This window comes from Lathyrus oleraceus, chromosome 7 (assembly GCF_024323335.1).
Source record: "Lathyrus oleraceus cultivar Zhongwan6 chromosome 7, CAAS_Psat_ZW6_1.0, whole genome shotgun sequence".
Taxonomy (NCBI): Eukaryota; Viridiplantae; Streptophyta; class Magnoliopsida; order Fabales; family Fabaceae; genus Lathyrus; species Lathyrus oleraceus.
The window spans coordinates 373,543,563-373,687,741 of NC_066585.1; the positions used below are offsets into that span (position 1 = coordinate 373,543,563).

At 37.9% G+C, this 144,179-nt stretch overlaps 1 protein-coding gene across 1 annotated transcript; it reads right to left on the reverse strand.

The window, feature by feature from the left end:
* Positions 1 to 13,125: 13,125 nt before the first annotated feature.
* Positions 13,126 to 14,031, reverse strand: LOC127103892 (uncharacterized). Its single transcript, XM_051041131.1, has one exon. The coding sequence runs from the start codon at positions 14,029 to 14,031 to the stop codon at positions 13,126 to 13,128; it is 906 nt and encodes a 301-aa protein (XP_050897088.1).
* Positions 14,032 to 144,179: the final 130,148 nt, after the last annotated feature.

Consider the following 144,179-nt stretch of genomic DNA (forward strand, 5'->3'; position numbering starts at 1 on the left):
CATTGAAAACATGGCAGCTCAAAATAGGCAATTTGAAGAAGAGACTAGAAACAATCAGAAAAACACCACCGCCTCCCTAAAGAATCTTGAAGTTCAGCTGGGGCAAATAGCACAACAACTAGTGAGTTCTCGAACACCAGGTTCCTTACCAAGTGAAACAGTTCAAAATCTGAGAGGTCAAGAGAATGTTAATACTGTCATGACAAAAGAGAAAAAGGTTGCTAAAAATAAAAAAATTATATCACCGAGCGAGCCGACTGAAGAGGAAATTACACAAGAGACTAAACCGGTGATTAAGTTTCCCTACCCTCAGAGAGTGACAAAGAAGGAACCTAGCGAGTCAGACTTGGAGAAATTCATGACAATGTTTAAAAGGGTTGAGAGTCGTATGTGTTTGTTCGAAGCACTCGAAACAATGCTCATGTACAAGAAATTCATGGAAGAGGTACTGGCCGAAAAGAAACCAACAACCGAAGAACAGGTATCCTGGAAGGAATAATATAATGCAAACTCACTGGGGCAGAAAATTCCTAACAAACAAAAGGATCCGGGAACGGTAACAGTTACATGCACAATTAAAGAAAGAACCTTAAAAAAGGTACTAATATATTCTGGAGCTAGTGTGAATCTGATTCCATTATCAATCTATCACCGGCTGGGTATTAAAAATATCAGTGATATAAAGACCAATATGAAGTTTGTGGATCACTCAAGAAAAGATGCATATGGTATAGCTGAAGACGTGCTGGTAACAATAGAGGACTTGATTTTTCCTGTTGATTTTGTAATCCTAGACATACCTGAAGATGATGAGGCACCCATCATTCTGGGTCGACCTTTCATGCAGACAAGTTGATGCAATCTCGAGATGGATCAGTGAATGTTAACCTTAAAGTTCACAAGTAAATAACATTGAATGCTATTGAAGACTAAGAGCTAGAGGAAGATACAAAATCTCACTATCATGTAGGCTTAATCAGGACATTGAATGCTAATAGAATCTCACCACTGCCATTAGCCACCCTGAATGGGAAGACTCCGATCTCTATTCCAAAAACCAAGAGAAATAAAAGAAAACAAAAACAAGGTAAGAAGATGAGGGTTAAAAAGGATTCGTGGCACGAAGGAATCTAGATAGAGAAAAAAGACTACGTCCTAGTTTTGGACAAGAGGTGCAACAAGGTTTGGAGCCTGAAATACCCCCCATAACAAGGGGAATGAACCGTCGAGCCATGCGACGTTAAACGAAGCGCTTCGTGGGAGGCAACCCACACTTTTTTTATATTTAATCAGTTATGTGTGTTTGTAGGTTTACACAGGAGCTCTACAAGGAGGAAACATCACGTCAACAAATGTTTAAGTCATGCAAAAGACCGATCAACATGGCCAGCAATACCAGCATGTTAAACCGGAGAGAAAGCCAAAAACGGAAAAAAAGGGCAGCCTGACACGGCCACCTGTGTCAGCTGACATGGGCCGTGTCAGTAAGTGGCAAAAATCAGACAAAAAGGAGGATAAACAGTGGCCTGACACGGCCACCCGTGTCAACTGACACGGGCCATGTCAACTGACACGGGCCGTGTCAGGATCACTGAAGGTTATCCCCAACCGTGTTTAAATACAGTAGCCTGACACAGCCGTGTCAGGCAGGCGGAAATTTTGATTTTTTTTTGGATTTTTCGAATTTTTGTGGGACCCACACACTTAATCCACCATTAACGAAGATTTTCCCCACTCACCCTATCATTATCAGATTTTTTTCTTACAACTCATTATTCTCTCTCATCATTCTTCATCTCTTTCTCACAAAACCTTTCAACTTCCATTTAAATTCACAAACCTCACCACCTACAACCTTCCATAACCCCCATTTCCACTCACCTATCGCCAAAACACCCTTCACTAATATTACTCCACTCGCTGTCCCCGTCCAAACCATGGTTTCGGAATTTCCTAACTCAAAAGTTCAAATAATTTCTATTTTTGCAGGTCGAAAATGCCCCCGAGGCGAATTCTCACCGGAAAGCAACAACTCGCAGAGATGGCGAAGTTGCGGAAGCGCCCGAGTCGGAATCCAAATCCAAACAATGTTGTGTTTGACAATTCGGAACAAGAAAAGAGATACCAAATTCACCGGAAGTGCATACTCAATTCGACATGGTACATGTGTGAGCATACTCTAAACGCACTGGGGCTCAAAATGGAGGTATACCGGATGTTCCATGTTTTAGGAATGCTAGAGTTTATGAGTCTGGAAGCACCAACATACGAGCGCATCACTCTCGAATTCCTCAGCACGTTGGAATTCCAGCTTGAGAAGCGGTGGATAGACCCGCCCAGGTATTATTTCGGCACTTTGCATTTCCGATTGTTTAATAATTATCATGAGCTTTCTGTTGAGGAGTTAGCAGCGATACTCCGACTCCCTCTGTACAGACCTAGAGCGGTCCCAGATGGGTTCTCACCTAAGGATTTCTGGATTGCCATCACCGGGAGGACGGATCACACCTCCAAAGGTGCTAAGGCTTCGGGTATCCAGCATCCATGTTTCAGGTATGCTCAGAAGGGTTTGGCCTATACCCTGTTTGGAAGAGGCGATAACATAGGGGTAGCTACTCAGAGAGAGCTATTATTTATGTACTCGATGGCACAAAACAAGGCCATCAATGTAGTTGCCTTTGTAGCGGACTATCTGGGCCGAGTTGGCCGAGCCGACTCCGGAGGCATATCCGTAGGTGGGATGATCACCCAAATCGCTGAGCATTTTAGGTATCAAGCTGTTTTACTCGAAGACACGCCAATTGCAGGTAAGACCAAAATTGACATGTATGCTCTAATTTCACAAGGTATGATTGTTGTTGCCCCTACTTACTATTCCATACTTATCCATAAGAGGTTTATTATCGCTCTGCCGGGTCCGGACAGAGTTGCTATTACTGACTGTGTTAATTGGTTGTATGTGAGCGCTGACCCTGACGCGGATGAAGGCCACGAAACTAACCATTTTACTGCAGGTGAGAAATTTATGGATGACCAGGTGGAAGGAACAGAAGCAGAAGAAGAAGATCCTTAAGCACCTCCTGAGCAGTTTGTACCACCACATCAGGAACCCACCCAACAGGAGGTTGGTGCATCATTCTGGTCCACTGACCAATGGAGCTGGGTACAAACCGAAATAGGTGACTTGAGGACGGAACAACAACAGCAAGGCATCGAGCAAGCCCGTCAGGGAGCGATGTTGGATGATATGAGCAGCATGATGCGACAGTTGATGCTGCATTTCCTGCAACCACCTCCTTAGTAGGGTACTGTGAGTGCTCTCCTTCCCTCTTGTTCGCAAACATTATGGACAATGTTGAGTTCAAGTGTGGGGGAGATTTTATGTCTGTTAATGGTATTTTAGTATTTTATTCTCAGTATTTTGTTATTTTGTTATTTTACTTTTGTTCATTCTAGATTTGATTTTTCTGTTTGAAGGTACATTATGCTGCAAATGTGTCAAGTCTGTATTGATATGTTGGAAATAGTAATGATCACAACTGAGAGTGGATGAAAGGATCACGCCATTCACCATTTCTTGTTGTGAAGGATCTCCCCAGGAAGTTCACACTGCTGAAAGTAAGATCAGACGCAACGTATACAGCTTAACCAACATGAGTATCCTGTACATTCCGAAGTAAGGAAGAAATCGCACCAAACTAAAGAGTACTGTGGATCCTGTCAAAGCTAAACCAAATAGAGCGAGTCATAAAAAGCCAAACACATTGAGCATCATGAGCGACATTTAGGTTTGTCTTTATCACTCTAAATTTGCGTAGACACTCTAGGACCGTCACTGCATGATACACACACTGAGGCACGTTGTTTGAAATTAACCCCGAGCCTTTCTAGCCATCCTGAATAATTATATCCCTCATTAACCCCATTTGAGCCTGTATCCATTTGTTTGTTTAAACCCCATAAATGTACCCCTTGGCCAAAACATTTCCTTACCCTGTTCAGAGTCATGTTAATTCATTCAAACTGCATTGAAAAGCAAAGTTTTGGGTAAAAACCCCAAAAGCTACCAAAAGCCCAAGAAAGTGCGAGAACAAAAAAAAAGAAAAAATTGATGAATTGAGAGAAAGAAAGAAGAAAAAAAAAGAAGAGAAAAATTTATAACTCGAAGATTCAGAAAGAAGAATGAAAAAGGGCATTCGGTGAAGAAAAGAAAATAAGAAAAGAAAACCGAGCAAATAAGTGAAACAAACACAATATGTAGCATCAACTCTGAACCAAAAACGCACTTGTTTTCCGTTTTTGTTTGAATAATCCATACACTAACCCAAGCCAAGTTACAACCCGAAAGACCTCAAAAGTGTGTGTGTTGTGTATAGGTGATAGGAAAAGAGAGACTATTCAAACTTGTGAGTGATATTGCATACTCTGAATTATGAGTGAAAACAGTTGACCCCGAGAGAATTGGTGAGAATGTGAAATATGCTGACAGGTGAAACTATGCTTTGAAGTGGAAGTCCGAAGGAAGACTTACAAAGAAAAGCAGGACTTGTGGAAGGAAAAGGGAAGACATTAACGAATGATCTCAGCAGTGGTGGGAAACATAAAGAATTATGGGGAGTGACAATGTTGTCTGAAACATTACTTGGGACAAGAAATAAGCAAAGTTTGGGGTTGTGATCAGTCACCATTTGCATTGAGTTTTCGTTACTGATCCGACACGAAACAAAGGCTTTTGGCACACTGTGCAAATATTTATGATACGTTTCGAGTTAGTTTTACTTCCGTCATTTTATTTAAGCATTTTTTTTTATCATTTTTATGTTTTACTTATATTTTATTGATTTTATGCGTGGGATAGTTATGTTTTTATCCAACAGGTCCAGGAAGAAGAACAAGGGAACTCAGAACGAGACAATGCGAGATTCCGGCAAGCAGAGAAGCAGAAAACCCCGGTACAGGAGGCCTGACACGGTCACCCGTGTTAGGCAAGGGAGGACGTGTTGAAGAAAAGAGTAGCCTGACACGGCCACCCGTGTCAGCTGACACGGCCACCCGTGTCATCTGACACGGGCCGTGTCAGGCACCTCAAGCAACCGTGTCACCCCTGCCAGGGGCGTGTCAGCTAGGACAGTAGGCTGACACGGCCACCCGTGTCAGCCCAAGCCCAAAAATTCAGTTTTCTCGGGCTTTTGTTCGTCGGGTTTTTTCAGAGATATTTTTGGACATGTCTAACTACTGCTTGGAATTTTCACTATAAAAGAGGGTCTTCTGCCAAAGGAAAAATCATCTTAGAATACGACAAAATACAGTATTGTGAAGAAATCAAGTATTACAGAGAGCAAGGCATTCAGAGAGCTGAAGGTTTTCATGAGCAGGAGCGATTGAAGATCAAAGTCATCCAATTCCTTGTAATGTGTAGTTTTTATCTTGCATTTGTTTTAAACAATATGAGTAGCTAAATCCCCTAATACTAGGGGGTGTCCTTGATTTAGAGTTGTAACGAATTTGAGTTTACATTTTCATTTATAATATTGTTTTTACGGTAACCTTTTGATGTGTTTATTGCTTTCTCTTTCGGACCAATCGAGATTGATTTGTTGTTATCAATTAGGCTGGACCACCATTGATAAGGTTTTCATAAGGTTACTCTACAGTAGATATCACCTAGGACTAGGGATACCCTGTATGAACTAGAGTATTCTTGATATTATACAACTTAACTTCACCCTAATTGGCTATGGACATGGAAATTAGGGTAGATTGATTAAAGGTTTTCTCACCAATGGCTTAGGAGAAAATACCCTTAAGAACTGGTAGTAATTGATATTTGTTGATGCAATAGTGACTCAGAGTTGTTACAGGGATAAATCCTACACCTTCCCTGACATTGACATTGTTCCTTTTTCTCTATAAACCCTTATTTTCATCCTTCTTGACCTTTACTTTTATTATTAAATTTTTACACCTAAAAACCAAATTAATACTTTTTGTTTAATTGAATGATAATTTAAACTCAATATTAACTTGCAGTCCTTGAGATCGACATTCGGGGAATTTCCCCATTATTACTATAAAAGGCAAAATAGTACACTTGCTATTTTTTCGATCTGGAACCATTTGGGTTATTTACGTATGCGGGTATTTATCATATTTATTATTTTATTTTTAATAGACTGTGTAAAAATGATTGTTTTATTTATTGTGCTCGCTAAGGATTGTGGCCCTTGTGCCTACATATCACTCATCGGGGATGTGGAATCAGAGCTCTGTAGTTCAGAGTAGAAGATGTTTGTGTGTTGGTTGATTTTAGCTTTGAGAAAAGGGTTTTCAGAGTGGTTCCCTAAGGCAATAAACAAGGTTTAATGGGTTGAATTGATTATACCTTGAAAAATGGTTTATGAAAATATTTGTTTTTATGATTAGATTATACTAAAGTCTATGGGCGGAGGTGAATATTCTAGACAATAAGTCATGCGTCTTGCGTCCAAAATAAATCAGAGTAAAGGTAAGGATGCTCTATCCTTACTCATTCACCAACACTTAAGGCTCGTGGCGCACAATACTAATCGTAGTTTTAAGTGTTTTGAATTTGATTGTGAAAATTCCGCTTGACGTTGGATCAATGGTTTGTTTATTTAATTATGAAATTTGGCTAATGTAATGTAACAGGTATACAAAGTAACCAACAAGTAAGTAAAGGGTATCATTGTAAGGTAGCCCAATGAAAGGTTAGTAGTAATCAAAGTTAATAAAGTTAGGTTAAGTTAGTATTATGAACAAAACCAACTCTTAAGGATTATCTATCCTTAGGTCAATAAATTCAAAATATGGTGCACCAGGGGATTACTTATCACTGATGCAAAGTATTGAAGATCATCAAAGGATCAACATACAATAGATTTGCAACAATGAAAGTTATGCTACCCCAAGTCCATCTATCAATAGATTGACAAAAGGAAGACTATGCGAACTCAAGGCTAAAAGTTAATGTTTGATTAAGTTGATTATGTTAAACAATGTATAGGATCAAGGTATAATATGAATAAGATAGTAAAGGGGTAGTGTACAATATAGACAAGTATACGATTTTAGTGGGTTAGTATAAACCAAAAGAAATAACAATGTATCAGATGGAATCATAAGTTAACATATGTATGAGCAAGGCTTTATCTACAAGTCAAATGACCTAAGTTGGTTGATGTAGGGGCAACCTATCCATGATTCAAAGTACCATGAATGATCACTTGATCATCCATTAGTAGGTTTGAAACAAGGAGGTTCAAGAAACCCTAAACCAATCAATATCATGAAAAGTGTAAACTTCATTAGACATTGGATTCAAGACATCATAAGTCCATAAAAAAATGTCCAAATTACTCGAAAGAAAGCACTAAAAAATACTAGAGCAAAAAATAATAGGGGACTGTGTTGAACATATTTTTCAGAATAAATAAAATGAGTGGGTAAAAAAATAAAATGGAATTGGAAATAAATATGGTAAAAATAAAATAAAATGGAAAGTGAAATAAACATTTTGCACACGCTGAGGGTTGAACCCCTGACCTCAGGGTCATGGGGGGATCAACCCCCTCTCCCACTAGGCCAAGTGCTCGGTTGTGAAAGTAAATGCATTTAAAAAATAAAATAATAAAAACAAGATTAAAAAAGGTAGCGCACATGAATCAACTAACCAGAATAGGAACCAATATTCTTTTGAATTTGAATTTTTGCGCGAAAAAACGACATGGTGTCATCTTCAACCTTGTAACTTTGAAAATCAAAACCCATAAATAAGTGTTTTTAACCAAATTTTCTCACGGATTCATCTTGCAAACACATAAACAAAATAACATCCACATACATGAGGCATTGATTGAATCTGAGTGTGGAGTATTTATACACGAACTAGATGAACATGTTTAACCTAATCTAAAAATTAAATGCTGAAAATGGATTAATCAAATCCAAAAGTTTAGGGTTAATGATCAGAAGGGAATTTCGAAGTGAATGGTAACTTGTTTCAGAGATGGGGGTGAGTGGAACTACCTGATCGAAATCAATCTCAGAGTGAAGTTCCGGTGACTCAGCTCAACTCAAGTGAGGCTCAGGGAAGATGAGTTAGGACTTAGGAAAGTTTGAGTGGAGGTCAGTGATGGATTATGGGTGGTTATTTGGAGTTGAAATGTTTTGAAACCCAAAACACGAATCTCTGTTTTTGGAGGTGTAGCTCGGGTTAGCAACATAGGTTTTGTGGCTTCGTAAGCTTGTCAAATAGATTGTAACACCTTCCCCTATTTATACGGAAGGTGTTGGGATGGATTGGAGGGAAAATTATGGATGTTTGCTTCAGAATGGTGTGGAGCTCGAAGCATGCTCAAGGTTGGACTTAGGGGAACATGTGTGGTTGTGTTCTGACCTTGCTTGAACACCAGATCACTTTTCCTTGGTCCTTATCATCGATTTGGAACAGACAAAGGGCTTGTGATGACCTGCTATAGATTTCACTTTTTGCCAATTTGGGAAAAATATGAATTTGCACATGGGATCGGGTTTTGCAATTTGACGAGTTTTGGCATCCAAGTTGACTTCCAAATACAACACACTACCATATTCAATATGTTTGGGGACCACTGGGATTAGATCAAAGTGTTTTGAGGGTTTGGTAAATTAAAATTAAAATTCTGACTTGACATGTCTGGTTTGCCAATTAGGATGATCATCAATGTTTGAACCAAGGCCAAATGAAATTGGCTCGTGCATTTTGTCTAAAACATGTGTTAAATGTTCCTTTCCATGTCCTTGATTGAATGCAAAAATAACCCGGTCAAAAGGATTTATGGTTTGGAAATGGCAATGTGATAAAATAGTGGTTTTGGTCATGTTTTAGGGCATGGTAGGCATGTTGGACTAGCTTGCCCATGCAACAAATTTAGGTCCTTACTCAACGAATTAGGTCTTGGACCTTGAAAAAGTTAGAGAGAAACTTAGTTAGGACATTTGGCTCGAAGTGGAACTTAAAAATCTTGTGAAATGAGAAAGTTATGGTCTTTGGAACTTTCCATAGGCCATTTTTGCCAAAATGTGACCAACCAACATGACCTAAAAATGAGATTTTTTGATTTCTCAATTTCCAAGGCACAAAGATGGATGTTTTAAGCTCTTATGATCAAATCAAGATGGAAAATGAGATTTGGATCTTTGTGGGATGATTTTAGGTTAAGTTCATGGGCGGATAAAATGCCTTGAAAGTTGAAAAACCATGACCAAGCCAAGTACTTGTAACCTTGATTGAATGGATGTTTAAATGACGGATTTTGATTGTAATGGACATGAATTGATTTTGAATGAGTGGTGGGGTGTTTGGATTGTCAAAATTAATCAAGGTCAATGATCAATGGATGCCTAAATTAGGGTTTTGTGAGCCACAAGTTTCCTTAAGAACCAAGGTCAGATGAGTTAGGGTTTGGTGATGCAAGGGTATTATTGAGATGTCTCAAAGGTGTGGGGCATGAACAAATTTTTCATTTAAAGGGTCCTCAATGACATGGTCAATATCCACGGGGAATCATGACTTGTACAAGCCAAATGAGGGTCAAAAGCTACGGTTAGGGTCCTTGGGTGACTAGATGAACCTTGATGCTTCTTTAAAAGGGACTCAACATCCAAATTGGGTTTGGAGAGTGAGTGAGATGTGTTGAGTGATCCTCCTAGATTTGTTGGATGCTTGAGGATGAGATTAGGGTTAAGGTGGATTGGGCACACCCTAACATGGGCAGAGGATCTTGAAGCTTCACATATGAATCCCATGCCTTGAGTTTTATGGATTATTGTTAGGGATGATAGAAGGAGTAACCATAAGTTTTCCCTGTTGGGGATGATAGTGATATGAATTAATTTGTTGGGGATATTTTATGGTTATGATGATTATGTGATAAATGTTATGCAATGCGATGCAAGCAACATAAGTATCTCAGCAAAGAGGAGTGTCTGATGTCAAGACTTCTAAGAGAAATGGTAAGGAAGAAGTTCTGTCGAGGAATGAGAAACGGTAAAAGAAAGGGGTGACTGCCCCTAGCAACGTTTGGGGAGAAAAATAAAGGTAATTCCTAGAAAAGGTTGGAACACCTAACTTTGATGGGGAATATAGATTCAGTGACGATTCCTAGCAAAGGATGGAACACCTAATATCTACTAGGGATCAAACAAATGAATTCAGTGACGATCCTTAGCAACAGCTAGAATACCTGTTTCAGTAGGGATAATAAATGAACTGAATGATGATTCCTAGCAACTTCTAGAATATCTGACTCAGCTTGAGAGAAATGACAAGGCACGATGATGATTCTTTGTAATGGCTAGAATACCCGACTCTATGGGGGAAAGAAGTCATTCAATGATGATTCCTAGCAAAGGCTGGAATTCCTGACTTGATTGGGGACAAAAACCCAAATACTTCAGCGATGATTCCTAACAACATCTAGAAATACCTAACTATATTTGGAGATAAACTTCTCAGGAAGATACAGTGACAATTCATAGCGAAGGCTAGGATACCCGACTCAGTTGAGGAAATATAGAAGTTCAGTGATGATTCTCAACAACGGCTGGAATACTTGACATATGTTGGGGAAATCAAACAATTCAATAATGATTCTTAGCAACGACTAGAATACATGACTCTACTGAGGAGAAATGAAAGTTCAACGATGATTCCTAGCAACGGCTAGAAATACCTGACTTTAGTTGAGGAAGAGAGCATATCAATGATGACTCCTTATAAAGATTGGAATACCTGGCTTATGTTAGGGAAATAAGTTCAAAGATGATTTTAGCTACGACTATGAATATCTGACTTGGTTGGGGAACAACCCAATATGCGCCTCTTGTTCGGAAAAAAAGGAAATTCCAGTGAGGATTCTTAACAAAAGCCAAGAATACCTGACTCTGGTAAGGGATAAATGAAAATGATGAATCTCAGCAACGACTAAATATACGACTCACGGGAAAATAATTTGAAAGGAGACAAAGCAGTTTAGTGACGATTCCTAACAACGACTAGAAATACCTGACTTTGCTTAGGGAAATATCTGGGAAATGAAAGATAACTTTACTGGGTAAAATCTTTAACAACGGTTTAGGAAGTTCCAAAAATATGATAAATCAATCTAGAGTATGAATTGAGGGGGGTGAATTTCAGAAGATACTTATGATGAAATGTTATGTATGCAGGATGCTGATGCATGTTCTGATTTTTGTAGGGGATTATATAAATGCAAGGTTTGTAAGTTACGCCAAGTGTGGTTGGGCTTTACGGGGGAATATGTATTGAGAATGCCAATGGTAATTGGGCTTATAAATTGTTTAGGGATTGTGGACTGACTTCCAGACATCAAAAAATTGGAATTTCTGATGTTGAAGCAAAGCACTAGGTGCAATAGCTGAGGATTTCTGTCAGGGAGCTTTTTGATTGGGCCATCCAAGGGACTGCATAGCGTTTTTAGGTGTACCAAGCATGTTGGACTATGTTTACCCTTAGTTATTTTTGAAAGAGAAGTAATTCGATGTTTTCCCTTAAAAGTTTTTTTTAGTAAAAGTTATTTATCGAAAAATTTCCAATGTGATGTCAATTTAAGAAAAGTGACGTTTCGCAAACAAAGCAGGAAAAGTAAAAATATTGAGCATGTATGAGGGAATTCATTCTATTGATAAATGCCCCCCAAAATGGGTGATTTTGTACAAAGGAAGCAATTCCTAAAAGAGGTGATTGCGAAAAGAAATTGGAAAACTATAATTGCAATGGAAATATCTCAGATTTCCACGAAGTTACAACTCTACTATAGTACTTATGTTCTTGACTGTCCTTTGATCTTGCTTCAAAAGGAAAGTGACTAGATTGACTTGCTGGGGAATGAAAAAAGATCCTTTGCGGGATGCAACCTCTCACTTTTATGAATCCCTAATTTTTGCCTATACCACCCTTTCGAATTTTCAGTCTACCAGGATACCCATTTTTGAATAAGTCGCCCTTTCGGGTTTTCAACTTATCGGTCTCTTTCTCTTTTTTTTAAGTGTAGTATTTTTTTACTGCATCCGTGTTCATGGGGGATAGAAGATCTTCACCATCCATAGTTGAAAGGATTAAGGCTCTTCCAGAGAAGACCATTCTAACAATATAGGGGCCTTCGTAGTCTGGTGTCCATTTCCCCCTTGGATTGGTGTGGATTGGAAAAATCTTCTTCAAGACAAGGTCTCCGGCCTTGAGGGTGCAAGAAAGACCTTATTGTCGTGGGCTCTTTTGATGCACTTTTGGTAAAGTTGGTCGTGGCATGTGGCTGCCAAGCGCTTTTCATCAATGAGGTTCAATTGATCAAATCGGACTTGTACCCACTCGGCTTCGTCAAGCTTGACATCGATCAAAATACTTAAGGAAGAAATCTCTACTTCGTCGGGAAGGACTACATCCATGCCATATACTAGAGAGAAGGAAGTTGCCCTAGTGGAGGTGCGTATTAAGGTGCGGTATCCATGTAATGCGAACGGGAGAATTTCTTGCCAATCTTTGTGGGTTTATACCATTTTCTGCATGATCTTCTTGATAGTTTTTGTTAGTTGCTTCGACAACACCATTCATTTTAGGCTTATAAGGCAACGAGTTATAGTGTTCGATTTTGAAGCTTCGGCACAGTTCTTTCATCATTTTGTTGTTGAGGTTAGATCCATTATCAGTAATGATCTTGTAGAGGGACCCCATAACGAAAAATGATTTCCTTTCTTATGAATCAAGCCATTACTTGTCTTGTGACGTTAGCATATGAGAGTGCCTCTACACATTTAGTGAAGTAGTCTATGGCTACCAAGATTAAGCGATGTTTGTTTGAGGCAATTGGCTCAATCTGTCCGATGACGTCAATATCCCACATGCAAAGGCCAAGGTGATATTAGGACATTGAGTGACATTGGTGGCACATGGATCTTGTCGGCATAGATTTGGCATTTATGGGATGTTTGGACGTGGCGGTAACAGTCAACCTCCATGGTCATCCAATAATAGTCGACTCTCAAGATTTTCTTTACCATGGTGTATCCACTACCCTCATGGATTTCCATTATAATCTGGTTTACTTCTTACTTGTTCATACATCTAAGAAAAACTGAATCATAATTTCTCTTGTATAATACCCCTCCACTTGAGAAGAACTTGGATGACAACTTTTGAAGATACTTCTTGTCGGTAATGGATGCATCCTTAGGGTATTCCGGGATTTCCAAGAACTTCATTATATCGTAAAACCAAGGATAACCGTCGACTTCGTCTTCTGCCGCCAAATAGTGGGCAGGCTCGTCGAAGTAGTTAAGATCAAAAGTTAGTGCTTCATTTTTCCATTTGACCTTAAACATGGATGAAAAAGTTGTCAGGGCGTCGACCAACTGATTTTCCTCTATAAGGATATGGTTGAATGTAACCTCATCAAAGTATGGGATCAGTTTTAGAACATGCTCCTTGTAAGGGATGAGCTTGTGATCTCGAGCTTCCCAATCTCCCTTGACTTGGCTAATAAGCAAGGCTGAATCGTTGTAGACTTCGAGAATTTTTATCATGAGATCAATTGCAGCTTCAATGCCGAAGATACATGCCTCGTATTCCGCCATATTATTGGTACATTCAAAACATAACCTTGTAGTGAAGGATAGATGAAAACCAGTTTGGGAGGTGATGATTTCCCCAATTCCATTTCCGTGAGCGTTGGAAGCTCCATCAAAAACTAGAGTCCACCGAGATCTAGGTTCGGGTCCTTCCTCGGGGTCAGGTATGTTACCATCTCTTATTAGCATGATGTCCTCATCGGGGAATTCGAAGCACATAGACTGGTAGTCTTCCATGGGTTGATGTGCTAGATAGTCATACAATACACTCCCTTTGATGGCCTTTTGAGTGACATATTGGATGTTGTAGTCGGTCAAATCCATTTGCCAACAGGCTACTCTACCGGTTAGAGCAGGCTTCTCGAAGATGTACTTGATGGGGTCCATCTTGGAAATTAATAGTGTTGTATGAGTGAGCATATATTGTCTTGGGCATTTAGAAGCCCAAGCAAGCGCACAACAAGTCTTCTCATGCATTGAATATCTACTCTCACAATCAGTAAACTTCTTGCTTAAGTAGTATATTGTGTGTTCTTTCCTACCAGTCTCATCTCGTTGGCCGAGGACACATCCCATGGATCCTTCAAGGAAGCTAAGGTACATCATCAGGGGTTTTCCATGTACAAGAGGCATTAGGATAAGATGTTCTTGCAAGTACTCCTTTATCTTCTGAAAAGAATTTCGGCAGTTAGGTGATAGCTTAATCCTTTCCAAGAAGTTTGAAGATTGGCTCACAAGTGGCCTCTAGGTGAGATATGAATATAGCGATGTATTTCAATCTACTTATGAATCCTCAGAATTCCTTCTCGGTTTTGGGTGCAAGCATAGGTTGTATGGCCTTTACCTTCTCAGGATCCACCTTAATGCCATGTTGGCTGACGATAAAACCTAGCAGTTTTCTAGATCTTACTCCAAACATTCATTTCTCGGGATTAAGCCTTAATTTTGAATTTCCTTAGCCATTCAAAATAGTTTCTCCAGATTGATAAGATTCTCCTCTTCGGTTTGAGATTTGGTTATCATATCGTCAACATAGACCTTGATCTCTCCATGAATCACATCATGAAAGAATGTGACCATGGATCATTGGTAAGTTGCGCCAACATTATTTAGTCTGAAGAGCATGACCTTGTAATAGAAGGTGCCTCATGGGGTTATGAATGTAGTCTTCTCCATATCCTCTAGAGCCATCCTGATCTGGTTATAACTGGAGAATCCGTCCATTTAAGAGAAAACATAGAATTTAGCGGTGTTGTCAACTAGCACATCAATGTGGGGTTGTGGATAGTCGTCTTTGGGACTTGATCTATTCAAATCTCTATAATCTACACACGTCCTTACTTTTCCGTCCTTTTTGTGCACGGGCACAGTATTGGCGATCCACTGGGGATAGTTGGAAACTGCTAGGAAACCATGTCGAGACGAGTCCTTCTTAGATTTTTCTTCACGGGAGGGCTAAAGGAGAATTGCGGTCCAAAACGCAGCGGAAATTAAAATTTTCTCATTTAGAGATCCTTACGAATAGTCATGATCAGTGATAGAATATTTTTCCTCTTGTGACGATTGAAACCTTTGGTGCAGATCTCTTGTGACGATCAAAACCTTTGATGCAGATCCACGGAGCGATCACGAACGTTGAACGATGACAACGTCTCTACTCAGTCCACACGAACGGATTCCTCCAATCTCAGTGCTAGATGGTACGAATGAAGACTTTGAGTGAGAGAGAGAGAGAGAAAACGAAAATAATGCAACCGCTATCAATGCTTCTGCACAAGGGTTCTATTTATAGAACCACTTGTGTGGGCTTCAAGCTAAAAGCCCACTTAAGTGTATTTTGGCCCATATCTTATAATATGCCCAAAATCACTTAAGCCCATGGTACCTTACCATATTTCGTATTCTACTCAAGTACACTGTACCTTACGATGTTCTATAATTCACTTAAGGGCACCGTACCTTACGGTATTCTTTAGTTACTCTATCTCTCATCAATCCGTCCTTTGTGTGTGACCCTGTAGGTTTTCGTGACGTTGGCAATTATATTAAATCACGCATTTAACATAATAAACAGTGAGCGGTATCTAGCAACACATCACTGCTACCCAAGACACGAAAATGTCATGTGATCTGACAAAACCTTCTGTGATAATACTTATGTGTATAATTACCCTTTTGCCTTTATGTCTATATTGAACACAAGGCATAGACCGTGTCATCCTTGTTCAGTTTAATATTGGGCCCATAGACATTTATCCTGTTATGCAGGATGGGCAAATTCCATCTAGGTCACTCATGTCCCTCAGCATGCTTCGTGGAGTACCCATCAACTGTCTTTATGGTAATCCAGTTACGGACAATGTTGGATCAACAATAAAGCACTCGACTCTACATCTAGGATCCATAGTGGTTTCAGGTCGAAGAGTGGTATACACCATTATCACCATTAGAATAACTTATGACACTTTGCATAACTTTCTATATAGTATTCTCATAGCGGGTCAATCCGGCATAAATATTACTCCTAATATTCATACCTATGTTTAAGACTTGATAACTCTTTATCCATGATCCATGAGATGTGATCATCAGTCTACAAACATAATAGTCTTAATGATTTAATGTTATCCCACTTCACACTAAAGCTCGACTACGAATACTTTAAGAATAGTGTCCTTATGTTTAATGTGATCTCATGATTAAGTCATACTTGATACATTAAACAGACTAGCTATTCTAGGGACTTTATTAAACAAACGTAATAAAAAAAAAGCCTTTTATTATTAATAAATAATTCGATACAAGTACCAAAAGCATTGGCCTCTAGGGCTTACACCAACAAGGGCAACCTTCTGTGAGAGGTAGAGGATGGACCACAATATTAGTATCGAGGTCTGGCATGTCTTGGTAAGACCATGTGAACACATCCATGTAATCTTGTAAAAGTTTGACCAACTTTATCTTCACCTCGTCTTGTAGAGCCGAGCCTACTCTGACCTCTTTAGCTTCCTCTTTCGTTCCAAGGTTGACTATTACCCCTGATTCCTCATGCGGATGTATGAACTTTGACTCTTGCTTGAGTAACCGTGCTAACTCTTTTGGGAGCTCGTAATCTCCGTCACAGTCTTTGTCAACGTGATTAACCGGATTGTCGAAGTCATATGGGACCATAAAAGAGTTGTTATTGGTGGTAATCGAGGGTGATCTGCACGATTTAGGGTTCATGCTTTTATTTGGATGAACGGAACAAAAATGATTTGAAAAACTTTAAAGAAAAAGAAAAACATTGCCATTTTTTTGATTTTAGTGAAAAAGTAAAATAAATGAAAGATAGGGATCACAAATTTGAATGCGAAATATGGTAATTTTCATTAATTGATAAAAGGGAAATTCAACGGAGGACCTACAAATGATTCCCCCATGCCTTAGGCAAGACATGGGTTCTTAGATTGATTAAGGAAAAAAAAAACAAGGGAATTACTTCTTCAACATTGTCACTTCAGGTAGTTCCAACATGGTACAATTAGTTACGTCTCTCCCTTCGATCTTCTTGAAGATCAGGCCTTTATCTTTGAATTCATCATCCTCTTCCAGGGTACAGATATGGCCATCTACAAGGTGCTCAGCGCTTGAGAAGTCATCTGATAGAGGGAGCACTTGTCCCTTCACAGCTACCGACATTGGCGTCTTCAGGTCTTAGAAATGGTATCCCAATCCAGAGTGATCCTTGTTGTTAGGCAGTTCCAGCATTCTTCCCTATCCTACAGGGTGTCTACTCCTTATGATAGTCAGAGCATCTTTAAGGGAGACCATTGAAAATTCATCATTTTCCAGTTCTTCCCCTATAGGGCAAACCATTTCAACGTTGACAATTTCAAATGATTGAAATGGGATTTCCTCAAACTCCCTCTCTCCTTCTACATATCAGAATGACGCCAGGTGGCTCACCATGATGTCTTTTTCGCCTTCCACAACTACCAGTTTGTTATTGATCAGACATTTCAGCCTTTGATGGAGCATTGAAGTGAGTGCTCCAACCGAATGTATCCATGGTCGCCCAAGTAAGCAACTATATTTTAGGTGTATGTCCATCACTAAGAAGGTAATGAAGAAAGTATGGGGGCCAATTTTGATGGGAATATCTTATTCACCAATTACCATTCATCTCGACCCATCAAATTCCCTTACTACTAGCTTGCTCGGCTTCACCACAAGTCCCTCAATGGTCAATTTTGCAAGTGAACTCTTGGGAATTACATTGAGAGAGGAACTAGTATCCACCAAGACTCTTGATAACACAGTGTCTACGTGCTCAATGAAGATGTGAAAGGCTTTGTTATGGTTCCTTCCCTCGGTAGGGAGCTCTTCATCACTGAATCCCAAGCTTTGACTGGTAGCTATGTTATTGACCACTCCCACGAATTGGTAAACGGAGATCTCCTGTGGCACGTGAGCAACTTTTAGAAACTTGACCAAGGCATCACAATATGCTTTAGAGCATATAAGAAGAGACAACATAGAGATCTTTGATGGAGTTTGGTTGAGTTGTTGAACCACTCAATAATCATTTCTCTTTATGATGCGCAAGAATTCATCTACCTCATTGGATGGTAGAGAATCCTGCCTCTGCTGAGCATTATCAATTTGTTTGTCTTTGTCTTTGGTCGAAGGACCGCTATTGTCAACTAGAAGAAATGTCAGAGCAAAGATTCTACCGTTTCTAGTGACCCCACTGGTATCGACGATGCTCACTATTGGTTCGTTAGACGTCATAGGTTTTTCTTGCATCTTCTAGCTATGGATATAAACTGCAGATCTATACACCCATAAAACTTCCTTTGTCTTTTTATAGGGAAACAATGTCGGGACTGTTATCACCATATGAGTGATGGGAGTTACTGAGAGGGTTATCTAGGAGAAATTGTATGGAAACTGCAAAGGTAGAACTTCATCATATGGTATTTCAAGAGTGGATACTTCTTCGATTATGGAGGGATGTTCTATCAACAATATCCCTTGGTCCATTAGGTTTTATATGGTGGTCTTCAGAATTCCACCTTGTTCTGGGTCAATCAAACATTGTTCACAAGTTGTTGTACAAACCGGAAATGCATCACTTTTCATTAACACATTCTTGATCTCGGTAAGTGGAGTTTTCATTTTATCGACAAAGGTTATCGGTCTTCTTCCATTGTCCATTTCTACCATGTTCACGTTCTTCTTGTTGAGAGGAGGCATGGGATTATTGTTTACATTTGGGTCGTTAGGCACGGATGTAATTGCCTTTGAACCAATTAAGTCTTGTACTTTGTACTTTAAAGCCTTACCGTTTTCTATGGAATATCCGGGAGCGCCAGAGTGGAAGTCGCAATGGGCAATCACATGGTAACCGGGAGGAAGAAACGTTGGAGGGGGTCCTAACCCCCTTAATTGTACAAGTGATCCTCTCAACAGATATGGTAGGATGTGACTATATGGCATCGAAACTTGATCATACCTTCTTTTGGGTCTTCTTTGTCTTTGTTGCTAGTGTTGCTGGTATTATGGTCGTTGTTGTTGTTGTTGAGGTTGATAATGTTGTTGTTGTTGTTGTTGTTGTTGTTGTTGAGGTTGCTGATAGCGTTGATGTTGTTGTTGATGTTGCTGATGTTGAACATCAATTGTGAAAGGTTGTTGTTATTAAGATTGTTGGACAGGAGCCATGACGAACACTTGCTAATATGGAACATGGTAATGTCAGGGTCCTTGTTCAGATTACTTCAGTAACATTTGTCTCCCCTTCCCTCTTCTTGCCATACGCGACAAAAGGTTTCTTTACCATGCCAGAAGTACTTGCAGAATTTTGGGTTTTACCCATTTTTATCATGTGTAATACCCTAATTTTGACCCTTAAGATCCCTTATCATTTGTATCATTTGAATATTATTAAGGTAATCAAATACTTTTGTGTATATCTTTATGCTTTGCTAATCCCAGAAAATACAAAAAAATAATATATGTCTTGCTTTGTTTTGTTTGCAAGTTAGGGTTTTGGAATCAAGAAGTTTAAGGGGTGGATCAATAAAGGCTTAGTGTGATCATAAATATCTCAAGGTGATCAAGAGTCTCCCTCCATCAACAATCAAAGTTTGTACTCACCTTAATTCATGTTCATCAGACCATAATTCATCTGGCACTTCAAATTAGGGTTTTGCTCAAAGTCGGCTTAATGTTGACTCTTTGACCAAAGCATGATCCTATGACTTGAGTCATGACCCAAGGTCCTCAAATATGTCCTCATGACCCACTCATACAATTCAAATGGCTCAAGAAATCTAGGTTCATGAACAAATGAATTTTTGAACACAACTGATGAAAAGTCAATAGATGCTTAAAGTCAAAGCTTGACTTTTAAGATTTTTGGTCAACTAGGGTTTTTTGAAGTCAAGGATCATGAAAATATGATCAATTAAGTCATTTGATCAAGTTTAAAAAACAAAATCATGGTTACTTGCAAAAGGGGAAAAGATGCAGAATTTGGAAATTTTACCAAGTCCTTACAAATCATGTCCAAGTACCCAACTTTCCAAGGCCATAACTTGTAATCCAAGCCACCATTTCTTTTGCTCCAACGATCAAATTTAAGGTCTTTCTTCATAATTAAACTTTGTCCTAGGTGATGAAACCCTAAAAATGCATGGATGGGAAGATATGAGGCTATAAAGTGGAGGATTCATATGCTCTTCAAGTAATAAAACACTTAGTGAAATTTCCAGCATGCTGACCTGGCCAAGTGACCAACTTTATGCCAATTTTTTACCAAGATCCCAGCTGATTCAAGCAAAGTGCTCAACATTAAATTTGTAGATTTGGATTCCATCTTTCCAAAATGCCCAAGAGCAAGGATTTCCCATGCTTGAGCTAAGAGAATCAAATTTGGGAATATAGCATCATGAAATGGTTCATATGTTGAATTCAAAGCCAAAGTACATTGTAAATCCAAACAAATCCACAAGTACATGTACTTCTTGCTTCCAAATCCCACCCTAATCAGAAGATTTCACCCACTTTCGAGCTATTACCCAAGTAACTAAACCAATACACAATGAATTATTCCTTTTTTGTGTGCATAAAGTAGCTTTAATCCAACAAGAAGTATCATTGAGCTCCCAAATGGATTTAGATCTGATGCATACCAACTCCAAACCTCAAGTCAACTCCTATGCTTTAGAAAGTACATCACAAAAACTCCATGAACTCCATGCTTTTTCCATGCTTCCTACTTGGTGATTTGTGCAAGAACCAAGCAAGCGAGCAATGAAGTACAAGCCACAATTATTTTATGATATACGAGGCTTCTTGAAACCTCAAGGATCCCTATAAATATAGGGCAAATCCTCATCTATCAAGCAAAACTTCATATTTGTAAACTTTTGACCTTAACCTCCTTTTCTCCCATTTGGCTCGACCATTCAGCAAACCAAAGAGTCCAACCATCTCCCGGGAACTCATAGACATTGTGAGGGACATCAGACATCAGCTAGAAGTGGATTTGAAGAGGCATTGGACCTTGCTCCAATAGGTATACTCTTAACTTTGAAACTCATTATACATGCATCATTTCCATGTGATTTCTGAAGCAAACATGTAGCACTCATTGTATTCAGATTGATCATTGGTTCACATGCCATTTATCTTGCTATTCATGTGAACTAAACCTGCACGAAACCTATGGTTTCAGGTCTTGTTTTGGCCCTTGTGTTCCTTTATCTTTGAGTTATAGCCAAAAACCTATCGTACCATTTTGTTCCTTGTTTCATTATGAACAAATTTGATCTTTACTTCATTGGAAGTGGTTGAGAAATGGAGGAGATATGCTTGATCGAAATATGAAGAAAAAAAAGAGAGAATAAGAGAGAGAAGTGAGAGGATGAAGAATATGTTGAGGTGGCGTTGAAAACTCAAACCAAATGCGTTTTATAATATATACAATTCCTTGTGTTGTAATGAACAGATGTATAGCCACCCCAGTGGTAGAAGTGCACGCCCTAAGTCACTTGTAACCAAAAGGTCTAGGGTTCAAATCCCCCTCGCCCCAGCCTTTGGTTTTTATTTTTTCAAGCAGCTCATGTAACCCCAAGAGCGTGAGTTCGAACCTGGACAATGTAATGTTTCCTTCTCTCATTTGTTTAAATGTCCATTTTTCTTCACAAACTTTAAAAATCCACAACTTCATGATCCCTTAGCCTTTTTGACCCATTCTTTCTGCCACATGTTCATGAGGGTGTCTAATTTATGATGATTCAAAAAAATCCCAAAATGTTATTTTACTTCACCACTTTTTGTATAAAGGGAAACCTGTGCTTTTAAATGTCTTTAAGGCTCCTATTTTATTCATTTATTATTTGTTCTTGATGTTGAAAACTTGTATGATTATAGCAGACTCTTTTAAATGTTGATTGTTGTCCTTAACATGATAAATTTGATTACTTTCATACCATTCGTACATTGATTCATTTTGAAAACATGCTTGAATGAATGGTTAGGAGGTGATTAGGGTTTCCTTTTTTTCGTTTCTTATCCATGCCATGATTAGGGTTTAGGTCTAACTTGTCCTTAACATGTTCTTGTCTCTTGTTTGACTTATATGCACAGTGATATACTTAGGGTTTTACTTTGTCTATACCATGTTCATATGATCCATGTTTTGAATATCTTTCTTCTGTCACAAATTTACTTGATAACCATGTGGCTTGATCATGATACTTGTCTGGTTTGCTTAAGATGGTTTAATACCCTTGTATTGAATAATGTTTAAATTTATCTTGTGACACTCCACTTGTATTATATCTTAACTTGTGATATTATATCCATGTCTTGTAACTGTTTATCATTTCCTCCATAAACTTCCATAATGTTGAACATGTATCTGATATTTGTTCATGTGCTATCTCTTGTGGTGTTATGTAAACCTTTGTCATGTCTTGTTTATGTTCATCATGCCTCAAAAACATGTAAGTAGCTTGTTCATATATTACCAACTTATGTATATTTATCCAAGGTAAAGGATCTTATGTTGACTTCCTAGTCATGTACTGTTTGTCTGTTTGTTGACTTTGTCTATCCATTCATGCATTTACCCTAAAACCAAACCATACCCCTTTTTCAAAATAAAACACCCACTCAAACCTTGACTCACTTGTAGCAAATGGACTTTCAATTACACTTGAAAATGCTTTAGTATATATGAGGCATTTCAAACACAAAACTTGACTTGCTTTTAGTCAATGGATCTTTCAATTACACTTCCCAATGCTTTAGTACACATGAACCATCTCAACTCAAACTTTGACATACCTTTAGTCAAGTAAACACTCTCCAAAACATTTTATCCATTTTATTTCCCCATTCAAAAATGCAAACAAATTTTAAACCAAAACATAGATAAATTCAAAAGGTTCATGTAGAGATCTACATATGTTTAGGGTGATAATACCTTTCCTTCGCATAACCAACCCCCGTACCTTCGATATTTATTTGCTTTGCTTCTAGTTTTAACTATTTGTTATGCATGTTTATTTTTGGTTAATTTTAAATCTTTTCCCCTTACCTTGGAAAAATAAACGTTCGGTGGTGATATTAATGTTTTGCGAGTCAAGTTATTCCAATAGCTTGGTCTTCTATTCTCACCACGACAGAAAGGCGACTTCATTGGGGACCTCCCCAAAAGGGTTATACATATCTTGTTTTTATCTATGTTTTATTATTTGTTTATTTATATATTCTTGGGTGATATTTGTGTTAAGATAAGTCCTAACATGGACTTGAGTGCATATTAAGATAAGAGGGTGGTATGTCAAGTTGGCTTGGGTGGAGTAATCCCGAACAAGATGACTTGAGAATCCCCCAACCAGTGGAGGCCCCTTTGTGGATAGTATTTGTTGAACGAGCAATCATGAAGACATTTGATATCTTCGACATGGGAGCCCGAGAAACTGATGACTTTAGTATCCCCTTACCCTACTAAGCCTTGTTAGGACGTAGTGTGGTGACTATAAAGGTGTAAACCTGAATAAGTTGATACACGATACTACACTCAGATGAGTTTCTCTTAAGAATATTATTGGTTTACAAGTAGTTTTCCAAACCGGTAATATCCTACAGATGGGATTATGAATATGGGAACTTTCTTAGAACCTTGGTTCCTGTTGATAAACCCTTAGCACTTACCTTGTTGGGATGGTTAGACCCATGGCCTCATGCTCGTGAAGTCGAACCTTTGAACCCTATGTATTTGACATCTTGCATATGTTTGATGATCTTGATATGTTTGTGTATTCATACATTCATGCATTCATTAACATCATCTCAATTAAAAGGAACTTAGAAGAATTTGTTGCAAATATCATAGGTATTTTTCACTATAAATTTTGGAAGAAGAAAAACTCAAAAGTACACTTCCAAGAGTCCAAAATTAGAGGATTTAAGAGAGCTAGGATATCCGGTGGTTAATCCTGAAGACTTCAAAGGCCAATATGGGAGACTTCTACCTCTTTTGAAGACCAACATGGTAGAGAGGATTCTTGCTACATTGGTTCAGTTCTATGATCCATTGTATCGGTGTTTTACCTTTCCAGATTATCAACTTGTACCTACCTTGGAGGAGTTCTCTCACCTGATTGGCATACCCATTCCTTATCAAGTCCCCTTTTTCAGTTTAGAAGAAATTCCAAAGCATCAAGACATTGCAGAAGCTACTCATTTAAGGATGTCTAAGACCAAAGCTAATCTAACTATAAAAGGAGGGATCTTTGGCTTGCCTGCTAAATTCTTGATAGAAGAGGCTCGTTATTTTGCTAGCATGAAGAGTATGGACGCTTTTGAGGCTATTATTTGTCTGCTCATCTATGTATTGTTCCTTTTCCCTAACGTTGATGACTTTGTCGACATTAGTGCTATCAAAATATTCCTAATTGGAAGTCCATTCCTACTTTGCTCGCAGATGTTTACCATTCAGTCTATCTCAGGAATTCTTGTAAGGGAGGAATGATCATATGTTGTATGACTCTGCTTTGCAAGTGGTTTATTTTGCACTTGCCACGGTCTACTGCCTTTTGGGACCTCAATGATGGTTTGCTATGGTCACAAAAGATTATGTCTCTCACTCATTCTGACATTGATTGGTTTAATAATGTTTATGAAGGGATGACAATTATTGATAGTTGTGGTGAGTTCCCTAATGTACCTCTTCTTGGTACAAAAGGAGGCATTAACTACAACCCGATTTTAGCTCGTCGTCAATTTGGATACCCAATGAAGGACAAGCCCAACACCATCTTCTTAGAGAGTTTCTTTTTCAAGGAAGGAATAGATAACAAAGCGTTTAAGGAAAAGGTTATACATGTATGACGCCACGTCCATAAGAAAAGAAGAGAAGTTCTAGGAAAACTAGATTGCGTCTCTTTGGAGCCTTATCTCCAATGGGTGCAAGCTAGGGACGTCAGTTTTAAAATGCCTTATCCGCGACAAGAGACTTTGTCTCTAATTGTTAAAGAACCTTCTCTTGTTTTCATGACTGATGCAGAAAACTCAAGATTTGTTTGACGAGGATGCAACGAGAAAAAGATGCTTAGAAGAACAAATATCAGATCGTCCATGTAGAGAACGAAGAGCTTCAAAGACATCTGAAGCAGAAGAATGATGAAGATCTTGCTAACAAGAAAATAAAGGTGCAAGAGGATTTATTTTCCTCTGGCATTAGGCCAGTTCCTGGTTAAGATAATCCTCCTACTTCAGGCGCTTGGAAGATGATTGTCGACAAGCTAGTGGTTCGAAAGACTCAGATGAAGGACCGAATCAATGAGCTTAATAAGAAGCTACAAAGAGGGATTGGATTTTATTCTCAATAGCTTCTTTAGGATTCAAGTTATTTTCCTTGTATCTTTTGAAAGTGTACATAATTTTTTTTTGTAATCTTTCCAATATTAATGAAATGAGTTTTAGCTATCAAAAGAGTAATGCTTCTATCCATGATGTTTGCAATAATTGTGTTTATTAAAGTTCCTTGAAAGACATTTGCATTGCACATCATGCATCATTTTAAACATTACATTTTTGAATTCCCGAGACTTATCCATGTACTTTAATCCAATAGACAAGTTGTTTCACCGGTACAACACTCGAGCTAGTCATCAGAAAAGGATGGAACAACTTGAGTAGGAAAACCAGGGACTCAGGGAAGAAGTTACTTCACCCAAAGGAAACTTGGAGAGACTCATAACAATGATGGAAATGTTGGTGGCTACTCAGCATCAGCCACCCCCAGAGACTGTTCAAAGAACTGTACTTTCAGAGGTCGTGTCTACACCTATCTTTGTGGCACCTGTGAACGCTCCTCAGTATCAGTTGCACCCAATTTCCCTTGGGGCATACCACCAAATTATATACCAGAAGGTTACCTCCCACAAGCTCCTGAAGCTCCCGTAGTGCCTGCTGTCATGTCAGTGCCACCTCATGTGATGCACACTACTCCATACCATAAAGAGCCCATCTTTCACACCACTCCAATTGAGAGTATGGGAGCATATGAGAAAATGGACGAATTTCAAGATCAATTGGCTGAGATGCAAAGAGAGATTAAAGCCCTTAGGGGAAAAGATCTATTTGGGAAGAATGCCCACGATCTCTTCCTTGTGCCAAATGTCAAAATACCTGCCAAATTTAAAGTACATGACTTTGAAAAGTACAAGGGGGATTTTTGTTCAAGGAGCCACTTAACTATGTATGCCTGAAAAATGTCCACTCAAACTTACAACCATCAGTTGCTAATTCACAACTTTCAAGGCAGTCTGACTGGTGCCGCTCTCAAATGGTACATGAATTTGGATAGTGCCCATATCTGCATATTCATTGATCCAGGTGAAGCTTTCATCAAGCAGTACAAGTACAATATCGACATGGCGCTAGACAAAGATCAACTTTAAGCCATGTGTAGCGGTAAATTCATGATTATCAAGCTATGGATAAGCAAGATATCAAATAACAAGAGTCGCCACCGCGCTTTTATTGTTTCCATGGGAAAAGGGAAAAAGTACGAACAAAACCCAAGAAGTAAGAAGTTTTCAAATCAAAACTAATAAAATGTCAAAGATTACAGGTAAAGGGGGTTGGTTACACAGAGGGAAGGTGTTAGCACCCAAAGTGTCCTAGATACTCCTAGGGAGCCCTTTTTTGTGTGCATATGTATTTTGTACAAAGTGATGTTTACAAACAAATTGAGTGAGGGGATGAGAAGAGAATTCATTTATTATATTTTTGTGTTTGACAAAACCTTCGGACTTGTGCCTACGTACTAACATAAAAAAGAGGGTTCAAAACCTCGTACTTCGTGATACAAATTTCAAAGTGGATGCATTGCTTTTAATCAAAAATTAAGTTTGAATGGCACAAGGGCCTAGAAAATGGTGTGAATGAGTTAGTTCTTTTTGGCTTTTTGAAAGTTTAAGTCAAGTATGGTTAAGTTTATTTACAAGTTTGATTAAGAAAAGAAGTTTGAAAAAGCAATGGCATAAGGCCAAAGTTTCTAATTTGCAAAGTGGTCAAAGTTTAGAACAAAACTAGTTCAAACAAAGAAGATTTTTTTAAAAGGAGGGAGAAATTTTGAAATTAAAGAAGTGGGGAGGAGATGAAGAGACTAATCCTATGCACAAAATTAAAAGTTAAGAGTTGAAAAGATCTGACCAATGGGTAGCAATCTAATAGACAAGAATGTCTTATAGAAACCCAAATTCATTTAGACATTTTGAATCAAGTAACACACAATGCACACTTATATCAATCTTGAAGAGAAAGGCATCAAATAAAGATAGCCACATCCAAGCTTTAGCCACTCCATGATCTATTTCAAATTAGCCCATGTAGCAGATGAATTCCGCAACTCACAAGTTCAAAATAACAGTTTCACAATGATCATGTTGCAGATGAACTCAAAGGGACCTTCAAATATGTATTAGATGAAGTTTCAAATTCCAAGCACTTGGTTACACAAATGTTGGCATTGGCCAAGTCCTTTAGCATAGGGAGGTTTCCTAGATTCTAAGTCGAATTTGTCTAAGATCAAGTCAACAGTCCACATAAAAGGTTTTTAGGGTTTTTGTTCTTATTATGTACATTAATGGTCAAAGACCACACAAACAAACAAAATATACACAAACAAGATATATCACACAATATGGTCCAAATGGACAAAGTAAAAATTGCACTAACATAAACAATTAGAATAGTATGAATAATGGCAAATGAATAGAACTTAAAAATTAAAGTGCATTAAAATAAGGGACTTGAAATTGAATGTTAGTTGTTAATGAGTTAGAAGTTAGTATCGTTTTGCTTTTGCTTTTCATTTTAAGTCATTCTTTGGAGAACACTCAACCCACTTAGCACAATCATGGATCCTTGAGCCAAGACATCTTCCAAAGGAAGGAAAAAAGGCCAAGTTTCCACACAATACCATGAAAGAGGGGAGACTTACAATCTCACTAACTAGAATGATATGCCTTTTGTGTAAAAAATTTAGCGTTATGTTAAGCAATCGTAATTGGACTTATGTAGAAGTCACAACTATTTGAGGTTGGGAAATATAATTTTGGTGTTAATGCATGTTAGAGACATAGTATAATGGACTATGCTCATGAAACATACCACACACAAAAAAGAATATGCAAAAAAGGTGGTCTAATCTCATCCATACTTATGTTGATTTTGCAATCAACTAGCCTTAGGACTTAGAGATATCATAGGCCAAATGAGATGAATGCATAAAGAATGGGGAACATATGAAGAGGGAGGGGAATGGATTAAAACTCAAATTGATCAAAGGAGGACTTTTACCAAATTAATATCATTCATTCATTCATTCATTCATTCATTCATTTTGGAAGATGGAATGTACATTCCATCAATCCCCTAAATCCAATGATATTAACTTAACAAAGTCAAATCAACCTTGACCAAGGCCTAACAACATAAGTCAAACTTACACAAATCATCACAAGAGGTCAACGCAATTATTTGACATTTATTCAAATTAAAAATACTAAAATAAGGCATTTAAATTAAATATGGTTTGCCAAATTCCTAAAAACTCATCAAAACACCAAAGAAATGACCATGAGATTTATCATAGGTCAAACAAGGTCAAAGGACCTTGGAGAAAAAAATTCAGAATTTTTAAAGACTTAAAAGAATTTTTAAACAATTAAAAATAATCACAAAATCAATTAAATCATGAAAAATATTAATAATGATCCAAAACATAATTTTAATTCAGAATATGAAAGAGGAATTTATTTAAATTTTTTTGGTGAAACTCTCATATTTTTTTGGATCAATATTAAAATTAATATGAATTAATGAAAATCAAATGAATTAAAACAAAAATCAAAAAATCAAAAAAACGTGAGCCACGTGATCTCCCTCATTAATTGAGGTGGCAGATCAAGTGGACACAAATGCGCGTTCCATAATAGACCTAAGTCAATACGCTGTAGGGATGGTAATTAAAACCAACACGTGAGATTAAAACATTTCATATTAGATCAATGGCTCAAAACCTGTCCAACACACCACCGGCGCTGGACCATCGGTCACCTTCTCAGGCGAGGTCCACCGGACTGGTTCACTTATCACCATCAAGAAAATGAAAAAGGATGACATGATCTGAAAGAAAAAATGGCGTAGAGCACGAATCTGACCTCAATTTCAACTAACTCCAAATATATAGAAAGATGTGAGGAGATGAATTTTGAGGTGTGTCAACTGAGTTGCTTCGATTTGACCTCTAAGCAACTCAATATTCTTACCTACATTGGTTGGACTTCAGATAACCAAATATCCAAGAGAATTGAGTAGAATTGAGTGAGAATCGAAGAGATGAAGTTTTCTGAAATTTACCTTCAATGCCGTGCAGAACTTGATGTTGCTTGCTTCAACCTTGATCTGATCACACTTGAGAAGCTTGTAGGAGAGGTTTAGCAATGGTACAAAGCTTTGGATCCTAGAGTTCTTGAATCTCCAAACAGTGAGATTCAAACTCAATTTTCAAGTTGAAAATTCTCAGGTTTTCCTTTGAAATGTGAGGGTTTCAATTGGGGGGAAAAGCTGGCGCGCAAGGTCTGTTTGAATTGAGCTCAGAGGCCTTGTATTTATAGCATTTGGGATTGATAATTGCACACTTGAAAAATTGCTAAATTTGGAAATGTGATGCACAAGCTTTCATGGGCGTGTACAGGCCCATGAAGCAATCCATTTTGATCCATATCCAACTTCTCTGAAGTTCAAATGAGGCTTTAGTGGCAAGGCAATGATATGTGGAGTTTTGGACATTTTATTTTCTCCAATGACACAACTTTGTTAAAGCCATGCGCAGACCTAGCAAACTTTATCCAAAATGCATGAACCTGGGTTCATTGGAAAGCTTAGATCAAGGGGAACAAGTTTGATGTTGAACACTTTTTCATTTGGAACTTGGACCATGGTGAATCTGAAGGTGGAATTTTGGAAATTTCAACATGTTGAAATTTTTTCTAAGTGTCAAGCCATATATCTCAATATTCCATATTGCTTAACTTTTTATGTGAGCTTCAAATGAGAAACGTGTCTTCATAAAAGTTGTATTTCTTTCAAAGACCTTCAAAATGGTCACCAATTTCATGTCATTTGGATTTAGAATGGTAGAGTTATGCATTTTTGAAGTTTGGAAAAATCACTTTTTCGATGGTATAGGTAAAAAATGACCTATAATGTATCCTCATATCACATGGTTATAAAAGTTGAATTAGCTATCAATCCAAACATCAAAGTTGAAGTAGACATATTTATTTTGATTGTGAAACTTGGAAATATTTCATCTCATAAAAATTGAGCAAGTTATGGACTTGGGAAGTTGACTTTCAAATTTGGGTTTAGACAAAATGACCTATAATGTTCCAACATAAAAAATGATTTTCCAAGCAAAACTAGCTCTAGGTCTAAACATGAAAGTTGTTTGTAATGTCATTTAGAGTAACGTTTCTCTTGGAATAATTTTCATATGGTGAAAATTGTAGGAGATAGGGGGTAGGGAGACCCAATTTTGATCAGATGAATTCATCTAGCCAACCACCATCAACCAACTTGCTAACCTTCAATTATTTTGACTTTATTGGCTCATGGTAGATCATATATGTATAAGATGATGAATTTTGAAGTGTCCATTGAGAAATTTGATCAATTGGTGAGATAGCTTGTTGGAGAAGTTACTCAAGATACCCAAACAAACTAGGGTTTCCAAGGCAAATCACTTCCAAACTCTTGAAGAATACTTGATCAATATAACATGTAGAGATCATGGGGACTCATATATGATGCTTAGAGACATTGTGGATCCTTCCTTGGTTGTGATCTTAGCAATGAGGGTCTTAAACCCTAAGTGTGAACTTGATAGATCAATGAGATCATGCCCTTCCTACAAAAGAGTTAGGCAAATGCAAAAGATATATTTTTGATATTTTGGTTAGTAAAATGACAATATACAAGTATGATACAATCACATAGTGCTTGGTGATCTCTCCCAAAACAAACCCAATGAAAGAGGGGTAAGGAGGATGCCAAGGTATGATCCCGATGCTAATGCATATGATGAAATTGCATGAGGGATCTTAGGGTCAAAATTGGGGTCTTACATCTGCCCCTATTTAAGGACATTCTAACTGAGGAGGTGAAGGTTAAAATATTCAGCTCGACTCACTAGAATGGGCTTAAATAACAACACATGGAAACAAATTTTGGTCCCTAAGAGACCTCATGATGCATATGATTTGAATGCAAAAGTTAATGCCCTGTGAGGAAATACTGCCATAAAGGAAAAGAAACCAGAGAGACCGAAAGTCCGAAGGCGTATAATGTATTTCGTAAGGAAAACTAACTGGGGAGATAGAGACTCTGAGGGGATAAAGAAGGTTATGCGTAGGCCATACTACGACTTAAAATTGCCGGGGGATTAGAGGAATTCCATACAAAATGGAAAGACTCAGCTGGGGAAACAAAACATATGCAGAGGAAACGAGTAGATCTGGATAAAACTGACGTACTTGAATCATGCAGGAAAAATGATTTCACTAAGGAAAAGCGCACTCAACTCAAATGGGGAGAAATAAACTTCAACACAGGAGGAGCAGAAATACACTATCTACTACCTGTTACCGGGTAAGGAGATAATAAAGATCTGACAGAGAGGACATCCGTCATCAGTTAGGATGAACATATCAAGGATGGCTCGCTAAGAACCACCAGGAGGGAGTATTCATTACCTGTTATTAGGTAAGAATAGACTTGATGGGGAAAACTGTAGAAAATAGGATTTACAACTACCAGTTAATGGGAAGAAGACCAAGGATGAGAGTATCCGTCATCAGTTAGGATGAACATTTCAAGGATAAAGTCAACAGGGAAGAAAATCTGTCATCTGTTAGGATGAACATATCAAGGATAGACTTGCTTGGGAATTGTCAAGGAGGGTATCCGTCACCGGTTAAGATGAACATATCAACGATAAACCAACTGAGCAAAAAGTAGGAATTACATCTATCGAATGCTGCATAGAATACCGTCAAAGAGAAAATCCGTCACCGGTTAAGATGGACATATCAAGGATAGACTCTATTGAGGAGAGAAAATAAGAATACCATCAAAGAGAAAATCCATCACCAGTTAGGGTGAACATATCAAGGACAGACTCCGCGAAGGAGAGAAAATAAGAATACCATCAAAGAGAAAATCCGTCACCGGTTATGGTGAACATATCAAGGATAGAATCTGCGAAGCGGACAAAAGTAGGATTTACAACTACGGGTTACTGGGTAGAAGACCGCAAAGAGAAAGAAATATGTCATCGGTTAGCATGAACATATCAATGATTAACTCTCTAGGGAACAAAAATAGGGATTACAGCTACCTTTTTACTGGGTAGAATACCAAAGATGAGAATATCCGTTAAGGATAAACTCAGGCAGGGGAGAGAAAGATATTCGTCACCGGTTAGGACAAACATATCAAGGATATACTTCCTAGGGAATAGATCCACTAGGGACTCTACTGAGGAGAAAAACAGGGATACTTTTGTCGGCTATTGGGCAAGAAGTAACAAACTGCGAACTAAAGAGAATATTACCAGTTACTGGGCAATAAACTCTTAAGAGACTCAAAGCATCTATCTAGGTAAGAGCTAGAAAGAAACGGTCAATTAAGACTCAACCCAATGAGGATATATATCAAGGGGAGTGGTTCCATCCAGATAATCGACTGGGGAGGAAAAACTGAAACAATGATCATCCTCGAGGAAATAACTCAGTGGGGAAAGGAGAAAGGTTAAAGTCTTTCTGCTTAAGGGGCCAACCCTCTATAATTGAGAGAGGACAGACACCGAACTTGTATAGGGATAAAGTACCGCCATAATAGAGCATAAGAATCTTAGACAATGATTCAGCAAATATGAATGATGAAAATATGCAAATATGAACTTATATGAGTGTACATGTATATGTATATATGATGAGTATGCTGACAAAACGATCTCAAAGGATACAAAGGTGTCACAAAATTCGAATCATTGGTACAATCCTCGGCTAATCCAGAAAAAAGGGAACCACTACCGGAGAAAAGAGAGATCAACATCCCAAAGGCTCAACCCTAGCTGGGAAAGGAGAAGATCTGCTGAGGAAAGGAAACATTATCGAGTCTATGGGGAATTTTAGGTCAACACAATATCAAATGGGAGACACCCATACAGAGGATAACACAAATAGCTGCTCAAAAACCAGGAGGAAAATCTGTCTGGGAGTGAGTCGGATGGAGACGGGTGGAAAAACCAACACGATCTACCGGGGAAATCAACTTACTCTGCTGAAGATCCAAAATCAAACCTGCTGAAGAATACACAAACTTTGCAGGGGGATACCGAAACTCCGTCGGAGATAAAACACAACTCCACAGGGTACTGAATCCACTAACTCAGCTAGGAAAAGGTACGGGAGTTCCGCTGGGGACCAAAAAACGCCGCAGGGGAACTGGATCAACAAACTCGACTAGGGACACCCGAAGGGTTAACTGCTTTGGGGAACCCTGAATGCTTCACACTTAAGACTTGCTGCTTTCGAAATGTTGTCGATGTTTATTTTTAATTGCTTTGAAAAATTCTTGCTTTTATATATTTAAGAAAATGATTTTGATTAAAATTTTAATTAAAAAAATGATCATAATAAAATTTAAACTATTGGCTGAAGTAAAATAAGAGTGAAAACAATTGGATAAAAGCTTAACTTTATTTAATAGAATGGTAGTCTGTAAATGACAAGACTCCATAGATTTTTACAAAGTTGAAAATGGTATTTTCCATGGAAAAGGGTTACATTGAATACAAATGACCACTAATCCTTCTATCAACTCTTGATGTCCGTTATGTTTTTGAACGCTACCGGGGATGATGAATTGATGTCAACCCTTGTGCTCAAAGTTTCTCCAAAATCCAAAGATCAACAGAGTGCAGTTACTTGCCATAATCCCTAATTTTTTCATAAATTGCCCCAAGGTGGGGTACTCAACTTATCGGGAAATTCTTTTGTTTTATGTCTCTAACTTTTGCCTGGATCTCCCTTTCGGGTTTTCAATCCACTGAGATGCTCATTTTTGCCTAAGCCACCCTTTCGGGTTTTCAACTTAGCGAGTTGTTCTTTTTCTTTTTAGGCGAAGTATTTCTTGACTACATTTGCGTTCACAGGATTAGTGAACTCTTCACCATCCATAGTTGTAAGAATCAAAGCGCCGCATGAAAAGGCTCTCTTAACAGCCTATGTGCCTTCATGATTAGGAGTTCATTTTCCCCTAGAATCCGGTTTGAACGATAAAATCTTCTTGAGCACAAGGTCACCTTCTCTGAACACACGAGGTCTGACCTTCTTATCAAAAGCTTTCTTCATCCTTTGTTGATATAACTGACCATGACACATGGCAGTTAACCTCTTCTCTTCAATCAAATTCAATTGATCAAACTTGTTTGACACCATTCAACCTCAGCCGACTTGACATCCATGAGCACACGCAATGAAGGAGTCTCAACCTCTATGGGGAGCACTGCTTCCATACCATAAATGAGAGAGAAAGGAGTTGCCCCTGTTTAAGTGCGGATGGATGTACGATACCCATGCAAAGCAAATGGGAGCATCTCATGCCAATCCTTATACGTTACAACCATCTTCTGAATAATCTATTTGATATTCTTGTTCGCAGCTTTAACAACGCCATTCATCTTGGGTCTGTAGGGAGAAGAATTATGATGTGCAATCTTGAAGTCTTTGCAAAGAGCTTCCACCATATTGTTATTCAAGTTTGATCCATTATCAGTAATGATCTTACTTGGCACACCATAACGGCATATGATCTAATTCTTGATAAACCATACAACAACTTGCTTAGTTACATTCGCATACGATGCTGCTTCAACCCATTTTGTGAAGTAGTCAATTGCCACCAGAATGAAACGATGTCCATTCGACGCTTTGGGCTCAATCATCCCAATCATATCAATTCCCCACACGGAGAAGGGCCATGGGGAAGAAATAACATTCAGTAATGTCGGAGGAACATGAATCTTATCAACATATATTTGACACTTGTGACATTTCTTCACAAACTTGCAACTGTCAGATTCCATTGTCAGCCAATAGTAACCTGCTTGCAACATCTTCTTTGCCATTGCATGTCTATTAGAATGAGTACCAAAGGAACCTTCATGTACTTCAATCATCAACAAGTCTGCTTCTTGTCTATCCACGCATCTGAGAAAAACCATATCGACGTTTCTCTTGTACAGTATATCACCATTCAAGTAGAAATCTCCGACTAATCTTCTCAAAGTCTTCTTATCTTTCAAAGATGCCCCAGATGGGTAAATCTGACTTTGGAAGAAACACTTGATGTCGTAATACCACGGCTTCTCGTCTTTGATCTCTTCAACAGCAAACACATGAGCTGGCCTATCAAGATGCATCACAGACAAATTGGGAACCTCGTTCCAATATTTCACTATAATCATTGATGCCAACGTTGCAAGAGCATCTGCCATCCGATTTTCATCTCGAGGGATATGATGAAACTCAACCTTTGTAAATAAAGTTGAAATCCTTCTCGCATAATCTCTATATGGTATTAAATCGGGTTGACTCATCTCCCATTCACCTTTGATTTGATTCACGACCAAAGCTGAATCGCTGAAGACAACTAAGTGCTTGATTATGAGATCAATGGCCTCTTCGAGCCCCATAATGCAAGCTTCATATTCTGCCATATTATTTGTACATATAAATGGAAAATGCGTACCTTGAGGAGTAATAATCACTGCCCCAATTCCATTACCATATTGATTAACAGCTCCATCAAATACCATGCCCTTCTTCAAGCAATGGTTCATCACAATATTTCATTTTCAAGTACAAGGTCTCTTCATCAGGAAAATCATATTGCACTGACTGATAATCTTCAATTGGTTGGTGAACCAAGTGGTCAGCCAAGATACTACCTTTGATTGCTTTCTAAGATGGTATTCGATATCATACTCTGATAACAACATCTTCCAACGGGCAATTCTCCCAGTTAAAGCAGGCTTCTCAAATATATACTTGATTGGATCCATTTTGGATATCAACCAAGTGGTATGATTCAACATATACAGACGCAGACGCTTAGCAACCCAAGCCAATGCGCAACATGTTTTCTCAAGCATAGAATACCGAGTCTCACAGTCCGTGAACTTCTTACTGAGGTAGTAAATTGAAAATTCTTTCTTTCTAGTCTCATCTTGCTGACCCAGAACACAACCCATACTATCTTCAAGAACAGTCAAATAGATGATCAATGGTCTTCCTTCAACAGGCGGAGACAAAATCGGAGGCTCAAGCAGATATTCCTTGATACTGTCAAAAGCTTTTTGGCAGTCTTCGGTCCAATCATAAGACTGATCTTTCCGAAGAAGCTTGAATATAGACGAACATATGGCAGTCACGTGTGAAATGAATCTGGAAATATAATTCAAGCGACCGAGAAAACCTCTGTCTTGCTTCTTAGTTTTGGGCGTAGGCATCTCTTGTATTGCTTTGACCTTGGCAGGATCAACTTCAATACCCTTCTCGCTGACAATAAAGCCTAACAACTTACCAAAAAAAACACCAAAAGTACACTTATTGGGATTCAAGCGGAGTTTATACTTCCTCAAACGCTTGAAAAGCTTCAACAAATGCTCAACATGCTCCTCTTCATCAATTAATTTAGCAATCATGTCATCGACATAAACTTCTGTCTCTTTATGCATCATATCATGAAAAAGAGTAGTCATTGCTCTCTGGTAAGTTGCACCAACATTCTTTAAACCGAAAGGCATCACTCCATAACAGAATGTTCCCCAGGGTGTAATGAATATGGTCTTCTCCATATCTTCGGGTGCCATCTTGATTTGATTATATCCGGAAATTCCATGCATAAACGAAAAGACCTTGAATTTAGAAGTATTATCTACCACCATATCAATGCGTGGCAGAGGGAAATCCTCTTTCGGACTGACTTTATTCAAATCTCTGTAATCGACACACATGCGGACTTTTCCATCTTTCTTTGGCACATGCACAATATTGGCCACCCATCTTTCTTTTCCATCTTTCACGAGGAAACCGGTGTCAATTTGTTTTTGTACTTCTTCTTTGATCTTCCCTGCCATATCAGGATGCATTCTCCTCAACTTCTGCTTGACTGGCGGGCATTCTGGCTTCAACGGCAATCTATGCTCCACAATCTCAGAATCCAAACCAGGCATGTCTTGATAGGACCACACAAAACATCTGAATACTCTTGAAGAAGATCAATCAACCCCTTTTTGACATCTGGACATAGTCGACACCCAATCTTGACTTCCTTCACATCATCCTCGGAACCCAAGTTGACTAGCTCAATCTTCTCTTCGAACGGATGAATGATTCTTTCATCATGCTCAATAAGATGAGACAATTCATCACTCACTTCTTCATCACTTTCCTCCTCTGCCTCAAACATAGGGAATTCAAAATTTGGAGAAGGAGTAGGATCATTGTATTCAATGGGGTTAGAAAGCAACCTGCATAATGATTTGATATTTTGATTTTAGAGAAATGAATTTGTGACCAAATATTATGCAGATGGACAATTATATTGTTTATTTATGTTTTTTATGATTACCATTTTCAGAATAAAGCAAAAAGTAAAAACAAAACATCATAGATGTTTATGAATAGAATTAATTTTATTAATGATCAATTTCAAAATGCCCAACAATGTTCACTTCTCCCTTAGGCATAGGAGAAGGATTTTGAAAACATATAAAAGAAATTACTTAGATCGATGCAAAAAAATAAGAACATCAACAGCAGTCCAATTGTTGCAAGCCTTTCCATGGGTCACAAAATTGGTGCAGTCTACCTAGGGCAGTTGGTGAAGGGTTTATTCCCCTTTTCATCCCTAGCATAGCGCGTGTTGATGGAGAATTCAGCCAAGATAGTTCCTCCGGAGATACTTATAGTTATCCATAGCAGGTTGGCTTGCAGTCTCTCCCCAACAAGTCTGCCTACAAGCTCACTCTCCAGTAGGGTTTGCTCACAACATATTATCCCCAGTCGGATCGCCTACAGTCTTTCCCTAGTTGAGTTGCCTGATCAGAACCTGGTATTTTGTTTTCCCCTCCTTATTGGAAAGTTTCATCTAAGTTGAGCTGGTGGTGAAGATGTTTATTTCCTTCCCCAATGGAGCAATTGGTTCTCTCTCCTCTTAGCAGAGATGTCTCTCCAACAAATAGAGGAGATGTTTTGATTGTTGGAACTTTTGTTTAGTGGTTGTTCCCCACAGAGTTTCATATCTTTCCTTGATAAGATCCCCCAGTAGAGTTATTCTATGTCAGATCTTATTGATATCTCTGCATGTTCCCGAGAATTGTTGGAAGATCCCCGACAGTTGATAGCTGTGACCTTTTGTTGATCCCCAGCAGCGGTCTCTGATCCTCAGCTGTGGTCTTTGTCCCCAGTGGTGATTGGTGTTTCCTGGTACTTGATGCTCCCCACCAGATTTGATTTCTCCTGTGGGCCTGGCCTTTCTCTTTTGAGATGTTATACCGGATGTCTGTCCATTTGATTCTGGGATCTATTTGTGTTAGATTTGTCTGTTTGTCAGCATTAATCATACATAAACCACGCATATACATGCATAATTATAGCATTCAGATATTCATGTTGCATTTTTTTTTCCATATATCTTTGCTTGTTATCTCCTGCCATTGGTGAAATGTTCTTCCCCAAGCAGATGTTTGTGTCTGATCTCTCCATATAGAGTCAGCCCTTATAGGCAGAAAGTGTCTATCTTCCCTTCCTCATTCCCCACTGAGTTATACCCTCGTGGATGATTGTTGTTTCAGTTTCCTCCATAAATATGTACTGGGATGGAATTACTCCCCTGAGTTATGTCCGCATTGGATTGAGTCTTGTTTCATTGTGCCTCTCTAGTTTGTTCCTAGATTGACTCCTATCTTGTTATTCCCCTGCAGTTCTCTGTGGTTCTGTTGTTCGATTGCTCGATAACCAGTAATTGTTCATCTTTTTCCCAGTGGATCTTTGTGGCCTTCTACCCAGTAACCGGTAGTTGTAAGTCATATTTCTGTGGTTTTCTACCTAGTAACTAGTAAATGTAATCCACTCTTTGTTGGTTATCTTTATCCAATATTCGGTATTGATATTCCTTTATTTTTGAGTATATCACCCAGTAACCGGTGATATATCTTTGGGATCATTGCTTTTGTCAATGTATCCCCAGCGAGTCATTTTTCATTTACCCTTGTTTGGTAATGATTGTTTCTCCTTTGGATTGGTCATCATTTTATACCCAGTAACCGGTATCCCGATGTCCTTTCTTTTCGGTCGATTTATCCTTTATTAACCCAGTAACCGGTTGTGGATAATCTTCCATGCGAGTATGTTATCTATGTTCTGACGGTAATAGATAATGTATCTCATGCGCTCTTCAATCGAACTCTTTTTCTTCCCCAGTTGAGTAAGATTCGTATTTCCTTATGGAATCGAGTGTCCATCCTGTAAATCGAGTTTTCTTTTTCAACCCTCATTTTCGGATGATGAGTGTCTTGGATATATTCCCAATTCACGCCTGGTTGGTCACCTATTATATGCCCAATAACCGGTATCCCTGGTGTTCCTTCCTTCTACTCCCTTTTATGACTTTTTGTCCCCTGTGGAGTCAGAATCTCCTGAGTTGGAATATACCTTTCAGGTCTTCCTCAAATGTTTGAATGATTGATATCTCTCACCCTTATATCGGTCTTAGATATTATTTCTCCCTGAGCGTGTTGTTCTCTCACCCTTATATTGGTGTTTTGATAACATATCTCGCCTTGAGTTTATTACCCAGATACCGGTAATATCTTGTTTGTTTCTTCCTCAGCTGAGTCCTTTATGGATTTCCCCATCTGAGTCTGGATTTTTATCCGAGGTATCTGTCATACGGTGAACTGACTTTTGGTGTGTTTTTGCTTTGGAAAGCAAATGTCACGGATAGCAAGAGTCGCCACCGACTTTTCTTTTATCCAATAAGGAAAGGTGGAAAAGAACAGGAAAGACCTTGATTAGATTTTGGGTTCGGGAGGTACATTATACAAAGGGAAGGTGTTAGCACCCTTTGTATCCATGGTTGTCCATGGGCTCTTAATTGCTTGATCACTTATGTTATTTTCCTTGTCTGAAAAAGTGTTTGTGAATTGCTTAGAAAATGTTTTGAAAAGAGAGTTTAACTTTATAATGATTCTTGTACGAATGTATACAAATTATTTATCTCGTTTAATTTTGAAAGCTGTTTAGAAAAATATAACTTGGCAATGATTCTAGTATGAATGTATACCAAGTGGTGATTTTCTAGTAGATGTTTTGCAAAGTGTGATGTATGAAAAACGTTTTAGGTTGTGAGTTAGCAATTAAGAGTTATACCTACCCAAGGTCTTTATGGGCATTTCCTATCCTTATGAGGGTAAAACTGTCCTTTCTATTGAGAAGTAAGTAGTTTTATCCTTTGGATGTAAACGGGACATCGTAGGGTCATCGATTGGTCATTGAAGGCAACATCTGTAAGGATACCTTAGCATTCGAAGGGACGATCATCATTTAACCGTAGGCTACAACGACGGGTCATCGAGGGACAAAAATCATATATTCGCAGGCAACATCCGAGGGACTATGATTTATCTTATAAGGACATGATGATTTAACCGAAGGGTCTTTGCTAAGTGTATCCCCACATTCGCGGGACATGACCGTAATACCGTAATACCGTAAAGCAACAAAGAGAGGTCCAAGATCACATATTCAAAGGCAATATTTTATAATCAATTAGGTAATTAGGATGAATCTCCACATTATAATTAATTAGGTAATTAGGATGAATCTCCACAAGGGGTATCCCACAAATAAAGTGGAATACCTAGCAAGCTACCTTTTCCGGGAATATGTGAACCCTTACAAAATTCAGCAAAACAGGTCAGAATACCAAATCAGGGTGCAATCAAGAGTTGCACCAAACCAAAAGGAATCACAACAGTAATGATGTCAGGTAAACAATGCATGGTGATAATAAAACATGTTAGATGAGCAAAGATCAGAACAGAAAAGTCAGCGACTGTCATGTTCGCTGCTGCCTCGCCTAGCGAAGGCCTAGCGAACGCTCGCTACATGTTCGCTTAGCGATGTGCTAGCGAACGGCTGCGGGTTTTGAATTTTAGAACAGTACGATTTCAGCGAGCTCCAAACCCTATGGCGTCCATTACAAAAATTACATGGTTAAACATTCAAGATATTCAGGCATATTTAAATCCACATGCAAAACCTCAAATATATTTATGAATTCAATTATAATATCACATGTAAATTGGGAACATAAAGCGGTAATAGTAATGCAAACCTGTTTGCAATTGAATTGCAACCTTGAATTGGCAAGTCACTCTTAGGGTTGGCGCCGGATTGAGTTGGGCGGAGGTAACCTTTGTGCAGATGAGTTTCCTTTAGGGTTTCCTTTAGGGTTGCTCTGAGTTCTTTGGGTTAGCCTCCAGGGTTTGCTGTTCCTTCTCTCTGTCTCCGTCCGTCCGTCTGTTTTTTTTTTCTGACTGAAGTTGTGGTATTTATAATGAAGTTTTGTGACCTAATGGGCTCAGAATGAATCCCAAAATTTCTGGTATTCGCAAGCTTCGCTAGGCGAGTGGTGTAGCGAAGGGTTCGCTAGGCGAAGGATTTGCTCGCCTAGCGAGCAAGCCAGTTTAGGCCATCTTCCGGATTTGGCCACCTGTGTGCTGGGTCTTTGTTCCTTTGAGATCAATGTCTTGAAAAAAATGAGTTGGAGTGCCTTAAAAAATGCCTTGCAAGATTAACGGGCAAATTTTGGGGTATGACAGCTGCCCCGGTTCAATAATCTTGAACCGAGAGAGTTAGAATGATATGTACGCCATTCGTGGTCTGGAGGTGGAAGATTATTGAACACTTAGAATGCCCCGAAAATTTGCACTTGTTAATTAGTCTTGATGGAGATGGGCTTAAAGATGCCATCCAGGAAGTTTGATGATGAGAGCTTCAGAGTGCGTCGTATATCAGACCAATTTGAAGACATGGTGCCACACCGGGTCATACGCTAAACCGTATAGTGAGTCATCCATTAGGCTGTCGACTTCACTGGGGATAAAGGATCAGAATGAATCATACGCTAGATCATGTCTGAGTTGCAGAATGAGCCGTACGTTAGGCTGTATCTGACGAAGTAAGAATCAGAATGGATCGTACGCTAGATCGTATCTGAGTTGCAGAATGAGCCGTACGTTAGGCTGTATCTGAAGAAGAAAGTAGTCGTACGCTAGACTACACCTCGGAATGTACCGAACGCTAGGTAGTATCTGAGGAACTCGGAATGTACCGTACGCTAGGTAGTATCTGAGGATTTGAAGATCCAAATGGGTCGTACGCTAGACCTTATTGGAGTAGTTGAAGGAATCATATGTTGGGCTGAATCAGAATGAACCGTACGTTAGGTAGTATCTGATAATATTTGTATATGTTGTATTTGCCATAAATATCTGGGGTGGGCTTAAAGATGCCACCATTAGGAGGATATCCGAGTGTTTGTCAGAATGAATGTTCACACAGATTATATCCGAAAGATGTATTTGAATCTTGAATCTAATCGATAAAGATGTCCGTCTGAATGGATCTTTATTTTGACTGTATCAGGAGGATAATTAACCTGAAAAATAAAGTTAGCCTCATGCCATGTCATGATGCATGAGATGTTTTATGCTTTCGAAAATAAATGCGAACATTGTATGCATGCGTATGCTGTGAAATGATGTAATGAATGAATCATGTGTCTGAAAAGTTCTTCCAGGGGAAAATAAATCCCAATATCCTGGTTGGAGATACTTGTATTGATGACCCTTTCTTAGCTGGGGATACTTGATTTCTGTCTGATGATAGAAATATTCAACAGAGCCTGGCTGGGGATAGAAGAGATGACCAGTCTGTCTAGTGATGCCAATTTCTTCTGGGGAATAACTGGTTTTTGCTGGGGAAAGGATTTGTAACCGGACTTGTTGGAAAGCATGGTTAGACCTTATCCTCGACCCTAAAGTCTTTTAGTAACTGCTATTGCTATTTTATGCATGTATTTTCGGTAAACATCAATCATGTTCAAATGCATATACTCATTCGAATCAAATCAACGGACGTTTATGCAAACAAAACAGAGAAAGTAAAACAAAAGCATCTTTTTGGAAATAAAATTGTATTGATTTTGACAGAGGGCCTATAAACAGGCAATTTGTGTACAGGGAGACAGAAATCCTAGTAAGAGGAAGTTGTCAAGAAAACAAAGAGAAAGCTATGCAGAAAAAGTCCTATTGATTTTAATTCCACTACTGTCATTATGTCTTCAAGCCTCTCATCTCCTGCTGTCGGATAAAAGTGATTGGCTTGTTCAGTCCTTTTGACTTGGGTGAAGCTGACCGGGAACGGGACATAGTCATACGCTTTAATCCCTAATTTTTGCCTGGACCACCTTTTCAGGTTTTCAGTCCACCAGGATACCCTTTTTTGACCAAGCCGCCTTTTCAGGTTTTCGACTTGCCGGGTGTACATTTTTATATGTTTATCCCTAATTTTTGCCCGAACCCTTTTGGTTCACCGGGATGCCCTTACTTTTGCCTAGATACTTCGACCTAGCGGGTCTCTTTTATGCGTAGTATTTTTTAACTATGTCCGCGTTCACAGGATGCGGGAAATCTTCGCCATCCATTGTAGCAAGTATCATGGCTCCACCAGAGAATACCTTCTTAACTACAAATGGTCCTTCGTATGTGGGGGCCCATTTGCCTCTGGGATCACCTTGTGGTAGAGCGATACGCTTTATCACTAAGTCGCCAATTTGATACACCTGTCTCTTGACCTTTTTGTTAAATGCCCGAGTCATGCGCTTCTGATATATCTGCCTATGACAAACAGCCGCAAGTCTCTTTTCATCAATCAAATTTATCTGATCGAGTCGAGTCTGAACCCATTCATCCTCGTCTAAACCTGCCTCTTTCATAATTCTTAGAGAGGGAATCTGAACTTCCACTGGTAAAACAACTTCCATTCCGTAGACCAAAGAGAAAGGAGTTGCCCCTGTCGAAGTGCGCACTGAAGTGCGATAACCATGAAGAGCAAAGGGTAACATCTCATGCTAGTCTTTGTATGTTACTGTCATCTTTTGTATGATCTTCTTGATATTCTTATTAGCAGCCTCCACGACGCCGTTCATCTTCGGCCGGTACGGAGAAGAGTTATGGTGTTTTATTTTCAACTGCGTGCAGAGCTCAGTAATCATCTTGTTGTTCAAATTGGTGCCATTGTCCGTGATAACCCTTTCAGGGATGCCATATCGACAAATAAGACTATTCTTGATGAACCGTGCCACCACATTCTTGGTGACAGAAGCAAATGAGGCTGCCTCCACCCACTTTGTAAAGTAATCAATAGCAACAAGAATGAAACGGTGTCCATTAGAAGCAGTAGGTTTAATCTCTCCAATCATATCAATGCCCCACATTGCAAAGGGCCAAGGGGCTGTCAACACGTTTAATGGAGCAGGAGGCACATGTAATTTATCCGCATAGATCTGGCACTTGTGACAGGTCCTGGAGTGATGGTGGCAATCAGCTTCCATGGTAGACCAATAATACCCTGATCTCAGAATCTTCTTGGCCATCGTATGTCCATTAGAATGAGTCCCAAAAATACCATCGTGTGTGTCTTCCATAATCTTCTCTGCTTCCCTTTTATCCACACAGTGAAGCAGAGTCGAGTCATGATTACGTTTGTATAATACCCCATTACTCAAAAAGAATTTAGCGGAGAACTTCCTCAGAAATTTTCTGTCATTGATGGATGCCCCTTCCGGGTATTCCTGAGTTTCTAAATATCTTTTTACTTCGTGGAACCAAGGTTTCTCTTCTACTCCATCAGTATTAAGTTCATAACAATAGGTTGGTTCATCTAATCGTTCAATGGTGAGCCTGGGAGCTTCATCATCCCATCTGACTCTGAACATAGATGACATGGTAGCCAATGCGTCTGCCATCTTGCTATTCTTCCGGAGAGGGCAGGTTTCTCAAATATATATTTGATAGGATCCATCTTAGAAATCAATAAAGTGGTATGATTCAACATATACTGTCTTAGTCGGCGAGCAGCCCAAGCCAAAGCACATCAAGTTTTCTCGAGCAATGAGTATCTTGTTTCACAGTCGGTAAACTTTTTGCTAAGGTAGTATATGGCATGCTCTTTTCGACCAGACTCGTCATGTTGCCCCAATACACACCCCATTGAATTTTCTAACACGGTCAAATACATGATTAGAGGTCTTCCTTCAACTGGTGGCACCAGAATTGGAGGTTCTTGGAGATACTTCTTGATTTTGTCGAAAGCTTCTTGAAATTCATCATTCCATATCATCTCTTGGTTTTTCCTCAGTAATTTGAAGATGGGTTTGCAAGTAGCGGTCAAATGGGAAATAAATCGGGCAATGTAATTCAAACGTCCCAAGAAACCTCTGACTTCTTTATCTGTACGGGGAACTGGCATTTCTCGAATAGCTCTCACCTTGGCCGGGTCAACCTCAATTCCCTTACTACTGACAACAAAGCCCAAGAGTTTACCGGATCTTACTCCAAAGGTGCATTTGTTCGGGTTCAATCTCAACTTGTATTTCTTCAACCTCTCAAACAGTTTGTATAAATGATCGAGATGTTCTTCTTCAGTATGAGATCTGGCTATCATGTCATCCACATATACCTCTATTTCATGATGGATCATATCATGGAACAAAACCACCATAGCACGCTGGTACGTTGCCCCCGCATTCTTTAAACCGAATGGCATTACTTTATAACAGAAAGTGCCCCATTGCGTCACAAACGTAGTTTTTTCCATGTCCCCAGGTGCCATCTTAATCTGGTTATAACCCGAGAATCCATCCATGAATGAGAATACCTTGTGTTGAGTGGTGTTATCTACCAGAACATCAATGTGCGGAAGTGGAAAGTCATCCTTGGGACTCGCTTTATTCAAATCTATGTAATCTACACACATTCGCACCTTACCATCCTTCTTTGGCACTGGTACCACATTAGCAACCCATTGAGGATAAGAAGTAACAACCAGAAAACCTGCATCAAATTGTTTCATAACCTCGGCTTTGATTTTCTCGGACATTTCAGGACGCATGCGACGAACCTTTTGCTTAACAGGATGACAATCTTCCTTCATTGGCAAACGATGCACTACTATATCAGTATCCAGTCCTGGCATGTGTTCATAAGACCAAGCAAAAATCTCTATACAGTCATGTAACATTTGAATCAATCTTTCTTTGACACTGTTTTCCAAGCCTGCTCCTATTTTGACTTCTTTCTTGTCTACTTCGGTACCCAGATTTACAGTCTCAATTGATTCCTCATGCGGCTGTATAGTCTTTTCCTCTTGCAGTAACAGTCTGGCAAGCTCTCTAGGTACTTCACAATCTTCCTCACTTCCATCCTCGGCTTGGTAGATCGGATTTTCAAAGTCATAATGAACAGTAGCAGAATTATTATCAACAGAATTCAGAGTGGATATGGATATGCAATTTGTTACGTGAGTGTGTGTAAGAATACATAGCTTGTTTAAAAGATGACAGGAAAGATAAAGAGCGTAATATTTGAATGCAAAAAGTCCATTGATTCATTGAATGTGAATATGCTTATGAAAATGACAAAACCCTTAACAAATTAGCTATTGTGCCCCGGGCATAGACACAATGCTTTAAGACGTTCAATCGTAAAAAATAAAAAAAAATTTGCAACACTAAAATAGACAATAACAATTACTCCTGACTAAAGGAAATCGGGATAGTGTCTTCAGCCTTCAAATTATTGAGTCCGTCACCAATTGTTCGGAAAATCCAGCTATCCAAGTCACAATCGCTATCAGCATCTTCTACAGCATTAATCTGATCTTTGACTATCTTTTCAGAGTTAAACCCCAGACCAGACTTATCAGACTTGTACGGTACATCGATCAGTTGACCCCAGCCAGTATGACCACTCTCTTCAATCATGGCTTGAGCATCTTTCAGAGAAATCATAGCAGGAGGAGCACGAATAACCTTGGGCACAAGGGGAGTTGGCTTAAGGACAGGACTGGTCAGAGGAACTACTTCAAATGACTGAGAAGGAGTCTCAAAGAATTCACCATCCATCTCGACGTATCTGAAGGTATGCACACTACTGACAATATACTCTTCTTCCTCACACACAGTGACGATCTTACCCTCTATTGGATACCTCAGCTTTTGATGGAGAGATGAAGCTACAACATTTGCCCCATGAATCCAAGGGCGTCCCAGCAAGCAGGAATAGGCAGGACGAATGTCCATTACGTGAAAGATAGTGTTGAAAACCTGAGGTCCTATCTTGATAGAAAGAACCACTTCACCACGGACAACACTCTTCGCACCATTGTAAGCACGCACCCAAACGTCACTAGGCTTCAGTTCAATGCTTTTACAGTCAAGCTTATCGAGTACAGCTTTCGGTAGCACATTCAAAGAAGAGCCATTATCGATCAACACATGAGCCAAGGTGATCCCCTTACACTCAATGGAGATGTGCAGAGCTTTGTTATGATTCTTTCCTGCTGGTGTCAAGTCAGCATCGGAAAAGCCTAGGCCATTGTCAACAGTCAGGTTAGCAACATAGTTTTCGAACTGATTGACAGATGTCTCCTGAGGTACATGAGCGGTCTTCAGGAATTTTATCAATGCATTGGCATGAGATTCAGAAGATAACAACAAGGATAACATCGAAATCTTAGACGGAGTATGCCCCAACTGTTCTACCACCTCAAAATCGCTCTTGCGGATGATTTTCAGCATTTCTTCCATTTCCCGTTTGGCAACATCTTCGGTAGTAACTTCGACCGGTGTCCTTGACTGAGAAGGATTGGTTACTGGTTCCTTTCCTCGAGTTTCCGGGGCGGGAGGTGAGATTTCTGGAGAGAAGATCCTTCCACTTCGAGTAATTTTACTAGTTCCAACAATGTCATTAGGATTAGCAGAATTATCAACTTGCTTTATGCCGTGGATGTAAACATCACCTCCGTAATTCCACGGAATGGCTTTGCTTGAGGAATATGGTACTGGGCCAGGTGCAGTAATAATTAGGGGAGCTACCTTGGACTCAGCAGTAATCTTCACAGGCACTCTAGTAGCGGTAATCTTCACCGGAACTTTGGACCTAGCAATCACAGATATTTCTTCAATAGGGTTTTCCACCTTAGGAATCTTTTCGAAGAGAATTGTGCGATCATCCATCAGCCGTTGAATACCACTCCTCAACTTCAAGCAATCATTGGGTCGGGGTATACATAGATCGCAATTTTCAACACAACCTGGAAATAAACCAGCTTGCAACAACTTCTTCTTGATGGTCAAGAGAGGAGATGCTAAGTCAGCTACATTAGAAATGTGAGAATTGTCATCCACAGCATTAACAGTCTTGTCATGATTAGGCATAGGAGCAGTGATGATATTAGGAGTCTCTAGAGGATCAAATTCAATTTCTCCAGCGTCGATCATATCCTGAATCTTATTCTTCAACAACCAACAATCGTTTGTATCATGCCCGAGGCTATCGGAGTGATATGCACACCTGGCATTGGGATTATAACGAGGAGAAGTAGTGTTGGGATTCGCAGGAGGATCTCTGAGGGTAATCAAATTTGCTTTTAGCATACCCTGCAGTGCTTGTGCTAAAGTCATATTGATCTTGGTAAACTGTCTTCTTGGTCTGTCCTGTCTGTGTTGGAAGTTTTGAGATGGCGGTGCTGCAATCGTAACTGCTCCAATAGTATGGTCACGATTTTTCTTGTTACGACCCCTTTGACCGTACACAGCATTTGATTCATTCTTCCCCTGATAGGACTTTTTGGTGCTTGCAGAGGTAGCCACCTGTATCTTTCCACTTCGAATGCCGCTTTCAACACGTTCACCCGTCAATATAAGTTCAGTGAAACCCGATGAGGAACTTCCCAATAGATGGCTGTAGAATGGGCCAGTCAGTGTACCCATGAACATGTCCACTAATTCTCGATCAGTCATGGGGGGTTTGACTCTGCCAGCCAAATCTCTCCATTTTTGAGCATATTCTTTGAAGCTTTGTTTAGAGCCCATAGTCATATTCTGCAACTGTAGCCGAGTAGGCGCTAATTCAGAATTATACTGGTAATGCTTGTAGAAAGCTGTTGCTAAATCAGTCCAGGTGCGGATGTTAGAGCTCTCGAGCTGATAATACCACTCTAACTGTGTGCCAGACAGACTCTCTTGGAAGAAATGGATCCATAGCTTCCTATCAGTGGTATACGGCTGAATCTTTCTCACATAAGCTCTCAAATGCATCTGAAGACAAGACGCACCATCATACTTAGTGAAAGCAGGGACCTTGAATTTGCGGGGAATGACCACATCAGAGACCAGACCTAAGCTTTCGAAATCCAGACTGGGCATCTTTTGACCCTCCATAGCTAGCATGCGTTCTTCCAACAACTTATACTTATCATCTTTTGGAGAGTACTGTTCATTTTCATAATCTTCATCGTCGTCCTCATGGTTGAAAGGATCAGCATTCTCATCTTCCGAATCATTTTCTGTCTCCTCTCCTTGATCCTTCGGAATTCTAATCTTGACTCCTGCAGCCTGTCCTTTAAGCCTTCTTCCCGGGTTAATGTAACTCACAGCTTTCTTGTTTTTCTTCTTCTCGAGCAATAGAGCCTTCAGTTCCTCCTGCCCCTTGGATAAGCTCAAGATCATCTCCTGGAATTGAGCATTTTGAGCCTGGAGATCTTTGACAGTTTTTTCGAGAGCCATCTTTAATGAAAGCTCAAGTCTCCCAGGGACGGCTTCTTTTTGGGCGAAGATATGCATTGAGTCTTCGTTCCTCATTAAGCTGGCTGGTGAGCTCTAACACCTTCTTCCTTTCTGCACTGAACTGAGTTTCAAAAGTATCCCTTTCCTCTCTCAACTGGATCCAGGATTTCTTCAATTCTTCAACATTGGTAGGCATATCTGGATAAGGAATGATCTGAGGTGCGCCTCCTTCAACTTCCGGTCCGACAATCAGAGGTCCAATTGCAAGATATGGCATGACAAGTTCACGAGCTCTTGCGCGTACCCATCTGAGATAAGGTTCCATAGGAATAGAGTTTTTCTGTCCTAAAGTGCTTCTTTTAACCATGCTCCAAGCTCGTACAAATCTTTGATGGAGACCTTGGGAATCGTTGTCATAGTCAAACACAGTGCCTTGGATAATTATCTCATGTGGACCATCTCTTCGAGCATAACCAAACTGACGTAGGGCTAAAGTTGGGTTATAAGTAATACCTCCTCTTATCCCCGGGAGTGGTACGTTAGGGAATTCTCCGCAACGGTCAATGATGATAACGTTTTCTTCGAGATGAGGACACCAACGGATGTCTGAATGGGAGAGCGACATTATCCTTTGAGACCATTTCAAATTTTGCTCATTCTTCAAGACTGATGGAGGAAGGTGAGAAATAAACCACCTGGATAATAAAGGTACGCAACACATGAGAGTCCCTTGCCTTTTCATAGTACGGGTGTGAAGGGAATGCAAAATGTCTCCAAGCAAGGTAGGCACAGGGTTATGAGTGAGAAATATCTTAATAGCATTCATGTCTATGAATTGGTGTGGATTAGGAAATAACACCAAACCATAGATTAGTAATGCTAGGACATCTTCGAAAGCATGGACATCCATAACCTTTAAGAATTCTCGGGCCTTATTTATCAGAAATTTGGCAAGTAAACTCTTAATTCCACTTCTTGTTACCCAATTGGTTTCAATGTCGGACTTTGTCATGTGTAAAACCGCGACAACTTCTTCAGACTTCGGAATCTTTTCTAGACCACTGAAAGGTGTTTGATCAAGGATAGGCATCCCAAGCAGCCTGGAAAATTCTTCTAATGTGGGTACCAACTGATAATCTGGGAATGTGAAGCAATGATGTTTAGGATCGAAGAACTGGAATAGGACTCTCATCATATCTTCTTTGAAACCAGTGGTAACCAAATTGAGGAGAGAACCATGTTTCTTGATAAACTGAGCCTGATCGGGAAGTTCTGACACTAAATCCTTGAGTTGAGGAGAGATTGCTACAAAATTGATCCGGATAGTCTTCCTGGAAGCCATAGCCTTACAAAACAGAGCAAAGTTAAATCCCTAAGTCCTTGAAATGGTTAGTACAATGCCATGATGTTATGATGTTATGATGTTATGATGTTATGATGTTATGATGTTATGATGTTATGATGTTATGATGTTAAGTAAATAACAAGCACAAGCAAGTCACACAACGATCATTCCTAAGTTTTAAGGCTTGCATGAGTTCCATAGGTAAGTACCCTCCCCACTGAAGTTTGGTTGGTTCAACCTGTCCTAGAATAGTAACTGGATTCTAAAAGGATCTCCAATCATTGACCTTCCCTTAAGTCCACTTCAGTGCAACACCAAGTGGTTGACCAAAGCTTCCCTAAAGTCCAATCTCAAAGAGTGTAGTATCGAGTCTCAACCAACCCCAGTCGGAACCGAAGTCAGTTATCTCACTACTTTCTAATGGCTAAGATGAGTCAATTAGGGTTCTAAAGGTCTGGTTAATGCTTTGATGAAACCACGCAGACGCCAAATTTCTCCTCAAGTAAACATGAGGAACATCAGGACATCCAAAGTGTCACATTAACCGTAGCCATCATTTTAACCATTCCAGTATACGCCGGATAGTCGCGATGATCTCTTGCTACTTACTTAAGGTACACTAGATCCGGGTGTAGGATCTTTCACTCAAGCATAAAATACCCAAGCAATCCCTCAAAAGTAAATCAGACAATTCAAATAAGTGATCTTTTTTTTTAAAGGCAACCTCTCTTTTAAAGATCCTTTGTCCCCAGCAGAGTCGCCAGTTCTGTCATACGGTGAACTGACTTTTGGTGTGTTTTTGCTTTGGAAAGCAAATGTCGCGGATAGCAAGAGTCGCCACCGACTTTTCTTTTATCCAATAAGGAAAGGTGGAAAAGAACAGGAAAGACCTTGATTAGATTTTGGGTTCGGGAGGTACATTATACAAAGGGAAGGTGTTAGCACCCTTTGTATCCATGGTTATCCATGGGCTCTTAATTGCTTGATCACTTATATTATTTTCCTTGTCTGAAAAAGTGTTTGTGAATTGCTTAGAAAATGTTTTGAAAAGAGAGTTTAACTTTGTAATGATTCTTGTACGAATGTATACAAAGTATTTATCTCGTTTAATTTTGAAAGTTGTTTAGAAAAATATAACTTGGCAATGATTCTAGTATGAATGTATACCAAGTGGTGATTTTCTAGTAGATGTTTTGCAAAGTGTGATGTATGAAAAACGTTTTAGGTTGTGAGTTAGCAATTAAGAGTTATACCTACCCAAGGTATTTATGGGCATTTCCTATCCTTATGAGGGTAAAACTGTCCTTTCTATTGAGAAGTAAGTAGTTTTATCCTTTGGATGTAAACGGGACATCGTAGGGTCATCGATTGGTCATTGAAGGCAACATCTGTAAGGATACCTTAGCATTCGAAGGGACGATCATCATTTAACCGTAGGCTACAACGACGGGTCATCGAGGGATAAAAATCATATATTCGCAGGCAACATCCGAGGGACTATGATTTATCTTATAGGGACACGATGATTTAACCGAAGGGTCTTTGCTAAGTGTATCCCCACATTCACGGGACATGACCGTAATACCGTAATACCGTAAAGCAACAAAGAGAGGTCCAAGATCACATATTCAAAGGCAATATTTTATAATCAATTAGGTAATTAGGATGAATCTCCACATTATAATTAATTAAGTAATTAGGATGAATCTCCACAAGGGGTATCCCACAAATAAAGTGGAATACCTAGCAAGCTACCTTTTCCGGGAATATGTGAACCCTTACAAAATTCAGCAAAACAGGTCAGAATACCAAATCAAGGTGCAATCAAGAGTTGCACCAAACCAAAAGGAATCACAACAGTAATGATGTCAGGTAAACAATGCATGGTGATAATAAAACATGTTAGATGAGCAAAGATCAGAACAGAAAAGTCAGCGACTGTCATGTTCGCTGCTGCCTCGCCTAGCGAAGGCCTAGCGAACGCTCGCTACATGTTCGCTTAGCGATGTGCTAGCGAACGGCTGCGGGTTTTGAATTTTAGAACAGTACGATTTCAGCGAGCTCCAAACCCTATGGCTTCCATTACAGAAATTACATGGTTAAACATTCAAGATATTCAGGCATATTTAAATCCACATGCAAAACCTCAAATATATTTATGAATTCAATTATAATATCACATGTAAATTGGGAACATAAAGCGGTAATAGTAATGCAAACCTGTTTGTAATTGAATTGCAACCTTGAATTGGCAAGTCACTCTTAGGGTTGGCGCCGGATTGAGTTGGGCGGAGGTAACCTTTGTGCAGATGAGTTTCCTTCAGGGTTTCCTTTAGGGTTGCTCTGAGTTCTTTGGGTTAGCCTCCAGGGTTTGCTGTTCCTTCTCTCTGTCTCCGTCCGTCCGTCTGTTTTTTTTTTCTGACTGAAGTTGTGGTATTTATAATGAATTTTTGTGACCTAATGGGCTCAGAATGAAGCCCAAAATTTCTGGTATTCGCAAGATTTGCTAGGCGAATGGTGTAGCGAAGGGTTCGCTAGGCGAAGGAGTTGCTCGCCTAGCGAGCAAGCCAGTTTAGGCGATCTTCCGGATTTGGCCACCTGTGTGCTGGGTCTTTGTTCCTTTGAGATCAATGTCTCGAAAAAAAAAGAGTTGGAGTGCCTTAAAAAATGCCTTGCAAGATTAACGGGCGAATTTTGGGGTATGACAGTATCCTTTACGGATAGTTTGCTGTATTGGCATATTCCCCAATACATGCACCTTTGCGTCAGCTCGAGTCTTTTCATCGATTTGTTTTCGTGAAATCCCTTCGTGTCTCCCAGCAAGTTTAAGTCGTGACCTGCTCACGCATTTTTACCCTTATTTCTTCCCAGAGTCTCTGTCTCCCTAGTGAGCGTATTACTCCCATGGATTTTCAGTTTCTCCTGATTTCTTTTCTTTGCGGCCATATCTCCCCACAGAGTATTCTCGTTTGCATGCATACATTTACATCATGAGGTCTCTTAGGGACCAAAATTCGTCTCTTTGTTATTATTTAAGCCCATTCTACCACGTCGAGATGAAGATTTTAACCTTCATATCTCCGGCTAGAATGACCTTAAATAGGGGCATCTGTAAGACCCTAATTTTGACCCTAAGATCCCTCATGGCATCATATCATTGCTCATTGCATTTCCTCAAGGATCATAGCATCTTGGCTCCTTAACCCTTGGGTTGGGACTTGTGTGAGTTGGTTTGAGACCACCAAGCATGCTTGAATTGTATATTATTGCTTTTCGTATTTTGTTTACTAACCAAAAGCACAAAAATATGTCACTAACTTGTTTTGTTTTGAAGCTCAAGCAATCATGTGTGCCCTTGCTCCTAGGAGGCTCCTATGCTCAATGAAGTGGCCAGATGAAGATGAAAGCAAGCATGACAATGGTCCACAAGATTCCAATCATCATATATGTCTCCCAAGTATCTCAATTTGACAATTTGATCAAGATAAACCAAAGGGCTTGAGGATTGTTTCCCAAGGAAACCCTAATTCAACTATGCATTGACTGTGCCTTGCTCATGAAGCAACCTCAACCTATGATCAAATTTAATCAATGGAAGTTCTTTAATTAATTATTTTATGCATATATTATCCTACATGAGTATCCTCAATCATTCATTCATCAAGATTTGAAGTTTGGACTTGAGAAGTTGACCAGTCAAGTTATCTGATTATTCTGAAATCCACTGAGACCTACCATTTGATTTGTTTGTCAAATGAAGATGACCCCAAGAGAAACAATGTTCTTAAGAACCATATGAACAACTTTCATGTTCATTAAAAATCCATTTGAAACTTGGAAGGTCATCATTCATTTCAAAACATTATAGGTCATTTTGACTGAAACCCTAATTTTGGGCCAACTTCCCAAGGACCTAACTTCTTCATTTTTTTGTGTTTTTGAGGTGAGACCAATTGCATTGGAAATATTAAGATGTCTACTTCAAATGTTATTTTGAACAAAATTTCATAATCCTAAAATAAATACATGTGATAATACAAAACATTATAGGTCACTTTGGACCAAAACCATTGAAATGTGAAAAATGTCCAACTTCAAGTGCCCATAACTTTCTCATAAAAACTCCAAATGATGAAAAATTTAAGTCTAAATTTATCATCTTGAAAATATCTACAACGTTTATGTTGGAGGTGTTTTCATTTGAGGCTTGCATCATTGAAACATAAGGGTTTGAAGTTGGCCACTTTTGGCAAATTATTTAAAGACATGTTTTGTACATCAAACTTCATGACCAGTTTTCATAAATTTCCAAACTCCAAAGGGATTTTTGTCCAACATAGCTTTTGTTCCTTATGCCAAGACCTTTCCAATCATTACACAAGAAATTGCAATTCAAATTACACGTCCAATTCAACTTGGGATGAGTTCAGCTTGCATTTCCACTTGAGTTTGGGCCTCACATGCGCCTGTACAGGCCCATGCATGGAGGACCCAAAGCTTCATGCACACGAGTTTGGAACCTCATTGATTTCACTTCAACTACAAATAAGAGCCTTGCCTCATTCAAATTTCACCCTGAATTCAACCCGAAGCTCTGCAGAATTGGAAACCAAACCATACCAAAGGAATTCTCTTTTTTAATTTCTCATTTCAAGTTTGAATTTCAACAAAATCAGTTGATCTTCAATACTTATTCCTTATCCTTGCATTCATATTACACCTCAAGATCAATTTGGAAGCAAGAGATTGAGTGGATCGTGTTGTTTAAAGCTGCACTTCAAAGGTTTATCATCTAACTTTTTTGATCTGAATCTCACCATGTAATGTGAATTGTTTGTGTTCAAATGGTTTTCTGAAGTCCCCGTGTGAGAGGAAAGCCAGTGGTGTCTTTGATTTCATGTTTTAGAACATTTCAGTTTGAACACCTGGAAATTCAAGCTCAGATTTCTCATTCCATAGAGATCTTGGGAGAAATTCAAGGTTACATGGGTGATGTACATCACCCCAGCTTCATTTTGGTATAAGGCTCATGCATTTTGGTTGAGGTTTGAAGACCTGCAACTGGTGGCTGGAATCAGTTGGCTCACTGAAGAAGACGGTGGTTTCCACCACCGTCCCCACGTGGATGATTCCAGGCCTTTTGATCCCACTCCCCCGTTCTATTCGTGGCCATGCATTGTGTTTACTTTTTTAAATCCAGCGTGTGATGCGTTTGACTGATGCTTACCATGGAAACACGCTTCTGAACCCTTGGATGTTGCCACGTCAATTAATGAATTGATCCAAGGGGCGCTGATTTTTCTCTTTTTCTAATTTCTGTTTTATTTTCTTTTATTCCATTTATTTTAAAAAATTCATAACTTTTTTATTTGGGATCACAAAAATACGAGACCAATTGCAAAAATTTTCTTTAAAATCTAGTTTCATGATCTGATTTTTAATTATTTTTGTGATTCCATTTAATATTTTTTGTGAATTATTTTGTTTTAAGAGTTTTTAATTCATTTTAATTACTTTTTGATATCCAAAAACTCCAAAACTATTTTCTTAACACATATGGATGATGATAAGTCTATGAAAAATATTCTGATCAATTTCTTAACTGATTTGAGATTTATTGGAGATTTTAATTCATTTGTGTTATTTTTCTTTGTTTTTAATTGTTTTAAAATAGTTTCTGTTTTCAAAAAATGTTGAGAAAAATTGTCAAACCTTGTTTGACCATGTTAGACTTATGATGATTCAATTGGACTTATTAAAGTTGATTTGAATTGAATTTGAAGTTTGACCATAGTTTGTTCATTTTATTTTATGCATTTATTTGAATTTCAAAAATACCAAAAATATGTTTGACCTTTATTGACTTCTAATCTTCATTTCACTTCTGTTTACCATTGGTTGATGATGATTTCATTCACATTTGATCATTGTGTTTTGATTATGTCATTTGAATTCTCCTTTTGTCCATTTCATCTTCATCTTTTTTTTTTGGCCAATGAGTTAATGATTTGTGGTTAGGCTTGACATATTAGAGGCTTAACCTTCTTTGATCCAAATCAAATTCAACTTGATCAAAGATCAAGTGAATTGCTTTGTGTCCAAGATAGGTTGCTTCTTGGTCACGCAAAAAACCTAAAATCCATACAAGGTCTTTCCTTCTTTTCTTTTGGCATGGCAAGTTGTAGGAGCTTGGCTTACTAGTCATGATCTCTAACTTGTGCTTATTTGCCTATAGTTTTATTGACCGACCTCAGATAGGTGTGACTACTACATTAGTTCACTTACGATTGCTTAACATAGCGCTAAATTGCCTTATGGCACACTAACACTAACTACTAACACTAACTTTTAATTCAAGAATTTAATTTCTTGCAATTTACTTTAATACAATTTAATTTCTTTCTCATTTCTTCATATTGCCTTTTCCCTTTGTTCACTTGAGCTCATATTTTATGTTTATGCTATTTTCCTTTTGCTGACTTGAGCTCATTATTGTGAATAAGTATATTGTTGCTTTGTGCTTGTTTTGTGATTGTTTGTGTGAACCCAATGCAAAAAGGATAAAGGACTTAAAATTAGGACCTTACCTGTGCTTAATGGAGTTCAAGAGAAACTAGGCGTCATGCCTTTAGAATGCTAAACATGTTGAAGAGCAACTAGGCCTCATGCCTTTAGAATGCTAAATCTTAAAGGTTGACTTCAAAGGACCCCTAATCCAAAACTCTTTCTTTGTCCACTTTTCTTATTTGTGTTGTGAACCTTTTGATTGTTTGTTCTTGTGTGATAGGGATTCCAATCTTGAGATAGTAAGAAGGACCATTGTCATGAATAACCAAGTTAAGAGAGACAAGCCAAGTGGATATCATAGGAGCTTGATTGAATATTTGTTTGATTGCTTGAGTTATTTGCTAAGTCCAAAGGAAAGGAGCATCTTGAATCATCTTTATGATCTCAAGAAAGGAACTCCAAGGGTTTTATCTCTTCTCTTATCTTTGCATGTTTAGGACTAGCCCTTCTCTTCTTCTCTCCACTCTAACCCAAGCCAAACTCAGTTTGTGCAAACTTTGACATTATTTTCAAATTAGAAACCTAGGCCTTATGCCTTTGATTTTTCAAACTCTTTTCATTAATACTCATTATGAATGAACCTTAAGTCAACTTTGACTTCATTTTGTGAATACTTCTATCTTGTAAATACAACTCACTTCAAGTTGTTTTTGTGGTTCCATTGGCCATCTTTGTTAAAAACTTTTTCATAAACATTAGCCATAGGTTTGAATTATCATAGTGGTTGATGTAAACCTCACCTTATCCTTAGTGATTGGACTATAAGTCTTCCATACTTATTATTGGGCTAACCCCTCACTAGTATGTTGAAGCTCTCCTCACATGGTGGATTGTTGGTTTAGGTTGAGTTTTCTCCCTTTGATAACAAAAGACCTTAAGGCTTTTGATCAAATCAATTCACCAATCTTTTGAGATTTTTACCCTAAACTACGAGGTTTTGATCCTACATTTGTGATGGTACGTAGGAAATGGGTTTATCCATTCAAACAACAAAATTGTAAATAATTTGTATATTCTTTTCTCATCTCCCCAATCATGTTTGCACAAATCTTTTCACAAATACCAACCTACAATACATCTTTGCAAAAAGGGCTCCCTTAGAGTACTAAGGATGTGTTGGGTGCTTAAAACCTTCCCATTGCATAACCAACCCCCGTACCCAGATCTCTGACATTTTTATTAGTTTTTGATTTGATAAAACTTCTTACTTGGTTTTTGTTTGCTTTCTAACCTTTCCTTTGGATAAATAGAAGTGCGGTGGCGACTCGAATTGTTTGCTTACTTTTGATTTAGTCAATAAATCATAAGGTAACGAATACCCCGGTACAGGATATGATGAAACTTAACCTATGTAAAGAAAGTTGAAATCCTCCCCGCATAATCTCTATATGATACTAAACCGGGTTGATTCGTCTCCCATTCTCCTTTGATCTGATTCACTACCAAAGCTGAATCATCGAAGACATCCAAATATTTGATTATGAGATTCATGGCCTCTTCAAGCCCCATAATGCAAGCTTCATATTCTACCATGTTGTTTGTACACTTGAAAGTCAATCTAGCTGTAAATGGTAGATGCGTGCCTTGAGGAGTAATAGTTACTGCCCCAATGCCATTTCCATATTGATTAACAGCTCCATCAAATACCATGCCCCATCAGGAACCAGGTTCTGGCCCTTCTTCAAGCAACGGTTCATCACAATCTTTCATTTTCAAGTACAAAATCTCTTCATCTGGAAAATCGTACTGTACTGACTGGTAATCTTCGATTGGTTGGTGCGCTAAATGGTCAGCCAAGATACTACCTTTGATTGCTTTTTGAGATCGGTATTCGATATCATACTCTGATAACAACATCTCCCAGTTAAAGCAAGCTTCTCAAATATATACTTGATTGGATCCATTTTGGATATCAACCAAGTGGTATGATTTAACATATACTGATGCAGACGCTTAGCAGCCCAAGCCAATGCGCAACAAGTTTTCTCAAGCATTGAATACCGAGTTTCACAGTCGGTGAACTTCTTACTGAGGTAATAAATTGCAAATTCTTTCTTCCCAGTCTCATCTTGCTTACCAAGAACACAACCCATACTATCTTCTAGCACAGTCAAATACATGATCAATGGTCTTCCTTTAACAGGCGGAGACAAAATCGGAGGCTCGAGAAAATATTCCTTGATACTATCAAATGCTTTCTGGAAATCTTCGGTCCAATCACAAGACTGATCTTTCCGAAGAAGCTTGAACATAGGCGCACATGTGGCAGTCATGTGGGAAATGAATCTCGAAATATAATTCAAGCGGCCGAGAAAAACTCTAACTTGTTTCTCAGTTTTAGGCGCAGGCATCTCTTGTATTGCTTTGACCTTGGCAGGATCAACTTCAATACCTTTCTCGCTGACAATAAAGCCCAACAACTTACCAGAACGAACACCAAAAGTACATTTATTGGGATTCAAGTGGAGTTTATAATTCCTCAAACGCTGGAATAGCTTCAACAAATGCTCAACATGTTCCTTTTCATAAATTGATTTAGCAATCATGTCATCGACATATACTTCAATCTCTTTATGCATCATATCATGAAAAAGAGTAGTCTTACTCTCTGGTAAGTTGCACCAGCATTCTTTAAACCGAAAGGCATCACTCTATAACAGAATGTTCCCCAGGGTGTGATGAATGTGGTCTTCTCCATATCCTCGGGTGCCATCTTAATCTGATTGTATCCGGAAAATCCATCCATAAACGAAAAGACATTGAATTTAGTAGTATTCTCTACCAACATATCAATGTGTGGCAGAGGGAAATCATCTTTTGGACTGGCTTTATTCAAATCTCTATAATCGACGCACATGCGGACTTTTCCATCCTTCTTTGGCACAGGCACAATGTTTGCCACCCATTGCAGATATTCAGCAGTTACAAGGAAACCGACATCAATCTGCCTCTGAACTTCCTCCTTGATCTTCATAGCCATATCAGGATGCGTTCTTCTCAACTTCTGTTTGACTGGCGGGCATTCTGGCTTCAACGACAATCTATGCTCCACAATATCAGAATCCAAACCAGGCATGTCTTGATAAGACCAAGCAAACACATCTGAATACTCTCGAAGAAGATCAATCAACCCCTTCTTAGCATCTGGACACAAATGAGACCCAATCTTGACTTCCTTCATATCATCTTCGGAACCCAAGTTGACAAGCTCAATCTGCTCTTTAAATGGCTGAATAATTTTCTCATCTTTCTCAAGAAGACGAGACAATTCATCACTCACTTCTAAATCACTTTCCTCCTCGACTTCAAATACAGGGAATTCAAAATTTGGAGAAGGAGAAGGATCATTGTGTTCAATGGGGTTATGAACCAACCTGCATAATGATTTGATATTTTGATTTTAGAGAAGTGAATTTGTGACCAAATATTATGTAGATGGACAATGATATTGTTTATTTATATTTTTTGTGATTACCATTTTCAGAAATAAACAAAAAGTAAAAAATAAACATCAAAGATGTGGATGAATAAAATTAATTTTATTGATGATCAATTTAAAATGCCCAACAATGTTCACTTTTCCCTTAGGCATAGGAGAAGGATTTTAAAATATAAAAAGCAAATTACTTAGATCGATGCAAAATAACAGGAATATCAACAGCAGTCCAATTGTTGCATGTATGTCCATGCGTCACAAAGTTAGTGCAGTCTTCCTCTTCATTGTCCTCTAGCACAACAACTAAGTGTTGTTCATCCCCATGAATGAACCCTCCGCTACAGAAGCTGAGTTGCATCTCTTTTGATCTAATGATTGACGAGCCCTTTTGGAACCTCAAACCAGTTCTTCCTTTGTTGTCGGCGACCTCTACCACGCGCCCCCACTGATCAACATGACCTTCTTCAACGATCTTCAGCGCATCTTTCAGAGAGGACATAGGTGCCCCAACTCTCTTCTCAGCAGTAATAGACAAGGCTTGGAACGGTGTCCCAACCTCATCCTCAGCTTCCACATATGAAAAAGATGACAGATGGCTGACAACTAGTGCTTTGTCACCTCCCACAATCACCAATTTGCCATTCGTCACAAATTTGAGCTTCTGGTGCAGAGTGGAAGTAACAGCCCCTGCTTCATGAATCCATGGCCTTCCTAATAAACAACTGTAGGCCGGGTGAATATCCATTACCTGGAAAGTAATCTTAAAATTTCTCGGACCTATCTTGACTGGAAGGTCCACTTCTCCAATGACTGTCATGCATGAGCCATCAAAGGCTTTCACAATTACTCCATTGTACCTCATGGGAGCTCCTTGATAAGATAACTTTGACAATGTTGACTCTGGAAGCACGTTGAGTGACGACCCAATATCAACTATCACGTTTGACAAAGCATCTTCTTTACAATTCATCGAAATATGCAAAGCCAGATTGTGATTTCTTCCCTCTTCAGGGAGTTCTTCATCACAAAAACTCAAATTGTTGCATGAAGTGATGTTAGCTACAATGTGATCAAATTGAGCCATAGTAACATCTTGCTCCATGTATGCCTGTTCAAGAACTCTCTGGAGTGCTTCTCTGTGCGCTTCAGAATTTAAAAGCAGAGACAACACGGAAATCTTAGAGGGAGTGTGAAGCAACTGCTCAACCACGTTAAATTCACTCCTCTTGATCAGTCGGAGTACCTCATCATCATCACTATTGGATTTCAAATTGCTGGATTCACCAGACTTATCTCTTGAACAACCAACAGGATCTACACAGGGCACCTCCGCCTTCTTACCAACAATCAAATCTTCCTTACTCTCTGGGACAACTGGCCCAAAAACTCGACCACTACGGGTCACCTTCATAACATCTACAATGCTTACTATTGAACTGGTCGTAGGCAACGAGACCTCTTGACCTTTCTCAATCATCGTAGCATTGTATTGATACGATACAACTTTATCAGATGCATACGGGACTGGGCCCGCCAACCGTATTACCAACGGGGAAACTGATCTATTTCTAACGTTCTTGCTGTTATCATACTGCATCACCAACCGCTCTGGTTGCTTGAAAACGGGAACAATGACATTAACATCGTCATCTTCATGACGGGATTGACAAATCTGGATCATGCCTTCATCCATCTGGTGCTGGATGTCCCTTTTCACCATAACACACCCCCTTGGGTTCACACTACAAATATCACAACCTTCGTGATCATGTTCACATTCACTCACCATACAGATGCCCTTGTGTATTTGCACCAAGGATCCACAAATGAAACGCACATCAAAAACTTTATATTCACCTGGACAGCCGCCCACCATATTCACCTGGATAGCTTTCACATTAGGCGCGCGTTCTTCAAAAGACACCATGCCACTCTTCATAAGCTGTTGCACCTCATATTTCAATGGATAACAATTCTCAATATCGTTCCCAGGTGCACCCTGGTGAAAAGCATAACGAAGCTCGGGTTTATACCACCATGGAAGTGGTTCTGGTATCTGCGGTGGATTCCTCGATTGGATCAAATTCTTGAGGACTAAAGATGGGTACAACTCTGCGTATGACATAGGAATCGGGTCGAAAGAGACCTTTTTCCTCTCGAAGTTCTGTTGCTGGTGATGATTGTTGTTGGAATTGTTGTTGTTGTAGGTATTTGTTCTTCGTTGCGGTTGTTGATGTTGACATTGATTTTGATACTGATGATGTTGTTGTTGTTGAACTGGTGTTGTTGACTGATTTGAAAACACTGGAATAATAGAAGATACTTGATGATGATGATAGTGACGGGGTGGTAAATTCTTTCTTGCTTGAGGCCTCCTCTGCCTCCCACTGATTACTGCATTTGTTTCCTTTTCCTTCCTCTTACTGAAATTACTCCCATATTTCTTGCTAGTTGACGCCTCCTCTTTCGACAATCTTCCTTCATGGACCCCCTCTTCAAGTCTCATCCCCATGTTTACCATTTCGGTAAAATCACTGGGGGCACTGGAGATCATACGTTCATAATAAAATGAACTCAGGGTTTTGAGAAAGATTTTTGTCATCAACTTCTCCTCTAAAGGAGGGGTAATCTGGGTAGCCAACTCCCTCCAATGTTGGGCGTACTCTTTAAATGTCTCTTTGTCCTTCTGAGACATGGACCTCAGCTGGTCCCTATTTGGCGCCATATCTACGTTGTATTTGTACTGCTTCACAAAAGTCTCACCTAGATAATTGAAAGTGCGGATGCCTGCACTATCTAGCCCCATATACCACCGGAGTGCAGCACCTGTCAGGCTATCCTAGAAATAGTGAATCAGTAGTTGGTCATTATCTGTCTAGGTTGACATCTTGCGGGCATACATCACAAGATGACTGAGTGGACAACAGTTTCCCTTATACTTCTCAAAGTCAGGCACTTCGAATTTGACTGGGATTTTCACATTAGGCACTAAACACAGTTCAACCGCACTCTTCCCAAACATATTTTTGCCTCTCAGCGTTTTCAGTTCCTTGCGCAGCTCAAGGAATTGATCCTTCATTTTGTCCATCTTCTCATAGACATTCGGGCCCTCAGACGGCTCGAAATGATAGATGGTGTCTTCTACACGCGACAACGTGTGCACAACGGGAGGTGGCACGCACATGACCGGGCTAGATGTCGGCATGGAAGCAAAAATGGGAGCGAAACCGTCTGGCACAAAATTAGGTGGCATTCCCCAAGGGAATCCAACAGGCAGATTCAGAGCGAAGTGGGCGGTGGCAGCATGCACTGTAGAGGTAACCACTTCAGAAGTGACAGTCCTCGTGGGAGGAGTTGCAGGAGTTGGAGAAGCTTGGCTTTGGGCAGCAAGAACTGACTCCATCATGGCAGTCAGTCGGGAAATCTCATCTTTCAAGTCTCGGTTCACTTGTTCAAGGTGTTCCATGATCTTTGAATGATTGGCTCGAGTGTTGTACCGATGAGTCAGCTTGGCTAAAGCACAGAAGAACACTGATCAGAGACCTGGCAAAAACCTGCTTATGCAAATGATGCATGAAATGCAATGCTTGATTATTATTTTTTATTTCCAGGGAACTTACTATATCATTTGTAAATATATAAAAATTGAAATGGCAATTGCAATAATTTTGATATGACCAAAAAATCTCTTTTCATTTATATAAGTTGGAAGGATTACATTGAGTACAATTTCAGAGACCAAAAATAAAAGATACAATAGAAAAGGAGACTAGTCACCCTAAGGATCCCTAACAACAGTGTCAGAAGATCTAATTGAAGGCGCGTACTTCCTTCGAATGCAACGAATCTCGGTCTTTGAAGAAGCCTTCATCTGAGTCTTCTCGAGGACAAGCTGGTCAATAATCTTCTTCCACGCAACGGAAGGATGAGGCATGCTAGAAGATGAAACCTCTGGCTCTCTCTGTCTCTTCGTCACTCGGTCTTCAAGTAGCTCAATTAGTGCATCTTTTTCCTTAGACTCTAATAGCAACTCTTCATGCTTCTAGCTAAAAGCACGGAAACGCACTTCCCACATATCTTTTTCTTGCTTCATCTTGACGAGCGCGTCTTCCAACTCTTCTACATCTTTGTTAGGGAGAGTTAATGGCTCAACCACAACCATATACATAGGCCTCTCGCAAGGATAAGGCATCTTCAACTCTAAAGCTCTCTTCTTCACCCAAAGAGTGTAAGCTTCCAAAGCTACACAATTGCACGGACCAAGCTCGGATTTTCCTTTCCTATGCACATTATGCCAAGCATGCACAATCTTCTACTTCAAATGTTGGGGATATTTACCCTCTTGATAGAAAAGACCTTCTAACAAAGTGTTATTAGGTTTGTCTCTCAAGGGGAACCCAAGTTGACGACGAGCCAAAGCAAGATTGTAGTTAATTCCTCCTTGTGTACCAATGAGAGGCACATTAGAGAATTCACCACAACTATCAATAATCTCCAAACTGCTTAAGGACGGATCATACCAAACTATATCATCATTAGTGAGACACATAAGTCTCTGAGACCACCTTAGACATTGTTTGTTCTCCTCAAAAGCAGGCGTCTGAGGCAAGTGTGAAATAAACCACTTGTACAGAAGAGGAGTGCAACAGACAATCGTTCTGCCACCTTTAGAATTCCTTAGATGCAAAGAGAAATACATATCACCCAACAAAGTAGGCACAGGATTCCCAATCAAGAAAAGTCTAATGGCGTTAACATCAACAAAACCTTCAAAGTTAGGGAACAAAGCTACTCCATAAATGAGCAACACAAAGATAGCTTCAAAAGCATCCACACTACCAGCTTGAGCAAAAGTGGTAGCTTCCTTGATGAGGAAAACAGATGGCAATCAAAATAACCCTCCTTTCTTCACCCAATGAGCCTCTATCTCAGACTTCTTCAAGTGAAGAGCTTCAACACTAATACTAGATCGCGGAATCTCCTCCAATCCATTAAAAGGTACTCTACTAGATACATGTATCCCCAAAAGATAAGAATATTCCTCCAAGGTAGGCACAAGCTGAAAATCTAGGAAAGTGAAACAATGGTAGAGAGGATCATAGAACTGCACCAATACACTCAACAATCCTTCAACTACATCAGCAAACAAAATGGACAGAAGCTTCCCATGACGTTGTTTGAAGTCCAATGGATCTAATACAAAAGATGCTAGCTTCCTTAACTCTTTCAAGTCGGGACATCTGAAACTGTACTTCTTAGTGTTCCTTCGTCCATAATCCATGGTCTGAAAATATTTGCATATGACACCTTAGTTCCTTGAAATTTCGTTTGATGAATGTTATGATGCGCATGAAATGCATGGATGCAACAATCACAAGTAAGGGATCACACACAAGGCAATCAAAGGTCAAGGGATGAATCAAGTCATTGTCAAGATCAACCATCCATTTTGGTGGATTATGGTTTACACCTTATCAACACCCAAGTTCCATTGATATTGACAAGACTTGATTGGATCAACCAAGAATGAAGGGTTTATTATAGATCACGAGCATGGAGTCTGGGTAAGAACCATCCCAAAGGAGTGAACTAAGGATAAAACCTATAGATCATGTTCTAAAAAGTTCCCAGAGTCCTAATTCCATCTATCGGATATTATTCTAAAGAGAAACCCGTCTGAGTGTAGTATCGCTTAACAACTATTATCAAGTCTGCACTTGAACAGTTTCCACACTACGTCCTAAATAGGCCAAGATGGGTTAGGTGTTCTAAGGTCCTCAGCTTCTCAGACCCAATTAGAAATAGCCATGCCTAACCACAAATACTTGTGTGACATTTCCAAGTCCAAAGGAGTCTCCACTGAGCAGATGGATCACAAGCCAACTTGTTAAGGACTACTCCACACAAGTCGAACATGACTATATCATCCTCCTATCTTAATTGCACTCAAGTTCGAGTTAGAACATATCTCACCACTCAGAGATCACCAAGCACAACAAGCAAATTATATCACACATACATATATACAAACATCACATATATACAAATATATTCACACAAAAAGTGGGTTGGAGACTACACCCCAGCAGAGTCACCACTTAATTTCTGTAGCGGGAAATTCATGATCATTTATCTATTGACAAGCTAAAGATCAATTAACAAGAGTCGCCACCGCGATTTTATTGTTTCCAAGGGAAAAGGGAAAAAAATGCGAACAAAACCCAAATAGTAAGAAGTTTTCAAATAAAAACTAATAAAAGTCAGAGATCACAAGTAAGGGGGTTGGTTACACAGAGGGAAGGTGTTAGCACCCAAAGTGTCTTAGGTACTCATAGGGAGCCATTTTCGTGTGCATATGTATTTTGTACAAAGCGATGTTTACAAACAAATAGAATGGGGGGATGAGAAAAGAATTGATTATTTATATTTTTGTGTTTGACAAGACCTTCGGTCTCGTGCCTACGTACCAACATATAAATGAGGGATCAAAACCTCGTAGTTCATGCTATAAATTTCAAAGTGAGTTGGTTAGTTTTAACAAAAATTAAGCTTGAAAGGCACAAAGGCCTAAAATGGTTTGAATGAGTTAGTTCTTTTTGGATTTTTGAAATTTTAAGTCAAGTATAGTTATGTTGATTTACAAGTTTGATTTAAGAAAATAAGTTTGAAAATGAAATGGCATAAGGCCAAAGTTTCTACCTTTTTGCAAAAGTGGTCTAAGTTTAGAACAAAAATAGTTCACACAAAGAAGGTTTTGAAAATGGAGGGAAATATTTTGAAATTAAAGAAATGGGGAGAAGATGAAGAGACTACCCTAGATACAAGAAATTTAAAAGTTTAAAGTTGAAAAGATCTGACCAAATGGGAGCAATCCAATAGACAAGTATGTCAATAGAAACCCAGAATTCCCTTGGACTTTTTAGAATCAAGCAACACACAAATGCATAATTATATCAATCTTGAAGAGCAAAGGCATCAAATAAAGATGGCCTCATCCAAGCTTATCCACTTCAATGATCTTCTTAAAAATAGCCTATGTAGCAGATGGATTCCAGAAGTCACAGGTTCAACATAACAGCTTAACAAGGATAAATGTTGCAGATGAATCTGGAGAGATCTTAAATGATGTATCAGATGAATTCAAACTTGCAAGTTCTTAGTTCTTCAACAAATTGGCATTGGCCAAGTCCATTAGCAAAGGAATGTTGCCTAAGTTCTAAGTTCAATTGGGGAGATCAAAACAACAGTCCACTCAAATGTCTTTTAGGGTTTTTGTTATTATTATGTACATTAGTGGTCAAAGACCAATCAAACAAACAAAGCAACAAAGTATTTCACACAATATGGTCCAAGTGGACAAAATGAAAATTGCATAAACAAAAACAATTATAATGATATGTACAAGGACAAATGATAATAAAAATAAATTGCATTAAAAGTAAAAGCTTGAATGTAAAGGTTAATGGTTAGCAAGTTAATAGTTAGTTTTGTTTTACTTTTGATTTCAAGACATTCTTTGGAGAACACTCAACCCACTTCCCACAAGCATGGATCCTTGAACCAAAACATCTTCCAAAGGAAGGAAAGAAGGCCAAGTTTCCACACAATACCATGGAAGAGGGGAGACTTACAATCTCACTAACTAGAATGCTTATGCGTTTTGTGTCACAAATTTAGCGCTATGTTAAGCAATCGTAATCGGACTTATGTAGATGTCACAACTATTTGAGGTCGGGCAATAGACTTTTGGTGTTAATTCATGTTGGAGACATAGTATTAAGAACTATACTCATTAAACATACCACACACACAAAATATGCAAAGGTATGGCCTAATCTCATCCATACTCATGTTAATCTTTCAATCAACTAGCATTTGGCCCTTGAGATGTCATTGACCAATAGAAATGAATGGATGAAGAAGGGGAGTTAGATGAAGAGGGAAAGGGATGAATGAGATCACAAATTGGTCAAAGGAAGACTTTTACCAAATTAATATTATTCATTCATTTTGGGAGATGGAATGTACATTCCATCAATCCCCTAAATCCAATAATATTAACTTGGCAATGTCAAATCAACTTTGACCAATGCCCAACAACAAATGAGAGACTCAAATAAGTCAACCCAAATGGTCAACACAATTAAAATGGTATTTATTCAATTAAAAGTATTAAAATAATGCATTAAATCAAAATATGTTTTGTCCAAATCCTAAAATCACATCAAAACACCAAATAAATGGCCATGTGATTTATCATAGGTCAAACAAGGTCAAAGGACCTTGGATAAAAAATTTCATAATTTTTGGACACTTAAAAATATTTTTAAACAATTAAAAACAATTGAAAAATCAATTAAAACATGAAAATTATTAATAATGATCCAAAAAATAATTTTAATTCAGAATATGAAAGAGAAAAATATTTGAATTTTTTTGGTGAAAGTCCCATATTTTTTGGATCAAGATTGAATTTAATATGAATTATTGAAGAAAATGAAATAAAAAGGAAAATCAGAAATTGCAAAAATACGTGGACCATCAGATCTCCCTCATTATTTGAGGTGGCAAATCTGATGATCCACAACGCGTGTTCCACCAATGCACTAGTCAACTGCGCTACAAACTTGTTAATCAAAAGGAACGACTGAGATTATAACGTGGAGCAAGGATCACACGGTCTAGACTTGAGACAACTCATCACCAGAGCCAGAGCTCCGGTTGTCTTCTTCGGCAAGCTTCGTCGGACTGGTCATCATCAACCATCATCAAAATTTCAAACAGGGACATGATTTTAAAGAGAAAACATCACTGAGCACGAATATCACCTTCATTTCTTCCAATTCCAACTATATTGAGAGATATGTGGAATTGAAAAATGAGGTTTATGATCTGAGTTGCTTCAATTCATCATCAAAACAACTCAAACACCTTGCCTACATTGGTAGGACTTCAACCAACAAAATAATCAAGAGAATTGAGCAAGAAACAAGGAGAATCGAAGAGATCAAATTTTCTGCAAAATACTTTAAAAGGAGGTCTGAGCTTGCTAGATCTTGATCTGAATCGTGCTTTGCTTCACTCTAATTTCTTGCAGAAGAGGAATGGAATGACTTAGAATCAATGGACTCCTGGAGAATTGAATTCCAAAATAGTGGAGATTCAAGCTCAAATTCAACAAAACTTTTCAGGTTTATCCTCTCAATGTGAAGGGTTTTCTGTGGGGAATCAAAGCTTGCGCAGTGTGTGTGTTGATTCTGAGTAATTGAGCTTCAATTTATAGAGAATTCAAATGATAATTGCACACTCCTTTCAAGTTTCCAATTTTGGCAAAGTGATGTAAGCAGCTGCATGGGCACGCATAAGCCCATCAAATGATTGTTCAAAAGTCCATAATGAAGTTCAGATGCATTGGAGGTGGATTGGATTCCAAGGCAATTGAGCATTGTTGTTTGAAGTTTGATTCATGACACATGATACCAGCCTGTTTAAGCCATGCGCAACCCAAAATGAATGAACTTTAGCTCTTTGGAAAGGTGTGATCAAGAGGATCATGTTTGATGTTGAACACTTTTTCATTTAGAGCTTGGAACATGGAGATATTTGAGGTGGAAGTTTGGAAAAATTTGACATATTGAAAATTTTCTAAGTGTCAAGCCATATGTCTCAATATTCCACCTTGCTTAACTTTTTATAGGTGCTTCAAATGAGAATAATGTCTTCATCAAAGTTGTATCTCTCTCAAAGAAATTCAAAATGGTCACAAATTTCATGTCATTTGGATTTTAAATGATAGAGTTATGCATTTTTGAAGTTTGGCAAAATCACTTGACCAATGGTATAGGTCAAAAGTGACCTATAATGTAGCCTCATATCACATGTTCAAAGAAGTTGAATTTTATCCCACTCCAAACATCAAAGTTGAATTAGACACATTGAATTTTATTGTTAAACTTGGAAATCTTTCATCTCATAAATATTGAGCAAGTTATGGCCTTAGGAAGATGACTTTCAAATTAGGGTTTAGACAAAATGACCTATAATGTTTCAACATAGAAAATGATTTTCCAAGCAAAACTAGCTCTAGCTCTCAACATGAAAGTTGTTGATAATGTCATTTAGAGTAAGTTTTATCTTTCAATAATTTTCATATGGTGAAAATTGTAGGAGATAGGGTCTAGGGAGACCCAATTTTGATAAGATGAATTTATCTGGCCAACCACCATCAACCAACTTGTTAATTTCCAATTCTCTTGACTTTCTTAGCTCATGGTAGACCATATATGCATAAGATGATGAATTTTGAAGTGTCCCTTGATAAATTTGATCAATTGGTGAGATAGTTTGTTGGAGAAGTTACTCAAGATACCCAATCAAACTAGGGTTTCCAAGGCAAATCACCCTCAAACTCTTGAAGCAAAATTGATCAATATAATATGTAGAAGCAAATGGGACTCATACATGATGCTCATAACCATTCTTGAATCAATTCTTGATGGTGATCTTTGTTCATGAGGGTCTCAAACCCTATATGTGATCAATGAATCAAGGAAATCATGTCCCTTACCTACAAAAGAGTTAGACAACTACAAAGACATATTTTTTTGGTATTTTGGTTAGTAAAATGATAAAATACAAGTATGATGTAATCACAAAGTGCTTGGTGATCTCTCCCAAAACAAACCCTATGAAAAGGGGTAAGGAGGATGCCAAGGTATGATCCCAATGTTAATGCTTATGATGAAATGGATGAGGGATCTTAGGGTCAAAATTGGAGTCTTACACCAAGGTGTGATCCCAAAGCCAATGCAAATTATGAGATAAGATGAGGGATCTTAGGGTAAAAATTGGGGTATTACACTTTCCATCCATATTTGTGAAGATCAATCCATCATCTTCTAACGTATTCTTCCATGACACATACACAGTTGCCATCGAGGTAACCAACACTTGAGAAGTTTTCGGATAGGGGGAGCACTCATCCCTTTATAGCTATCAACAGGGGCTTCTTCAAATTATGGGAGTTGTATCCCAAACTAGTACTATCCTTATTGGAAGGAAGTTCAAGCATTCTTCCCCACCCTTGGGGGTTCCCTTTGTTGATGATGGACATAGCAACTTGGAGAGAGGCCATTCGAGATTCGACATTTCTTTATTCATCCTTTGCTGGGCAAACCATTTCAACATTGATAACTTCAAATGATTGGAACGGGATTTCCTTCATCTCCCATTCCCCTTCAACGTATCGTAAAGATGCAAGGTGACTTACCATAATATCCTTCTCACCCTCTACAAAAACTACTTTATCGTCAACCAAGAATTTCAATCTTTGGTGGAGCCTTGAAGTGACTGCACCAACTGAGTGGATCCAAGGCCTTCCAAGCAGACAACTGTGAGCTGGATAAACGTTCATGACAAAGAAAGTGATAAGGAAAGTATGGGGACCAATATTCTTAGGAAAATTAACCTCACAGATTACAGTCCTCCTAGTCGCATCAAATGCTCTTACTACAAGCTCACTCGGTTTCATTACGAGTCCCTCAACAGTTAGCTTAGCAAAGGATCTCTTAGGCATCATATTGAGGGAAAACCCAATGTCTACCAAAACTCTTAATAGGACTGTATCCATACACTCAATTTAAATATGGAGAGCCTTGTTATGATTCCTCCCCTCGGTAGGAAGCTCCTTGTCACTAAAGCTTAAGCTTAAGATAGTAGCGATATTATTAACTACCCCTTCAAACTAGCACACAAAGATCTCTTGTGGCACGTGAGTTATCCTAAGTTTTTTTACCAAAGCATCCCTATGGGCCTCCGAGCACATTAATAAAAACAACATTGAGATCTTCGAGGGTGTCTGGTTAAGTTGAACAACCACTCGATAATCACTCTTCTTGATAATGCGTAAGAACTCTTCTACTTCATTGGAAGGTGCATGGTCTTGTCTCTGTTGAGCGTCATCAATTTGTTTTCCTTTATCTGAAGCTGAAGGATTACTAGTTCCAATCAGAGTGGGTGATGGTGCAAATATCCTTCCACTTCTCGTGACTCGTCCAGTGCCGACGATATTGATCATTGGGTCACTAAACTTCAATGGTTCTTCTTGAATCTTATGACCATGGATGTAGACTGAGGTGTCACACACCCATGGGACTGCCTTGGTGTCAACGTCTGGGAATGGTGTGGGAATTGTTATTATTATCGGAGCAACAAGATTTATTGACAGAGTTTACTGAGACAAGTTATATGGTATTTGCAGAGGGGGGACTTTATCGCATGGTATCTCGAGGGTAGACACGTCTTCTTTTATAGACGGATAATCTACCACCAAGATCCCTTGGTCCATTAATCGTTGTATGATAGACCTTAAAGGTTTACGTTGTTGCGGGTTAATCAGACAGTGTTCAGAATCATTACTACAGATGGGAATGGCATTATTCTTCATTAAAGCATTCTTGATCTCAATGAGTGGTATTTTTAACTCATCCACACAAGACAATAATCTTATTCCATTGTTAAATTCTACATTATTCACGGTTGAATTGTCGTGAGGGCATTAGGGTGTTTTATTACATTCTCCCCATTGGGTGTGAACGTAATTGCCTTTGAATCAATAAGATCTTGAACCTTGTACTTCAATGCTTTACAATTCTGGATGGAATGTCCGAGAGTGTAGGAATGAAATTCACAACAGGCATTTGCATCGTAACTAGGAGGAAGAATCGCTGGTGGGGGTCCCAATTCCCTTAGTTGTAAAAGTGATCCCCTAAATAAATATGGTAGAATGTGGTTGTACGGCATAAGAACCGTGTCAAACCTTCTTTCAGGCCTTCGTACCCTTTATTGTTGTTGTTCATACTGTGGCTGCTGACGTTGTTGTTGTTGTTGATAACGTTGTTATTGTGGTTATTGGTAGCGTTGTTGTTGTTGAGGTTGAACATGAATTGTAAATGGTTGTTGTTGAATAGGTTGGACGGGGAGCCATGACAGCTACTTGTTGATAAGTGGGATTTCTTGTTCGGATGATGGAACTGGCATTGGTCTTGCCTTCTCATTTTTTATCGTAGGGAACAAAAGGTCTTTTCGATGCACCAGAAGTACTGGCATAGTTTTGGGCATACTCTTTGAAGGATTCCTCAGACCTTTGAGTCAGATTTTGCAACTGCGTGCGATTAGGTTCCATATCAGTTTTGTGCTGATAATGCTCGAGGAATGCCTCTGCCATCTCCCTCCATGTGTGAATATGGCTTCCCTCGAGTTGCATATACCAATCCAAAGATTACCCACTGAGGGAATCTTGGAAAAATGCATTAATTGTTGATCATCACTGGAATAAGCAGCCATCTTTCGAAAGTATGCCCTAATGTGAGTCTTAGGGTCGCTATTTCCCTTATATTTTTTAAAGTATGGGACTTTGAACTTGGCTGGAATGACGACTCCGGGTACTAGGCACATTTCTGCCGCATCAAGACCCAAAACATTGGTGCTCTTCATATCCTTGAGCTTCTCCTCGATAGCCTTTACCTTTTTCTCCGCCTCGTTAGTTGTCGAACCAAAAGCAGTGTACCGAGGCGCATCCCTTGGGCTGAAGAAAGCATCATGTTGATCATATATTTAAATGACATGAGGACGAGGATTGGCGTGTGAAACACCACCGGGTGCACTTATGTTAAATGGAGGGTCAACTTAAGGAGGTGGACTCGGTGTCTTGACCACTGGAGGGGTGAGAGGATTGGCAGCATTGGCACGATGGTTCATATCCTCTTACATTTTTTCCATAATTTCTTGGCCTCTTGTGACCGCTTGGATAGTCTCCATTATCTTCCGCATTTGGGACCGTACCTGGGATACTTCTTCCTGAAGGGCAACTTGGTTTTCTTGAAGTTGTTCCATGACAGCTTGTCGGTGTCCTCGTGTATCGTACCAGAGAGTCATTTTTGGAGAGTGGTTTTGGTAAAAAAGGGTGGATGGATAAGTTTATTATGTTTTTATGTTTTGAAAGATGCAAATGATGCATGAATGTTTTTGTTTTTATTTTTGTTTTAAGTTAAAGCAAAGATCTCTTTAGTTATCTGTGTTTATTCATTGCAAAAACTACTTGAAAATTTACATTCACAATCATAGATAAAGGAAAGCAGAATAGCAAAAATCACAAAGCTTTAGTTCATCCTTTGAAGGAAAAATAGATTGCAATACATGGAAGTTTCAAAATACAAGTAATGGAAACAAATAATCCAACTAGATATACACCCTAAAATTGACCCCTTGAGACTTGCGAAGAGCCTCAATGTCAGTGATGAGTCGGCCATCATCTTCTTGCAGAATTTGATGAAGTGATATACCTCCTCGGGGGTATTATCTGGGCGCATGATCAGATCATTCTCCTTCAAATTGTCGGGAAAGTCTTGAAGGGCATAGTTAGTTAGCACCTCCATGTTGGCGTATTTTTACCTCCACTCATTGTAAAGGGCTTGGAGATTATGGATGATTCCATCCCTTTGAGAAATGGAAGCCTCGGCTTCATGGAAATTCTCCTCCCAATGTCTACATTTGTTTTGCAACTCCATATAGGCTTGGTTATAGATCCCCCTCTTCAGGTTCTTGATTTGTTCACAATCTCGTCCAAGGTTGAACTGCTCACGCAAGAAGCTTCGGTGAATCTTTTTTATCTCTAGATGTTCCTTGGCTAGGAGCTTTTTACACCCCTTGAGAGTGGTCCTTAGCTCGAGAATCAGGGCTTCCTAGTCTTCCCTTTCTTCTTTCTTCATAGAATTAGACCTCTCGACAATTTTCTCAAGGTCCTTGATAACCCTGAACGCTTGATCCAACTCATCGTTGCGGAAGTCTAGCTTAGAATTAGCTCCTTGTAGAGCTCCACCAGCCCAAACTCTTTGGCCCTCGGCTAATTGGAGCCTTTTCTTTCTATCCTCGATTTTTTCACAAACTTGCTTACCCTTATCCTCTAAGACGTGGTTACGTTCCTTGGCACGATTGGATTTGACTCATAATTGAGTGTTCTCCAACTCAAGCTCTTTGATTTGGTTGGTAAGTTTGCCCATGTCCTCTTGTAGGATAGGCTCGGGCTCGGGCATCAACGGGAATGAGGAAGGGTCAAACAAAAACAACAACTTAACAACCCTAACCCTCTCTTTTACCCACACATCATAGGGTTCCTTGGCTAGGTTGTGTTTCTTACCCAATTCTTGGTCAATACAGACTATGTTTGTCCAAGATTTTCATACTCTTTTCACATTTGAATCGAGCGGATGCACAATATTGATAACGAACGTAATGAAATCTCTTTCAACAAGAGGACTTTTCATGGCGTAACCTAGTTGTCCTTTGAGTATAGCAGAGTTGTAGTTTATGCAACCTTGTGTTCCTATTAAGGGTATGTTGGGGAGCTCTCCACATCTTGCAATGACGTCTTTCGTATCCCATTCCCTCTTGTACCATAAAATTGAGCTGGAGGAGAAAGATGCGAACCTTTGAGGCCATGTCAGTTTTTTTTGAGAAAAAGGTCCACTTTTAGGCATGCGGGCCCTCATCCATAGATGTAACTAAGGAGCACAACATAGGAGAGTACCTCCCTTCTTCTCATACCTTGCATGAAAGGTATGGTAGAAGTTAAGAAGTAGAAAAGGCACCAGATTCTTCGTTAGAAAGACTTCAATTGCTAAGTGATCCACAAACATGTCTACATTTGGGAAGAGGACAATTCCATGAATCAAAAGTGCTAAGGTTGCACTACAGTCAGGTCTTCCTAATTTAATCATTTCCTAAGCATGGGCTTCGAGGAACGTTTGGGCTAAATCTTTGATAGATCCTTTGACGCCCTAATTGGCCACTAGCTTGTTGGCGTTGATACCAAAGTGAGTATGAGCTCAGTCAAATAGTAACTTTCTTCCAACTTCAGGAAAGGTTTGTATTCTTTGATTGATCGGTTGAGGAGTCTCTCGAGGTCTTCCAAGTTTGGAGAGATTTGGAAGTCGTGGAAAGTGAAGCATCTTAAAGGGACGTCATAGTATTGGGCCATTATAGTGATAGATCCATAGTGAACCTTCTCGGTTAGAAGATCTATGATGTTCCCAAAATTGGCTCATAACTTGTTGTGTTTGAGAGATAAGGCCTTTGAGCAGAGGACCTTTAATGAACTGATGTCGGGACTCTTGAAGCGGAAAGTAGAGGTGTTTTTCCTTGTTGAAGTATCCATGATTGTGTAAAAAAAAGTCTTGCGATTTTGTGTTCGAACAAATGAAAACACTAAGAGCTTTACTTATTATTTTGATGATGAATGAATGTATGAATGAATGATTGGTTTATTATTTCCACGGGTTTTTTAGGAATGGGTTCATGATTTTGGACCGTTATGACGAAGCATGGAGTTTAATAATGACTGCTTACTAAACCAAGGTTCTCGCTTTGTTTTATCTAGGGATTTTGGAAAATTGGGTGTAAGACATTGCCCCTAGAGTCATGGACTTCCTTAACTGTCAGTCACTTATGTCAATTTACGAGTAAGGCACCTCAGTGGCCTATACTACATGACCACCGGTCTATGCTGGACATAGTTAAAGGTTTAAAAAAGGGTCTTAGGGTCACTGACATTAGTAAAGGAAAATATGCTTACGCCGAAAGCACGTCGGTCATCAATCCCCTTAAGAGAATATACCACTAAGTGAGGTTCTCGTACGACCCTAATAAGGAAGGAACTTCGCGGACCAATACTACTCAACCTCTCCTATGTCAAGCAAAACTCTCAGACTAGGGTAGAGAGTCTTTCACATAAGGTTTTCTTTGCAACCATTATTGCCTCCAAAATTCTTCGTCATAGAGCTAAGGTTTCAGACCAACAAACAGAAAAAGAAAACATGTACAAGTTAGTAAAAAAATAAATATATATATAAAAAAAATAACAAATAAATTTCCACACACGTATAAGAGAACCAACCCAAACTAGGCTAGACTTACTTAGGGAAAACTAGTCGCCAGCTGTCGCTACCGGGATTTCACGATAACGTAATCGGGACTAAAGAGATGCCAAAAGGAGGAAAAATCAGAAGAGCCGCCACCAAATTTTAGTTAGTTTACCTTTATCGGAGAGGCGAGGGGAAATAGCCTATAAAACCCTTAGAAAAGAGACAAGAACGGGAAGCGCTAAACGGGAATAAGGAATCGGTCTCGCAACCGAGACTTGGGTTCGGTAGTCGGTTATGCGAGAGGAAGGTATTAGCACCCCTCACGTCCATGGTACTCCATGGCAACCATTTGGGTTGTTTTACACAGATGGGGATTTATCTATCATTGTTTTATTTTCAAAAGAATGTGTGTGAAAGAGGGGGTGTTTTATTATTATCGTGCTCACCAGGGATTGGAGCTCTTGCGCCTACATATCACTCATTCGGGGATGTGGAATCAGAGCTCCGTAGTTCGGAGTAGAAAATATTTGGGTGTTGGTTGATTTTACCTTTGAGAAAAGAGTTTTTGGGGTGATTTTTCCTTGAATAAGGGTTTTATGAAAAGAATGTTTGTGATTATATTGTACTAAAGTTCATGGGCGGAGGTGATTATTCTAGGCAACAAGCCAAGTATCTTGCGTCCAAAATAATCAGAGTAAGGGTAGCAATGCTCCATTCTTACCCATTCTCCACCACTTAAGGCTCGTGACGCACAATAATAATCATAATTATTAAATGTTTTGAATTGGAATATGAAAATTCCACTTGATGTTGAATCAAGAGTTTGTTTTATTTGATTATGAAATTTGGCTTATGCAACATGAATGCAAAGTAACCAACAAGAAAATAAAGGGTCTCATTATAAGGTGGCCCAAGAGAAAGCCATGTGTGTGAAAAAAGTGACTTAAGCTAAATAAAGGATAATGGTCTTACAAACATGTCCCCCTAAGGTGGTGCCATGATTCCATCTTTATAACATGAATATAAGTTACAGATGAAAATCCAAGTGTTTACAAAGTATCACAAAAGAGTAAAGGAAGCCCTCCAAGCAAAGATCCTAAGATGAAAATCTTCTAAGGTCAAGTTTATTAAGAGTGGAGTGGATATTTTTGGTCTTACCATTTTATCATGTTTTTGTTGTTTTTAATGTTTGATGACAATAAAATAAATAACAAGTAAATAAACATGCATGATGAGTTTGTACAATGAAGATGAGAATGAGTACTTGAATGTAAATTATAATATAATGACATAAAAGTAAATTAAAAGATAATAATACCTTTATCTGAGAGGCGAGGGGAAATAGTCTATAAAACTCTCAGAAAAGAGACAAGAACGGGAAACGCTAAACGGGAATAAGGAATCGGTCTCACAATCGAGACTTGGGTTCTGAAGTCGGTTATGCGAGAGGAAGGTATTAACATCCCTCACGTCTATGGTACTCCATGGGAACCATTTGGTTTGTTTTACACAGATGGGGATTTATCTATCATTGTTTTATTTTCAAAAGAATGTGTGTGAAAGAGGGGGTGTTTTATTATTATAGTGCTCGCCAGGGATTGAAGCTCTTGTGCCTACATATCACTCATTCGGGGATGTGGAATCAGAGCTCCGTAGTTTGGAGTAGAAAATATTTGGGTGTTGGTTGATTTTACCTTTGAGAAAAGAGCTTTTAGGGTGATTTTACCTTGAATAAGGGTTTTATGAAAAGAATGTTTGTGATTATATTGTACTAAAGTTTATGGGCGGAGGTGATTATTCTAGACAACAAGCCAAGTATCTTGCGTCCAAAATAATCAGAGTAAGGGTAGGAATACTCCATTCTTACTCATTCTCCACCACTTAAGGCTCGTGACGCACAATAATAATCATAATTATTAAGTGTTTTGAATTTGATTATAAAAATGTCACTTGATGTTGAATCAAGAGTTTGTTTTATTTGATTATGAAATTTGGATTATGCAACATGAATGCAAAGTAACCAACAAGAAAATAAAGGGTCTCATTATATGGTGGCCCAAGAGAAAGTCGTGTGTGTGAAAAAAGTGACTTAAGCTAAACAAAAGATAATGGTCTTACAAACATGCCCTCCAAACAAAGATCCTAAGATGAAAATCTTCTAAGGTCAAGTTTATTAAGAGTGGAGTGGATATTTTTGGTCTTATCATTTTATCATGTTTTTGTTGTTTTTAATGTTTGATGACAATAAAATAAATAACAAGTAAATAAACATGCATGATGAGTTTGTACAATGAAGATGAGAATGAGTACTTGAATGTAAATTATAATATAATGACATAAAAGTAAATTAAAAGATAATAATACCTTTATCTGAGAGGTGAGGGGAAATAGTCTATAAAACTCTCAGAAAAGAGACAATCGAGACTTGGGTTCTGAAGTCGGTTATGCGAGAGGAAGGTATTAACATCCCTCACGTCTATGGTACTCCATGGGAACCATTTGGTTTGTTTTACACAGATGGGGATTTATCTATCATTGTTTTATTTTCAAAAGAATGTGTGTGAAAGAGGGGGTGTTTTATTATTATAGTGCTCGCCAGGGATTGAAGCTCTTGTGCCTACATATCACTCATTCGGGGATGTGGAATCAGAGCTCCGTAGTTTGGAGTAGAAAATATTTGGGTGTGGGTTGATTTTACCTTTGAGAAAAGAGCTTTTAGGGTGATTTTACCTTGAATAAGGGTTTTATCAAAAGAATGTTTGTGATTATATTGTACTAAAGTTTATGGGCGGAGGTGATTATTCTAGACAACAAGCCAAGTATCTTGCGTCCAAAATAATCAGAGTAAGGGTAGGAATACTCCATTCTTACTCATTCTCCACCACTTAAGGCTCGTGACGCACAATAATAATCATAATTATTAAGTGTTTTGAATTTGATTATAAAAATGTCACTTGATGTTGAATCAAGAGTTTGTTTTATTTGATTATGAAATTTGGATTATGCAACATGAATGCAAAGTAACCAACAAGAAAATAAAGGGTCTCATTATATGGTGGCCCAAGAGAAAGTCGTGTGTGTGAAAAAAGTGACTTAAGCTAAACAAAAGATAATGGTCTTACAAACATGCCCTCCAAACAAAGATCCTAAGATGAAAATCTTCTAAGGTCAAGTTTATTAAGAGTGGAGTGGATATTTTTGGTCTTATCATTTTATCATGTTTTTGTTGTTTTTAATGTTTGATGACAATAAAATAAATAACAAGTAAATAAACATGCATGATGAGTTTGTACAATGAAGATGAGAATGAGTACTTGAATGTAAATTATAATATAATGACATAAAAGTAAATTAAAAGATAATAATACCTTTATCTGAGAGGTGAGGGGAAATAGTCTATAAAACTCTCAGAAAAGAGACAATCGAGACTTGGGTTCTGAAGTCGGTTATGCGAGAGGAAGGTATTAACATCCCTCACGTCTATGGTACTCCATGGGAACCATTTGGTTTGTTTTACACAGATGGGGATTTATCTATCATTGTTTTATTTTCAAAAGAATGTGTGTGAAAGAGGGGGTGTTTTATTATTATAGTGCTCGCCAGGGATTGAAGCTCTTGTGCCTACATATCACTCATTCGGGGATGTGGAATCAGAGCTCCGTAGTTTGGAGTAGAAAATATTTGGGTGTGGGTTGATTTTACCTTTGAGAAAAGAGCTTTTAGGGTGATTTTACCTTGAATAAGGGTTTTATCAAAAGAATGTTTGTGATTATATTGTACTAAAGTTTATGGGCGGAGGTGATTATTCTAGACAACAAGCCAAGTATCTTGCGTCCAAAATAATCAGAGTAAGGGTAGGAATACTCCATTCTTACTCATTCTCCACCACTTAAGGCTCGTGACGCACAATAATAATCATAATTATTAAGTGTTTTGAATTTGATTATAAAAATGTCACTTGATGTTGAATCAAGAGTTTGTTTTATTTGATTATGAAATTTGGATTATGCAACATGAATGCAAAGTAACCAACAAGAAAATAAAGGGTCTCATTATATGGTGGCCCAAGAGAAAGTCGTGTGTGTGAAAAAAGTGACTTAAGCTAAACAAAAGATAATGGTCTTACAAACATGCCCTCCAAACAAAGATCCTAAGTTACAGATGTCATTCTTATAACATGAATATGAGTTACAGATGAAAATCCAAGTGTTTACAAAGTATCACAAAAGAGTAAAGGAAGACCTCCAAGCAAAGATCCTAAGATGAAAATCCTCTAAGTCCAAGTTTATTAAGAGTTGAGTGGATATTTTTGGTCTTATCATTATATCATGTTTTTGTTGTTTTTAATGTTTGATGACAATAAAATAAATAACAAGTAAATAAACATGCCTGATGAGTTTGTACAATGATGATGAGAATGAGTACTTTAATGTAAATTATAAGATAATGACATAAAAGTAAATTAAAAGATAATAATGACAATATCACAATAATAATGGTTCGTGAATATAAATGACATAAAAATAAATAGCAAGTTAGTTGTATCAAAATTACAACAACAAAGGTTACTAGTACACAAAGTTAGTGAAGTATAATTAGTGGTTAGTAATATGTGCAAAACAAATATTTTGAGGACTATTTTTCCATAGGTAAAAAAGACACAAAATATGACACATTAAGGGATAACTTATCATTGATGCAAAGTATTGCAGATGATTAAAAAATCAACTAACAATAGATTTGTAACAAAGAAAGTTATACAACCCTAAGTCCATCTATCAATATTTTAACAAATTATATCACTCAAATAATTATGATTTGTTTTCTTTCTTTTGTTTTTACTTCTTTTTATTTAGCAAGGTAGTAAGAGAGCCAATAAGTTAGCATAATGTAAATGATATATGGTTAGACAATAATGAACATAAACATAAAGTACGTGAAATAAAATGAAGAATAAAATAAATTGCAAGGAAATAATGTGTAATAATATAAATGTTAGAAGTTAGTAGTTAGTGGTTAGTAGAATAACAATAATCAAATGGATTAGCAAGTTAATGTAAAGAACATGGTTTCATATGTGCATCAAATGACTCAAATATGGTTGAATCAGAGACAATCTATCAATGCCTTAAAGTATCATGAGTGATCTATTGATCAATCATTAATAGGTTTGAAACATTGAAGATTTTATCAACTGTAAACAACCATGGTCATGATCTAATAGACCTCATTAACCAAACAAATGTAACAACAAGTCAACAATCAAACCAAATGATAACAAACACAAAGCAAGACTAAAAAAGGTTAACAAAAAGGTAGTAAGAGCAAAAAATCTCAAAAAATGTGTGTAAACCAAAGTTAATCATTTTTGCAAGCTTGACTCTAAACCCTCTCAAAAGATCAACCAAGAACAACCAACCTTTTTCAATAGAAAACAAAACCAAAAAGTTGAAAAAGTTTAGGTTACAATCATTACCCAAAAATGTGAAAAAAGCTAGGTTGAAATGGTGTTGAGCTTTAATGTGTAGCAAGGGATTTGAGATGAAATTATTTATGGTGGAAGCTTAGTGAAGGGGTTGAGTTGTGAGTGTTAGAGAGTGGGAAGTTTTGAGAAAAAAAGGTGAAGTGGAAAAAAGTTGGTGGGGTGACTTTTGGGAGAGAAAGATTTTTTTTGTTTTGACTTAGGTTTAGAGAAGAAGGTTTGAATGATTTTTTTCCAGAACTTTTAGGGGCTATAAAGCATGGTATATGAAGGGAAATAGTGTCCCTATTTATAGGGGAAACAAGTGGGTAGGTGGGTCAAAAAGAAATCACTTTGTGTAAAAAAAACAGAGTTACTATTGCTGTCTGCGCAGGTTAATCGGTTAACCTGATTTGATTAAGTGATTAACATAGCCAAAAATGGCCTAGGAAGCCTGTACATGATCTGGTTAATCGATTAACATGATTTGGTTAACCGATTAACCATACCAAAAATTGCATGGGGAGTCTGAATTATGGTTGTGTTAATCGGTTAACATGATTTGGTTAACTGATTAACCATACCAAAAATTGAATTTTCCTTAATTTACTGGTATTTTCTCTAGAGCTTTAACCAGAAAACTCCCGTTTTTCTCAGGTGTAAACACCATTACTTGAACCTATGCAGTATGCCTTTGGTTATGGATGTTAATATGATTATGGTGATGGAACAATGAATGTATGTATGTATGTGCAATATGTCCATGGATTAGTTGAATGTTGTATGGGGAGAGGTGAATTTTGGGGTATGACAACCACCACCGATGTGATCTCCTCCTCATCACGAGTTTAACATCATGCTCCAAATTCATTTATCTAAACTGAGCACAGGGAATTTAAAAGACGTTTTAGAAACAAGCAAACCACAAAAAATTAAATTAAATTATGAACAAGATCAATCAACACCAGATAAGTTAGGGGAAAGCATCAAAGATTGAAGGACTACGTTGTGGTAACTTGATTGAGTTCAAATGGTGCTCAGAAGATACTTGTCCAAAAGGTGGTCAGAAGTTGATGAAGCTCGATCAAATTAGAGCACTTCTGGAGGTCCCAGAGCTTGGGAGTTGTTGCAAAAGCTTCAGAGGAGGGCAAAGGTGCTAATGGAATTAAGAAATTGGATGGAAACAAACTGAAATTCAAAACACGATAGTTGAATTTTTCTGGAAAATTTCAAATTGAAGAAGGGGTTTCTTGGCTCTCAAAAGCTTAGAAATGAATACAGTAGCTTCCTCTATCTATAGAGAATGTGTTTGGATCCAAATACGTGTAAAATAAAGCTTAATTCGTGCAAAATGAATTTTATCTTGAAGTGAGAAAAGTGTGACTTGAAATTCATCAAAACTCAGCCAAATGATGCGTTTCAAGGGTCAAATAACTTTTGGGGACCGTGTTTAACATGTTTAGGTCCAAAACGCGGGCTAATTTTCCTTGGAATTGAGATTAGTGAAGTTCGAATTTCGAGCCATGGTGATTTCTTTTGTTCTAAGTCACCATGTTCAACTCAATGGGGAATCTTGCTTAGGAGGCTTTTTGATCCCATTATTTTTGTAATGTATTAACATCATAACAAAGATTACAATGTTTCAAGAAAGTTTGAATTTGGATTCTTGATCACAAAGTTATGGCATGTTGAAGTTGGCACGAAAAACTGGTCAGGTAACGGAGAAAAATCTAAGTCCCAAATGCCTGAAAATGACCTATAATGTCCTAATGAATTCCATGACCTTCCAAGCATAGTTTTACCTTGATCCTTGAAGAAAACTTGTAGAGGGCATCACAAATGATATTGTGCAAAAAGAATCAGGCTTAAATGTTAAAATGTGACCTATAATGTCTCCAAACTTTTGATCATCCTCCAAGCATAATTGGCTCTTATAATGTAAAGAGACATTGTAGAGGGTGATGAAAAGAGTCATATGAAAAAAGAAGCATTAAAAGATGTTGAGAATTGAAGGAGTTGTGATCCTTGGAAATTTTACTTTAAATGTTGACTTTTTGGTCAAACCACTTGGGACAAACATATGCACTTGGACTTTGCTTGCATTTCAAGGTACATAGATAATCATATGAACTCAAAATAAGATGTCCTTGAATGTCTCTTGATTAAATTGCTCAAAGTTTAAGGTAGCTTGTTGAATAAGGCGTGGAAATAAACACATGAACCTTTGAATTTTCTTGAGAAGTAAGCAACAAACTTTGAGATACCCTTGATCTTGATGAGATTCAAAGGTCCTTGAGGAGCTCAGAGATCATGTCTTGAGAGATATTCCTTTGATAATCAATGGTTGAACACACTTCTACTTGAGGAATTAACATAAACCCTAGCTGAGGAACCATGATTGATGCTCTTGATGAAAAGCCCTACCTTGCATAATGAACTTAGAGAAAACAAGACTTTTTTTTCTATTTTGATTAGTGGTTAGATAAGCAATGATCAGATAAGCACAAAATTTAAAGTGCCAACAAAGACGTGCTTGGTGATCCCTGTCAAACACAAACCCAAAGATAAGAGGGAGAGAGACCAATGAGTGATTTCATTTGTATGTAAAGGTGCAAATGATATGTGGGATCGTAGGGTTAAAAATTAGGGTATGACAGATGCCCCTATTTAAGTTTTGTTCAATTTGGAGATATGAAGATTGAAATCTTTGTCTCGACAAGATTGAAGAGACTTAAATACGAAAGACCCAATTTTTGGCCTTAATATACCGCAAAATGCTAATGATATGAATACAGACAAGGATCTCTGTGGGGAATATAGCGCCACGAGAGTCAAAGAACTGCAGGAGAATAGAAACGACTGAAATTCTGCAGGGGAATAACAGATTCCAATGCACAACTAGAAGAAGAATAAACCAAAGAACCAATGTGGGAAGAATTATCAAGGTAAGACTCCGTTGGTGAAAAGATTAATCGAAAGGGGAATCCCAACTCCACTAGGGGAGGAATTACCTAACTATCAGCTAAGTGATAGCTTAACAAAGGTAATAAGACAAAAGGAAAAATTACCAATTATCAGACTAGTGGTAGCTTAACAAAGGTAACTAACCAAAGCTAAGAGAGATGTTACCGACTATTATCCATGTGATATCTTACCAAATGTAATAAGAAAAAAAAGGAAAAATTACCAACTACCAAGCAAGTGATATCTTAAATAGGTAACCAACTAAAGGTAAGAGAGATATTACCAACTACCAGACAAGTGATAGCTTAAAAAGGTAAATAACCTAAGGTGAGGAATATTACCAACTACCAGCCAAGTGATAGCTTAACAAAGGTAACCAACCAAAGGTAAGATAGATATTACCAACTATCAGCCACATGATAGCTTAAAAAGGTAATAAGCTCTAGAACCAAAGTTTAACTCAGGAATAAACTAGAGAGAAATGGTCAAACAAGGCCCAATCCAATGAGGAAATAAACTCAACTGGGGATTAATTCCAGCCAGATAATAAACTGGAAAGGAAAACTGAAACAAATCCTTTTATGAGGGTCAAACTCTGTGGGGAATTTAGGAAGAATAAGCACTTTCTGCTTATGGTCGACACTCTATTGGAGAGAGGATGCACACAATCTGCAGGGAGAAAAACACCAGAGAGTGGGGAAACCCTAAGGAATGAAATATGCACAAATAACCATCATGATGCTATGCACATTCAAATGAGCATGTGTATGAATATGCTGACAAAACGGGAATGATGGGTTATACTGATAACACAGTACAACTGGATACTCGGCTAATCTCACGAAGACGGAGATCATAAGCCATCAAAGGAGCTAAATCCTGATAGAAGGCTAAAAAAATCCTACTCAAAAGAGGGAAAAGATATTTCTTAGAAACCCAAAGATTAATCTTCTAGAATTATGAACTCCTTTCCGAGGGAGATTTGTCGGGGATAAGGAACATCCGAACAAAACTTCATGACGAAGACCTGATGGCAACCTCACTAGGGACTCTATCATTCCCGTAATCTTATGCTGGGGAAATTGATGTTCTTGGATACATGCAATAGAGGGAAATCCTATATGGGGAAACCACTGAGCTCCGCTCTTCAAGATCTTACCATCCTTGAAATAGCTGTTAACATTCCTCTTTTACATTCACAAGTTAAGGAAGAATATATTTTTTTTGTAAATTTCCAAAACATGATTGTTTTTGTTTCAAAAATTATTATTAAAAATAAATGAAATTTCATAAACTGAAACAAGATAAGAATAGAAAACAAATTGGCAAAAGGCTCAAGTTTTATTGATAGAATGGTAGTCCGTAAATGGCGTAACTCCATGGATCATTACAAAGTTGAAAAATGGTAAATACATGGAAAGGGCTACATTGAAATACAATGACCATTATTCTCCCTAACAACTTTGAATTTCTCTATGTTTAAAACTTTGGTCGAGGATGATTGAGTGAGAGTCTTTGATATGCATTGTTACTTCAAATTATCAAGTCTGGCCCGATGTAGTTACTTGCCATGATCCCTAACTTTTGCCTAGATTGCCCACTTGAATGAGAGTTTTTGTTTATGTCTCTAACTTTTTCCTGGACCACGCTTTCAGGTTTTCAATCTATCGAGACACTCATTTTTTCCTAAGCCATCCCTTCAGGTTTTCAATATAGTGAGATGTTCTTTTATTTTTCTAGGCAAACTATTACTTGAATGCACCCGCATTCACAGGACGAGGGAGTTCCTCACAATCCATAGTTGTAAGAGTCATTGCACCGCCAGAGAAGACTCTCATAACAACATATGGAACTTAATAATTAGGAGTCCACTTGCCCCTAAAATCAGTGTTGAAAGACAAGATCTTCTTTAGCACGATGTCGGCTTTTCCGAACACACGAGGTCGAACCTTCTTGTCAAATGATTTCTTCATTCTCTTTTGATATAATTGGCCATGACACAAAGATGTCATCCTCTTCTCTTCAATCAAATTCAATTGATCATATCTTCTTTAACACCATTCAGCCTCAGATAATTTTTCTTCTATCAAGACGCTCAATAAAATTTGAGCCTTTTTCCCATTTGTTTTCTATTCTTATCTTGTTTCAGTTTACGAAATTTATGAATGGTGTGACTCCATGGATCATTATAAAGTTGAAAAATTGTAAATACCTGGAAAGGGCTACATTGAAATATAATGACCATTATTCTCCCTAACAACTTTGAATTTCTCTATGCTCAAAACTTTGGTCGAGGATGACTGAGTGAGAGTCTTTGATATGTATTGTTGCTTTAAATGATAAAGTCTGGCCCGATGCAGTTACTTGCCATAATCTATAACTTTTGCCTAGATTTCCCACTTTGGTTCAATCTACCGGGATAATTATTTTCTATCCATGTCTCTATTTTTTTTTGGACCATGCTTTCGGGTTTTCAATCTATCGAGACGCTCATTTTTGCCTAAGCCATCCCTTTGGGTTTTCAACATAGCGAGTTGTTCTTTTATTTTTCTAGGCAAAGTATTTCTTGACTGCATCGGCATTCACAGAACGAGGGAGTTCCTCACCATCCATAGTTGTAAGAGTCAATGAACCGCCAGAGAAGGCTCTCTTAACAACACATGGAACACCATAATTAGGAGTCCACATGCCCCTAAAATCAATGTTGAAAGAAAAGATCTTTTTGAGCATGAGGTCACCTTCTATGAACGTACGAGGTCGAACCTTCTTGTCAAATGATTTCTTCATTCTATTTTGGTATAATTAGCCATGACACAAATATGTCATCCTCTTCCCTTCAATCAAATTCAATTGATTATATCTTCATTAATACCATTCATCCTCAGATTATTTTTCTTCTATCAAGACTCGCATTGATGGGATCTCAACCTCTATGGGGAGCATTGCTTCCATGCCGTACACAAGAGAGAAATGGATTTCCCATGTTGAAGTATGGACGAATGTAAGATACCCATGCAAAGCAAAAGGGAGCATCTCATGCCATTCCTTATATATGTTGAGGCAATATATATTATGAGCTCAAAATAGGAGACAAATATGTGGAGTAAGATGTTCGGAAGATCTTGGAACATTCTGCCTCAAAAGCCAGTTGTGCAGATGCAAAATCATGGGCCTGATTTGTTTCCTTATTTATGGATCATTTATGCATTTTTAGAGATTAGGAAAGAATTATCTAAAGATCAGTCATCGAGACCAAATCAGATTGATATACATTTTATTTATGATAGATTGCAAATAAAATTAAATCATATTATCAAGTTGCACTTTTTGTTGTTACTTTCTCCGTAAGTCATTCTAAAACCCTAATGCTCAATGTATGTGGATGTTTTGCTATTTAAGGAGAATCTCTCCATAAGAATAACTCAAACATAGAGATATATTGCAAGGCGTATTTTAGTTGTTGAGTCTTTATGTTTTCATGTGTTTTAATTTGTGAAACACTATTCATTTGAATCATTACTATACAAAGTAATATAGTTTGTTTTTGAATTCTAATAGTTTTGTCATTTAAAATATTGTGTAATTGTTCAGACACTAGAGAAAATGGTTGAGAGAAAGTGAGAAGGGTCTCATATTTAGTAGGGGTCTTAAATAGAAATTCCTAGTAGTATTAAGAAAAAAGGCATTGAAGTAGAACAATTCATTTGAGACCAATTTTTACTTTTACTAATAAGAGTGGATTTCATTTCTTGGGTTAACACCCTCTAGACGTATGTGATATTGCACCTAACTAGGTTACCAGTTCCTTGTGTCCTATTTACTTTATCCGTATTTTAATTTTTACTGCATTAATCTTGTCATACACATTGTCCAAAACATTATGCTTAACATCTTTCCAGAAGGAGAAAAAAATTACGACAATATTATTGTATATGTTTCATTTTGGAACTAGATGTTGGTGTAGGAGCAACAATGATGGTGGATCACGACTTCTGACACGGTGGAGTGGGGGTCTGAGGAAGAAGAGTGAAATAAAATTGAGTTTGAAATTTGTTACCTTGATTTGGCGTATTCTTTCTCTATATAAAGATAAAGGCAGATAACACACTAGTTATTCGTTAGGAGTGAAATGTGAAGAACCATTGAATGCACTTACAATTGAGATGTCTTGTGATCATTAGGATAATAATCCTTGTGTGCTGAGAAGATTTTGGAAGGAGTCGGCCCCCTTATCGGTGGTCCGTTGGGGTCGATGCTGTCGAACCAGAACACTTTCCTTTCAAGCTCTCGAAAATGTATATCAACAATACTTTTATTTATCCATCTGAGATGTGTCTCTAACTGGGTAAGGAGGTCGGACCCCTCCTTTTTGAAACTTTATTTCTGCCCAATCTTAATAAATTTTCTCAAAGAGACCGTCAGGAGAGTGTACGTGTCGTTTTTTTCCTAACATACCCTTGAAGGTGTGAAAAATACAAGAAAGGGGGTTTGAATTGGGTTTTTAAAAGCAAAATCTTTTTCCAACACAAAAACACCACTAACAAGTTAACAATAAAGAGATAAAAAACACAATGATTCATATCCTGTTTCGCTTGAACTCAGAGCTAATCCAGTCCACCCGCCAAGGTGATTTTACCTTATACACAAGGACTTAATCCACTATAATCAACAAATTACAATAAGCACAAAGAATAACCTTATTTGTCTTCTCAATGATCCAACTAAACCTTAGCCTCCTTAAGGACTCACAAAGAACAACTTTCTTTGTCTTCTCCAGGATAACCTCCTTAAGGACTCAAACAAATAGTTTGAAGAAATATTTAGTGTGTTACAAGATGCTTCTTCACGAGCATATTTTACACAAATGAATAAAAAACACTTAAAGAAAACTGTATACAAAGAATGATAGCTTTTCACAAAGAAAAATAGCTTGTCAAAATACTTGTGCAAATCGACACTTTCTTCAAGTCTCCAATGCATGCTTACGTAGTGTAAGCATGTGACTGTTGGAGGGAAAAATGTGGAAAGCTCCTTTGTGCAGTCGCCCAATGTTGGATTGAAAAGGAATGATAACACATATTGTCCTTTCGCCCACAAATCCAGTGACAGATCTGATGTATAGTATTGTCCTTCCCCACGATATTAGGTAGTGGAAAGGTTGTTCAATTTTTACCATGTACTATTTGATGACGTTCCCATTTTGATCTTATCTTCAGATTCATTGGCTTCTAATAAAAGATGACTGAAGCATGAATTGAAGAAGTAGAGAGTTGGATTCAGAAACTTATGAACCTTGGGTCAGAAGCTTGATAGCATCAGAAGTATGGCTTGAGGTCTTAAGTATCTTCAGAATCTTCAGAGTCTTCAGAATCCTCAGTCAGAACCTTGATAACTTCAATCGTCTGTTTTGAGGTCTTCGGAATCTTCAGCTACATAACACGACTTCAGAAGCTTTCCATTCTTCAGAAGTTTGGTGATCAGAGTCACATCCAGAAGCAAAAATTGAAAGAATGATGCATCATCAATATAGTGTATCCTCAAAAGCTTTTGATTGGTAAAATAGCCCATAAGCAGAAAGAACATTGCATCAAAAATATTGACATCTTTCGGAACTTCTAATTGTATGCGCAAAAGTGGATTTGGAATGGAATGTTCAGAAACTAATGATGTTGCACATCATACAATCAGAATCAGAACTGATTGTTAAAGATATACATTAACAAACCATTCGGGTACCAAATATTTTCTCACACAAATACACTATTGTTATCATCAAAACTCAAGGTATAAATGCATAACCAAATCTTGTTCTAACAATCTCCCCCTTTTTGATGATGACAAAACATGTATTTTGACGAACATTTTTGTACATGGTAATCACAAATGAATACATCTTACAGAAGAAAAAAGCTCCCCATAAGATGTATAGTCCTATAAATATAAAATCAGAATGAAAGAACACTTTCCTAATTTACCTTTTGAAGTACCAGAGTGAATATTTCGTCAAAATCTAGTTTATCTTCAGAAGTTAGTTGATATCATCTAGAGCACTGGTTGATAACATCATCATTCTTATAGCCTTTACTTCGGAATATTTTCTTCCTTGAAGGATAAGGTTTTCATATCCTTGATTTTTTAGAAGTATAATTTTCAGAAGTAGCACACTCAGAACCATTCTGATTCTTGAGAAATAACCCTGCAAAAACACTTAACGAACTTTTCTCGAAGTATTTCTTAACAGGAGCATTTAAGCAATGTTTGGTTTTTTTACTTAAGAATTTAGATATCAAAATAAACACTTAATTATTCCCTTTATAAATTTATGTTTTCCCCCCCTTTGTCATCAACCAAAGAGACAAAAAATAAAAAAGAGAAACAAAACAATTTTCATTGATTAAAAATGCCAACAGGCAGTGTAGAGTGGAACAAAAAGAAGAAAAAGAAAATTTTAAGAAAATTAAAGTAAATAAAATCTAGGGATTCAAGGGATGAGGTAGAGGAGGAGGAGGAAGTCTTGACAGAATCAGTTGAAACATAAGATCTTGCTTATCCAGACGCTCGTTGACCTTTGCATTATCAGCATTAATTTGCTCGATTATTCTCAAAAGAGAAACTGGAATAGGCTAAGAAGCAGAAGCTTCTAAGGTGACTATCTGATTAGGAGCTTCTTCCATAACATAGTCTTGAGGTTCAGGAGCAGACGGTTCTAGAGCAAATTCAATATGTTGAAGTATCATTGTTTTCGGAGTAGCTTCTTCTTCTTCTATAGCTTCTGGAGAGGCTTCCTTGATTTCTGGTGTAGAAAGGCATAATTGGGAATTTCCCGGCTTCCACAATTCCATTAAGGGCACGAACCCAAAATGAAATTTTCCTTCACCAAGAGTGTACCTAAGATCCTTCATCTTGGAAATCTAGGAGTTCATCCAGCTTCTATAAGCTTCCCGTGCTGAATCACATGCAGCAGGGTTTGCAGAAGAATGACTGGCAGTCATTGCTTTCTCCAAACGTCTCTTAGATTCAGAGTCAAAATCCTTCAGAACCTTACCAAGGTCAGGGGAGGATTGTGTTGGTATTTTTTGGTATTTTGTGGTGAGGTTAATTCTTGACTCACCAAAGTCAGGACAAAAAACAGAGGGATGTGATGGTTGGATAATGCGAGGTGATTTTGGTGAAGTGATTTCTGATTCAAATTCAAACATTCCTTCAGGAGTGTCGTCAGAAACATGTCCATCAGAACACTTCTTGTAGGAGATGTTCTATGTGTTCTAAAGTTTGGATTAGTTGGTTGGGGAGCATAATCAATCGGTGGTGGTGAGATGGATGAAATTTGTAATTGTGGAGGAGATTGTGGTGGTGGTGGTATATGTTGTTGTTCTAAAACAGAAGTAGAAGCTAAATGAGTTTATGTGACTAGACTTTCTGTAACTGGAGTTTCTATTATGGGATTTGATGTTCCTGGTGGAATTTCTATGATTGGGGTAGATATTTGTGGATTTGATTCTGGTGGTGGAATTGGAATTGGTTCAGAAATAGTGGATTGAGAGGAAGGAGGAGTGGTAAGATTCTAGAAGAAATTGAATCAGAATTTAAAGAAGTGTTATTAGAAGGAAGCTTACCATAAACTCTTGAAGACTGGACGACACCATAATTAGTGGATTGTGATGGAGGAGGAGTGGTAAGATTCTAGAGGAAATTGAATCAGAATTTAAAGAAGTGTTAGCAGAAGGAAACTTACCATAAACTCTTGAAGACTGGACGACCTCAGAAGTATCTTTCAGAATCATTGCCTTCTGGTGCTCACTTAGAGGAACCTCATCTTCGTCCTAAAAGATAGGAATCTTCTTCTTCTTCTGAGCCCTAGAGGTTCAACGGATCCACTAGAGGTTCAATTCCGTCCTTCAGACATCTTTCCAAGTAATCCATCAGAACATGTGGAGGGTCAATTTTGGTGAATATAGGGTAGTTCTCAAGTGGATTTCTTATACCACTGATATCATCCTTAGTTAGCATGACATATGGTCTTTGAAATATAGAGATAAGGCTAATACTCTTCAGATTCTTCCCCTAGAAGACTTTACCATCGTCCTTCACCAATTCTTCTGTCAAGCCACTAACCAGAAGGTCATCCATTAGACCGCTTTCCACCAGAATATCTGAAATAAATCTTCCATTGGGAATGAATTTTCTCCTAGCCTTCTTGGATGATCCACCAGTTATGGATTCTCTGATAGAATCCCTTATGAACTTAAAAAGAAGTGATAGAAGTCCCAACTTGACACCCTTTTATAGAAGAAATAACATAATTTTCCGATGTGTGTTGATGTAGTCAGAACTGTTTCTACTTGGCATGTGGTTGATACACCCCAAAATGATCTTGAACCAAACCCTTAAGTTCCTTTTTAAGTCCTTAGGGCTAGGACCCTTTTCATCAGTGAAATATGTTTCTTCTTTGAATATGACAATAGAAATAGCAACATCTCTCTTAGCAGTGATGGTTGCATTTTGAACACTCTTTCCTTTGCCATCATGACCAATAAGGTCCGCATTGGAATTATTAGTGATAAAGATCTTCCTATTCATGACATAGGAAGTTATGGTATCCCTTTTAGCATTTGCATGAACCCAAAACATCTTTACTAACACATGGTAAACTGGGTCTATGAGTCTCTCGAAGAAGGTGTTCCATCCTTGACCATTCAATATTTCAGTGAAATCAAAACCATTATCCTTTAGGTTTTTGAAATCAATGATGGTTTCACACATGATTGTTAACTCATTAACTTGAGTGTGAAGAGTTAACTCGGGAATTCCTTCCAACATGTTGTTGCTTTCGGTTGCCTTTAAAGATTGTTGTTGTTCAGCCATTTGATTTGGATAAGATGAAGATGAAAATGAAGAATTGTTGTAGAGAGAGAGAGAGAGAGAGAGAGAGAGAGAGAGAGAGAGAAATGAGGTTGTTTAAAGTTTGAAAACTTGAAAGTGTTGGAGAATTGTGCGCGTAGTGTGAAAATGTGAGTGAAGTGGGTTTAAATAGAAAATTTTGCAATGATGACAAAAAGGGGTGTGCAGTCATAGGGGGAAGTTTAATGGTTTGGACGTAATTCCAAGAATTGTTAAACCCAATGTGTCACAATTTTATCATGCATGCTCAGGAACTGGGACAGCTCTCGCCACTAAGAACCACATGAATTTAAAGGACAAGACAACCATTAAATGCAGCAACTGTTCAGAATCAGGAAGACAAATCGATCAGATTGCTTCTGATCAAAACCTTAATGATTCATGAAAAATTCCTTACTTCAGAAAGCTCATGTTTCAGAGACACAACAAAAACAATCTCAAAATCTAATCCATAGTTCTGAGGACTTTTACATTCTAAAAATCATCTTTTCATTCGGGACATAATTTCATAAATAAGTTTTCTAGAATGAACACAAATCTATCTTCAGCAAGGGGTTTTGTAAAGATATCAACTCATTGATGGTCTGTATCAACAGATTTAAATTCAAAAATTCCCTTTTGACCATAAGCACATAAAAAGATGTTTTATTTCAATATACTTAGCCCTAGAATGCATGATAGGATTCTTAGATAAACAGATAACAAAAGTATTATCACAAAGAATAAGAATGTTACTCTCAGATATCTAATAATCTTCCAGCTAACTCTTCATCCAGAGTATCTAAGTGTTGTATCTAGAAGCTGCAATGTATCCAGCTTCGGTTGTTGAGAGTGCAATTGTTGACTGTCTCTTGCTGGACCATGAGATCAAGTTATCTCCCAGAAATTGGCCACTTCCAGAAGTACTTTTTCTTTCAATTCTATCTCCAGCATAGTCAGCGCCATAATAGCCTACCAATTTATACACACTTGATTTTCTATAAAATAAACCAAGGTTAGTAGTACATTTCAGATACCTAAAGATTCTATTAACAACGGCTAAATGAGTTTCCCTAGGATCTGAATGGAAGTGAGCACATAAGTCGACACTAAATAAGATATCAGGTCTAGAAGGTGATAGATATAAAAGAGAACCTATCATACCTCTGAATAACTTCTGATTTACCTTATTGCTTACCTCTTCTTTCTCCATAGTGCATGTAGGATGAATTAGAGTCTTTGCTAGCTTAGATTCTGATAAGTTTAATTTCTTTTGAAGTTTCTTTGTATATTTGTTTTGATGAATATAAGTGCTTTTTGGTCTTTGATCAATCTGGATTCCCAGAAAGAACTTAAGTTCTCCCATCAGACTCATTCTGAAATCTGTCAGCATAGACATAGCAAAATCCTTGCACAACGACGCATTAGCAGAACCAAAAATAAAATCATCGACGTATAATTACACAACCAGAATGTCATTCTTGAAGGTTTTGCAAAAGAGAGATGTGTCCACTTTCCCTCTGGTAAAATCGTTTTACAACGGAAAGTTGCTTAGTCTATCATACCACACTCTTAGAGCTTTCTTTAGACCATACATAGATTTTTCTATTTAATAACAAAATTAGGATTTTGAGAACTTTCAAAACTAGGAGGTTGATGCACATATACTTCTTCAGAAATATATCCATTCAGGAACACACTCTTAACATCCATCTGAAAAAGGATGATTTTATGATTGACTGCAAAAGAAATTAAAAGACGAATAGACTCTAACCTGGCAACTGGAGCAAAGGTTTTTCTATAGTCTATACATTTTTAATGAATATAACCTTGTGCTACTAGTCGAGTTTTGTTTCTAACAACTTCGCCTTTCTTATTCAGCTTGTTTCTGAAAACCCGTCTTGTTCCAATGACATGGAAGCCTTTTGGTTTCTGAATAAGATCCTAAACGTCGTTTCTGGTGAATTGATTCAGTTCATATTGCATGGCCATAATCCATTAATTATCCATAAGAGCTTCATTAATGGATGCAGGTTCTATCAAAGACACCAAACCTAGAAGAGTTTCTTCAGAAGGTCTGAATGGAGATCTAGTTCTGACTGGGAATTTTTGTCTCCAAGAATCAGTTCTTCATAAAGAGAAGTTTTCGATCAGTTATTTCTTTTGTTTGAGTCGTTTCTTCATATTTTTGGCTTTTCCTTCTGAGTCCTTTTCTCCAGAGACAGAGTCTATGGATTCTGAAATATCAATCTTTATATCTGCAAATTTCTCAACTAGCTTTGACTTTTTAGGGTCAAGATTATCATTGAATCTAACATGAGTTGATTCCTCAACAATTCGTGTTTCCGTGTTAAAGATTATGTAACCTTTAGAGCGTTCAAAATATGCTAGCGGTAAACACTTTTGTGCCTTAAAGTCAAACTTGCCAAGATTCTCTTTAGTGTTTAACATAAAATATTCACATCCAAAAGGAAGAAAGTAAGAAATGTTGGGCTTTATGTTCTTCCACAATTCATAAGGAGTCTTACCCAGAATAGGTCAGATAGAAATCATGTTCCGTATATAACATGCTGTGTTGACTGCTTATGCCCAGAAATGCTTAGCCATATCAGTTTCTTAGATCATAGTGCAGGTCATTTCTTGTGTTACTCATCCTTGTGTCTCAAGAACTTTACCCATGTCCATCGACTATAGTCATCAACTATGACTATTCCATACTTCTTTCCATTGATAGAAGTAGTTTTCACTGGTCCAAACAAATCAATGTGCAGAAGTTCTAACGGTCTAAAGGTAGAAACAACAATTTTAGCTTTTGAAAGAAGTTTTAGAAAACTTGTTTTTCTGACATGCTTAACAAAGAGCATCTAAAGAAAACTTCAGTTTGGCTAGACCTCTGACTAATTCAAGCTTATTTAGATGAAACATCCTTCTCATGCTAACATGGCCCAAACGTCTATGCCAGACCCATTGCTCCTCATTAACAGACGTTAGATATTTTACATTTTCATCTTCAAGATCAGAAAGTCTAATTTTATAAATGTTGTTTTTCCTCTTTCTGTTAAAAAGGATTGTGCCATCTTTTTGACTAACAACCTTAAAAGACTTTTAATTTAAATATGATATCATAACCATTGTCACTAAGTTGGCTAATATACAATAGGTTGTGCATTAGACCATCAACTAAAAGAAAATTATTAATAGAAGAAAGTTTAATGTTACCAATGGTTCCAGAGCCAATGAACTTCCCTTCCTGGTTTCCTCTTAAACTAGCGAAGCCTCCAGGCTTAAGTTCCAAATCATGGAACATAGACTTTCTGCCCAACATGTGTCGCAAGCATCCACTGTCCAGGTACCATGATTGGTGTAGCGGTAAATTCATGACTATCAAGCTATGGATTAGCTTAACGTCAATAAAACCAGAGTCGCCACCGCATTTTTTTTGTCTCCAAAGGAAAAGGGAAAAGTACGAACAAAAATCAAAAATAAGAAGTTTTCAAAAATTAAAACTAATAAAATTCCATAGATTACATGTAAGGGGGTTGGTTACATAGAGGGAAGGTGTTAGCACTCAAAGTGTCCTAGGTACTCCTAGGGAGCCCTTTTTTATGTGTGCATGTGTTTTTGGTATAAATGAAATTTGATAAAATAAAGTGTAGGGATGAGAAAATAATTCATTAATTATATTTTTGTGTTTGACAAGACCTTCGGTCTTGTGCCTACGTACCAACATAAAAATGAGAGATCAAAACCTCGTAGTTCAAGGTAAAAATTTCAAAGAAGTGGGTGAGTTGATTTTAACAAAAGTTTAAGTAAAAAAGCACAAAATTCATTGGCATAAGGCCAAAGTTTCTAATTATTAAAGCATGTCTAAGTTTGAAATCACAAGCAAAGAAAGTCTTTGAAAGAAGGGAGAGATTTTGAAATTTAAGAAGTGGGAGGATATGAAGAGACTACCCTAAGCCAAAATTTAAAAGTTAAGAGTTGAGAAGATCTGACCAATGAGATGCAATCCAACAGACAGGAAAAGTCATATAGATCAAGGCATCAAATAAAGATAGCCACATCCAAGCTGGCATTCCAATAGCTAGCAATCTTCATTGTTTTCTAATATATCAGATGAAATATTCCTTGATCAACTCAGAACAAAACATCACACAAAGATCGTAACAAAGTAACAATTAGGCACAGGGACAAAATAGCAGATGAAGAAAAGAAATCCAAAGTCTTGCATTAGATGAAAGTCACTTGTCAAGAATAGGTCAGTCGCAGATGTTGGCATTAGCCAAATCCTTTAGCACATGGGAGGTTGTCTAATTCTAAGTCCAAAGGTTCAGATCAAGTTCCAACAGTCCACCAAAATGTTTTTTTAGGGTTTTTGTTGTTATTAGGTGTTTTAAGGTCCTAAGACCAAAAACAAAATCAAAATACACAAACAATATATATACAATCACAAGGTATGGCTCAAATGAGCAAAGTGAAAATGACTGAAACATGAACAAGTTGCATGAAATGTGAATGGAAATGAATGATAAATGACTAAAATTTAAATTACATAAATTAAATGACTTTAAAGTAAAGGCATAATGAATAAGAGTTAGTCAAATGTTAGTGTTGAGTTTTAATTTATTAAGTCATTCTTTGGATAACACTCAACCATTAATTCACAAGTATGGATCCTTAAACCAATACATCTTCCATGAGAAGGGATCCAACATGGATAATTCAACAAGCATTCCACTAGCTCCCATGAAAGGAAAAAAGGTAAAGTCTCCCCAAAATTCCATGAAGAATGGGAGACTTACAATCTCATTTACTAGAATGATATGCCTCGATAGTCAAATTTAGGTCTATGTTAAGAAATCGTAATTGGACTTATGTAGAAGTCACAACTATCTGAGGTCGGGCAATAAAAATATAGGTGTTAATGCATGTTAGAGGTTTGGTACAAAGAACCAAACTCCTAAAACATACCACACACTAAAAGAAAATGGGAGGGACCTATCTCAATCATACTTGTATTGATTCATCTGACACAAGGTCATTGATGAATTAATTAGCCTTTATACATTAGAGATTTCATTGGACAAATGAGGGAATGGGGAAGAATAGGGATGTAGATTAAGGGGGAGGGGGAGACAGAAACACAAATTGATCATGAGAGGAATTTTATCTGATAAAAACCATCCATTCATCTTGGGAGATGAAATGTACATTTCATCATTCCCATAAATCCAATAAAAGTCAAATCCATCATGACCAAGGCCCAAGCAGAAAGTCAAACATCACAAGCCAATAAAAATGGCTCAACAATATTTTTAAACATTTAATCAATTAAAAATCACATTAAAAATGAATTAAAATACATATTAATTTGGAAAAATCATAAAATCCCTTCAAAACACCAAATAAATGGCCAAGGGATTTATCCTAGGTCAAACAAGGTCAAAAGACCTTAGACAAAAAATTCACAATTTTTAGAAAGTCATAAGTATTTTTAAACAATTAAAAATATGCAAAAAACATTTAATTCATTAAAAATACCAAAATTAATTCAAAAATTAATTTTAATTCAAAGTATGGAAGAGAAAAATATTTAAATATTTTTGGTGAAAGTCCCATATTTTTAGGATTAAAAATGGATTTATTATGAATTAAACAAAATAAGAGTAATTAAAAGAAAATCAGAAATTATGAAAAATCAGGGGCCATCAGTTCTCCCTCATTAATTGAGTTGGCAGATCTGATGACCACGCGCATGAGGAACACAATGGACTTGAGTCAATGCGCTGCAAACAGGGTCAAACAAATCAAAGGTCCAGACTAAAACGTTTAAACATGATCAAAGGCATGAAAGGGTGCCAACATACCACCGGAGCTAGGGCTCCTGTCATCCTATTCGGTGGACCTCACCGGAATGGTCCACCATCAACCTTCACTAAAATAAAAAACGCATACACTAATTTGAAGAGAAAAACGCCAGAAATCCAAATTTGCCCCCAAAATTCTCCAATTTTCACTATATTGAAAGATACGTGGAATTGAAAATTGAGGAGTATGAACTGAGTTGCTTCGATTTGACCTCAAAGCAACTCAATCTTGTTGCCTACATTGGTAGGTATTCAGACAACCAAAGATCAAGCAAAATGATGGAGAATTGAGGGAGAATCTAAGAAGAGAAAAATCTAAAAATTCACCTTCGGTTTGCTTCAATTGGGCTCGATCTTCCTTTAAATTTGGCTTGGCTTGCTTCTATCCACTTGCAGGAGATGAAATGAATGATCAAAGGGCTTGGATTCTTAGAGTTTCAATTCAAAAATAGAATGAGAATTGAAACTAAATTTCTAAAGAAATCTTCAAGATTATTCTTTCAATGGGGTTTGGGGAAGAAGCAGGTCGAAGCTTGGGCAAGAGGTTCCTCATTCTGATCACCAATCTCATGTATTTATAGGGTTTTGCATTGCTTTTCACACACTTGAAAATTTGGCCAAAATTTGAAAGTTTAGTGCATGCTTGCATGGGTGTGTGATAGGCCCATGAGATGATTAGAATAGGTCCACAAATGATAATGAATGATGCTGAAAGCTTAACATGAGGCCATGCAATTGTACTTGAGAAATGATCACGTGATTCATCCAAATGGGACCATAAAGAGTAACCATGCGTAAGTCATCCAAATCTTGTCCAAATGAGGCGATCTTTGACTTTTTGGAAAGGTAACATCAAGGGGAGCAACTTTCATGTTAAACACTTTTCTATTTGAAGCGTTGATCATGATTAATTTTAAGGTGGAAGTTTGAGAAATCAAACATAATTGAAATTTTTCTAAGTACCAAGTCAAATATGGTTCCTTCATAAAAGTTGTATCTCTTTTAATCCTCTTCAATTGGGTTACAAATTTGACCTCATTTGGATTTGGAATTAAGGAGTTATGCATTTTAGAAAGTGAGGAAAACTGATTATTCAACAATGATGGCCCAAAATGATCTATAATATTTCCTCTTGGAACATGCCCTTGAAAGTTGAATTTGACATTTCTCAAACCATAAAAGTTGTATAGGACATCTCGAAATTGATCATGAAACTTGAATGGCCTTCATCCCATAAACATTGAGCAAGTTATGGTCCTTGGAAGTTGACCTTTTGACCAGGCCACAAACATAATGACCAATAATGTTTCACCATAACAAATGACTTTCCAAGCAAAACTAGATCTGATTCCAAAATGAAAGTTATTTTTAATGTTATAAAGAGTAACTTTGGTATTGGAATCATTTTCATCTAACAAATATTGTAGGAGATAGGGTCTAGGGAATCCCAATTTTGACCGATTAACTTTCTCTGGCCAACCACATTGAACCTACTTGAAAACTTGAAGTTTCTTGATCTTTGGGACTCATGGAGGATCATATATGTATAATATGATGTAATATGAAGTATCCCTTGAGATATTTGATCAAATGTTGAAGAAACTTACTGAGGAAATCACACAAGATACCTAGATGAATTAGGGTTTCCAAGGTAAACTAGCTTCAAACTATTGATGAATTCTTGATAAAAATGATAAATGAAGATCATGGGGATCCATATATAATTTCTATAACCATTGTGAACCATCTTTTGATTGATCTCCTTGCACTGAGGGTCTCAAACCCTAATTGTGAGCTCGATGAAGAATGGGTGGATGCACACACTAACTACAAAAGAAACAAAGCTATACATAGACATATTTTTGGCATTTTAGTTAGTAAGCAAAGAAAAATTAAAGTATGATACAATCAAATGTTCTTGGTGATCTCTTCCAATGCAAACCCAATGAATGAGGGGTAAGGAGGATGCCAATCTGTGATCCCCAAGCCAATGCAAAAGTTGTGATAGCATGAGGGATCTGAGTGTCAAAATTGGGGTCTTACAGCTGCCCCTATTTAAGGACATTCTAGATGAGGATGTGAAGGTTAAAATCTTTGTATCAACTCAGTAGAATGGACTTAAATAACAACATCTAGAAACAAATTTTGGTCCCTAAGAGACCTCATGATGCGTATGATATGAATGTTAAAAGTAATCTTTATGGAGAATATATTGCCATAAAGGAAAAGAATATGGAAAGATTGAAAGTACATAGGAGCATAATGCATTCCATAAGGGAAAATGACTAGGGAAACAGAGACTTTGGGGATAAAAGTTGTGCGTAGGCCAGGCTACAACTTAAAATAGTTGGGAAACACAAGGGGATTTCCATGAAAATAAATCAATGGAAAGACTCAGTCTGGGGATAAGGATGGTTTGCAGGGGATAGGAATAGACCAGAACAAAGCTAAAATACTCAAACCAAACAAGGGATCAGCGACTTCACTGAGGAAATACACCCTCAAACTCAATTGGGGAAGAATTAACTTCAACACAGGAGTAAAAGATATATATTATCTATTACCGGTTACTGGGTAAGAAGACAATATACTTTGACAGAGGGGCATCCGTTATCGGTTAGGTTAAACATATCAAGGATGACTCGCTGAAGCAAAAGAGGTGTATCCATTACCGGTTACTGGGTAAGAATAACCTACTGGGGAGAAAAGATCAAATAGGATTTACAATTATCGGTTACTGGGCAGAAGACCAAAAAGAGAGTATCTATCACTGGTTAAAGTGAACATATCAAGGATAAATTCAAAGGAAGAATATTCATCATTGGTTATGATGAACATATCAAGGATAAACCACCCGGGGAATGAGGAATAATATATGTTACCTATTCCGGTAAACATATCAAGGATAAAATGTCGGGGAGAAATAGGAATTACAACTACCGGTTAGTGGGAAGAAGACCACAAAAATAGAGAGAAGCCATCACTAGTTAAAGTAAACATATCAAGGATTAAGAGAAAAAGTAGGATTTACATCTACCATTTACTTGGCAGAAGACCGCAAAGAAGAGAAAATTTGTCACTAGTTAAATTGAACATATCAATAATAAACTCTCTGGGAATAAAAGTAGTGATTACAACTACCTTTTTACTGGGTAGAAAACCAAAAAGGAAAAGTATCCGTCACTGGTTAAGATGATCATATCAAGGATAGACTTACCGGGGAAACGTGAAAAGGAATCCGCTGTGGAAAAAAAAGGAAGTAGATTACATTTTACCAGATACTAGGCAAGAGTAATATACTCACCATCAAGACGAATATTACCAGTTACTGGGTAATAGACTCTTCGAGACCAAAAGATCTATCTAGGTAAGAACTAGAATGAAACGGTCAATTAAAGACCTAACCCAATGAGGATATAACTCAAGGGGGATGGTTCCATCCAAATGATAAACTGGGGAGGAAACTGAAATAATCATCATCCACAAGGAAACATCTTAGTGGGGAGTGAGAAAGGGTAAACTCTTTCTGCTTGAGGGACTAACACTCTACAATTGAAGGAGGACAGACACGCTAAATCAGCATGGGAAAATAATGTCAGCAAAGCAAGGGATTAGAAGGAAAATCAATGCGGTTAGATGTACAATGAAATATATGATGTTGTGTTTTATGCATGAATATGCATGTATATGATTATGATTATGCTGATAAAATAGCATAAGGGATACAACTAACAAATATTCGGATCATCACTACAACACTCGCCTAATCTCAACAAGATGGAAACACCAACTGGAGAAAATACTAGGGATGAAAATAAATCATCTAGCCCTGAATAAATCAACTCTGACTAGGAAAAGTCATGGGGAATATGCTTTCAATCAATCACGGCAAACTCTGAGGGGAGAGAGCACTGCTGAAGGATGATCACCTAAACATGTCAGGGATAGAGAAGGATCTGCTAAGGATCCAAACAAATCAACACTACGGGGAATTTTAAGTCAACACTATATCAAATGGGAGACACCCTTGCAGGGGATAAAATCAAATGCTTCTCAGAACCAAATACTTCAGAGAACGAGGGATCTTCTATTAGAGAATAAACAAACCGGGGAATACGAGAGATAAAACTCTGAATGAGGAATTTAGCAAACGCTGGGGATGGTGTGACAAAGACTGTCACACTCCTTAATGATCAAGTTATTCTTGGAAATTGCAAAATAAACTAATTCCAAGACAAAGATAACCTGACTTGATTAACACAAAGGAGAAACTGCCGAAGTTATGCAACACAATCAAATGCAAATGGGGATCTGGAAACCAAATAAAGGTTAGTACCCAGGGTACAGTCATTAAATCACAAACTATCCAATAATTTATTTCAAAATTATCATCATAAAAATTAAATTTTATTTAATAGAAGTAAATAAGAGTAGAGATAATTGGATAAAAGCTCAACTTTATTTAATAGAATGGTAGTCCGCGAATGGCGGGACTCCATGGATCTTTACAATGTTTGAAAATGGTAATTTATATGGAAAAGCGCTACATTTAATACAATGATCACTACTTTCCCTACCAACTTTGAAATTCGTTGTGCTCTTGTCTTTGGTTGACAATGACAAATCAGAACCAAATGACTGTTCCAAACTGCTTCAAAGATCGGGACTGGCCGGATGCAGTTACTTTCCATAATCCCAAATTTTGGCATAGATTGCCCCAAGGTGTACTCAATCTACCAGGATAAATTTTCTGTTTTATGTCTCTAACTTTTTCCTGGATCACCCTTTCGGGTTTTCAATCAATCGAGACGCTCATTTTTGCCTAAGCCGCCCTTCCGAGTTTTCAACTTAGCGAGTTGTTCTTTTCTTTTTTTAGGAAAAGTATTTCTTGACTGCATCAATATTTACAGGATGAATGAACTCTTCACCATCCATATTTGTAAGAATTAAAGCACCTCCTGAAAAGGCTCTCTTCACAACATATGGGCATTCATAATTATGAGTCCACTTGCCCCTAGCATCATGTTTGAAAGATATAATCTTCTTGAGCACGAGGTCATCTTCTTTGAACACACGAGGCTTGACCTTCTTATCAAAATCTTTCTTCATTCTTTGATGATATAACTGACCATGACACATGGCAGTTGTAAGACCCCAATTTTGGCCCTAAGATCCCTTATGATATCTCATCATATGCATTGGCATTGGGATCACACCTTGGCATCCTCCTTACCCCTCATTCATTGGGTTTGCATTGGGAGAGATTACCAAGCATAATTTGATTGTATCATACTTTGTTTTTCATTATTCACTAACCAAAATACCAAAAATATGTCAATGTATAGTTTGTTGCTCTTGTAGGTAGTGTGTATGCTCACTTATGCCCCATCAAGCTTATATCTAGGGTTTAAGACTCTCATTTCAAGGAGTGTAATCAATAAATGGTTTACATTTGCTCTAAGATTCATATATGGAACCCTATGATCTTCACATGTTACTTTGATCAAGAAATCATCAAGAATTTAGAGTTTGTTTTCCTTGGAAACCCTAATTCATCTAGGTATCTTGTGTGACTTCTTCAACAGGTTTCTTCAACAATTGATCAAATATTTCAATGGATACTTCAAAATACATCATCCTACACATATATGATCCTCCATGAGTCCTAAAAGTCAAGATAATGTCAAGCTAGCAAGATGGTTCATGGTGGTTGACTAGAGAAAGTTAACTAGTCAAAACTGGGGTTCCCAAGACCCTATCTCCTACAATTTTTGTCATATGAAAATGATTACAAGATCAAAGTTACTCAAAATGACATTCCAAACAACTTTCATGTTGAGGTAAAGAGCTAGCTTTGCTTGGAAAGTCATTGTTTATGGTGAAATATTATAGGTCATTTTGTTTAAACCCTATTTTGGAGGTCAACTTCCTAAGACCATAACTTGCTCATTTTTTATGAGATGAAAGCCATTAAACTTGAGTGATAAAATTAAATATGTCTACTTCAACTTTTATGTTTTGAGGAAGTTCAAATTCAACTTGAAATTCCATGTGGCAAGAGGAAACATTATATGTCACTTTGGACCATTACCATTGAACAAATGATTTTCCTCAACTTCTAAAATGCATAACTCATTCATGACAAATCCAAATGAGTTTAGATTTGTTACCAAATTAAATATGTTTAAAATATCTATAACTTTGGGGAAGGAACGTTTCTCATTTGAAGTCCATATAAAAAGTTATTCAAGGTGGAAGAAGTAAACATTTGACTTGGGACTTAGAAAATTTTCAAATATTTTTGATTTCCAAAACATCCACCTCAAAATTTATATTGATCCAAGATTCAAATGAAAAAATGTTCAACATGAAAGTTGTTCCCCTTGAACTCACCTTTTCAAAAAGTCCAGGATCACCTCATTTGGCCAAAGTATGAAGGACTTGCGCATGGGTGTAAGTTGAAGGACCATTTGGATGTTTTCCACTTCCACTTTTTCATACACAATTGCATGGCCTTCTAACATGGTTTCAACATGATTCACACTCAATTATGGATCAGATTACATCACTTGATGTGCCTAGTATACGCCAATGCAAGCATGCAAAGAGAATTTTCAAATTTTGCCAAAATTGGAAGTGTGTGGAAATCAATTTCATGGCCTATAAATAGGACCCTCATTGCTCATAGTTAAGGATCTCATGCCCAAGCTTTGAACTGAAGGAGAATTGCCATCCAAGGCGCTTTGGGATTTAAAACTTCTCCATTTAGTTTTCCTTACGAATGGGCATGATCATTGATAGAATCGTTACCTCTTGTGGAGATTCAAACCTTTGGTGCAGATCTCTTGTAACGATCAAAACCTTGGATACAAATCCACGGAGCGATCACGAACGTTGAACGATGACAACGTCTCTACTCAGTCCACACGAACAGGTTCCTTCAATCTCAGTGCTAGCTGGTACGAATGAAGGCTTTGAGTGAGAGAGAGAGCAAAACGAAATTCCAAGTCTTCACTTGAGTTTGAGTGTGCTTCTAAGGGTTCTATTTATAGAACCACATGTGTGGGCTTCAAGCTAAAAAGCCCACTTAAGTGGATTTTGGCCCATATCTCATAATATGCCAAAATCGCTGAAGTATTTGGTACCTTACCATATTTCGTATTCTAGTTAAGTACACCGTACCTTACGATGTTCCTTAGTCACTCTATCTCTCATCAATCCGTCCTTTGTGTGTGACCCTATAGGTTTTCGCGGCGTTGGCAGTTATATTAAATCACGTATTTAACATAATAAACAGTGAGCGGTATCTAGCAACACATCACTGCTACCCAAGACACGAAAATGTCATGTGATATGACAAGTCCTTTTGTGATAATAATTATGTGTATAATTACCCCTTTGCCCGTATGTCTATATTGAACACAAGGTATAGACCGTGTCATCCTTGTCCAGTTCAATATTGGGCCCATAGATATTTATCCTGTTACGCAGGATGGGAAAATTCCACCTAGGTCACTCATGTCCCTCGTCATGCTTCGTGGAGTACCCATCAACTGTCTTTATGGTTATCCAGTTACGGACAACGTTGGATCAACAATAAAGCACTCGACTCTACATCTAAGATCCATAGTGGTTTCAGGTCGAAGAGTGGTATACACCATTATCACCATGAGAATAACTTATGACACTTTGCATAACTTTCTATATAGTATTCTCATAGCGGGTCAATCAGGTATAAATATTACTCTTAATATTCATACCTATGTTTAAGACTTGATAACTCTTTATCCATGATCCATGAGATGTGATCATCATTCTACAAACATAATAGTCTTAATGCTTTAATGTTATCCCACTTCACAATAAAGCTCGACTACGGATACTTTAAGAATAGTGTCCTTATGTTTAATGTGCTCTCATGATCAAGTCACACTTGATACATTAAACGGACTATCTATTCCAGGGACTTTATTAAACAACCATAAAAAAGAAAAAGCCTTTTATTATTAATAAATAATTCGATACAAGTACCAAAAGTATTGGCCTCTAGGGCTTACACCAACAATCTCCCACTAGAACTAGAGCCAATCAGGCATACCCCTAATGTCCATTGATCTAGTATGGCCATCATGCTTCTGCTGCGCAAGAGGCTTTGTCAATGGGTCATCAATATTGTCAAGTGTAGGTACTCTACATATTTTCACATCTCCTCTATCTATTATCTCTCGAATGAGATGATAACGCCTAAGTATGTGTTTGGATCGTTGGTGAGATCTAGGCTCCTTAGCTTGTGCGATAGCACCATTGTTATCACAATAGAGACCAATGGGATCCACAATGCTAGGGACTATGCCAAGTTCACTAATGAACTTTTTGATCCAAACAGCTTCCTTTGCTGCACTTGAGGCAGCAATATACTCGGCCTCGGTTGTAGAATCAGCAACTGTATCTTGCTTTGAACTTTTCCACTTCACAGCGCCACTGTTTAAGTAAAACACATAACCAGATTGCAATCTAAAGTCATCCTTATCTGTCTGGAAGCTAGCGTCGGTGTATCCAATTACAGCCAACTCTTCCTGACCTCCATATATCAAGAATGAGTCCTTAGTCCTTCTCAAGTACTTAAGGATATTCTTGACAGCTACCCAATGGGCATCACCAGGATCAGATTGGTACCTACTCATTGCACTTAAAGCATACGAGACATCTGGTCGAGTACATAACATGGCATACATGATAGATCATATTGCAGATGCATATGGAATCTTATTCATGCGATCCCTTTCTTCCTTAGTTGAAGGGGATGTGCTTTTGATAGACACGGGCCATGTTGCATAGGTATGAATCCTTTCTTGGAATCATGCATATTAAAGCGTCTCAGCACTTTGTCTATGTATGTAATCTGACTTAGACCAAGCAGTTTTTGTGATATATCTCTATAGATTCTGATTCCTAATATATAGGCTGCTTCACCTAGGTCCTTCATAGAAAAGCATTTCCCCAACCAAGACTTTACTTGTTGCAGGGTACGGACATCGTTTCCAATGAGTAATATGTCATCTACATATAACACCAGGAACACGATCATGCTCCCACTAACCTTCTTGTAGACACAAGGCTCATCTTCGTTAGATTCCAGCTTCTGGAAGCTTGCTTCAATCTGTAGATTGATCTTTGTAGCTTACATATCTTTTGGGCTTCTTCTGGTATGTCAAATCCTTCAGGTTGTGTAATGTACACATCCTTAAGAAGATTCCCATTAAGGAAAGCAGTTTTGACATCCATCTGCCATATTTCATAATCATGATATGCAGCGATAGCAAGTAAAATCCGAACAGATTTAAGCATTGAAACTGGTGAAAAGGTTTCATCATAGTCAACCCCATGAATTTGTTTATATCCTTTTGCAACCAGTCTTACCTTATAGGTATGTACCTTACCATCCATGTCAGTCTTCTTTTTGAAGACCCACTTGCATCCTATAGGATTAACTCCTACAGGAGGCTCTGCCAAGGTCCCAACTTGGTTTGTTTACATGGAATCCATTTCAGATTTCATGGCTTCTAGCCACTTCTCATACTCGGGACCAGTTATGGCCTCTAGGTAGGTCACAGGCTCATCTTGATCCATGAGTAATACATCACCTTGATCGGTTATGAGATATCCATATCTCTCAGTTAGGTGACGTATCCTGCTTGACCTACGCTGGTCTTGTTCTACTTGAGCAGGTTGCTCTTCCGCAACCACTTGTGTTTCCTGCTCTAATTCCTCCATAGGTGTATCGATGCTTTGTGATTCTTGAATTTCTTCAAGCTCTACTTTCCTCCCACTGGTTCCTTTGGAAATAAAATCCTTTTCTAGGAAAACTCCAGTTCGAGCGACAAACACTTTGCCCTCAAAAGGATTGTAGAAGTAATACCCTCTTGTTTCTTTAGGATACCCCACAAATAAGCATTTGTCAGATTTGGGCTCAAGCTTAGTTGAAATTTGTCGTTTCATATAAACTTCGCAACCCCAAATCTTCATGTAAGACATATGTGGTTTCTTACCACTCCATATCTCATATGGTGTCTTCTCAACCTTTTTGGATGGAACACGGTTAAGTGTGTAAGCTGCTGTCAATAGTGTATGTCCCCAAAAGGAGTTTGGAAGATCGGCGTGACTCATCATGGATCGGACCATGTCTAACAGGGTTCGATTTCTTCTCTCAGATACACCATTCCATTGGGGTGTTCCAGGAGGAGTGAGTTGGGATAGGATCCCACACTCTTTCAGATGGTCATCAAACTCTAGGCTTAAATACTCACCACCTCGATCTGATTGAAGAGTTTTAATATTCTTACCTAGTTGGTTTTGTACTTCATTCTTGAATTCCTTGAACTTTTCAAATGACTCTGATTTGTGTTTCATTAAATACACATAACCATATCTACTGAAATCATCAGTGAATGTGATGAAGTACTGAAAACCTCCTTTGGCTGGTATGTTTAGTGGTCCACATACATCAGTATGTATAAGGGCCAAAAGATCATTCGCTCTTTCACCTTTTCCAGTGAATGGAGACTTTGTCATCTTTCCAATTAAACAAGATCTGCATGTCTCATATGATTCATAATCAAAAGAGTCCAACAGTCCATCTTTATGGAGTTTGGAAATGTGTTTCTCATTTATGTGGCCTAATCGATAATGCCAAAGGTGAGTTGGATTTAACTCAATAGGTTTCATCCTTTTAGTATTAATGTGATAAATAGGCATTTCAAGATCAAGGACATATAGTCCATTGTTCATTTGTGCAGTAGCATAGAATATATCATTCAAATAAATTGAACAACAATTGTTCTTTATTATAAATGAAAAACCAAACTTGTCCAAATAAGAAAAGGAAATAATATTCCTGCTAATTGCAGGTACATAATAACAGTTCTCTAACTGAATTATTAAACCACTAGGTAAAGTCAATACATAAGTTTTACGGCTAAGGCAACAACCTTTGCTCCATTGCTAACTCGTAGGTCGACTTCACCTTTTGCCAAATCTCTACTCCTTTTTAGTCCATGCACATTTGTACAAATGTGAGAACCGCATCCAGTATCTAATACCCATGATGCAGAAGTAGATAAATTAATTTCAATAACAAAAATACCTGAAGTTGGAGTCTCCATTCCATTCTTCCTATCTTCCAGGTGCTTTGGGCAGTTCCTCTTCCAGTGTCCAGTCTTACCGCAATGGAAGCAGGTGCCTTCTTTTGCTATGCCTCCACTAGGCTTCAAAGCAGAAATAGTGGGTTTGGGTTTGACAACTTCCTTGCCTTTCCCTTTTCCATGTTTGAGGACAATCCTCATGTTTCGGTACCAATCTAGAAAATTTGTCCCAAACAATTTTTCCTTCTCAAGGATTGATCGCAAGATGTTGTTAGAGGTGTTTGTTGTCATGGTAATCTACATAAGGATTAATGAAAATATAAGTATCATTGACATATTTAATTAGGCCTTTAATTAAATATGCTCCCACTATTTTACTCAAAACAAATGACCCTCATCATTTGATTCGGAAAATCCCGTTGGAAGATTTTCTAGTGGGTCGAGATCCATATTTCACTTCGTTCTAAGTCCGCGTAGGCGGATTACACAAAACTGGGTTATTTAGGTAGGAACTCCTTCCAATTGTATCTCATACAACTCTCGAAAATTTCAGTTGGGTGAATAACTCCTTATTCCAATCCATCATATGGATCATTCCCAACTCTTGCTTCTAAACATATATAATATTATTATAATTAAGTTTGACCTATCGTTTTAGCAGTTGGATATTACAATTATCCCATCACACCTTACCAATATAGAAAATGCACCTCGCGTAGGCGAAACCTACATTATCCGATACTAGTCTTGATGAGTGCTAAAACATGGAAAGAAAACACATATAATATTATTATAATTTGTTTAGTTAAGTTTGACCCATTGCTTTAACAGTTGGATATTACAATTATCCCATCGCACCTTACTAATATAGAACATGCACCTCGCGTAGGCGAAACCTACATTATCCGATACTAGTCTTGATGAGTGTTAAAACTTGGAAAGCATAAACTTAATATTTAATTTGAGGGAATTGCAATTTTTCTGATCTCACCGGCTTATTTATCATATAAATCGCCTCTCAAATGCATCAACATACATACATACATAATGAAACAGTTATGGCCCCTAGCGCAATTGTTCTCCCAAGCCAATGAGAGAACCTAACCTAACCTAACAACGATCTAAGCTTCTCCAAGCAAGATCTTCAAGGTTGTCCTCATTTGGCACTGACTTCTTTGCTTTTTTCATATCATTACATTAAATAAAAGAAACTCGTTTTACATACGAGGGAGTGAGATGAGAAAAGAAGTTACATTGAGAGATTAAGAGAGAGGCACGACACGCAGGTCGTATTTTAAAACCAAACAAAATAAAGGAAAACTAAGGCCATAACCGATCACCACAAGACAATAATAAACACATTATTATTATTATCAATTTTAATTCTTTTAATTAATTAAAACCAAATTAAATTTCGACGATCGATCACACTACGCAGAGTTAGCTGGGGTTCAAGGGGGCAGCGCCCCTTGTGGAGTTTAAGGGGCAGCGCCCCTGGCTGAAATTTTTAATGAACAATTCATTTAAAATCGACATCTTTTTTCGCATCAACACTTGATACTTTAAAGTACTGAGTTAGCCGAACGGGTGAATTTTACCTTGCGTTAACCAGTTAACCATATGCGTTAACCGGTTAACACTGTTTGAAATCTGTTCAAAATTTGTTTTCTGCCTTGCGTTAACCGGTTAACCAAATGCGTTAATCGGTTAACACTGTTTGAAAATCTCTTGGAAAACTGTTTTCCGTCTTGCGTTAACCGGTTAACCAAATGCGTTAACCAGTTAACCAAATGCGTTAACCGGTTAACACTGTTTGAGAAACTTAAAAAAAATTATTTCGTATTGCGTTAACCGGTTTACCATATGCGTTAACCAATTAATACTGTTTGAATTTTTTTTAGAAAACAGTATTCTATCTTGCGTTAACCGGTTAACCATATGCGTTAACCGGTTAACACTGTTCGGAAAAGTGTTTAGAAAGCACAACTCTTGTGTAGCCATAACCTCAATTGCATAACTCTCTGACAACACAACCCTTGTGCCGTCACTAACCCTGATGCACCAATTTCAGTCCGTCAAACACATCTCGATTGTTGATTCAGTATGATTGATCAATACGTCATTACTTCACCATACTAATGTCGGATCAAGAAGCAAATGACCATTGATCGCTCAAAGGAAAACAACCATTGAGTGTTTGAATGAATGAAACGAGAACATTATATCATATATAATGTATTTTGCATCAGGATTACATATATCATATATATAACTTGATCGATCTCAATTTAATCTTTGATTCATTATGTCTTTAATTATATTAATACAGAAAATAAAAAATTATCAGATTCATGGTTTCGTAAGTGGCTCTGATACCACTGAAGGAGAATTGCCATCCAAGGCGCAGCGGAATTTAAAATTTCTCCATTTAGTGATCCTTACGAATGGGCATGATCAGTGATAGAATCGTTACCTCTTGTGGCGATTCAAACCTTTGGTGCAGATCTCTTGTAACGATCAAAACCTTGGATACAAATCCACGGAGCGATCACGAACGTTGAACGATGACAACGTCTCTACTCAGTCCACACGAACGGGTTCCTTCAATCTCAGTGCTAGCTGGTACGAATGAAGGCTTTGAGTGAGAGAGAGAGAGCAAAACGAAATTCCAAGTCTTCACTTGAGTTTGAGTGTGCTTCTAAGGGTTCTATTTATAGAACCACATGTGTGGGCTTCAAGCTAAAAAGCCCACTTAAGTGTATTTTGGCCCATATCTCATAATATGCCAAAATCACTTAAGTATTTGGTACCTTATCATATTTCGTATTCTACTTAAGTAGATCGTGCCTTACGATGTTCCTTAGTTACTCTATCTCTCATCAATCCGTCCTTTGTGTGTGACCCTATAGGTTTTCGCGGCATTGGCAATTATATTAAATCATGTATTTAACATAATAAACAGTGAGCGGTATCTAGCAACACATCACTGCTACCCAAGACACAAAAATGTCATGTGATCTGACAAGTCCTTCTATGATAATAATTATGTGTATAATTACCCCTTTGCCCTTATGTCTATATTGAACACAAGGTATAGACCGTGTCATCCTTGTCCAGTTCAATATTGGACCCATAGACATTTATCCTGTTACGCAGGATGGGCAAATTCCATCTAGGTCACTCATGTCCCTTAGCATGCTTCGTGGAGTACCCATCAACTATCTTTATGGTTATCCAGTTACGAACAACGTTGGATCAGCAATAAAGCACTCGACTCTACATCTAGGATCCATAGTGGTTTGAGGTCGAAGAGTGGTATACACCATTATCACCATGAGAATAACTTATGACATTTTGCATAAATTTCTATATCGTATTCTCATAGCGGGTCAATCCGGTATAAATATTACTCTTAATATTCATACCTATGTTTAAGACTTGATAACTCTTTATCCATGATCCATGAAATGTGATCATCAGTCTATAAACATAATAGTCTTAATGCTTTAATGTTATCCCACTTCACAATAAAGCTCGACTACGGATACTTTAAGAATAGTGTCCCTATGTTTAATGTTCTCTCATGATCAAGTCACACTTGATACATTAAACGGACTATCTATTCCAGGGACTTTATTAAACAACCATAATAAAGAAAAAGCCTTTTATTATTAATAAATAATTTGATACAAGTTCCAAAAGTATTGGCCTCTAGGGCTTACACCAACATGAACCTGCAACCCCGAACCCTCACCATTGAAGGATAAGCTTGAAGATTTTATTTGAAAATCGAGTTTCAATTCTCCATCTGTTTTGAGATTTAAACTCCAAGAGGCCATACCTTTCCTTGATCCATTTCAAATCCAACAAGCATCTGAAGCAAGGCCAAGCATAATTGAAAGAAAGATCGTGCCAATCTGAAGCTCCAATGAAGGTGAATTTTTACAAATTTCATCTCTTCGATTCTCCCTCAATTCTTAACCATTCTTGTTGATTTTTGGTTGTTTGGAGTCCTATCAATGTAGGCAAGAAGATTGAGTTGCTTTGAAGGCAAATTGAAGCAACTCAGTTCATGATCCTCAAAATTCAAATCTCTATATCTTTTTATATACTTGGAATTGGATAAAATTGAGGTCAGATTCGTGCTTCTGAGCATTTTTCCTTCAAATTAGTATATTCACTTTTCATTTTCCTTTTAGTTCAGCTTGAGCCAGACTGGTGGCTCTCACCGGAGAAGATGACCAGAGCTAGGGCTCTGGTGGTGTGCTGGCTTGTCCAAGACCATCTGATCTGAGTCTCATCTTCTAATGTCACGTGTCCATTGTAATTACCATGCCTACAGCGTGTTTGACTCATGTGCATGTGTAACGCGCGCTCTTGGCCATCTGATATGCCACCTCAATTAATGAGGGAGATTAGATGGCCCTTATTTTTTTGATTTTCTGTTTATTTCATTTAATACCTTATTTTTAATTAATTCATATCATTTTCATTTTCAATCCAAAAAATATGGGACTTTCACCAAAAAAATTCAAATATTTTCCTCTTTCATTTTCTGAATTAAAATTATTTTTTGGATTAATTTTGATATTTTTCATGATTTCATTGTTTTTGTGCATATTTTTAATTGCGTAAAAATACTCGTGACTTTTCAAAAATTATGAAACTTTTTGTCTAAGGTCCTTTGACCTTGTTAGACCTATGATAAATCTCTTGGCGATTTATTTGGTGTTTTGAAGAGGTTTTAGGTTTTTAATTGATTAATTGTGTAGAAATTATGTTGAGCCTTTTTTATTGACTATGTGTTTGAGCCTTGGTCAAGGTTGATTTGACTTTTGTTGGATTAAAATCATCGGATTTAGGGGATTAATGAAATGTACATTTAATTTCCCAAAATGAATGAATGATTTTAATTTGATAAAATTCCTCGCATGACTAATTTGTGTTTCTCTCATTTCCCCTCCCTCTTCATCGTCAATCCCATTCTATCCCATCCCTTTCATTGACCAATGAAGTCTCAATATCCTACGGCTAATTGGTTGATCAATAACTTTGTGTTAGATGAACCAATACAAGTATGGATGAGATTATGTCCATCCTTTGATCATTTTCTTTTTGTGTGTGGTATGTGTTAGGAGTATGATTCATTATACCATATCTCTAACATGCATTAACACCAAAAAAATTATTGCCCGACCTCAGATAGTTGGCCTTTTTTCCTTCCTTTGGAAGATGTCTTGGTTCAAGGATTCATGCTTGTGAATAGAGGGTTGAGTGTTCTCCAAAGAATGACTTAAGCAATGGAATAACAAAACACCACTAACATCTAATCAACTAACCTTTGACTAACTTCTACTATTATTGCTTTTAACTTCAAGTCATTTAGTTTATGCAATTTAAATTCAATTCGTTTACCATTTCATTTGACATTTACATATCATGTAACTTGTTTATGTTTATATCATTTTCACTTTGCTCACTTGAGCCATATATTGTGATTGTATATATTTGTTTGTGTATCTTGTTTGTGTTTCTGGTCTTAGGACCTTAAAATACTTAATAAACAACAAAAAACATAAAAAATGTTTGTGTGGACTGTTGGATTTGATATGAGCTTTGGACTTAGAATTAGGTAGCATTCCCTATGCAAAAGGACTTAGCCAATGCCAACATTTCTGAGACCAAGTTATTGTGATTTGAGCTTCCATCTGATGCAATTATTAGGATCCACATGAATTCATCTGCTACATGGTCTTGATGCAAATGTTACCTTGAACCTGTGTATAATGCCTTATTCTGAGCCAATCAAGGAGTATGTCATCTGATACATGGGAAGATTAAGAAGAAGACTGTGAAGTTACTTGCTTAGATGTGGATATCTTTATTTGATTCCTTTCTCTTACTATTGATACTTGCTTATTAATATTGCTTGATTTAATGTCCAAAGGAAAAGTGGGTTACTATATGGCATTCTTGTCTATTGGATTGCATCCCATTCGTCACATCTTTTTCAACTCTTAACTTTTAATTTCATGCTTAGGATTAGTCTCTTCATCTCCTCCCATTTATTAAATTTCAAATATCTCCCCCTTTTCAAAAATATTCTTTGCTTGTGATAGTTAAACTTAGACTTTATTGCAAATTAGAAACCTTGGCCTTATCCCATTGCATTTAAAAAAAAATCTTTTCTTAAATCAAACTTGTAAATGAATGTAATCATACTGACTTAAAATTTCGAAAGACAAAAAGAACTAACACTCATTCAAACTATTTTGGGCCTTTGTGCCTCTTCTAAGTTTAAAACTTTTATTAAAAGAAATCCACTCATTTTGAAATTGTTACCACGAACTACGAGGTTTTGATACCTCATTTTTATCTTGGTACGTAGGCACAAGTCCTAAGATCTTGTTAAACACAAAAATATAATTAATGAATTCTCTTCTCATCCCCACACTCTATTTATTGCAAACATCTTTTATACCAAAAACACATACACACATAAAAAAGGGCTCCCTAGGAGTACCTAGGACACTTTGGGTGCTATCACCTTCCCTCTGTGTAACCAACCCCCTTACCTGTAATCTCTGGCATTTTATTAGTTTTGATTTAAAAACTTCTTCTCTTTGGGTTTTGTTCGTACTTTTTCATTTTCCTTTGGAAATAATAAAAGCGTGGTGGCACTCTGGTTTTATTGACGTTAAGTTTATCCATAGCTTAATAATGGTCATGAATTTACCGCTACAGAAATTAAGTGGTGACTCTGCTGGGGAGTAGTCCTCAGTGGGTTTAGCATGATTTTTTATGTGTATATAATTGTATATTTGTTGTTTGTATTTGTTTGTGTGATATAATTTTCCTGTTGTGTTTGGTGGTCCCTGAGTGGTGAGATAAGTTCTAACCCGAACATAAGTGCAATTAAGATAAGAGAATGGTATAGTCATGTTCGACTTGTGTGGAGTAGTCCTTAGCAAGTTGGCTTGAGACCCATCTACTAAGTGGAGACCATTTTTAAGTTATTGATGTCACACAAGTTATTTGTGGTTAGGCATTACTTTCTCTTATATGGAGTTCGAGAATTTGAGGACCGTAGAACATTTAACCCCACTTGGCCTATTTAGGACGTAGTGCAAAGACTGTTTAAGTGTAGACTTGATAACAGTTGATACGCGATACTACACTCAGACGAGTTTCTCTTGAGAATATTATGGGTTGATGAGTCAGTCATCCTAACCTGTAATATCCCATGGATGGGATTAAGTTTCTGGGAACTTTTTAGAACATGATCTATAGGTTTTTATCCTTAGTAAACTCCTTTAGGATGTCTCTTAACTTGACTCCATGCTCGTGACTCGCAACAAACCCTTGGATTCTTTGTTGATCCAATCAAGTCTTGTCAATATCAATAGAACTTGGGTGTTGATAAGGTGAAAACCATAATCCACCAAAATGAATGATTGATCATGACAATGACTTGATTCATCCCATGAACTTTGTTTGTTTTCCTTGTCTATGATCCCCTATTTGTGATTGTTGCATTCATGCACATCATGACATTCATCACACGAAATGTAACTTCAAGGAACTAGTGTCTCATTTGCAAATATTTTCAGACCATGGATTATGGACGAAGGAACACTAAGAAGTACAGTTTCAGATGTCCTGATTTGAAGAGTTAAGGAAGTTATCATCCTTTGTATTAGATCCCTTGGACTTCAAGCAACGTCATGGAAAGCTTTTGTTTATGTTATCTGTTGATGTAGTGGAAGGACTCTTGAGTGTTTTGGTTCAGTTCTATGACCCTCTCTACCGTTGCTTCACTTTTCCCGATTATCATCTTATGTCTATGTTAGAGGAGTATGGACATCTATTGGTAATATATGTTTTTGACAAAGTGCTCTTTAGTGGATTAGAGGAGATTCCCAGATCTCATATTATAGCTGAAGCTCTTCATCTGAAGAAGTCTAAGACTGAGGCTCATTGGGTGAAGAAAGGAGGAATGTTTGGGTTAACTTTTGAGTTCCTTATTGAGAAAGCTACTGCCTTTGCTCAAGCCGGTAGCTTGGATGCTTTTGAAGTTATCTTTGTGTTGCTCATCTATGGTTTAGCTTTGTTCCCTAACATTGATGGTTTTCCCGATGTTAACGCCATTAGAATCTTCTTGATTGGGAATCACGTGCCTACTCTGTTGGGTGATGTGTACTTCTCTTTGAATTTAAGGAATTCTAAAGGTGGTGGGACTATTGTGTGTTATGTTCCTCTTCTTTATAAGTGGTTTATTTCGCACTTGCCTCAGACGCCTGCTTTTGTGGAGAATAAACAGTGTCTACGGTGGTCTCAGAGACTTATGTCCCTCACTAATGATGATATTGTTCGGTATGACTTTGCCTTGAGTGGCTTGGATATTATTGATAGTTGTGGTGAATTCTCTAATGTGCCTCTCATTGGTACGCAAGGAGGAATCAACTACAACCCTTCTTTGGCTCGTTGCCAACATGGGTTCCGAGACAAACCTAATAACACTAAGTTAGAAGGTCTTTTCTATAAAAAGGGTAAAAATCCTCAACATTTGAGGTAGAATATGATACATGCTTGGCATAATATGCATAGGAAAGGAAGATCTGAGTTTGGTCTGCGCAATTGTGTAGCTTTGGAAGCCTACACTGCTTGGGTGAAGAAGAGAGCTTTGCAGTTAAAGATGCCATATGCTTGTGAGAGACCTATGTCTATGGTTGTAGTTGAGCCATTGACTCTCCCTAACAAAGATGTAGAGGAGTTGGAAGACACACTCATCAAGATGAAGCGAGAGAAGGATATGTGGGAAGAACGGTTCCATGCTTTGAGCCGAAAGCATGAAGAAATGCAACTTGAGTCAAAGGACAAAGAGAGCCAGATGTGCTTATTGAACTTCTTGAAGACCGAGAAGTGAAGAGACAGAGAGAGCCAGAGGGTCTATATTCCTCTAGTATGCCTTAGCCTTCCGGTGGTTGGAAGAAGATCGTTGATCAGCTTGTCCTCGAGAAGGCTTAGATGAAGACTTCTTTTGAATCCGAGATCTAACGCATCCGAAGGAAGTACACACCTGCAGCCAGATCATTTGACACTGTTGTTAGGGATCCTTAGGATGATTAGTTTCCTTTTCTCTTGTATTTGTATCTTGGGTTCTAAAGTTGTACTCAATGTAATACTTCCAAAATTTATGAATAAAAGAGATTTTGTGGTCAATCAAATTGTTACTATTGTTATTATATATTTGCAAATAAAATAGTATATTCCTTGAAAATAAAACAAAAACGTTGCATTTCATGCATCATTTGCACAACAGGTTTTCTTCCGCCAGATGTCTTATCGATTATTCTTCTCTGCTTCAGCCAAGCTGAATCACTGATACAACACTCGTGTCAATCAACCGAGAATCATGGAGCACTTAGAGAAAGAGAACCGATAACTGAAGGATGAGATTGCTCGTCAAACTGCTATGAAAGAGTATGTTCTAGGTGCTCAGAATCAGTCTTTTCCAACTCCTGCCACTCCTCCTCCTTAGAGGACTGTTATCTTCGAGGTTGCTACCTTAAGTGTGTCTGTCGTTGCTACTCAACCTGGTCCAACTATGCCGGATGGATTCCCGTGGGGGACTCCACCGAATTTTATGCCTGAAGGGTTTGCACCTCCATTTTCTTCTATGCTGACATCTAGCCCGGTCATGTCTGTGCCGCTTACCGTTGTTCATACCCTGCCTCGGGTTGAGGACACCATCTACCATTTTGAGCCATCTGAGGGCCCTGATGTTTATGAGAAGATGGATGAAATGAAGGATCAGTTACTTGAGCTGTGTGAGGAATTGAAGACATTAAGAGGAAAAGACCTATTCGGTAAGAGTGTTGCTGAACTCTGCTTAGTACCAAACGTTAAGATCCAAATGAAGTTCAAAGTCCCTGACATCGAAAAGTATAAGGGAAATACCTGTACGCTTAGTCACCTTGTCATGTATTCCAGGAAAATGTCAACTCAAACAGATAATGACTAGTTATTAATTCACTACTTCCAAGACAGCCTGACTGGTGCCGCTCTGAGATGGTACATGGGACTGGACAGTGCAAGTACTCCCATGTTCAATGATTTGGGTGAAGCTTTCGTGAAACAGTATAAGTATATTATGGACATGGCGCCTGATAGAGACCAACTGAGGTCTATGTCTCAGAAGGACAAATAGACATTCTAAGAGTATGCCCAAAGATGGAGAGAGCTTACCGCTCAGATTAATCCTCCGTTGGAAGAAAAGGAGATGACCAAGATTTTCTTGGAGACCCTAAGTTCGTTTCATTACGAACGAATGGTTGCCAGTCCCCTCAGTGACTTTACCAAAATGGTAAACATAGGGATGATGCCAGAGGAAGGAGTCCGAGAGGGACGTTTGTCTAAGGAAGAGGTGTCATGTAGTAAGAAGTAGGGGAGTGGTTTTGCCAAAAAGAAGGAAGGGGAAACCAATGTAGTGTCCGTAGGGAGGTTGAGGAGGCCTCGTGTCAGAAGAAATCCGCGACCGCATCATCATCAACATCAAGTTTCATCAGTTATTACAGTATTTTCAAACAATCAATCAGTGTCAGTTCAACAACAACGTCAACAACAACCGCCACAACAAACCAACAACTACAACAACAACAACAATAATCAACAACAACCAAACTTAGGGAGGAAAAAGGTCTCTTTTGACCCTATTCCTATGTCATATTTCGAACTCTTCCCGTCTTTGGTTCTCAAGAACCTACTCCAGCCAAGAAATCTGCCTCAAATTCCAGAACCACTTCCATGGTGGTATAAGCCCGAACTCCGTTGTGCCTTTCATCAGGGAGCTCCCGACCATGATATCTTGAACTGTTACCCATTGAAGTATGAGGTACATAAGCTAGTAAAAAGTGGGATGGTGTCCTTTGAGGACCATGTGCCAAATGTGAAAGCCAACCCATTGCCCACTCATGGTAATTCCTCTGTCAATATGGTATATGGTTGTCTAGGAAATTTCCGAGTCTTCGATGTGCGACGTATTCTTCGGTCCTTGGTAGAGATGCATATGACCCTGTGTACCATCAGTGATTGTGAACACGATCATGATGGTTGTGTAATTTATAGCGTGAACCCCCGTGGGTGTTTGATCGTCAAGAGAGATATCCAGAAGTTGATGGATGAGAATGTAATCCAGATTCAATAGTCAAGGGATATATATGTGATATGCACTAACTTTTGAGACTTCTGCATTTCCTTCAAAATTCCTGAAACAACTTTGTTAACTTTTGGAATATTAATTCTTTTGTGACTCAGAGGAAGTAATCTGCCTTATAATTGAAAGAATGACAAAATTTGATACATGCATATAAAATAAACGAGACTGATATGAAATAAAGGAGAAATAAGAAACGGAACTAAGTAGAAGGGGCACCACACTCTTTCTAATCCAAGAGAGAATGATAAGCCTATGGATGAGGATCACCACAAGAAAAGGATTTCTTGATAAGATCAATTTTGGTCCAATCCAGAACCTAAGAGCAAATACTCTCACTTACACAATGTGTAAACTTGCCAAAACTCATTGATCCAAAAAGAAGATACATGCCTCCTTTATACAGGAATGGCTTAAGATGATGAAATAAGTAAAAATTAACTCTTAAGAAAACAAAAGGATTTCAGCCACTAATTATCATGATAGTGGGATGAGTTATTACAAAGAAAGTGCAAAATAAAGAAGAGATAGTGGGGTTCTTGAAAGGGCAGAATAGTGGCAATTCTTTATTTACCACTTCTCTTGCAATTTTCGTCCATTATAGTGTGGTTATTGGTATTTCCTTTATTTTTATTTATTTATGCATTATTGGGCCTTTTATCACATGCTTGGATGATAAGAATAAACTTGGGCTCTTTTTCTTCAATCTGGCCCATGCATTCTATTGACTTGATCATGAAGTGAACTAAAGCATCATTGACTCTTCTTGCACGTGCCCTTGTCATAGGACCTCCTAAGCTCTGCATTGTATCATTTATGTCTTGGATTACGTCCTCATCATTCCCTCCTTCTTGAAAAGAATTCGACCTCGAATTTAGACCATCATCACCTACATCAAAAGGAGATGTGATGGGAATCCCTTTTGTAGGCATTGTCATTTTGTAGGCATTGTCATTGATCCTTGAAAGTACTTGAAATGGTCCATCTCCCCTAGGTTGAAGTTTGGACTTCCTTTGTGATGGGAATCTCTCTTTTCTCATATGTATCCAAACCCAATCCCCGGGTTCAAAAATAACTTTCTTTCGCCCTTTGTTTGCACTTTTTGCATAACTTTTATTTTTCTTTTCAATTTGCAATTTTACTTGTTCATGCAATTTTCTCACAAATTCAGCCTTAGCTTTCCCATCTTTATGCTTCAAAGTAGATGTGTTAGGCAATGGTAACAAATCAAGAGGTTTTAAAGGATTAAAACCATACACAATCTCGAAAGGTGAATGTTGTGTAGTGCTATGGATAGCCCTATTGTAAGCAAACTCTACATGAGGTAACCATTCCTCCCACATTTTTAAATTCTTTTTAAGAACAGCCCTAAGAAGAGTAGAAAGAGTTCTATTTACTACTTCAGTTTGTCCATCTGTTTGGGGATGACAAGTAGTGGAAAATAATAACTTTGTACCCACCTTTCCCCACAAAGTCCTCCAAAAATGGCTTAAGAACTTGGAGTCACGATCAGAGACAATGCTCCTTGGTAAGCCATGTAGGCGCACCACTCCCTTAAAGAACAAATCAGCAACATGACACGCATCATCCACCTTTTTACATGGAATAAAATGTGTCATTTTTGAAAACCTGTCCACAACTACAAAAATAGAATCTTTGCCATTCTTTGTTCTAGGCAGCCCCAAAACAAAGTCCATGGAAATGTCAATCCAAGGAAATTCAGGTACATGTAAAGGAGTATACAAACCATGAGGCATCACTTTTGATTTAGCCTTTTTACACACAATGCATCTTTCACAAAGATTTTGGACATCAATTTTCTTGTGAGGCCAATAAAAATGTTCTTTTAAGAATTCTAGAGTTTTGAAACCCCAAAATGACCCATTAGTCCTCCCTCATGCGCCTCTTTTACAAATAATTCTCTAATGGAACCTTTAGGCACACATAGTTTTTTTTCTTTAAATAAATAGCCATTGTGCCTAAAATACTCATTGAAGGCAGTATGCTCACAAGCTAAAAATTTTGAAGAAAATTCAAGGTCACTTTTATACAAATCTTTAATATGCTCAAGACCAAAAACTTTTGTTTCAAGATTAGAAAGCAAGACATGTCTTCTTGAGAGTGCATCTGCCACAACATTAGATTTACCTTTCTTATGCTTGATTACATAAGGAAATTGTTCAAGAAACTCAACCCACTTGGCATGCCTCTTATTCAACTTACCTTGTCCCTTCAAATGTTTCAAGGATTCGTGATCACTATGAATGACAAACTCTTTGGGCAGCAAGTAATGTTGCCAAGTTTGTAGAGCTCTCACCAAGGAATACAATTCCTTATCATATGTAGAATAATTAAGGGCAGCCCCTTTTAGCTTTTCACTAAAATAAGCAAGTGGATGACCTTCCTGCAACAAAACAACTCAAATTTCCACATTAGACGCATCACATTCAATTTCAAAAGATTTAGAAAAATTAGGCAATGCAAGAATTGGTGCTTGGGTGAGCTTTTCCTTTAGGGCAGCAAAGGCTTGCTCTTGTTTTTCACCCCATTTAAAACCAACATCCTTTTTAACAATTTCATTTAGGGGTGCTGCCAAGGTACTAAAGTCCTTCACGAACCTCCTATAAAAACTAGCCAAACCATGAAGGCTTCTTACCTCACTTACATTTTTGGGAGGAGGCCACTCTCGAATGGCTTTCACCTTTTCCTCATCAACGTGGACTCCTTTAGAGCTCACAATGAAACCTAAGAAAATCACATGATCGATGCAAAAGACACATTTTTCTAGGTTGGCATACAAATTTTCATATCTTAGCACTTGCAAAACAACCCTTAAATGAATGCAATGATCATCTAAGTTCTTGCTATAAATCAAAATATCATCAAAATACACAACAACAAACTTACCCAAGAACTCCCTTAACACATGGTTCATTAGTCTCATGAAAGTACTAGGTGCATTAGTTTATCCAAAAGGCATAACCATCCACTCATACAAACCATATTTTGTTTTAAAAGCAGTTTTCCATTCATCCCCTTCCCTTATTCTAATTTGGTGATATCCACTTTTCAAATCAATTTTAGAAAATAAGCATGCACCAAACAATTCATCAATCAAATCATCTAGTCTAGGAATAGGATGCCTATATTTAATGGTAATATTGTTAATGGCCCTACAATCAGTGCACATCCTACAACTACCATCCTTTTTAGGGACTATAATAATAGGGACAACACAAGGACTTAAACTTTCTCTTACCCATCCTTTACTTATCAATTCAACAACTTGCCTTTGTATCTCTTGAGTTTGTTGTGGATTGCTTCTATATGCTGGCATATTAGGCAAAGATGCTCATGGATTGAGATCAATATGATGTTAAATTCCTCTTATAGGTGGTAAACCACTTGGCACCTCTTTCGGAAACAATTCTTTAAATTCCTGCAAAAGAGACTCAACACAATTTGGCAATTTTTTTTCATTAGAAATAGTGGTTAGCAAAGGCACCTCCTTGCAAAAGAGCAAGTACAAAGGCTGGTGTGACACAATTGCTTTTTTCACATCTCTTTTTTTTGCAATTAAACTTTGTTTCTTTTCTATTTTATCATTCTTTTTCTTTTCATTCTTTTCTTTTTCTTTTTCTTTTTCTTTTCTTTCTTGATCATATTTTTCTCTCATTTTTCTTTGATCTTCTCTCACCTCACTAGGATTTAACGGTACAAGGTTGATCTTTTGATCATGATACATAAAAGAGTACTTATTGGCGTACCCATCATGATTGGCTTTTCTATCAAATTGCCAAGGCCTACCTAATAACAAATGACTAGCTTCCATTGGTACTACATCACACAACACTACATCCTCATATTTTCCAATTTTAAAACAAATCTCAACTTGTTTATTAACAAGCATTTCTACACTTTCATTAAGCTATTGGAGTTTGTAAGGCTTAGGGTGAGGTTTTGTTTCCAATTTTAGTTTAGAAACCAGACGCGTGCTTGCAACATTTGTACGACTTCCTCCATCAATTATTAAAGAACAAACCTTTCCTTGCACAAAGCATCTTGTATGAAAAAGATTTTCTCTTTGACTTGTATCCTACTCCTTTATTTGGCTTCCCAACATTCTTCTCACCATGAGTAAATCTCCACTAGGTATTTCTTCTTCAAACTCCTCATCATAATCACCATCCTCTTCTTCAACAATTTCTTCATTTTCTTCCATAAGCATATTTCTCTTTGTTGGACATTGAGATGCAATATGTCCTTGGCCTTGACACTTGAAACACTTAACACTTTTGTTAGTTGAAACACTTGAAGAAGAAGATGTAATAGTTTTACCTTTGTTTTCAACCGTGGCTTCCTTAGATGATGAAGCATCCTCCTTCTTTGTTTTGTCCTTCCAACTTTGAGAATTGAAAGTGGGGGAATTTCTCCTTGCTTGGCTCTTTCTTTTGAGATGTTGTTCCACTTTGATAGCTTGGTGTACCAATTCATCCATTTCAACATAGTGATGAAGTTCCACTATGTCACTAATGTCATGATTTAGACCATGGAGAAACCTAGCCATAGTTGCTTCATCGTCCTCCTCTATATTAGCTCTAATTTTGAGAACTTCCATCTCCTTGAAATATTCTTCAACACTTTTAGAACCTTGAGTGAGTCTTTTCAATTTGTTGTGCAATTCCCTATAATAATAGGAAGGAACAAACCTTCTCCTTATGATTCTTTTCATCTCTTCCCAAGTATCAATTGGTCGTTCTCCATACCTCCTTCTATCTTTGGTCAACTGATCCCACCAAACTAAGGCATACTCCTTGAACTCAATAGAAGCAACTTGCACTTTTTCAAGATTAGAATAATTGTGACAATTAAAATTTTGTTCAAGTTTAGTCTCCCATTCTAGATATGCCTCCGGGTCACTCTTCCTAACAAAAGTTGGAACTTTAATTTTTATGCCCCTCAAATTATCTCCCCCTTGTCTCCTTCTACGTCTTCTTTCCTCCTCATCACCACTACCATCATTAGAATTTTGGGGCCTCCTTTCCAACTCATCAATTCTTTGTTGAAGTTGTTCACCTTGTTCTCTTAATAATCTTTCAAAATTGTCACGCATGGTTGCGTTCTGAACAGTTAAAGCTGCTGTTCTAGGTGAAGGTGGACTAGACATAATTGTGAAATATTTGTGAAATTATGAACAAGTGTTTAAAATTGGACCACACCACTCTACTCACGTGTTTACACTCAACCACTCGTGTTTCACTCAATTTTTTTTTTTGGCTTTTTTTTAATAATAAAAAAACACTCTGCCTTTTACCACTCAATTTGCTCTTTTAGTTCTTTAGAGAAACCAAAATGAATCAACATAAAGAAATCAATTTCAGATGATAATCAACACACAAAAAACTTAAAAAAAAACAGCAAACAAAAAAAAAGACTCTAAAACAAAGGAAACCAGGAGAATTTTAAGAGTGTGGCAAGAAAAAAAATAGATTTTTTTTTGAATCACAATCTTTAACAATCAGATCCTTTTTTTTAAATTTTTTTTCTTATACCCTTTTATTTCGAATTTTTTTTCTTGATAAGATCAATTTTGGTCCAATCCAGAACCTAAGAGCAAATACTCTCACTTACACAATGTGTAAACTTACCAAAATTCATTGATCCAAAAAGAAGATACATGCCTCCTTTATATAGGAATGGCTTAAGATGATGAAATAAGTAAAATTTAACTCCTAAGAAAACAAAAAAGATTTCAGCCACTAATTATCATGATAGTGGGATGAGTTATTACAAAGAAAGTGCAAAATAAAGAAGAGATAGTGGGGTTCTTAAAAGGGCAGAATAATGGCAATTCTTTATTTACCACTTCTCTTGCAATTTTCAACCATTATAGTGTGGATATTGGTATTTCCTTTATTTTTATTTATTTATGCATTATTGGGCCTTTTATCACATGCTTGGATGATAAGAATAAACTTGGGCTCTTTTTCTTCAATCTGGCCCATGCATTCTATTAACTTGATCATGAAGTGAACTAAAGCATCATTGACTCTTCTTGCACGTGCCCTTGTCATAGGACCTCCTAAGATTTGCATTGTATCATTTATGTCTTGGATTACGTCCTCATCAAGATGATGTCAATGTAATTGTTCTAGTGTTTAAGACCCCAGAGCGGGTAGTGATTAAGTTTGATAGCAGCAGCAGTAACAACATCAACATATCGATATCGTCGTTAGTGATACAGTGAGCGGGCCCCGTCCCATATGCATCCGATAGAGTTGTTCCTTACCCGTATAATGCTACCATGATGGAGAAAATGGTCAAGAGGTTTTGTTGCCTGCGATCACTTATGTTGTGAATATTGCAGATGTTGCGAAGGTGACCCGTAGCGGTAGTGTTTTCGGTCCCATTTTCCCGAAAGAGGTGATAAAGGATGTTTCAGTTGGTAAGAAGGTTGATGTACCTGCAGTAAGCCCAGTTAGTGCTCCAATATGCCAGTCTCGTGAATCCAGTAAATTGAAGCCTAATGATGATGATGAGGTACTACGATTAATCAAGAAGAGTGAGTTTAATGTGGTGGAGCAGCTGCTCCAAACTCCTTCGAATATTTCAGTATTGTCTCTGCTAATGAATTCTGAAGCGCACAGAGAAGCATTGCAAAGAGTGTTGGAGAAAGCCTATATCGAGAACGATGATACTGTGGATCAGTTTGACCACATTGTGGTTAACATCAATTCCTGCAACAACTTGAGTTTTTATGATGAAGAACTTCCTAAGGAAGGTAGAAATCATAATCTGGCACTACATATATCGATGAATTGCAAGGAGGATGCACTGTCAAATGTGTTGCTTGATACAGGTTCCTCTCTGAACGTACTCCCCAAATCAACTCTTTCTAGATTATCCTATCAAGGCGCCCCTATGAGGTACAGTGGCGTGATTGTTAAAGCTTTTGATGGTTCTCGCAAGACCGTCATTGGAAAAGTGGACCTTCCAGTGAAGATAGGTCTGAGTGATTTTCAAATTACTTTTCAAGTAATAGATATCCACCTGTCCTATAGTTGTTTGTTGGGAAGGCCATGGATTCATGAAGTTGGAGCTATAACATCTACTCTACACCAGAAATTGAAATTTGTGAAGAATGGCAAGCTTGTCATTGTGGGTGGAGAGAAAGCACTTTTGGTGAGCCATTTGTCATCCTTTTCGTACGTTGAAGCTAAGGAAGAGGTAGGAATTCCGTTCCAAGCCTTGTTTATTGTTGAGGTAAAGAAAACATGGGCACCCATGTCTTCTTTCAAGGATGCTCAAAGAGCTATTAAGGAAGGAAGCACAAACCAATGGGGCTGAATGGTAGAAGTCGCCAAGAATAAGAATAGCGCCAGATTGGGATTCCAACGAGGGTTGTCTAATGCTAAAGATGAAAAGGTGCAACCGAGTTTCCATAGCGGAGGGTTCATCCATGGTAATGAACAATACTCAGCTCCTGTGATCGAAGACGATGAAGATGAAGACTGCGCCAATTTTGTGATGCATGGCAAGACTTGCAACATTTGGGTTGTTATTGATGTTCCTGTTATTGTCTATCGTTCTAAGTAATTTTCTTTTTCCCATTATTTTTAAGAAAAATCCTTCTCTTATGCCTAAGGGAGAAGTGAACATTGTTGGGCATTTTCAAATTATCATCAATAAAATGCAATTCTATTAATCCACATCTATGATGTTTTTATTTTTACTTTTTGCTTTTCTGAAAATGGTAATCACAAAAAAACATAAATAAATAATAATTGTCCATCTGCATAATATTTGATCACAATTCACGTCTCTAAAATCAAAATATCAAATCATTATGGAGGTTAGTTCCTAAACCCATTGAATACAATGATCCTACTCCCTTTCCGAACTTTGATTTCCCTGTGTTTAAGGCTGAGGAAGAGATTGATGAAGAAGTGTATGATAAACTATCTCGTCTACTTGAGCATGAGGAAAAAGCCATTCAACCGTTCGAAGAGCATATTGAGATAGTCATCTTGGTTTCCGAAGATGATGTGAAGAAAGTCAAGATTGGGTCTCAACTGTATCCATAGGTGGAGAAGGGCTTAATTCATCTTCTCTGAGATTATTCAGACGTGTTTGCTTGGTCCTATCAAGAAATGCCTGGTTTGGATTCTAAGATTGTGGAGAATAGATTGCCGTTGAAGCCAAAATTCCCGCCAGTCAAGCAGAAGTTGAGGAGGACTCATCCTGATATGGCAGTAAAAATAAAAGAAGAAGTGCAAAATCAGATTGATGTCGGTTTCCTTGTTACCGCTGAGTATCCGCAGTGAGTGGGCAATATTATGCTTGTTCCGAAGAAGGATGGAAAAGTCCAAAAGATGATTTCTCTCTTCCACACATTGATATGTTGGTAGAAAGTACAGCTAAATTCAAAGTCTTTTAGTTTATGGATGGATTTTCCGGTTATAATCTGATCAAGATGGCACCCAAAGATATGGAGAAGACCATATCCATTACACCTTGAGGAACATTCTAATATAGAGTGATGCCTTTCAGTTTAAAGAATGCTGGTGCAACATACTAGAGAGCCATGACCACCCTTTTCCATGATATGATGCATAAAGAGATCGAAGTCTATGTCGATGATATGATCGCCAAATCCAGTGATGAAGAAGAACATGTCGAGCATTTGTTGAGGAAGTACAAACTCCGCTTGAATCCCAATAAGTGTACTTTGGGTGTTCGTTCTGGTAAGTTGTTGGGCTTTATTTTCAAAGCAATACAAGAATTGCCTATGCCCAAAATTGAGAAGCAGTTCCGAGGTTTTCTTGGCATCTTGAATGCCACGTGTGCACTTCTATTCAAGCTTCTTCGAAAAGATTAGTCTTGTGATTGGACCGAAGATTGCCAGAAAGCGTTTGACAGTATCAAAGAGTTTCTGCTTGAGACTCTGATTCTCTCTCCGCCTATTGAAGGAAGGGCCTTGATCATGTATTTGTTTGTGCTTAAAGAAAGTATGGGTTGTGTTCTGGGTCAACAAGTATGGGTTGTGTTCTGGGTCAACAAGATGAAACTGGAAAGATGGATCAAGTATATTTTTGAAAATCCTTCTTTAACTCGGAGGATTTCCCGTTGGAAGATGTTGTTATCTTAGTATGATATCGAATACTGATCTCCAAAAGCTATCAAAGGTAGTGTCTTGGCTGACCACTCTGCTCACCAACCAATTGAAGACTATCAGTCAGTGCAATATGATTTTCCTGATGAAGAGATTTTGTACCTAAAAATGAAAGATTGTGATGATCCATTGCTTGAAGAAGGGCCAGAGCCTGGTTCCCGTTGAGGCATGGTATTTGATGGAGTTGTTAATCAATATGGTAATGGCATTGGGACAATGATTATTACTCCTCAAGGCACTCATTTTCTGTGTATAGCTAGATTGACTTTCAAGTGTACAAATGATATGGCTGAGTATGAAGCTTGCATTATGGGGCTTCAAGAGGCCATTGATCTCAAAATCAAGTATTTGGACGTCTATGGAGATTCATCTTTAGTTGTGAATCAGATCCAAGGTGAATGGGAGACGAATCAACCCATTTTGATACCATATAGAGATTATGCGAGGAGAATTTCAACTTTCTTTACAAAAGTTGAATTTCATCATATCTCTCGAGATGAAAACCGGATGGCAGATGCTATTGCAACGTTGGCTTCAATGATCGTTGTGAAATTCTAGAATGAGGTTCCTAATTTGACTATGATGCTCCTTGATAAGCCATCTCATGTGTTTGTTGTTGAAGAAGTTAAAGATGAAAGTTCGTGGAATTTTGATATCAAGTGTTTCCTCCAAAGTCAGATTTACCCACCTGGGGAATCTTTGAAAGATAAGAAAACTTTGAGGAGATTAGCTGGCAACTTCTACCTAAATGGTGATGTGTTGTACAAGAGAAACTTCGATATGGTTCTGCTCAGATGCGTGGATAGACACAAAGCAGACATATTGATGACTGAAACCCATGAAGGTTCCTTTGGTACCCATTCCAATGGACATGCTATGGCTAAGAAGATGTCGAGTGCAGGTTACTATTGGCTGACAATGGAATCTGACTGTTGCAAGTTTGTGAAGAAAAGCCACAAGTTCCAAATTTACATAGATAAGATTCATGTTCCTCCGACACTGTTGAATTTCATTTCCTTTCCATGGCCCTTCCCCATGTGTGGAATTGATATGATTGGCATGATTAAGCATAGAGCTTCGAACGAACAACGTTTTATTCTGGTGGCTATTGATTACTTCACAAAGTGGGTTGAAGCGGCATCATATTCAAATGTAACCAAGTAAGTTGTTGTAAGGTTTATCAAGAATCAAATTATATGCTGGTATGGTGTACCAAGTAAGATCATTACTGATAGTGGATTTAACTTGAACAATAATATGGTGGAAGCTCTTTGCAAAGACTTCAAGATTGCAGATCATAACTCTTCTCCCTACATACCTGTAGCGGGGTATTCGTTACCATTAGAGATATTGACTAAATCCAAGGTAAACAATACAAGTCGAGTCGCCACCGCACTTCTATTTATCCAAAGGAATGGTTAGAAAGCGAACAAAAACCTAAAAGTTTTATCGAATCAAAAACTAGTAAAAATGTCAGAGATCGGGGTGAGGGGGTTGGTTATGCAATGGGAAGGTTTTAAGCACCCAAAACATCATAGGTACTCCTAGGGATCCCTTTCCACATTTGTTGTAAGGTTGGTATTTTGTGAAAGTTTATTTGTGCAAACATGATTGAAGAGATGAGAAGAGAATATACAAGTTTATTTACAATTTTTTGTTTGGATGGATAAACCTATTGCCTACGTACCATCTTAAAAAAGATTAGGATCAAAACCTCGTAGTTCGGGGTAAAAATCTCAAAATGAGTTGGTGAATTGATTGGTCTAAAAGCCTTAAGGTCTTTTGTTATCCAAGGGAGAAAACTCAACCTAAAACCACAAATCCACCATGTGAGGATAGCTTCAACATGCTAGTGAGGGGTTAACCCTATAATAAGCATGGAAGACTCATTGTCCATCACTAAGGATATAGGTGAGTATTACATCTACCTCAAGGGTAACTCAAACCTAATAGCTGAAGGTTATGAAAAAGATTTTGATTAAGAAAGTGGCCATTGAAACCACAAAAGTATTTGAATGAGTTATATTTACCAATGAAAAGTATTTACACAATATGGCCAAAGTTGACTTAAAGATTCAATTCAAAATAAGTGTTATGAAAAGAAAGTTTGAAAATCAAAAGCATAAGACTTAGGTTTCTAATGTTTGAAAAGAAGTGTTAAATGTTTGCACAAAAGTTTTGGCTTGGGTTAGAGTGGAGGGAAGAAGAAGAATGGCTAAGGTCCTAATCATACAAGAGATAAGGGATAAGAAACAAGACCACAAATGGAGTTCCTCTCTTGAGATCATATTGATGATCCAAGTATCTCCCATCCTTTGGAATATGCAAGCAAAATAAGTAATAAGCTCAAGCCATCAACACAATCAAACAAACTTCTTAGAAGATCCTCAATGTATCTTGTGTCTTTCAGTTTGGATGAACATGGCCATGGTTCTTCAATTTGAGCTCTCATAGGATTCCCTAGCACAAGAGCACACACATCAAAAAGTTTTATGAAGCAAATCAAGAATGGACAAGAGTGAGTTTAGGGGTTTGGTCCTTCTAATCCATCTTCACCATTTAAAGTCCTTTTTCTCCAATTTGCATAGGGAAAGTCCTAGAAACTAAGTCCATTTGTCCATTTCTTTGCATTAGGTACACAACAATCAAAACAAAACACAAGCACAATAATATATACACAATTATATGCTCAAGTGAGCAAAAGGCAAATTGCATTAGCATAAACATGTGCTCAAGTGAGCAAAGAGCAAAAGCAAATGAATAATATGTATAAGAATAGTAAATTGCATAAATTTAAAGAGCAAGAAGTAGATGTTAATGGTTAATGGTTAGTGTTAGTAGTTAGTGTGCCATAAGGAAAATTTAGCGCTATGTTAAGCAATCGTAATTGGACTTATGTAGAAGTGACAACTATCTGAGGCCGGTCTATAATAATGTAGGCAACAACATAAGTTAGAGGTCTTGATTAGTGAATCAAACTCCAACAACTTGCCATGCCAAAAAGAAGATGAGAAATGATCTTGTATTGATTTAGGTCCTTTGCATGATTTAGAAAGCAATATATCCTTAATGCAAAGCTATTCACTTGATCCATGATTAAGATGAATTAGATTTGAATCAAGGAAGATTAAACCTCCCTAATCAATGCTAACCACCAATCTTTAACTCATTGATCAAAAAAAAGAAAAAGAAAAAGGAGAAGAAGAAGAAAGAAATGAAGAAATAAAGTGCATTAAATGAAATGGTATGCATCAATCAACAATTGTTGACCAAAGATAGAGAAGATCAAGGTCAAACAATAGAAAACAGAAGTAAAATGAATATTAGAAGTCAAGAAATAAACAAAGTATTTTTGGCATTTTTTAATATTTAAAATAAAACTTGAATTAAAATATTAAAGAAAGGTCAAACTTCAAACTCACTTCAAGTCAACTTTGAAAAGTCCAAGTGAATTATCCCAAGTTCAACAAGGTCAAACAAAGTTTGACAAAAAATTTCAGCATTTTTAAAAGTCAGAAACTATTTTTAATCAATTAAAAATGAATAACAAATAACCTAATTGAACTAAAATCTCAAATATATCTCAAATCAATTAGTAAATTGATGAGAATTATTTTCATAGATCTATCATCATTCAAAGAGGTTGAGAAAATATTTTTGTATTTTTTGAATATCAAAAACTATTTAAAATGAATTAAAAATAACCAGAAAAGAGAAAATTATTAAAAAATAGAAAATGATAAAATAAAAAATATTAAAAATCATTTTTAGAAAGTAGAAAATAAAAGAGAAATAATGCAATTGGTCCCCTAATTTTTGGACCAATAATGAAAGAGATATGAATTTTAGAAAATTAAATGGAATTAAAAAAATGAAATGGAAATTAAAATCAGAAATGGAAAATATGAAAAATCCACACGCGTTGGATTGTGTCTCATTAAATGACGTGGAGGATCCAATGGCATTGGCATGCGCGTGCACCATGAACCTTAGTCAATGAGTAACATAATGAATAAAAGAAAGTCATAACAATGTGTGGAGGAGATTAGATCTGGAAACTGAGATGGACGGCTAAGATCCAATCTGGAGACCAGACGGTGGCCAGCGCCACCGTCTTCTCCGGCTAGCTCCGGCGAAGGCCAAAAGTTACAGAGATACAAATGTGCACCAAAACGCACGATCCAGGTACCATTCGAAAGGTGAAGTGATGTACATCACTCCTATGCCACTCAATTCCCCTCTAGATCCCTATTAAGAGAGAAATCAAAGATGGAACTTTGGTGGTGTTCAACTGAACTTGCTCGATTTCAACAATTAAGAACACAATAATGATGCCTCTATACAGAGGACTTCAGACAACACAAGATCAAGGCAAATGTAGCAATATATGAGGTGTTTCGAAGCAAAATGCAGTTGAGCAAAACCTTTGGATTGTGAAGAATTGAGTCACGATCTTTGATTCCTTTTGAAAACAGAAGCTTCAATGGATCAAGGTGAAGAGGTTTAGGAACTATGGATCTTAAAAATCAATCAATGCAATTGAATTTCTGATCTAAAATTTTTAGAGAAAAATGAGATTTGTTCCTTTGGTAGGGGTGTGGATTCAATTCAGCAGAGGTTTAGGCTCCATTAGGTTGAAGAATTGTGAAGCTATGGCATGGTATTTATAGATGGAGATGGCTGAATGCATGAGCTAACTCGTGTGCATGGGAGAAGAGGGCCTCAATGCATGGGCCTGTACAGGCGCATGAAGGGCCCAATTCTGTTTGGAATTGATTGCTATACATCACCAAATGAGAAATGGACGTGCAGGTTGAATGTTAATGGTTCATGCAATGTGTTTGAAATGAATTTCCAAAAATGCACCTAATTCTTCATGTCTTCGAAAGTGATGCTTCCAAACTCCAAATGCAACCTTATGAGTAATGGTTAGAAAGATTGTTGCATAAGGAACAAATGCTATGTTGATCAAAACTCCAATTGGGCCTTGGATATTAATGAAATTTGAGCTTGAAGTGTAGGGTGCAAAACATGCATATGTGAAGTTTCCAAATTTGGCCAATGTTCAAGCCCCTCTGTCTCAATGATGCAAGCTCCAAATGATAAAATCTTCAACATGAAAGTTGTAGATCTTTTCAATACAATCAATTTGGACAAATTTTTTGCATAATTTGGATTTTTGATGAAGAAGAAGTTATGGACACTTGAAGTTGGACTTTTTCACATTTCAATGCATTTGGTCCAAAGTGACCTATAATGTTTTGCATTATCACATGTATTTATTTTGGGATTTTGCAATTTTGCTCAACATAACATTTGAGGTATACACAATAAGCTTTCCAATTCATTAAGTCGCATCCCAAAATCATGAAAAATGAATGAGTTATGTTCTTGGGAAGTTGACCTAAAATTAGGGTTTCAGTCAAAATAACCTATAATGTCTTGGAATGGATGATGACCTTCCCAGATTCAAATCAAATTTTGATGAACATTAAAGTTGTTCATATTGTCCTTAAGAACATGTTTGCTCTTAGGGTCATCTCCATTTGACCAACACATAAAATGTTAGGTCTCAGTGGATTTCAAAATATCTAGATGAATTAACTGGTCAACTTCTCAAGTCCACAACTCATATCTTGATGAATTGATGATTGAGGACACTCAAATAAGGTTAAATATGCATGAAATGATGAATTAAAGAACTTCCCTTGATTGTATTTGATCATGGGCTAAGGTTGCTTCATGAACAAGGCACAGTTGATGAGCAGATGAATTAGGGTTTCCTTGGGAAACAAGCCTCAAACCCCTTGACTTGCTTTGATCAAAATGATGAATTGAGATACTTGGGAGGAATATTTGATGGATGAGAGCTTTGGGAACCATTGACATGCTTGCTTTCATCTTCTCTTGACCATATCATTGCATAAAGGATCTCCTAGAAGCTTTGGATCTTGTGACTGCTCAAGCTACAAACAAGGGATGTTGTTGACATATTTTTGTGCTTTTGGTTAGTAAATAAAAATGAGAAAAGCAATAATATACAATTCAAGCATGCTTGGTGATCTCAAACCACTCACAAGAGATATCCCATCCAAAGGGAAGGAGCCAAGATGCTTATGATCCTTGAGGCTATGCAAATGAAATGTTATGATGCCATGAGGGATCTTAGGGTCAAAATTGGGGTCTTACAATACCTAAGATGAATGGGGTTGTTGAAGCTGCAAATAAGAACATCAAGAAGATCATTCAGAAAATGATTGTGACATACAAAAATTGGCATGAGATGCTCCCATCTGCTCTACATGGGTATTGTACATCCATCCGCACTTCAACAGGGGAAACCCCTTTCTCACTTGTTTATGGCATGGAAGTTGTGCTCCCAATAGAGGTTGAGATCCCATCATTGTGTGTTTTGATGGAAGCCAAGTTGACTGAAGCTGAATGGTGTCAGACCAAATATTACCAATTGAATTTAATTGAAGAGAAGAGATTGACTGCCATGTGTCATGGTCAGTTATATTAGCAAAGAATGAAGAAAGCTTTTGATAACAAGGTTAGACCTCGTGTATTCAGAGAAGGTGACCTTGTGCTCAAGAAGATTTTATCTTTCAAACTAGATTCTAGGGGCAAATAGACTCCTAATTATGAAGGCACATATGTTGTTAAAAGAGCCTTTTCAGGCGGTGCTTTGATTCTTACAACTATGGATGGTGAAGGGTTCACTCGTCATGTGAATGTCGATGCAGTCAAGAAATACTTTGCCTAAAAAGAAAATAATAACTCGCTAAGTTAAAAACCCGAAAGGGCGGCTTAGACAAAAATGAGCGCCTCGGTGGGTTGAAAACCCGAAAGGGCGATTGTCGCAACCTAAAAAATACAGTGTGCGAAAAAAACAACCGGCGAAAGAGAATGACAGAAGAGTCGCCACCGTGCGTTATTCATCCCAAAGGAGGGAAAGGAAACGCTCGAAGTAAACCTGAAAAAGGAAAGGACAAGACGGGGTCTCTCAACCAAATCTTGGGTTCGGGAGTCGGTTATGCGAAGGGAAGGTATTAGCACCCCTATGCATCCATAGTACTCTACGGGATCCACTTTTGTAGTTTTTGTCTAAAGGGTGTGGGCTTACCTAACGTGTTTATTTACTAAAAAGGTTAAGAGAAATGACTCGCGCGGATGTCGCATCCACTGCATACGTATCTCATCTGAATATGAGAATCAGAGTCTTTGTAGCTCGGCTGACCTATGAGTTAGGAGGATGTGTGCTCGCTAAGACATCGCGTCTTATGCCTACGTATCTCATCTGGAATGAGAATCAGAGCAAGCCGTAGTTCGGCTAACTACGGGGTTATGGATTGGGTTTTGGACGAACAACGTTACTACGCAATCTACCGGATGCTCGACCTTTGGAGACTTACTCGCCTGTAGTAGAAGGAGTAAACGTGTTGCTTTGGGTTTTAGGGTTTGGGATGCTCGAGGGCAAAAAGGCAGTCCTTGACGAAGGAACCGCGCTACCTGCAGGGATATGAATACAAAACACAAAACATGTATCTCAAAGTAAAATGCCACCAAGGGGCTCAAACATTGCCTCCTATCGAGGTCTTCCAGCTAAGAAAGCGATAAAGTCTGAGAAAGGGAAAAAATTACCACACGGATAAAGATCCGAAGCTATAGCAGTTAAAGGGGCAAGAAACCCTGAAATGTCTCCAGCTGGACCGTCAAAGGAAATCAGTCAACACGAATAATCAGAATAAAACTCCAGGGGGTATCCCACAAATAAAGTGGGAAACCATGCGAGTGTCTCTGCAAAAGCCATGTGAGCCCTCACAAAACTCGACAAAGGGTTAGAGTAGTAGGATGAAATCAAGAGAAAACAATGCCATGGAAACACAAGACAGGTTAGAATAAACAAAATAGGGTAACCCAAAGTTGCCCCTAAATCAAAATGTAACCACATGAATAATTCCATCAAAATTCACAAAAGGCTCACAAAAAGGTATCAAATTCACCCATAATACCTCATACATTTAGAGCATTCAAATAAAAGGCATAAAGATGATGGATATAGGGCAAACCTGATTGGAGAGCTTGATTGAGTTGCGCCCGTGAGGTTTACAAGTTGAGTTCCTTTCAGGGTTTGGAGGTTGCTCTGAACTCTGTTGGCTTTTCTCTCACTATCTTTTCCTCAGGGTTTTGCTTCTCTTCCTTCTTTCTCCAGTGAATCTCCCAGTGTAACTCCAAGTGTAACTCCAAGTGTGTTTTCCTCTACTGAAACTTCAGTATTTATAGACTGATTTTCGTGGGTAATGGGCTCAAATGAGGGAGACCCAAGTCCAAAATAATTTGTTATATTTTATTTATTTATTTTATTTATTTATTTATTTAATTAATTAATTAATTAATTAAAAAATTAATTAATTTTTTTTTTTTTTTTTTTTTTTTTTTTTTTTTTTCGTTCTTTTTTTTTTTTTTTTGTTTTTTTTTTTTTTTTTTTTTTTTTTTTTTTTTTTTTTTTTTTTTTTTTTTTTTTTTTCAGGAAAAATGAAGGGTAAATTTTGGGGTATTACAGCTGCCCCTATTCAACCAACTGGAGACCCGGAAAGAAGATGGCAGTTGCTTTCGTACTTTCGAGGTATCAAGGGATTGAATACAATAAAAGCCCAAAAATTTGCACTGAAGTGAAGTGAAGTAACAATGTCTGTCAGAATCAGCAAAGAGGTGGTCTTGAAAGAAGAATTCGTCTGGTACGGTGAGAGTCAGTTTGAATATCGAAAAAGAATGTTAAACTGGATACCAAAATAAATGGTAACACAGAAATAACCATGGCTTGAATGCCGCTCATCAGTCTGAATACTGGAAAGGATTTCGATCTGAACATCGGAAAATTAGCCTGAATGCCACAAGTCGCATCGACCTGAACGTCGGAAACTTCTTCGATCTGAACATCGGAAAGACTTGGCCTGAATGCCACAAGTCGCATCGACCTGAACGTCGGAAACTTCTTCGATCTGAACATCGGAACACTGGCCTGAATGCCACTTCGGTCTGGATACCGGAAAACTGGCCTGAATGCCACTTCGGTCTGGATACCGGAAAACTGGTCTGAATGCCACTTTGGTCTGGATACCGGGAAAACTGGTCTGAATGCCACTTCGGTCTGGATACCGGGAAAACTGGTCTGAATGCCACTTCGGTTTGGATACCGGGAAAACTGGCCTGAATGCCACAAGTTGCATCGACCTGAACGTCGGAAACTTCTTCGATCTGAACATCGGAACACTGGCCTGAATGCCACTTCGGTCTGGATACCGGAAAACTGGCCTGAATGCCACTTCGGTCTGGATACCGGAAAACTTCATGCCTGTCAGCATTGGCAGAAATAGGGAATGATAATAGAGGCGGCGCATGGGCCAATGACACTTGTTGGGGATAACAAAGGTAAGTCATGAACAATCTTCATTCTGAGTACTGGAAACAACTTCTAGCTTATCACTTGGGATACCGAGAATGTTTTATGCTTACATGCGTATGTTTGAATTTTTCAATGGCGTAATGCTCCATGAAAATGGAAATGCTACGCGATTTGGAAGGATGCAATGCAATATGATTCTACATGCAGGGATGCGAAATGCTGGGTAGAATGCCAAGTTGAGGCAAGGGATCTGCTGGAGAAATGATCACCATCTTCTGGACCCTGGCAAGGCTGTTGGAGATGCACAGCGCAAAGAACTCTGTGGGGAGATGACTAGCCATGCGGTGTTCTGGCCATACCGAGACTCTGATCGGGGAAAGAATGGCATTGGAAGCCTGCTGCTGAGGAAAGCTACAATGGTTCTGGCAACTACGATTTGCGAGAGATGACTCAGCAGGGGGAGCAAACACTGATACGGTACCGAGGTTCTGCTTCAAGGAAAGAAACCATGGATCTGGCATTGGGATTATCGATCTGGCATCGAACTCTAAGGAGCAGCCACTTCTGCTGGGAAGATACAGTCTGGCACTGTCAACTCCGCTGGGGATATATAGTCTGACACTGTCAACTCTACTGGGGAGTGTATGTCTTGAAACAACCGCTTGGGGAAGTACGATGGTGAGAAACTGCTGGGGATTGAAGAATCCAACACTCTGATCAACTCTGCAGGGTCAAGACACTGAATTCGTCTGTTGGCGACTTCACTGGGGAAGATATTCACGATCATCTGCAGGGAATTTTAAGGAAATGCCCCGAGGGTATCTGTTCTGAATAGACGATCCAAAGCACTTAAAATTTACAGCAATTTTAAATGTTTATTAAGCCTGTACCTGTAAAGCCCTTATGTGTCATGATGCAATGTTTATCAAAAATTCGAACGTCATTTTTGCAAACAAAACAGTAAAATGAAAATGAAAACAGTGATATACTGAATAATATGATTTTATTGATTGAATGGCCTCTGAATAGGCATTTACATTAGGAAGCAATCCCTGGAAAGAGGTAATCGCACAATAGATAAAAACAGAAATTAATCTAATGGCAATGTGAAATGGATTTCTATTGGGTTCCAATTCTGCTATGACTTGCTCGTCTTCAAGATCCTCCAGATAATCAGCCTTCTGAAAGAGTGATTGAACTATTTCCTATCCTTCAAAAATTTCCAGTCATTAGCACGAGATGAGATTCAGAACTACTCAGAACGCAGTCATTCGCTTAATCCCTAACTTTTGCCTGGATCGCCCTTTTCGGGTTTTCAATCCACCGGGATACCCATTTTTGCCTAAGTTGCCTTTTCAGGTTTTCAACTTACCGGGTGTCGATCTTTTCATTTTTAATCCCTAATTTTTGCCCGAACCTTTTCATTTTCTTGGTTCGTCGGGATGCCCATTTTTGCCTGGACTACTCTTTTTACTGTCCAGCGGGTCTATTTTATGCGAAGTATTTTTTAACTGCGTCTGAGTTCACAGGGGAAGTGAAGTTTTCACCATCCATAGTTGCAAGCATTAAAGCCCCACCATCAAAAACCTTGGTGACGATAT

Excerpts from the sequence above, each read along its gene's own strand:
- LOC127103892 (XM_051041131.1), bottom strand. The coding sequence starts at position 14,031 with ATGGACCCCATCAAGTACATCTTCGAGAAGCCTGCTCTAACCGGTAGA.